This window comes from Sciurus vulgaris, assembly GCF_902686455.1.
Source record: "Sciurus vulgaris genome assembly, chromosome: 1".
NCBI classification, from domain to species: Eukaryota; Metazoa; Chordata; class Mammalia; order Rodentia; family Sciuridae; genus Sciurus; species Sciurus vulgaris.
In genome coordinates, this window is record NC_136461.1 from 164237652 (window position 1) to 164381830 (window position 144179).

Genomic DNA, 144179 nt, shown 5'->3' on the forward strand with positions numbered 1-144179 from the left:
CCAGCATGCTTCTTAATTTTTAGAAATATTGTTGATGGTTTCCTCTCTTTTCTTGACTCCACAACTGTCCTTATTTATTTAGATTTTTATAATCACTCTTTACAAATATTTTTACATTCAATTTGTTTTTTAACCCATATCTTAAATGTCTCTGTTCCCCATGCTCTACTCGAGGTCATCTTTTCCTCCAGAATATATCACTATTAAAAATTACCACCAATATGCTGCTGACCCTGAGCCAAACTTCTCCATTGAGCTTTGAACTCATATACTACACTTCTTTAAAGCAAAAATTCTATCCAGTTTAAGACACACTGTTCACTAGTCTATCACTTTTAAAAATCTGTCAAGCAACTTTATCAATGATTTCCTACTTAATATGTTATACTACTAGAATACATTTTAGACTTATTTATACAAATGTTTTATTATATATCCATGTTGAGCACATATCAAAATTCCCAAATGCAATTAATCAGCTAAGGGTTCTTAATTCTTTATATCAAACACTCTGAGTACCTTTTTTAACTCAGTTACCAATGCCTGAGTTTTCCTATGTACTATTATCTGCTGCAGTGTTACAGCACTGGTGATACAGTATTTTTACCAGTATCCCACTGTTATTTCAGAAGCATGTTCCCACACTGCTAATATCATTCTGCAAAGTCTCAAGCTGGCATGTTCTTGAACTTAGAAGATGTTACTAAACAGTTCCTAAGGCAATGGTCAGAATTTCTATTCCTTTTACAAATGCCCCTGATATGGTTTGTAATCTGAAACATTAAGGTATTGCAGATGTATTGTCATGGCAATGGAGATAACAACTAAGTTCAATAAACCAGAAATGTCAACCACACCAAAACACTGCTTAAGCAACTGTGCATCGGAGATGTCATTGATTAAGATGCATTCCACTGACAAAAATGCAAAAATTACAAAAATGTATCTTCAAGTGAGTGAAACAGGTTATTTATCTGATGTTTCTATATTTCCTTTTATCATCATTTTTAAAATCACCATGCTTCTATCCAAGAAATTTGTACCTTGACAAATGCAAATCATTCTCTTACTCACTCAGTTGTCCAAATGAGAGACCAAGTTTCATCTTTGGCTTATTTTTTATGTTCTACTTATTATAGTGAGCCTCTTAATAATCTGTGAAATGCACTGCCTTCTCCCCATTTCTTCTCCATTACTCAATTCCAAGACACTTTCATCTCCCTCTGACTCTTGTCACACCTTAGACAGGCCCCCTTTCTTCCTGTATGTCTTTTTCTCTAATTTGAAGTCTATACTCACAATCGCCTAATCAATATTAACATTCTATTAAGGTATTTGATATCATTTGGTACTTGTAACCATTTTGAAATGCTATATAACTGACCAAAAAAAAAAAAAAAAAAAAAAAAAGTCAATAAGCACAGGATTTCGCTGAGATTATAACTAGATCCTTCAAATACATTCGCGATCCAAGGAAAAATCAAGTGCAACACAAATAATCATATATTGTTTTGCACATACCTTTCCAGGCATAAAATAAAAAAGACTAACAGTTTGGCAAAAGGACATTCCTCCTAGGTGGGGGAGGTGGAGTCAAAGAATTTTTATTTTTGAAATAACATGATTTAACTGATTCCCTCCACATGGGAAAGTATTGTAGAAACCTTAAGGAAAAAAAATTCCAAATTTATCAGTGTCCTCATTCAGAATATTACTGTAAACTGCCATTTTTAGTTTGTGATTTTTTTTTAATAATACTAGTAACAAGATAATATTAATTATTAATTCCTTAATCTTAATTTTTTTCTAGGAATATGAGACTGGGTATTTATAGAAACTCAGTCAGATGACCATTACCTTGCTCAGATAAATCTTAGCAAACTAATAATAACAAGCAAACTTCCCTAACTTGTGTGTAGCTATACCAACCATTGCTATTTATTTATTCATTTATTTATTTATTTATTGGTACGAAGATTGAGCCCAGGGTGCTTAACAACCAAGTCACATTCCCAGTCCTTGTAAAATATTTTATTAGAGATAGGGTCTCGCTGAGTTACTTAGGGCCTTGATAAGTTGCTGAAGCTGGGTTTGAACTCCAGATCCTCCTGCCTCAGCCTCCCTAGTCATGAATTTCAGGCATGCACCATAATGCAGGGCCAAACATTGCTCTTAAAATGAAATATTATGATTCACATTAAAATTAATAGTAAAATATTATACCAATTATTTTTACTATTATTATTTTACTACTAAGTACAATAACTTTAGGAAAATGTATGGAAGATAGGATTGGAAAGAAATAAATGGAGTAATCATTATTTGCAAATAATGAATTGCTTGCACTGAAAATCCAAGAGAACATCAATGAAATTTTTAGAATTCAGAGGAGTCTAATGTTTACTGAATACTAGACCATTTAACACAAGTTAATTAAATTCTGCAACCCAGCAATAATTTACATATTTACAATAACCAAAAAAGATACACAAGAATAAGCCTACCAAAATTATATAAATTATTTAAATACAAATTCATAAAACTTAATTAAAAATGTAAGAAAAATCTAAATAGGTTGAAAGATAATATTATCATAGTGATCAAAAATCTCTAAATACCTAATGGATTTGAGTCGTTATCAACAAAACAAGGCAACAGCAGAATTTTCAGGTAAATTGGTAAGTTACTTCTAAAGTCAGAAAAAAAATGTTCCAATAGAACTATAATATGTCTAAAGAATAATACTTAGATGGGGAATTTGTCCTTATATATTAATACCTTATAATAAAGTTGTAGTGAATAAAACAATACAGTATGCTACTAATTCAGGAAGGAACTGATCTATTTGTTCCTTCCTGATCAGTGATATACAGGTATAAGCCCACTCTACAGAAAAGCTAACAATGCAGATAAGTAATACTACTTCACAAATAGTAGTGAGACAATAGTAGTGAGACAATTTGTTATTTATATGAGAAAAATAAAAATATATCATACATCTTGTTCTACCAAAAAAACCCAATTCCATGATTAAAGAGTTGAATATGAAAATCATTATATAGCACTTTTAATATTTCAAATATAGGAAAAATTTATTATCTTTTAGTAGTGAAGATTTAGAAAGACCTCATGTGCAATAACCATGAGCAAATAAAATGATAATTTTATCTCTTGAAACATGTAAACTTGTTTTTCTTCTTTAAGTAGAATTGAAAACTCAAGACACTGAGGGAACACCATAACACCAACTAAGGATCATTATAAAACTATTCAAAGAACTTCTATAAGTTATCAAAATACAAACAACTCATTAAAATGCACAAAAGTCACAGGAGTCTTATGGAAGAAATATGAATGCTTCATAAACACATGAAAATACATGTGTCTTTAGTTATCAAAGACCATCTTATGTTCATCAGATTGGTACAGATTAAAACAGCTGAAGCTATCAAGTCTTGGTGAGCATATCAAATGTACTTTTCCATACTACTGGGCTTTGTGCCTGGGAGGCAAACACATGTGAATGACATTGGAGTAATCCCACTCCCTCTAATTTTCCTAAGGCAAAAGCTGAAGAGAACTTCAAGTACACGATTTAGTGGCAGAAGAAGGATGAGGTCAGAGGAACTTTTTCTCTAGAGGTGTCCCTGCTGGTCATTGCAAGTTTTCTGTATTCATATAGTTAAGCTGAAAGCCATGACTCACATTAGATAAGCCTCACCCTATGCCAACTCTCTCCCAGTTCTTGGAACCTCTCTTTTCTTCAGAGGTAGGATGGCAATAATTTTCTGCTACTTCTACCCTTAGAGTAATTTACCTTTCCTTGTTGGCTTCTCTATTTCCCTACCCAGTGGAAATAATGCAGCTCTTCCCAAATTACTCAGTTTGAGTGTCCCATTTATTCTTGCTAGGTCCCTGACAAATATAGGTAGCAATTGGAATTCCATCCAGGAGACTGGAAGGAAGGGAGAGAGAAACAAAATATGTTCAAGGAGCAATCTCTGTTCAACAAGCATATAAGAATTTTGATCAGAGAGCTGAGTAAAACAGACCTACCATATGGATTAAGAAAGGTACTGAGTGGGTGATATGAGTACAGATTGGATCCCAATAGATCAGATCACTATATAACTGTGCCTCAGTTTTTAACTTGAAAAACTGACATACAAATGATTTCCATATTATATTTTTTGAAAAGCAAATGGGAAAATATTCATAAAAATACAGGAGTGTGACTAGACCATAATAACTGATACATATTTATGTGTGTATGTATTTATCATATATATAACATATTCATGTGTATCCTAGGATTTGTTCATATTTTGTGTTCTATTTTTCAAACAGGCATAAGAGTTTATCGTTCTTGAGATTCTTTAAAGAAATATTTATACAACAACTTAAATTTACTAAAATCATAGGTAGTGAGCACAATTACTTTATCCATTTTGTTTTACTACTGGCTTACATGTAACCATATTCACCATACTAGTCTTTAGAAGGTTGTGCCAATGTTTTTTCAGATGGAAAACAGATAACCATAATGTTATTAGTGAAAAATGGAGTGAACAATTTTCTGTAAAAGCATATAAGAACATCTCAACAAATATGCAATAAAGCCTCACCAACTGAACTTACTTTACTCACCCATTTCATGTATCTCAGTCCCTGAAAATCATAGTACAATAACATTAAAAAGCATACACTAGAAAAGTTCTGTTGAGATTATGCAAAAATATTTCCATTCCACAGCATCCAAAATATCCATATAATGCCAAATATACACGTTGTAAAAACAAAGGTCTACAACACTGATCACCATTACAGAGATGCAACGAATTCCCAGATCTCGCCAGCTGTGTGCTAAAATGTCAGTACTTCTTAGTGCTCTGTGTAAGTTGGGATGACTGTTCTCTCACTTACATCTCTGTTCCCACCCCCAAAAATGTCATTTAAAGGGCAGTTCTGATCTTTAATAATTTCAGGAAAATCCCCTTAAATTTACTGAACATCTATCCTAATATTTAATACTCTAAAAGTATTCACCTCTGCTGAGAAATATAATAATTATAACTAATATTTATATGGCCTTTACTATATGTCAGACACCAAACTTACATATATAATTTCATCTAATATTTAAAGTGAGTCAATTATTCTGTCAATTTAACAGATAAAAATACTGACATCACAAACCTAGAAGTTTGCAGAACCAGAATTCAAACAATAAGCATAACTACGTCACCTACACCTCGAGCAACCAACTGGGAGAGAGACAAGAGAGCAAATGGCAGGAAACTTACTAGGAAACCATTTCCAAAGGGCCAAGAGTATTGTCATATAATAACAGAGAGGCAACATGTATCCCATTTGTTTACAATAAAAAAAAAAAAAAAAAAAAAAAAAAAAACACTAATAAGACCATGAAAAGATGAATCATAGACTGGGAGAAAATCTTTCTAAAGTATATACCTAATATACTTGTGTTCAAAATAAAGAACTTTCAAAACTCCAAAAAAAAAAAATAATAATTAGGGATCTCAATGATTGTTCACTGGAATTTAGAAAGATGGGAATGGAAGCCTACCCTTTACTCTGACATATACATGTACAGATGTTTTTCTTTTAGTCTAAAAAAGAGTTGCTTTCAAACATAAACATCATTTGTAGCAGCAATCATGACCCTTACCATGATGGCTATATTTTTTAAAAGGTATAATTTTCATTGCAAGTCATAGCACATAGAATATATTGGATTTAGAACAATATTTCATATGGAACATTATGTCTTTCAATTGAAGATCTGGCCATACTCTTAGTATTCAAGCTGGAATTCAGTAGATTGTAGAATGGAGAAATAGAGAAATTGCTACTTCATAGGACTAACTGGGAAAAGGATCAATCATGTTTCATCTCTGTTGTTCACTCAATCTCAACCACGCTGCAATTCAAGAGAGGAATGTGAACGTGTGAATTAGGACATTTTGATTACATTTCCTAATCTCTAACTGCTTTTCTATTTAGAGGGGAAGAGACTAAAGTGTAAGGGAGGGGAAGGGATAGGAGAGGAGAGGGAGTAGTTACTAATCCAATTTTTCTTCTATTTATTAAAACCATAAATAAGAAGGAAACCCCCATGGGCCACAGTATCCTGGTCTCTGAACCAGAGCCATTATTCTTAATTATAGTTTTTCTCTGTGTGTCCTTTAGCCAAGTCGTAGCTAACTTTAAGAAAGTTTTCACATTGAAGAAGAAATAAATGACCCTACAAGATATTATTGCAGTTTCCAGTTTGATAGCATTAAGTGGAATTAGCCTCAAAGTCAAAGATCCCCTGATGTGCCATATTTTATAGAGATAACCACTCAAAAATAATAGAAGATATTTCCAAAACCTCTGTTCATGACCTAGCTTTGCATTCCTTCACTTCTCTTCTGTTGTTAAGGATAGATTACAAACCAACAATATATTATTAAGAAAAAATCAAAAGAAAGAGCAAAAATGTTTTCCCCAAAAATCTTTGTGATTTTGTGGGTCACCGCCTGCTGCTGCCATAGATGCCCCCCACATTCTGCTGTTTTTCTCATTACTCCCTAGGTCATCTTCCATAAGGACTAAAGGAGGAAGGGTTGGCCAAGAGACAGGCGAGTTTATAGGGGAGGGGATATGGAGCACAATAAAAGTGGGCCACGTAACAGGGGGTGGTATGTTCAAAGGTTATTATGAACAAAACACCAGCACTGAGACATGGTAGAAGTTTTCAATCTCCCTTTTCCTCAATCAAAAAAGCTACCGATTAAATATGAAGAAGCAAGTAACATGAAATTCAATTTAAAGAATGACTCCAAATCATAAGTTATCCATATAGTTTTCTAAAATCCTAAATTTGTCAGTTTTTCCTTTACATGCATGCAATCTTGACAGTAGTCAGGGTGGAATCACAGAAAAGATTACTAAACTTCTGTCTTAGAATGCATTGGCCTTATGGTATAAACATCAGCTTTTAATTTGGTAGTACTCAATGTTAGTTTTCTTTTTTAATAGACTTATTTTCCCGCACAAAAAAATGAAATGCTGATGCACATGATAAAAATAGAAAAGTTTGATAAGGAATTAGCTCTCTCTCCTCCTCTTTCCAGATAAATTATCAAATGGCATTTTAATATGTCAATTATGAAATTACTTATCCTTTAAGGGTTTGTTGACAATTAGGACTCACTGTTTCAAGGCAAAAAAGAAATATTTGTGAGTGTACAGAAGTAAACACAAGAATTTTCCAAATATAAATTCAGAAAATAAATTGGAAGTAAACATAAGAATTTTCCAAATATAAATTCATATATAGTGCTTCAACCACGTGGATCATATTATGGTTTTGTTTTCTCATTTATGTTGCTCTTGTGGTTTACTCAGGTGTAAATTCTATGATGCTATCCATCAGAAGGAACAGGATCTCTGGTTCAATGACAATCCATGAAGATTCAAAATCAAAGAATTGGCTTCTGTTTGGTCTCCTTCCTGCTCTGACCCTATCTTACCCTTTTTGGGGGTATTTACTTGGTTTCTCAGTTAAGAAAGTTTTGAAAGTCAGAGCCAAGATGGAGCCTAATCCTCTTGACTATAAGGTGCCCAAGAGAAAAGTACCCGTCTTGATGACCCTATCTGTATTTCCCTCAGGCATAATTTATAGTTAACTCTCGCTTTTTATCAGTCTTAACCTGATTATGCCAACACTTACTTATAAAAATTTTTGAAAAGATGCAATTTTTGGAACACGTTCTTAACAAGTTATTTTGGTAAATATCAACACACAAAAGATCAAGCTTTTAGATAATTAAAATGATCTGCCATATCAACTAGTTGTTGATTGCTTTTATTGATATAGAACACTTATCTTTATTCTAAACTAAGCATGAAACAGCTCTTTTATTTCAACTAATGATAAAATATTCCATTCTTCTCATGAAGAATTTGAGTGCAGGTATACATTCTTATAAATCGTTATGTTTTAGGACTGTTTTTAGATTGTTTATCATTGATTTGTAAATTACTGCTTTAAATGGAATATTATTTATTTTAATTTATCAAATTTCTAACTATATTCTTAAGGGAATTTAAAGTCATGATATAGATTACTGTTTAAAAGTATACTTAGCAAAATAAAACTAGAAGGGAAACTCCTCAAGTGATTTTTTTAAAGAGTCTACAAGAATTCCTGAAGCTATCATCATACCTATTGGTGAAGCATTTTGAACTTTTATGCCATTATCAGGAGAAAAGCAAAGATTTGCCCTCCCACCTCTACTTAGCTAGTGAATTAATACAAGAAAATAAAATAAAAGGTGGATAGATTGGAAAGGAAGAAATAAAACTGTCTTTGTTCACATCTGACACAATCGTCTATGTAGACAAAAGTAGAGTATTTCTAAAAGGAAATCCTATCATTTGTGAGACAAAAATTAATCTGAAGGACAGAAAGAGAAAAAAGTCAGACTCAAAGTCAAATACTGCATGATCTAATTCCTATGTGAAATACTTTAAAAAGTTCATCTCTTAAAACTACTGAGGTGAATGGCAGTTACTCTGGAGTGATTGGGAGAATGAGTTGACAGAGATGCTGGTGTTTATGGCTTGGATTCAGAATGTCCTCCAAAGTCACCAATGCATCATATTAAAAAATGAAGTTTTGGGGAAGTGATTGTATTATGGGGCTATAACCTTATCAATAGGTTAATACATTGATAGATTTATAGCTGAATGGACTCTTGAAAGGTGTGTAAACAGTAGGACATGGGACCTATTTGAAGGGAGTGGGTGTTTCAGGGCATGTCCTTGGGGACTACCATACACTAGCCTGTTCCTTTCACTCTTCTTATGCTGATCATCTTGAGGTGAGCATCTTTTCTCCACCATGCCCTTCTGCCACAATTTTCTGCCTCACCTTGGGTCAAAGCAATGGAGCCAAAACTCTGAAACCATGAGCCGAAATAAATTTTTCTTCCTCTAATTGTTTTTCTCAGGTATTTTGTCACAGCAGCAAAAAAGTTAATGAATAGTCATCAAAGGATACAAAATTTCAATTAGATAGGAGGAATGAGTTCATCTATTATAGATAATAGTGGGGTTAATAATTTAAGGTTAATAATATATTGTATTTTATAGGTTTAATAATAGATTGAATTATCATACAATACAATATATTGTATTTTTGAAATGTGTGAAGGAAATGGCCATAAAGTGTTCCTTCCACAAAAATGCTCAACAGTGTAAGGCAACACATATGTTAATTAGTCATAATACATTACACACACATACACACACACACTTCAAAAATTATGTTGGACATAAATACAATTTTGTCTATTAATTTAAAAAATTTAAAACTGCCATTTCTAAAAGGAAAACATAACAAACATATCAATTACTAAGGAAAACAAATGTACTTTCATAATGCACATAGACTAAATCAATTTGTATAAGAGCCAAATGTAAATTTTACAACTTTCATATACTGACTATACTTCCATAATCTAATACAAGTATTTCCTGACTTGTAGACTGTACCTTAAATAGAAAATATTTTTGTTCGACCCATCCATTTAGCCAATACTAAATGATTGTCTATGTGGCCAACTGAATGTTTTGTGCCCATAATATTCACATATACAAGTCCTAACCTTTAAAATAATGCTATTGGATATGGATGAAATCATGAGGATAGAGTCCCCATACTGGGATTAATGCCCTTTTAAGAAGAAGAAAAGACATGAGATGTTCCTCTCTCCACCATGTGAGAACAGAGTAGAGACAACTGTCTTCAAACCAGGAGGAAGTCCTAATTACGAACTGAATTTTCCAGTACCTCAATCCTGGACTTCACAGCTTTCAGAATTGTGAAAAAGGAAATATCTCTTGTTTCATCCAAGTTTTTAAAAGAATGAATATATTTAAGCAGGGAAGAGCTTGACAGAAAATATTTGTAATAGTTTCAAAAATAGAAGATGCAAATGTTATAAATATGTATGTGCAAATATTGAAAGCACAGTAAAATATGACAAAATCATTAAGGTAGGACCTGTATGGCTGAGATTTGGAAAATACTGCACCAGACTTCTGAATTGTTCCCTTTCCTGTGCACATCTTGACATTTCTCATCACTGCATCTGCTCATTGTGTTCACTACTGCTGTAATAGTCTCTCTTCTCTGTGCTAAATTTCCTCTAAAAATTCTATCACTAGCCACCAAACATCACTTTTCATGAAATCTGTTATTATATATTGAAAGAGTACCTCCCTCTTTTCAGCTCATATTTTAGGCCTGCATATTTCTTCAGATGTTTGCTTCCTGCATTTCCTATTACTAAATATGTATGTGGCTATCAGAGTTCCCCTACATGATAAGGTTATAAAGTTATCTAAGATAAATTGAATACTATTCTTTGACTCTCTACCATAGGACCCATGGCTGTACCTATCTCTTAAAATATGCTTAATGAATCCTATTGAATTTCATTCTCTTAAAATTTCAGCCTCTGTTACTGAGAAGTTTGAATATGAAAAAGAACTTCTGGAATTACATTTATGGCCACGAATTTCAGACTGCAGTACTTAGATAATCCATCAATTCTACAGGCTAGATCAAGAAAGGGAGAAATTATCATAGTGTGGCTAATTTTTCACAAAGCATGCATGAAAATGAGTTCATTACTGAAAAAGATTGAAGCAGAATATAATATTTGAGATATTTGGCTTTAGGCTTCCTACTTTAAGCAAAGATTAAGAGAATTCTTTGCTTACAAAGGAAAAATATATTTAACTTTCTTTTTGATAAGACTGGGGCTAAGATATAATTCCTATTGAAAATCTATTCTCAGACTACCCTCCCAAAGTGGTACCTTTACATCTATTTTTCATGCAGTGTTTAATACAATTCTGTAACAGATAGTGATCCGAATGCATTAAAGTAAGTGCATAGATCCTGAAAAGGTTCTAAGTTGCATGACAATAAGGATTCTATCAATTTGGTTCATGCCATAATTCTGCACAATACCCACATCAGGGCACCTGCCTATATTTGTTGAGGAAAGGAATAAATGAGGCAGGTAATTCAAGAGTGTTCTTCACATTACAGATACTTGAACTCCTGCCTGATCTCACCTAAAGCACTCCCAACTGTGGAGTCTACAGTTCTACTTTAATTGAGGTATTCACATAAAATTAGCCATTAGCTATTTTAAAGTGCATAATCCAGTGGCAATTTAGTACATTTATGATATTGTGCAAACATCCCTGCACTATCTAGTGTCAAGATATTTTCATCCCCCTGAAAAGGAAACTGATACAGAGCTTTAGAAATAGGAAAGTCTGACTATGTACACATATTAATATACCACTGTGAATCTCATCATCATGTACATCCATAAGAAATTAATTTAAAAAATAACTATGGGTAATTAGCAGCTCAATAGAGGGAAGGGAGCTGTGTGAGGAGAGGAAGGAGAGGTACTGGGATCTGAATTAGAACAAAGATATACTCCATGATTGTATAAGTATGTCAAAATGGATTCTACTGTCATGTATAATGAAAATAACCAATAAAAAGTAGAAAAGTCTGAAAATAAGAAAAACTTATTTGCTTCAATCCATAAAATAGGGTATGAAATGCACTTGGTCTGATCTGCTTCTCCATTATTCACTAAGTGCTCATTATGGGATACAAACATAGCTTAAAAGTGAGGAGAAAGTCTATAGCTCTTTAATGAGAAGAATATGAGGGGGAATAATGGGAGCATTGGTCATTTCTTTTATGTTTTATCTTTACATGTATTTGTTGTAATTGCCTGCTTACAATCCTGTTGTGAAGGATATTGATATATGTTCCATTCAGAAAGTTCTATTAATTGCTTCTAATTTTTCAACTGTTCTGCTAAACCCTGGAAGTTCCAAGTTGGAACAGATTCCTCTCATCCTCTAGGAACTTACAATTTGAAAAGAGATTGCTAGACTTACCTTTGAGACCACTGAACTCAAAATTTCATTATGAATCAGTTGTTCCTTTTACCAGAAGCACATGTTGGAGAGTGTGTTTCAAACAGGGAAAACTACATGTTCGAAAACAGAAGAATGGGCAATAACCTGCCTATTGAGGGTGGGAAAGTTTTACTTAACTCATTTTAGTTCCACATTTGACTGAAATTTTTATAACAAAGTCCGTGTCTATTTTTTTCTCCACTGTGTGTCTAACACTTTGTTTACAGTGCCAACTGTAGCCTTTAATTTACTCATTCATTCTTGCATTCAGTAAATGTAAGCATCTACCACGTGCTGGGTAGTATGCTGTTTTTTTGTTGTTGTTGTTGTTTTGTTTTGTTTTTGTTTCTTTTTTTGTGGTGCTGGGGATTGAACCCAGAGCCTTGTGCTTGCAAAGCAAGCACTATACCAACTGAGCTGTATCCCCAGCCCGTATGTTGGGTTTTGAATAAAATGGAATGAAATAAATAAATGTCATTCCTGCCCCCAAGGATACAAACTAATTGATTAATGTTCGATCAAATAGCAATCGATCAAATATACACCTTGTTTTTAAATTAAATTCACTTCGTTACCAATCTTAGAACTATAATGTAGTCCCAAGAACTAACTGGCACTCAGTGATTTCACTCTACCCTCTGCCTATAGACAAGTACCTGAACTATAACAAGTTCTTTTGAATTGAATTGACTTCTCTCCCCACCCCCCTTTTTTTTTTTTTTTTTTTTTTTGCTTCAAATAGAGAAGTACAATTGGAAAAGTCTGTCATCAATCTATCTAACCTTGTCATTACCAACATCAAGTATAGATGTTGGTTATTATCTGTACATGCATTTCCAAACAGTTCTTCAATCAAACATGAGCAAGGTGAAAAGCATATAAAAACCTCATTCCCCCTAGGGCAGGACCTGTCCGAAGTCTAGTAGCTGCTGTTCATGAGCATGAACTATTTTGCAGATACATACTCAGTGGCCTGTAGTCCTCTAAACCCCAACAATACTTTGTTTAATTAGACAAGTAGTTCTCAATAGTCCAGGGACCACAGGGGAGTCCTGAGACTCTTCAGGTTTGTGAAAACAGTAACACTTCATTTGCCTTTTCTACTGTCTCTCTCAATTACACAGAAGAGTTTGCATGAGGCTATAGGTCATTAAGATATTCCCACTATTATATTCCCATTCTGATGAACAGTTGAATGTATACTTGTTACTTTTTTTTCTTTTTGGTTTTGTTTTGGTTTTGGTAACAGTAATTGAACCCAGAGGTGCTTAACCACTGAGCAACATCCCCAGGCCTTTTTATTTTATTTTTTTTAATTTTGAGACCAGTTTTCATGAAGTTGTTTAGGGCCTCAACAAGTTGCGGAGGCTGGCTTTGAACTTGCAATCCTCCTGCCTCAGTCTCCCAAGCTGCTGGAATTACAGGTGTGCACCACCGCACCCCATATACATCCTTATGTGGCAAAAAGTTTTCTGTTTTAATTTTCTGCATGGATTACATCAATCACAAAAACCATATGTATACAGTGTAAAGTGCCCTAAACCTCAAAAGTTGGAGAACTGTTGAAATAGTCTGTTGTCTTCATTTTCCCACTGAGCTTCTAGATACCTTCAACAATTCACTTGGTCAGGTCCATGGTTTTCTATCTAGCCATGTCTGGCCATCCTTTTTAATGAGGATTTATAAATACCTCATATACATAAAAGCAGCAAATATTATTATTGTTTTGGATAATAAACAAAGCCTGGGATTTTTAGTTTATCAACTATCTAAACTGTCATTGCCTAGACAACCGCTCCTATGGTATTCCCCAGATTAAATCTGCCTTACCAAAACATTTACCATAGAACCTGTCACAGATATGGTGCCTAGTCAATGGATTTTGTTTGTTTTTTTGGGAGGGTCTTCTATTTTTATTTTAGTTTATATGTTTAGAGTTTATTCATATGGGTAGATTTTCTTCATAAATTATGAATCCAGAAAGATTTTTTTAGAATTTAAAAGTATATATATTTGAAAGAAAATTTATGTGATCAAAAGCTAATATTAAAAGCAAATAGACTTCATTCGACATAGATTATTAAAACCAGATCTCAAACGTATGCATTGCCCACCAAAACACTTTTAATTCTAAATATCATGCTTTAAAGTAGCTATGATGATAGGATGGTTTTAGTATAATTGTAATATCAATAATTCTTCCCGCATTTTTATTGGTACACTATAGGTGTACATGTTGATGGGATTTTTTATTACATATTCACACACACACACACACACACACAAATATAAATTGACCAATATCACTCCCCAGCAATTCCCCTCCGACCCCCTTGTCCCTTTTCTCTACTGATCTCCCTTTGATTTTTAGATGATCCATCTCCACCTTTGTTTTCCTTTTTCCTCTCTAGCTTATGTGTATGAGAGAGAATACATCACCTGTAATCTTTTGAGCTTGACTTATTTCACTTAACATGATGGTCTCTAGTCCCATCCGTTTTCCTGCAAATACCATAATTTTATTTTTCTTTATGGCCAAATAAAAATCCATTATGTATATATACTATACTTTCTTTATTCATTCATCATTGATGCCTACCTAGGCTGATTTCATATTTGGCTATTGAGAATTGTGCTGCTATAAACAGGGGTTTGCATGTATCACTACAGTAAGATTCCTTTAATTCTTCAAGGTGTAACTGAGACGAGGTCTAGCTGGGTCATATGGTAGTCCCATTCTTAATCTTTTAAGAAGTCTCTATATTCATTTCCATAGTGGTGCCTCACCAATAGTGTAAAAGTGTTCCTTTTTTCCCCACATTTCTCCACCATTTATTATTATTTATATTCTTCATGACTGCCATTCTGACTGGTGTGAGATGGAATCTCAGTGTACTTTTGATTTGTATTTCCTTAACTGGTAATGATGTTGAACATTTTTTCACATATTTGTTGGCAAATTGTATTTCTTCTTTTGAGAAGTGTTTTCAATTTATTTGCCCATTTATTAATTTGGTATTTGATTTTTTTGGTGTATATAAAGTTTTTGGAATATATGAAGTTTTTGAACTCTTTATACATTCTAGATATTACTCCTCTGTCAGTAACTAGCAAAGATATTCTCTCATTCTGTGGGTTCACTCTTCATGTTCCTACTTACTACCTTTGCTGTGCAGAAGCTTTTCAGTTTGATAGCATATTGTTTTTTAACCCTTGGCTTTTCCTAAACTTTAGCAGTCCTATTGAATCCTGTGCCTAAAAACTGGAGTGTAGACCATACATTTTCTTCTCAGAGTTGCATAGTTTCTGGGTCTAATTCTGAGGTCTTTGATTCATTTTGAGTTGATGTTTGTGCAGGGCGAGGTAAGGGTCTAGTTTCATTCTTCTGCCAATGGATAAACAGTTGTTCCTGAACCATTTGTTTAAAAGGCTGTCTTTTCTCCAGTGTATGTTGTTGGCACCTTTGTCAAGGATCAGATGAGCATAGATGTGTGGCATTGTCTGTGTCTTCTATCTGTATCATTGGTTTATGTGTCTGTTTTTATGCTACTACTATGCAGTTTTTGTTACTATAGATCTGTAGCAGAATTTGAATTCAGGTATTGTGATGACTTGAGCATTGCTTTATTTTTTTATTTATTTATTTTTTGCTTAGAAATTTTTTGGTTATTCTGGGTCTTTTATTCTTCCAAATGAATTTTACTACTGTTTTTTGCTTTTGGTAATATGGCCATTTTAACATTCATTCTGCCTATCCATGAATGTGGGTGGTCTCTCTGTTTTCTGAAGTTTTCTTCAATTTCTTCTCTCATTATTCTACAGTTTTCATTACAGAGTTCTTTCTCTTCCTTGATTAGATTTATTCCAAAAATAATTATTTTATTCCAAAAATAATTCCATTCATAATCCTAGTTGTGAATAGAATTATACAGTGACTCTATTAAAAATGGAATTATTTTCCTATTTATTTCTCAGCATATTCATTGTTGGTACATAGGAAAGCTACTGATTTTATATGTTGAATTTGTAACTTACTACTTTGCCAAATTGGATTATTGGGTCTAGCAGCCTTTTGGTGGAGCTTTTTGGATCTTCTAGGTATAGGATCATATCATCTGCAAACAATGATAATTTGATTTCTTCCATTCCTGTATTTATCCCTTTTATTTTCTTATCTTTCTTAATGGCTCTGCTAGCACTTCTAGCAGTATATTAAATAGGAGTGGTGAGAAGCGGACATCCTTGTCTTGTCCCAGATTTCAAAGGAAATGTTTTCAATTTTTCCCCATCTACTGTAAGGTTGGCTTTTTTCTTTTTCATATATAGCCTTTATAAAGTTAGGTTCCTTCCATCCCTAATTTCTTCCATATTGTTATCATAAATGGATACTTAATTTGGTCAAAGGCTTTTCTGCATCCAGTGAAATTAGTAATTTTTGTCCTTGATTCTGTTAATGTGGTGAATTACATTTATTCATTTGCATATATTAAACCATTCTTGCATCTCTGGGATAAAACCAACTTGGTCATGGTATATAATCTTCTTAATATCTTGTTGAATACGAGTTGCTCATGTTTTATTAAGTGTTTTGGTGTCTAATTTCCATCAGGGATATTGGTCTGTAGTTGTCTTTTCTTGATGTGTCCTTATCTGATTTTGGTATGAGTGTGACACTGGCCCCATAGATTGAAGCTACAAGTGTTCCGTGTCCTTTTTCTGGAATAATTTGAGGGCTATTGTCATGGGTTCTTATTTAAAGTTTTGGTACAATTCAGCTGGGACTCCATCTGGTTCAGGACTTTTCCTTGTTGGAAGTCTTTTTGTGACTGCTTGTCTCTCATAATTTATTGGTCTGTTTGTTTTCTATGTCCTCTTGATTCAGTTTTGGTAGATTGTATTCATCTAGAAATGTATCCATTCTTTCTAGGTTTCCAATTTATTGGAATATAAGTTTTCAAAATAGTCCCTAATTATCTGCTAGATTTCTGAGATGTCTGTGGTGATTTCTCCTTTTTCGTCTGTAACTTTAGTTTTTCTCCCATTTTCTTTTGGTTAATTTGGTTAAGGGCTCATCAATCTTGTTTAGTTTTTCAGAGAAACAAGTCTGTTTCACTTAACATTTGTACTGTTTTTTAATTCTCAAGTTCATTGATTTTGGCTCTCATATTAATTATTTCCTTCCTTCTACAGGATTTGGAATTAGTTTGTTCTTTTTCAAGGGCCTTGAGATTCATCATTAGGTTGTTGATTTAGGATCTTTCTGATTTTCTTATGTAGGCACTCATAAATTTTCCTTTTAGAACTATCTTCATATTGTTCCAGAGATTCTTATATGTTATATCATAATTCTCATTGATTCTAAGAATTTTTTAATGATGCTGTTGATTTCTTGTATCACACATTCATCATTCGATAGTACTGATCAATTTCCATGTTCTTATATATTTTCTGTAGGATATGGTAATGTTGATTTCTAATTTGATTCCTTTATGATATGATAAGATGTAAGGAATTATATCAATTATTTTGAATTTACTAAGAGTTGCTTTGTGGACTAATATGTGGTCTACTTTGGAGATGACTTCAAGAGCCACTGAAAAGAAAGTATATTTAACTTTTGTTGGATAAAATACTTTATAGATGTTCATTAGGTCCATTTGATTTATAATATTTTTTAGTTCCAAAGAGTTTTTACTGACCTATCTAATGGTGAGAAAGGTGTGTTGAAATCACCCAGTATTGTACTGAGGTCTACCTGGAGCTTTATTTTGAGTAGTGTCTCTTTTATGTAATTAGTTGCACCCATGTTTGAGACATTAATATTTATCACTGTTTTATGTCTTCTTGTTGGATTGTTCCCTTTACCAATATGAAGTGACCTCCTTTGTCTCTTCCGATTAATTTTGGTGTGAAATCTGCTTCATCAGATATAAGAGAAACTACTCCTGTTTGTTTTCAGGCTACATTAACATGGTATATCATTTTCCATTCTTTCACTTTCAGTCTCTGACTGCCTTTGCCTGTAAGGTGCATCTCTTGCAGAATGCATATAGTTGGGTCTATTTTTTAATCTGTTCTGCAGCCTATGTCTTTTGATTGGAGAGTTGAGACCATTTACATTCACTGTTATCGCAGAGAGATGTCTGTTAGTTCCTGCCATTTTTTAAATCATTTTAATTTGTTTCATTTACTCTTCAAATGAGACTGTTCTTTGTGAGCACTGAGGTTTGTTTATTTCTTCTGTGTGCAGTATTTCTTTAAGTAGGTTTTGTATTGCCAATTTAGTAGTCATGAATTGTTTTCGTTTCTACTTATCTTAGAAGGTTTTTATTACATCTTCAACTTTGAATGATAGCTTTGCTAGATAGAACAGTCTTGGTTAACAGTTATTTTCTTTCACAATTTGGAACAAATCATTCCAAGCCCTCCTGCCTTACAGAGTTTGTGCCGAGAAATCAGAAGTGATTGTTTGTCTTACCTCTAAACATAACCTGACATTTTCTCTTGAGGTTTTTAAAATTCTGTATTTTTTCCGTATTCAACATTTTAATTATAATATGTCATGGAAAGATTCTTTTATGATCTTCTCCGCTTGGGGTTCTGAATGCCTCCTTTGTCTGGTTGTCTAGCTAATTCTGAAGGTTCACAAAATTTTCTGTTACTGACACAGCTCACCAGCTGCCAAGTCGCACAACTGGCCTACTGGTCCCTGCCAAAAAGGCTGCAGGACAGCGGTGGAGTGGCGGAGTGGTAGCCCAGGTGGGTTGGAGCATGGGGGCAGGCAAGGACCGTGGCCACGTGGAGCGTGATATGTAGGTGTGGCAGGCCTGAGGCACAGTGGGCTTGCAAGTTGGGCTCCCCTTTGCTTTTCTGACTTAAATGCCCTGGATAAAATATTCTGTGCTTGTTTTGTTCCCATTCTTCTTGAACACTCTAGGCTACATGGAAAGCACTTGCCAGGACGGTGTAACCATGTTTGCTCTCATCTCCCAGCTCCCACAGCACCTGCTGCTGTGTGGCCACCTCAAGATGTCTCCACCTCAGTTCTCTGCAACCAACTGGGAAACTTGGGACACTTTTCAAGCACCAGTGCACAGTGCAGCTTCTGGATCAGCTAAGGGCAGGCTGCCTTTCTGATCTCAGAATTTTCTAAATCTGCCCACTGTGTTTCTTTCTGTGTTCCCCCTCCCTCTGTGCTAAAAACAGCACTGCTACTACTGCTACAATAACCAACTTGACTCCAAAGTAGTCTTTATTTGTTTAATGTACCCAAATTTATGAGTCTCTAAGACACTCTGTCCAATATTGAGTTTAAGTAACATCCCTCTCTCATCCACTTTGAGAGAAACAGTACTCCTACAGCTTGAATACTGAGCCATGGAGCAACCAAGATTGCAGCTTTCCTCTGGCCCACCACTGGAATTCCTCTGGTCAATGTTTTTAAGGAAAGGAAGGCAGGAATAGAGGAAGTTAATCTAGACCAAGCCTTAGTTTTCACTTTCCTTTGGAAATTGAATTAGTTTTACTTCTCAATATTTGAGGTGCTCTGAGAATATCTTTCAGTTCTTTGATGGCAGGGAGCTTAACTGGTCATGATTCTAGCTACTGTGCTCTAACGTCTATCACGTTCACTATGAGACCACACTTCCTACAGACTTTTTGCAGCCAGTAACTAGGAATAGCAGATATACTAAGGCAGACCTGTTGCTGGGAGATGCAGGAATATTATTCCCATTTGACTCAAAGACCACACTCCTACTCCCACTGAAGACCCTGCTAAATACTCCCTGGAAGCATATTACACAAATATCCATCTAACCTCCCTTCTACCTCTCCTTCCCTACTTACTTCCCACTTTTCCATTTCTTACTGCTTCCTGAATCAAAACTACACTGTGATCAAATTGCTTTGCTAGTTTCTCCTGGATCCCACTTCATTGTGTTCTCATACGCGTGTTTACTAAATAACTTGTTGCATTTTTTATGACCCCATCTTGGTGTCTGATTCATGGAGGATTTGGAATGATGCCTCAATTGTTCAGCTTGGTCATTTTCCCTACAGTCTGTTCCACCTCATTCAGATTTCTAACCCCTACTCCTGAGGCCTTGTGGAGAAATATCCCTGTGGGATACTTCTCAACATCTTCCACAGCCTCTGAAACCAAGACTTGTTAACATTGTCTACCTCAATTTTTTTACACAAATTATGACCTTATTAAATGTTTTAAAGCAAATTTAATTTTTACTGTGACAAGAAAAGGAGAAATAGACCCCAGAGCTCATTATCTTGCCTTCTTCTTATTGCCCATAAAATGATTTCCCTGAATCACATCTTCAATAAATTCTGAAGTTCTATTGCTAAACTGCCTTCCAAACTCATTCCTCAGGCAGCCTCTTCTCCGGATTCCTCTTATATTTTCATCAGAGGATAAAAAAGAAATCTTGTATGGGATTTTATTTCTATCATCTTTACCACAGCTACTCCCTTTACCCAAGCTACTCCCTTGGTCAATTACAGCAATGATTCACAGTAAACCCTGTTACAACAGCTTATTCAAAAGAAAGTGGAGGGGGAAACCTGAGCTTTGTATTTCAATTCCTTTCAAAGTGAAGTCACTTACCTGTTGTATGTACTTCTTATTTTGATGGGCTTTAACATTCCCTTTTTCAGGTGCATTGTGAGGCAGACTGCAGCTCCCATGGCTAAGAGGAAAACTGATAAAATCCCTACGTTTGGATCTTTGTGTGCTACAAACCACTTTTCTTTTTAATCATAAACATCTGTGAAACTTCAAAAAACTAAAAATAACTGACAATTTCAGTGACACCTCTCTATATAAGGATATATTTCAGGTAAAAAACTCAAAGTCAACTACATTCAAATTAGACCACAGCACTCACCTCAACACCACCTCTCCCCCTCGCCTGTGTGTGTGCGCGCACACACACACACACACATACACACACACACACACTCAGAATAGAGGGGAAATCCTGATACCAAGTTTTCTGATAACAACTTCAATGAAGTCTTTGAAATACCACCCTCACCCCTAGGAATGCGAGGCATTTCTTTTCTGATCCTTATTTCTTCATTTCATTTGCAAAGTTCATTGAAGCAAAGAGACTTGGCATGGCAGCGTGTCATTTCTGAACAGACTTGATCTGAAAGTTTTCTGGGTCACATATGCTCCCTCAGGTTCCTCCTGCAGTCTGATATTAACCATCTGGGATATAAGGAAAAGCCATCAGCAAACACTTTTTTTCCAGCAAAAACTATCCCAAAGTAGGTCACTCATTAAAACCTCTCCAATTGAGAAACATCCAAACAGGAGACTGGAGCACAGATACTGTCAAGATTTGTACCAATACACATGTGTGAGAAGCACACATTTCAACCTCCCATTGAGCTCTCCTCATTTTCAGTTGTCTGTTGATTCAACATAGTCATCGTCTTCCCAGTTCCATCTTTATCCAGAATTTAAAAACTGAACCTCAGTCTCAGTTATACATGAAACTTGGTAACATATTAAGAGTTTAATAGCGCTGTTGATTTTAACCAACATGAAAAATTGTGCAGTCAAAAAGTAACCGTTTTTTATTCAGTGATAATAGCAGTGTTTGAATTCAGCTATTACTTCCATTCAACTTGATGTTCAGAGGAAATATCATAGGCTGATTTCCTCTATGTATTTTGTGAATATGACTATTATTAAAGTTCAATTATTTTCCTACTTTTTTCTTTTTCAATCACTTTTCATCTAAGAGATGACTAATATACGTATTTTGATCCATTTGAAAAAGCTAGACACGTGAGATTCAATAAATCTCCAACGTACCCGATCTCAAGTACCAGCTCCTACTCACACTGCGTGCAGTCCCCGAGTTATCCTCTCTATGAAACCTTCCTTGAAAACTTTGGACCACAGGAATTACTCCTTCCTCCGTTCATCCACGTATTGTAAAGTATAGAGCTCTTAGATGATACCTTAATCGTCGGCATTTTTTGCAGCCCTAAGACTCCACTTAGCTAATAGGGTGAACAAGTACCCCAATATATTCAAGACTAAGAAGTTTCTAGGGATACAGGGTTTTTGCCAGAAAACCAGGACAATGATCCTGCTCTCATGAAACTTTTATTCTAGACTGAAGTTAAAAGTAATATTGTTTTCATTTTGCAAAAGGGAAAATTTTTTTTAATTTTTATTATTTATTTATTTTAATTAAAACTCATAAATTTACATAGGGCAATATTGTTTGATTCATTCTGTTATTTTTCCCTTCCCCTCACCCCTTCCACCCCTCTTTTCCCTCGATACAGTCCTTCCTTCCTCCATTCTTACCACCCTCCTTATCCCTAAACCTAAACCTAACCCTAACCCTAACGCTAACCCCTCCTACCCCCCTTATATGTCCTCATCCGCTTATCAGCGAGATCATTTGTCCTTTAGTTTTTTGAGATTGACTTATCTCACTTAGCATGATATTCTCCAATTTCATCCATTTGCCTGCAAATGCCATAATTTTATCATTCTTCATGGTGGAGTAATATTCCATGGTATATATATGCAATAGTTTCTTTATCCATCCATCAACTGAAGGGCATCTAGGTTGGTTCCACAATCTGGCTATTGTGAATTGAGCAGCTATGAACATTGATGTGGCTGTATCTCTGTAGTATGCTGATTTTAAGTCCTTTGGGTATAGGCTAGCTGGGTCAAATGGTGGTTCCATTCCAAGCTTTCTGAGGAATCTCCATACTGCTTTCCAGAGTGGCTGCACTAATTTGCAACCCCACCAGCTATGTATGAGTGTACCTTTTTCCCCACATCCTCGCCAACACCTATTGTATTGTATTCTTGATAATCGCCATTCTAATTGGGGTGAGATGAAATCTTAGGGTAGTTTTGATTTGCATTTCTCTTATTACTAGAGATGTTGAATATTTTTTCATATATCTGTTGATTGCTTGTACATCTTCTTCTGTGAAGTGTCTGTTGATTTCCTTAGCCCATTTGTTGATTGGATTATTTGTATTCTTGGTGTAGAGTTTGTTGAATTCTTTATAGATTCTGGAAATTAGTGCTCTATCTGAAGTATGAGTGACAAAGATACTCTCCCACTTTGTAGGCTCTCTCTTCACATTACTGATAGTTTCCTTTGCTGAGAAAAAGCTTTTTAGTTTGAATCTATCCCAGTGGATGATTCTAGCTTTTATTTCTTGTACTATGGGAGTCCTGTTAACGAAGTCTGATCCTAAGCCAACAAGTTGAAGGTTTGGACCTACTTTTTCTTCTATAAGATGCAGGGTCTCTGGTCTGATTCCGAGGTCCTTGATCCATTTTGAATTGAGTTTTGTGCAGGGTTAGAGATAGGGGTTTAGTTTCATTCTGTTGCATATGGATTTCCAGTTTTCCCAGCACCATTTGGTGAAGAGGCTATTTTTTTCTCCAAGGCATATTTTTTGCACCTTTGTCTAGTATGAGAAAGTTGTATTTATTTGGGTTTGTGTCCATGTCCTCTATTCTGTACCATTGATCTACCTGTCTATCTTGGTGCCAATACCATGCCGTTTTTGTTACTATTGCTTTGTAATAGAGTTGAAGATCTGGTATTGCGATACCTGCTGCTTCACTCTTTCTACTGAGGGTTGCTTTAGCTAGTCTGGGTTTCTTATTCTTCCAGATGAATTTCATAATTGCTTGCTCTATTTCTGTAAGGAACATCATTGGGATTTTAATTGGAATTGCATTGAATCTGTATGGCACTTTAGGTAGTATGGCCATTTTGACAATATTAGTTCTGCCTATCCAAGAACATGGGAGATCTTTCCATCTTCTAAGGTTTTCTTTAATTTCTTTCTTTAGTGTTCTGTAGTTCTCATTGTAGAGGTCTTTCACCTCTTTTGTGAGATTGATTCCCAAGTATTTTATTTTTTTTCGATGCTATTGTGAATGGGGTAGTTTTCCTAACTTCTCTTTCTGAAGATTCATCACTTACGTATAAAAATGCATTGGATTTATGAGCATTGATCTTGTAACCTGCTACTTTACTGAATTCACTTATGAGTTCTAAGAGTTTTCTGGTGGAATTTCTAGGTTCCTCTAAATATATAATCATCAGCGAACAGGGATAGTTTGAGTTCCTCTTTTCCAATTCGTATCCGTTTAATTTCTTTGGTTTGTCTAATTGTTCTGGCTAGTCTCAAGAACGATATTGAATAGAAGTGGTGAAAGAGGGCATCCCTGTCTTGTTCCAGTTTTTAGGGGGAATGCTTTCACTTTTTCACCATGGGCTTAGCGTAGATGGCCTTTACAATGTTAAGGAATGTTCCCACTACCCCAATTTTCCCTAGTGTTTTGAGTATGAAGGGATGCTGTATTTTATTGAATGCCTTTTCTGCATCTATTGAAATAATCATGTGATTCTTAACTTTTAGTCTGTTGATATGGTGAATGACATTTATTGATTTCTGGATGTTGAACCAACCTTGCATCCCCGAGATAAAAACCACTTGATCGTGGTGCACTATCTTTTTAATATATTTTTGTATGTGATTTGCTAAAATTTTGTTGAGAATTTTCGATGTTCATTAGGGATATTGGTCTGAAATTTTCTTTCCTTGATGTGTCTCTGTCTGGTTTAGGTATCAGGGTGATATTGGCTTCATAGAATGAGTTTGGGAGGGTTCCCTCCTCTTCTATTTTATGGAATACTTTGAGAAGTATTGGAATGTGCTCTGCTTTAAAGGATTTGTAGAACTCGGCTGAGAACCCATCTGGTCCCGGACTTTTCTTTGTTGGTAGGCTTTTGATGACCTCTTCTATTTCATTGCTTGAAATTGATTTATTTAAGTTGTGTATATCCTCCTCATTCAGTTTAGGTAATTCATATGTCTCTAGAAACTTGTTGATGTCTTCGAGGTTTTCTGTTTTGTTGGAGTATAGATTTTCAAAATAGCTTCTAATTATGTTTTGTATTTCACTCGTGTCTGTTGTGATATTTCCTTGTTCATTCCGAATTTTAGTAATTTGAGTTTTCTCCCTCTTTCTCTTTGTTAGTGTAGCTAAGGGTTTATCAATTTTGTTTATTTTTAAAGAACCAACTATTTATTTTGTTAATTTTTCCAATTGTTTCTTTTGTTTCAGTTTCGTTGATTTCGGCTCTGATTTTAACTATTTCCTGTCTTCTACTAGTTTTGGTGTTGGTCTGCTCTTCTTTTTCTAGGGCTTTGAGCTGTAGTGTTAAGTCATTTATTTGTTGATTTCTTCCTCTTTTGTTGAATGCACCCCATAAAATAAATCTTCCTCTAAGTACTGCTTTCATAGTGTCCCAGAGATTTTGATATGATGTGTCTTTGTTCTCGTTTACTTCTAAGAATTTTTTAATTTCCCTCCTGATGTCTTCTGTTATCCATTCATCATATAATATTGTATTATTTAATCTCCAGGTATTGGAGAAGTTTCTGTTTCTTATTCTGTCATTTACTTCTAATTTCAATCCATTAAGATCTGATAGAGTACAAGGTAGTATCTCTATCTTCTTGTATTTGCTAACAGTAGCTTTGTGGCATAAGACATGGTCTATTTTAGAGAAGGATCCATGTGCTGCTGAGAAGAAAGTGTATTCGTGCTTTGTTGGATGGTATATTCTATATAAGTCGGTTAAGTCTAAATTGTTGATTATGTTATTGAGATCTATGGTTTCCTTATTCAATTTTTGTTTGAACGATCTATCCATCGATGAGAGAGGTGTGTTAAAATCGCCTAGTATTATGGTGTTGTGGTCTATTGGATTTCTGGAATTGAGAAGGATTTGTTTGATGTACATGAATGAGCCAATGTTCAGGGCATAGATATTTATGATTGTTATGTTTTGCTGATTTATGCTTCCCTTAAGCAGTATGTAATGTCCTTCTTTATCCTTTCCGACTAGTTTTGGCTTGAAGTCCACATTATCTGAAATGAGGATGGATACTCCAGCTTTTTTGCTGTGTCCATGTGCATGGTATGTTTTTTCCCATCCTTTCACCTTTACTATATGGGTATCTCTTTCTATGAGATGAGTCTCTTGCAGGCAGCAAATTGTTGGATTTTTCTTCTTAATCCATTCTGCCAGTCTATGTCTTTTGATTGATGAGTTCAGGCCATTAACATTCAGGGTTATTATTGTGATATGATTTGTATTCCCAGTCATTTGACTCATTTTTGTATTTTGACATGATTTGGTTTCTCCTTTATTTGGCTATTCCTTTAGGCTAGTTCCTCCCGTTGCTGATTTGCATCGTTGTTTTTCATCTCTTCCTCATGGAATATTTTGCTGAGAATGTTCTGCAATGCTGGCTTTCTTTTTGTAAATTCCTTTAGCTTTTGTTTATCATGGAAGGATCTTATTTCATTGTCAAATCTGAAAGTAAGTTTTGCTGGTATAAGATTCTTGGTCGGCATCCATTTTCTTTCAGGGCTTGGTAAATGTTGTTCCAGGCCCTTCTAGCTTTTAGTGTTTGGATTGAAAAATCTGCTGATATTCTTATTTGTTTCCCCCTGAATGTAATTTGATTCTTTTCTCTCGCAGTCTTTAAAATTCTGTCTTTATTTTGTATGTTAGGTATTTTCATAATAATGTGCCTCGGTGTGGGTCTGTTTTAATTTTGTATATTTGGAGTCCTATAAGCCTCTTGTTCTTGGTTTTCCATTTCATTCTTCAGATTTGGGAAATTTTCTGATATTATTTCATTGAATAGATTGTTCATTCCTTTGGTTTGTTTCTCTAAGCCTTCCTCAATCCCAATAATTCTTAAATTTGGCCTTTTCATGATATCCCATAGCTCTCGGAGATTCTGTTCATGATTTCTTACCATCTTTTCTGTTTGGTCATCTTTATTTTCAAGATTAAATATTTTGTCTTCAATATCTGAGGTTCTGTCTTCCAGGTGTTCTATCCTATTGGTTATGCTTTCTATGGAGTTTTTAACTTGGTTTATTGTTTCCTTCATTTCAAGGATTTCTGTTTTTTTTTTTTTTCAATATCTCTAACTCTGTTTTGAAGTGATCTCTTGCTTCTCGTATTTGCTCCTTTAACTGTTGATTGGTACGATCATTTAATGCCTGCATTTGCTCTTTCATCTCCTCCTTCAATGCCTGCATTTGCTCTTTCATCTCCTCCTTCAATGCCTGCATTTGCTCTTTCATCTCCTTGTTTGCTTCCCTGGTTGTTTTAATTATGTACATTCTGAACTCCCTTTCTGAAATTTCTTCTGCTGTGCTGTCATTGGGTTTTATTGATATAGTATCTAGGTTTGTTTGGGACATTTTCTTCCCTTGTTTTCTCATATTTTTCAGATGTCAGTGGGACTTTGTGATATTGCAGAATTCTTCTATTGGCTTATAGTGTCCCTGTAGATTTCCAGTGTATCACCTTCCTGCCTTCAGTAGCCTGAAGTCTTGAAGTAACTTGATAATGCAATGCTTCCAAGGAAAGCTGCTTCTAGCCCACTACTGGTTCAACGACTTGAAGCTTGTTTCTGTGCAGAAAGCCTCTCACTGGGGGGCCTGCTCTGAGATGCTGGAGAATCTGGCCATGTGGGAGGAGCCCCCCACCAGAGTGTACAGGGCTGCCTGGGGAATACTCTAGCTGCCCTACCCTACTCTAATAAGCCACCCGTATCCGGGCCTGCCGCTTGGGCAGCGCTTCACCAGGTGGGGGAGACTCACCCTGTGGCTCTATTTTAGTCTGAGTCTCTCAGTGCCTCCCCTTCTTGAATCCTGGGTTCTGGAGCAACTGGAGATGCATCCAGGAAAATTGTTTTAGAGAGGGAAAGTAATTATCAAAATTCTAGTAAGTAGTAGATTGTGTTTCTTCAATATCAAAGTCTCCTCTTTTTCCACTGCATTAACTTTTCCTTTACAAAAGTTTATTTTACAAGAACATTAACAAGAGATCTACCCTAACAGATTTTTTAGTGTACAGTTTTAAGTGTGCCTCATTATTGATAGGCACAATGTTAAACAGCAGATCTCTAGAACTTACTCATCTTGTATAACTGACATTTTATACCCTTTAATTAGCAATTCCCCACTTTCTCTATTCCCAACTCCTAGAAATCACTATTCTATTCTTTGCTTCTATAAACTTGACTCTCTTAGATGTCTCATGTGAGAGGAATCATGCAGTATTTTTCCACTATTTCTGGCTTATTTCTCATAGCATAATATCCTCTAGATTCATCAATATTGTCACATATTGCAGGATTTCTTTTTATAAAGACTGAATAATATTATGTTGTTTCTGTACCACTTCTTTTATCCATTCATCTCCTCAAGATCCTGATTTCAATTATTTTTGATGAAAACTAGAAATGGGATTGTTGAATCATTTAGACAGAGTTTTATTTTTAATTTTTTGGTAAACATCTCACTGTTTTCTGTAGCAGCTGCACCATTTTGCATTCCCACCTTGTGTACATGGGTTCCAGTTTCTCCATATTTTTGCCAACACCTGATATATTTAGAGCTTTTTAAAAAAATAATAGCCACTGGACAGCTGTGAGGTGTTTGTTATCCTTATAATTTTGATATGCATTTACCTGATGATTATTGGTGTTGAGCACACTTTAATATACCTATTTCCTATTTTTATGTCTTCTTTAGAGAAATGTCTATCCAAATCTTTATACTATGTTTGAAAATTGGGTTATTAGTTGTTTTCCTCTTGAGTTGAATGATTTCCTTATGCATTTTAGAAATTAACCCCTTCTTTTACACATGATTTTTGCAAATATTTTTCTTCCATTCTATACAGTAGAAAGATTACCTACTCCCTTTTACAGGAATCTGCTACAAAATTCTCTGAAAGGTCTATGTCTTATTATGAACAAAACTATGTGTTACTTTTTATAATATCTAAATAAAAACAAATATGATTATTGATAACAAGCTGCAGCCTCACTAGGGTCTTACTGAATAATATGAAGCAAATGCTCTCCAGATGCTGACTTTGTGAATTTAATACAATACATGAACAAAGCATCAAACTTACCCTAGATCTAGTAACATTCTGTGATTTCTGGTGCTCAATGAAATTACAGTAATCTCAAATCTGAGGATTTTTGAAAAGAAAATTATACTTCTAATTAAGTATAATATAGCTTTGCTTTTGAATAACTGCTTATTATGTGTTGTGTGAATGACACTAACCAATAGAAAATGAAAAACAATGGGCTTAGCCATACTTTGAGGAAGCATGATCTAATACTTATACATATACTCCCAAAACAACCTCCACATGCATGCATGACTGTTGATTTTATAAGCAGATTAATGTATGAATAGCAGGATATCTAGCATATTTAAATGTTCTGATTTGCAACATTAATAATACATAATTAAAGCATTTTCATTGAGGAAAAGGAAACTCATAGGCATGCACATTACAAAGTGGAATAAAACTGGTCTCAAAATGTATTTTTATTTCAATGTTTCAAATTCATTCTGAACTAGAAATTTCTTTAGAATAAGATAGGCAAAATAATTTACTTTTTTTCTTTTTTACCTTTTAATCTTTAAATCGTTTATTTCTATTTCAACATAACAGTTTACCATGGGGTTTAGCTTGAATTCTGAAATAAGTGAAAGGAATACACATCAGTTTTGAATAAATAGAGGAAGACACCAGACATAAGGGAAGCCACGTCTCACACCCAGGAGGAAAGGGAAAGTTTCCCCACCTACTTAAATATATGAATTACTGTAGTCATCTCCTGCTTTGTGGAGGAGGGTAACTTCCTTCACTGTTAAGTGAAGAGGAGAATACAACCTATGAAGTCCTTACCCCATCACAAAACAACTATCAGGTAAACTATCAGTAAAGAGAGAAGATTGAAGTCGAGTTTAATGTAAGATGGTAACATGCTTTCCATCCTCCAATATAAGACTAACTCCCCCATTGGTTAGTAACTTTGTATCAGTATATAAATATTTAGCTTAGCTGTTTCCAAGGTGTTCAGGTTTTTAAAAACCACATCTGGAATCTGAGTTCATCCTCCCATCTATGGTATCAATCTGCACAGAAACGTTCTTGGTGATATTGTAAATTGTCCATTGTCCATGCCTGAATCTGGTAGTATGTGTTAGCTTTTTTGCTGCTGCGACTAAAGGACCTGACCAGAGCTATTGTAGAGGATCAAAAGTTTATTTGGTGGCTCATGATTTCAGAGGTCTCAGTTCATAGACAGCTGGCTCCGTTTCTCAGGGCTCCAGGTGAAGCAGAACATCACGGAGGAAGAGTATGGCAGTGAGAAGCAGCTCACATGATGTTCAGGAAGCAGAGAGAGACTCCACTCACCAGAAACAATATATACCCTAAAGGCATACCCCAAATGACCCACCTCCTCCGAGCACACACCTGCCTTCAGTTACCACTCAGTTTATCCTTCTTGAATTGTCTCACACATGAGCTTATAGGGGACACCTCACATCCAAAACATAACATAGTAATTCATTAAGCCATTCTTGGAACTCCTTACCATTTTAACCTTCCAACCATTGGAGAGCATTTTATAAACAAATATATATGTAGCCAGGCAATTACTAAAACTTTCTCATGAACACCTACTAAAATCAAGTAAGTACTAGCATCAAAATTTGCAGAATAGGTGTCAGGGATTTGGGAAAACATTCCCTGAGACAATAGAGAACACAGGAGTGATGGGAGAGGAAATATAATGGAATGTGACAAACATCATTACCCTATGTACAGGTTTGATTACACAAATAGTGTGACTCTATTTATGTACAATGAATCTAAATTTGAAAAATAAAAATAAAAAAAATAAAAAATAAACATTGTGACCCCAATTCTCTTTAGAATGCAGAGTGTGATATGTATAGAAATGGTAAGCATGACTAACATTGATTAAGAAGGACTGACTACGAGGAAGTTTTAGGAATACTTTATCCAAATTAGCTCTCTTATATTTCTTTTTGCAGTAAGAGGACAGTTTGCTAACAGTACAATATAATTTGTTAGCATCATTTTAATCTATAGAATTTTCATTGAAAGGAAAACTACTTCTAAATAATAGAAAAAGATTATACTAGTTAACTGGCAGCATATTTTAATTTCATCATTACCCACTAAATAAATAATATTATGTGTTGAGTAATGTCTTCCTTATCTGGATAGCATAAGTAAAAGTTTTTCTTCAGTACTCTACTAGATGAGCAGAAGGGCAATACAATTGTATAAAAGCCAATAATTTGAGAAGAAAAAGACAACATCATGGGCTCATAAAAATATGTAGCACAAGGAAAAGGAAACAATTTTTTGAGAAGCAGAGGAAAAGCATAATTGTGACAATAGTGTACTTCCAATAACAGAGTTTAAAAATTTTTATAAATCATCTTCTTTCTAGTTTCAATATGATTAAAAAATAAGAAAAAGAAATAAGAAGTGAAATGTGTAATGGTAATTTAGTGGAAGGTCAACTTGAGGTGTAGTTCCAGAAAGACACCAAGCAGACACAGAGAACTGGTGAAGTAACTACATGATGATAGAAATAAAATCTGATTTACAGACTTCAGAGAATCCAATCAGTAATGAAAAAGACAAACTTAAGTAATAACTCCAAAATTCAAAAAAAATAGAAGTTTCTCCCCTATTCTCACCAATGAGACGTTTGTGGAAACATTCCATGCCAGAATTGAACACGACCTTGCTCCAAATCCTACTAACTTTTCCCTACCAATGGATAACAGTTCAGGGAAGCAATGTCTTGGGAAGTCTAGACCCATGAACAAAAACCACCCCAAAACTGCAATCACTGGAAATCTTGATTTAGAGGGAGCAGGATTTAGAGACGGACATACAGACTGAGGACCGGGGTCAGATTCTGGGTTCTTGCATTAAGGCATGAAATAAGCCAGTTCTCATCCATACTTTTGAATTATTTTAGCTAATTGTGTACTTCTGCATTAGCTAGTTAGGAAGTTCGGGTTTTCTTGTTATTGTTTGTTGTGTTTTGTCATTGAGGTACAACTTCTAAAGAATTCAATGTAAAGTATAAAGATAAACCCATTTTAAATTAACAAAGTGCCAAAATGCATTTAGAGACAACCATCTCCAAAACTGTGAGACCTATGAATAAAAGAATAATAATGTATTAAATAAAAATAAACACTTAAAACTTAGTGGCAATCCATATACCAGATGTTTAAAGTAATGCTTTTTAAGTGGTAATCTGAGTATAAAATCCCAAATAAATATTAAAAACTGGGACGTAAAGAATAAATGTCTTGGAAAAATAAAATCTTACTAATTTCCCAATTATTTATCAGGCAAAGATACTTTTTCATTAATGCCTTTCATTTTTAATAAAACAAGCTTTATATGGGAGGTACTGCAGCCTATAGCAGGAAGAAAAGGAGCTCTGTGGATTAGACACAGAATTCTGATTTCTAGCCCACTCTATTGCTTTAAGAAAATGATTAGATGGAATTTTTGAAACTGTTGACTTTTGTCTTTAACATGACAATTATAATTTCAAATTTACCATGTTATCATGACATTAATGAGAGGGTCCAGATGATCATCAGAAGCTCTCCAGGACTTTTGAGAAACATAAATTTCAGGAAAGTACAGTATAAAAGTAAACAGTGAAAGTTAACATTATGACTAAAATGTAGTAGTAAAAAAGCAGGGGACAGTGAAATTGGAAATATGTACACTTACACTATTGCTTGGAATAAAAATATCCAAGGAACTAAGGACTAAAATGATTATTATGATTTTAAACCTTCTTAAATAAGCAGACAGACAGATAGACCCAGACACTCACAGACACAAACATGAAAATCTAAAAGCAAACAAAAGGTAAAAGGCAGCCAAATTCAGTTAGAAAGATGTGTGCCAGCATGGTGGCACACACCTGTAATTCCAGCAACTCAGGAGGCTGAAGGAGGAGGATCTCAAGTTCAAAGTAAGCTTCAGCAATTTAGCAAGGTCCTAAGCACCTTAGCCAGACCCTGTCTCAAAATAAAACATAGAAAGGGTTGGGAATATAACTCAGTGGTAAAGCACCCCTGGGTTTAATAATCCCTAGTAGCAAAAAGAATAAAAAAAAAAAAAAAGGAAGAAATTAATGAGAATGAAAAAATTAAAAAAAAAAAAAAAACGCACAAGAGTAGATGACTTCACTTTTTTTTTTTTTTTTTTTTTTTTGGTATTCCTTGCAGTTCTAGTGAAAAAAAGTAAATGAGGAAGACAGAAGCACTGAATAACTTAGGAGCAAGCTTGAGGTTGAGGCTATGGATATACCTATAAATATACCTAGACATGGACTAATATGTCTCATGAGTATGAAACATATTTAAATTTTATATTAGTATATACTAATAGTATATACTTTTCAAGTACCAATGGGAAAATTAGTCATAAAGTAAAATATTTAATAAATTATAAAGTGTAAAATTAACTTTAAAAAATTTCCTATAGTAACAGAAATCCAGGAATTAATGACAAATCAGAAAATGAAAAAGTACCAGAGGCTCTTACATCTGGGGGTAGAAATGTATGTTTTGGAGTACACTTTTAAATAAAGGTCAGAAAAAAATTTGTAACTAAGTATTTGTATCAATGAATAAGAAAGAATAAAAAAGGTTAATATTATGAGTTTACAATTCAAAATAAATCATGTTAATTAAATTAAGCCAGACACAAGACAAATACTTTATGATCTCACATATATGAAATATAAAACAATCAAACTCACAGAAGCAGACAGTAGAATAGTGACTGCCAGGGACTCAGGGGAAAGGATAATAGACAGGTGATGGATACAAAGTATCAGATATACTAGTGATTAAGTTCTGAAGAAAACTATACAAGGGAAGTACCTATAGCTGACAATACTATAGTGAACACTTCAAATTTGCTCAGAGGGTAAACCGAAAGTAAAAAGTTGTTACCAAAATAATAATGATAATAATAATAATAATAATTATAAAGGAGACAGAAGGATATTTTCAGAGGTTATGGATACTTTCATTATCTTTATACTGGCAATGGGTTCACAGGTGTATATATTGCCCAAATTCAGCAAAATGTTCATGTTAAATACTTACAACTTTTTATATGTCTGTCACGCCTTACAAACATGGAATCTTTCCAGGTAATTTAGGAAATGTAAACATTGTATATTTTGTGATATGAAGAAAATATTTATCCAAGTGTTACAGTGGTATAGTGTTCATGTTTAAAGTGGAAGTCCTCTTAGCTTATGTTTTCAAGCTGAAATGTGTATAGCTAGATGTACTTCCTGAGATTAATTTTTAAACAATAAGAGACTAGGAAGGGAAGGATATAGTAAAGAAATTTGTAAGGCTGATAATTATTTGAAATGAGTGAATAATATGTGGCATTTGCTGTTTTCCTATTTTTAAATATGCTTGAAATTTTCCATGATAAAAATATTTTAAAGAAGAACATAAAGCAGAACAAAATAATAAAAAGTTCTAAAACAAGAGTAATAAAAAGCAATATATATATATATCAAATGATATCAAAATAATAACATAGTAGATAAAAAGGATACAAGAATTATACCAAATCTCCTGTGTCACATTCCTCTCAGAGGTGGCCTCTAAATTTGGTCAATGCTACCCTTGTAAAATAAAAAACATACCAAGTCAAAGTCAAAAAAGAAAAGAAATGAAGGCTCCTTCACCTTTTATGACACTAACCTAATGTTAACAAAAGTATCCTTGCAAAACTAGTGGTAAATACTTCTTGGCTTTATTTTTATTGAATAGGCTGGCCTACAAAAGCCTGGACCATAGTCTATAGCAAGAACTAAATTAAACATGATTAAAAATTTTTAAATGGCACTATTTTCTCCTACTGTTCAAGCATAAGTGGTAAGTCATAGTGTTTACAATTTAAAATATCTGCATTTTCTAATTGTCTTTTAATCAGCCAGACCCTAAGCTAGGAGACTTACACAATTTTATTCTCATTGAAAAACTCACAATAAAATCATCTGGAAGAAAAAAATATCAGAAAGCTAAGTCGCTTACCAAAAGGCTCACTAGTAGTAATTCAAAGTTAGGTTTCTTAAGCTCCACTACAATTTTGATCTTAAATGTCCACCAAAGACCCATGTGGTAAAGAGTTAGTCCCCAGCTTAAGCTATGTGCAGATTGTGGAACCTTTTAAGATTCTAGTGAGAGATTTTAGGTTAATAGGAATGTGCCTTCACACATCATTCCCCCCCCAATTTCTTTCTTTTACTCTTTCATGTTCTGGTCATGAGGCGAACGGTTTTTGCTCCACCATAATGTGCTGACCCACCCCACAGGGATTCACTAAGTTGCTTAGGGCCTCCCTATGTTGCTGAGACTGGTTTTGAACTTGCAATCTTCCTGTCCCAGCCTCCAGAGCTACTGGGTTTATAGACATGTACCACTGCTTCTAGTGGTGTTTTGCTTTTCTTTTTTTCTTAAGGACTTACTCACTGAGGATGGCAGCCCACAGTTGTAGGGAAATGTACTTCAACATTTACCCATGATTAAATGTACTTCAAATGAAATTTCTTATAAATAAACCCCAGACATAAATTCAAAGAATATAAAAATGACAAAAACATCTGTGGCATACCAACAATTCTTTCCTATTTTATTAATGTATTTCTGAGTTCAGTCAAATATGTGTCTTCACTTTTACTTCAATTATAACATCTTCTATTCTATTATGAGGCATTTCTTGCTAAATGAAGCTAGTTGTGGGGACATGCACACAGTCAATTTATTCATTAAATCTATTGTAGTGAAGGTGAATGAAAGGTTTTATTATCAATCTCTTTAATTTCAAGATAGAATTTAGTGGAAATCAATATTAGAGAATGCATAATTGCTAATTTTTCTTAAAATAATAGACTCATTCAATAAGACAGTCTCATCCCAATTGTTATCACTTAAGTCATTGACATTGTCTAATTATTTAGCAAGGAGCAAATCTTACCTAACTCTGATGCTTTGGGCAATTATATAATGGGATCCTAACATAGTCCTGAACTGGAATTAATTTGGGCATGCATATAAAGTGTCTAAGCAATAAATCTGATTAGAAGAAAGATGACTGCCCAACAAGAAAAATGATAACAACATGCTGATGCTTGGCAAAAATTCTGGGAACTAACAATGTTTCTTAACAAGATTAAAATAGGAAATGTACCAAGAGAGTACTCATTGAAAGATAACAATTTTTAAACCTCTTGAATTAAAATTCTAACAATATGGCTAAAATTATAAAAAGTATTGTATATTCATTATTTATGAAAAATGAGACTTTTCATTTGTGCTTTAGTAAGCAAGTTTTCAGGGCATAAAGTAAATCTCAAAAGTATAAAATGAGGGAGGCTGAATTAGTCTTAAGAGTTAGTGCTTAGAAGCACTGTTTCTTGGACTTTGAATATTTGTGGCCTTATCTATAATCAATTTTAGAAAAAAAAGTACATAAAAGGACTATAACATTGACTAAAGGTTAACAGCTATTTTCCTTAATTATTAATTTTAATAATCAGTAACCAAATGCAATAGGAAGCTAATTTTAGGTTCAGTGTTCCAAAGAGTTTTAAACAGTAGTCTATACAGAAGACTTCCTTATTATGTTAATTCCTGTCAAGAGAATCAGACTAAAATTTACTTCTTACTTTAGTACTATCCTGGCAGCTTGTCTGCCATTGTTGTTTGGCCAAATGGTAATTATGCATATGTGTGTGTATTCATATATTCATATATGTATTCATTAGCATATATATGTGTATGTTCATAAACTCATGTATACTTAAATATCTATATTTACAATGTAAATATCTATATTTACATTTTTCCTCATATAAATAACCTGTTAGGAAAAAAAACCAGAAAGAAAAATTTAACTAAGGGAAAGAAATCAATTATTTGTTTGGAGTATTTCTTAAACCTGAGTTTAACATCTGTAGTACTTCAATGTGGGAAACTATTGTCAAAGCCAATGAATCTTGCACTTTAAGACTTAGGTAGCTTCACTGTAGATAACATTCAAACTACTTTGTGAACCCTACCTTCACTTACCTCTCTAGCAACACCAATCCATATACATAAAAATGGCAATTTATTTTAGGTAACCCAATGTTTACTAAGACTAAAACTGCTACAATAGAATGTCTTTTATAATAAGAAGTAAAATATAAAGAGCCAGAAGCAATGGTACATACCTGTAATTCCACAGCCTCCAGAGGCTGAGGTGGGGCAAATCCAAGTTCCAAACCAGAATTAGCAACTTGGTGAGTAAGACCCTATCTCAAAATAAAAAGTAAAATATTCTGAGTATGTTGCTCAGTGGTTAAGCATCCATAGTTTCAATCTCCAATACAAGAACAAAAAAAAGATGTAAAATATAAAGAATCAGTGACTTTAGTTACTCTAAACAACCATAAATTTTCTTATGGTTTTGGTCTGTAAAATTTATTACCTTTAATTTCTCTAGTAATTCTTTAAAAAGCTACCCTTCACAGTTCATTGCACAAAATTACACATAGGTAAAGATCATAAATTAAAAGCAAAACTCAAGAGAACCAGCAATGCAATATTAACCTATTCAATAAGAATTTAGTATGAATATTATATACTCCACCTGCAGAATGGTGACTTCAGCTCGCATGAGTAGAGGGCAAATGCACAGTGGTCAAATCTGTAGGCCTGAAGCCCATAGCCCCGGGTTTGATTCTCATTTCATCACAAAATTAGCTAGGCATCATGGGCCCATTACCATCCCTAACATTCCATGTATTGATGTAAATTTTGTAAAATGTAATAAAGGTATCTATTCATTCACACAGAAGGAACTCAACAAATATTTTCTTATTCAACAAAAAGGAAAACTCTTAGTAAATAACAGATATAGGGAGAGCCCCCCCCCTTTTTTTTTTTGACTTTTTGAAGAAAGTGAAGAGTTTATAGAGAAACAACATGTATCCCGTTTACAATAAGAAAAGAAAAATAAATAAAATGAATTAAACTAAAAAAAAAAAAGGAAAGAAAGTGAAGAGTTTGTTGGCACAAAACTGTCTTAAGATAGTGATTTAGGATTTCAGAAGAGATAAGGGAAAGGGAGAAGGGGGGATTAGGTGACCAAGAGAATACAGAATGCCCTTCACATAACTTAAGAGATTTGTAGAGTACAGAAAAAGTTCAAACATACTGTAAGTTCTTTCAAAAGGGATACAATATTAGACAGAATGATTGTAAATAATGCAGAAGTTTAAATATGCATGTTTACTACTGAAAAACATTGACAGTATATTTGAACAGGACATTTAATGTGTGTGACCTAAGTTACTTCAAGAGTATTCTCTTTTAAATCAGAATCAGATAAAATTACTCCTGTATAACCTGTATATCTATTGAACCCATCATCGTCTTTCCATTCCTTCTGCACTATCATACGTAGGTTCTTTTCTGTTCTTATCTGACCTATAGAATTATTCTCTTTAATAATCTCTGGCCTATAGTTCTGTCCAGCTCCAAGTTATCTTCCACAAATAAATCTTTATCATGCACAGAATAACCACCCCCTATGTAAACAGAACAGAATTAAAGAACCTGTTCCATAATCCCATTAGAGTAATTTTATAGATGTTCAGAGATGGGTTTGCTGAGCGTGAGGGTGAACGATGCCTACCCTACCTGGCCTTACCCAGCACGCTTACCCAGGCATTGGAGATCGAGCTCTGAAGGCATGGATCTAATTTTATTTTGAGTTGCACATATATAGACACATTATCCAATCAGGTTAACATGCTTGTTTTTTTTTTTTTTTGTTTTTTTTTTTTTTTGCAGTGCTGGGGAGGATTGAACCCAGGGCTTTGTGCTTGCAAGGCAAGCACTCTACTGATTGAGCTTGCTTGTTAAAGTATAACAGAGTCAGCCTATAGGTGAACTATACGTCGAGGGTCCAGGGAGTGTAAACAAACCAAGCCTGCCTAAGCAATTCTGCCCAGCAACAGGTCTGAGACAAAGGACCGGGGGAATGGCAAGCTCCTGCACACATCATGAGGCAAGGCAGCACAGGTGAGCTCACATCACAGCTTTCTGTGATGCATGATAGAACGAGGCCTCCCCTCAGCTCAAACTCAGCCTCAGCAACTGCAAAGACCTTCATTCCATGGTGAGTCTTTACCATTACCTCAGTGACGCCATCCAGCGGAGTCAATTTGGCGCAGGAGACAAACAAGCAGCGAGACTCTTGAATTTGAAGCAGTTTATTGATGATTCAGGAACCCAGAACACCAGCGCTCCAGGAGAGCCGGCTTATATTCCCTCCAGGAGGCAAAGGAGCTAGGTCAAACAGGCATGAGCAGGAGCACTTGGAAATACATGTGCACAAGTTGTGTGCGTGGACTTATTTGAATATAGCCAATGACAAAGCACTTGGGTGTGTTTATGTTAACCAACTTCCTCACCACCGATGTGATCAAAACAACTTCTGGCTGGTTGCCAGGTGCCATCTTGGGGTAGTCCGCATGGCATAGCCCCCAACACCTCAGTTTCTCTGTTCAGACTGTTTGGCTTACTTACACCATGGTGTCAGTGACTGCTGTCAGATAAGTTTGAGAAATGTTTCCTACATAATTTGGCATAACACAGAAGATGCCAAAAAGATCACCATGCCAAAGCAAGCTTACCACTAACTAGCAGGGCAAAATTCTAGAGAAGAGATTCTTGATACTGTTCAGCTATGTTCTACTCAAGAAAAACTGAATAATTCCACTGCCTTTTAAAATTTATTTTAATGACTGAAATAGCTTTTATATATTATCTTGCATAATGTATCCCTTTAAAAAAGCTCAGTCAACTAGGACCCTAAGGTTTATCACCTTAACCTCAGTTCCATCCTTTCTGAAGCCAATCTGGGGAATGAACAGAAGCATATTCATACCTTTCTTATTTGAGGAATTGATTCAGGACTAAGTTTGGGTTCCAAAGATTAGGTTAATTATAGTAATGCCCACTGAACACTTACATGCTCACCTAGCTTGAGCCTCATCCATGACACCAAGGTAGCTAACAAGGCAATAGTTCTTGCCTTTCAAACCACCTTTTTGGCTTAGCCAAAATGAAATGGGAGACACAGCTACCTCTTCTAGCTCATTCCATCCCCAGTTAAGCAAGTGGACCTTAATCCTAGTCCTTATTATGTTGACTGTGACCTGCTTTCCACAGGGCAGATTTCTTGAACAGAGATAACAGACTGATGCACTAGTAAATGCTTAAGAACCAACTCTTTGAGGAGGAGACTGAAAGCATGGGAACAGGAACTGAATTGTAATGGATGCCAATTTCCATACTGTAAGTACTTCTTCTGTGGTTAATTTCAAACAGAAAAACAGCATGACATCATTGAATTTGGAGTTAAATGGAAGTGCACACCATCAACTTTCCTAAGTCAGCTCTATGCTTGAGCTTACATCTGACACAACAAGCACGGAAATTCCTACTTCTGAATACCAATCCAGTTAGAAATGACTCTGATATCAATTCCAGATATATCGGAGCTTTAGATCTGTGACTTCAGGTTAGGTATTACCTCTCCTTCTTCAAGACCTCTTCTTTCACCCCTGCTGCTTCCCAGTCTGCTAAAGGAGAAATATAGCCTCTCCTCTGGCTATGCCTTTGTTGATGGTGATAGTCACAAAATGGTAGATATTCAGCAACATCTCCTTCTAGTAGTGACTTATCTACTTCTGGCACCTCTGAAACTAAAGAGCTTTCTTTTGTATAATTAGCTGGCCTTAGTAATAGAAGACTAAACCAAATTTAAACAAGTAATTACTAATCCCACATTGTGGATTATTATCCACAATTATTTTAGTCTGTCTTTGCTTCTCTCATCTGTCAAGAAAATATGCTCTGGTTCTATTTCCCAACTCTCTATTCTGCTCCTGTGGTCTGTGTAACTTTATGTCAATTACTGTCTTAATTGTTAGAGATTGTAAATTATATTGAAATCAGAAAGTGTTATTCCCCAGTTTTGTTCTTCTTCCTCAACATCACTTTGGCTATTTGGGGTTTTGTAGTGCCATATGAATTTCAGGATTTTTTCCATATCTCTAAGACAAACAAAACCTTAATCTGTAGATTAATATGGGTAAAACAGGCATTTTAGCAAGTTATTTTTCTAATCCATGTACATGGAATGCCTTTATTTTTTACTGTGTCTCCCATTTCATTTATCAATTTTTTTTATTATTGTTCATGCTTTTATTTTTTAAATAAAGCATAATGGCAAATAGTATGTATATTAAAACTTTTTTTTTAAATCAGAAGCATAGATTTATTAATGGAATTAAGAAATAAATGAGTGTGAAAAGATATAGTAGCTAAAAATATATACATAATATATACAGAGACACAAAATTTAACCAGCATCTTTTTTGAAACATTATAATTGTTCTCACAAAACACAACAATGAAAATTTTTAAAAAATTTCAAATAAGGTACAAGTAAAACCTTTTAAAATATTTTCAAACCCATTTATTCAATACAACATCTAATAATCATAAAAGGATCATGGAAGAGAATTTGGTTCTTTTTTAAATTTATTTTTATTGTGAACAAATGGGATATATCTTGTTTCTCTGTTTATACATGAAGTAGAGGCATACCATTTGTGTAATCATACATTTACCTAGGGTAATCATTTTTGATTTATTCTGTTAACAGACCAGAGACCCTACATCTTATAGAAGAAAAAATAGGTCCAAATCTTCAATATGTCGGCATAGGATCAGACTTCCTTAACAGGACTCCCATAGCACAAGAAATAAAAGCAAGAATCAATAACTGGGATAGATTCAAACTCAAAAGCTTTCTCTCAGCAAAGGACACTATCAGCAATGCGAAGAGAGAGCTTACAGAGTGGGAGAATATCTTTGCCACTCATACTTCAGATAGAGCACTAATCTCCAGAATATATAAAGAACTCAAAACACTCTACACCAAGAATACAAGTAACCCAATCAACAAATGGGCTAAGGAAATGAACAGACACTTCACAGAAGAAGATCTACAAGCAATCAACAGATATATGAAAAAATCTTCAACATCTTTAGTAATAGGAGAAATGCAAATCAAAACTACCCTAAGATTCCATCTCACCCCAATTAGAATGGCGATTATCAAGAACACACACAACAATAGATGTGGGTGAGGATGGGGGGAAAAAGGTATCAATGTTTTAAACTCTCAGTGTACCTGTTTTTCACCTTTGTGGTTTATTCCAAAGTATTTTAATGGTTTTTTTTTTTTTGCTATGGTAATAGAATTTTTTTCCTAATATCTTTCATGTATATGACATCAACAAATTTCAATAGTAGTGTGAAGAATACACAATGAGGAAAGGAGGGTCTCTTCAAACACTGGCACCAAAAAAGCTGGGTGCCCACATGCAAAAGAATGAAATTAGGTACCTTCTAGGCCACACAAAAAAACCAACTCTAAGTGGATCAAAAACTTAGATATTTAGGAAAAGCTTTCTTAATATTGGTCTTGATTATATTTTGTTGGCTTTGATACCAAAAGCATAGAAAACAAGACCAAAAATGAACAGAATTAAACTAAAAGCTGTACACAGTGGAGGAAATAATCAATGGAATAAGAAGGCAACATAACAAGTAGGAGAAATGGGTTGTAGACCATCTGCCTGAAAAGGGGTTAATATCTTAACTGTGCACCCATTTTCTGCAAGTCAACAAAATCAATTTTTAGAAGAGTTATTTGCTAAAGTAGGCAAAAGACTTATAGAGACATTTCTTGAAAGAAGGCATACAAACAACCAGGAAGTATATGGGAAAATTATTCAACATTACTGATCAAAGAAATTTAGATCAAATCATTCAGGACAACTATTATCAAAACACAATGATAACAAATGAAAATGTGGACCAATGGAAACCCTTGTACACTATTGGTGGGAATGTAGCATATGGATAATATGAAAAATAGTAAGATGTTCCTAAAAAATTTAAGAACCACATATGATCCAGAAATTCTTCATATTTATCTGAAAGCATTGAAATCAAGTTTGTGAAGAGATGCCTGCACCTTCGCATTTATTATAGCATTACTCACAGGAGCCAGGACACGATGTCCATCAATAGATGAATGGATAAAATATTTCTTAATGTCAGTAGTTGAATGGGGGAAAATGTAGTATGTGGATACAATAGGATATTGTTCAGTTTTAAAATATAAGAAAATATTCCAATATGTGACAGCATGGATAAACCTAAAGTACATTATACTAAGCAAAATAAGTCAGTCATAGAAGAATAAAATGCAAAATTCCACTTACACAAATTGTCTATAATAGTGAAACTTATGGAACCAGTAGTCGATAGTTGCCACAGGCAGGGGAAAAAGGGAAATGGAGAATTTTTTCTCAATGGGCTTAAAATTTCAGTCATGCAAGATGAGGTAAATTCCAGGGATCTCCTATACAATATAGTACCTTTAGTTAGCAATATGGTATAGTACACTTTAAAATATATTGAAAGTATAGATCACATATTAAGTGTTCTTACCACATATATGTACTACATTTTTGGAGGTGATGAATATTTTTAATACTTGGACTGTGGGGATGGTATCACAGTTGTATGCATGTGTCCAATCCCATTAATACATTTGCATTAACTGCATGTAATGTTTTCTGTATTAATTATATCCCATAAAGCAAAAATTAAAATAACTAAAAAAATAAGTGCCCAATTTGAATAAGAATCTCTCAGAGAAGGACATATCTAAAAAAGACCATGTCCCTCCACCCTGTGCTGTGCAGACCTCCCAAACTGTGAACTCCCCAACTATGAATGTAGTCACCCACCATCACTGAGACACCTACAGCCACTCCCTCAGTGGTCTTCTCCATCTTAAGACTCCACAGCCACTGCCATAGCAATCTCCAGCATTAGCCTCTGTCTTGGGACACTGGCCAGGGCTTGGAAGCCCAACATCAAGATCACTTGTCATTCACCACTGATAACCCACAATTTGCCTATTTGCCCACCTTTGGCCTGCCCATCACCTGCTGTCTGCTGCTACCTGCCCATCACCCATTGTTGGGATACCCACAAATTTGGGTACATGCAGCCACTGCCATCTTAGGGCATTGCCACCTCAGTCTGGGGACACCAGCCAGGAACTGGAGATCTATTGTTGGAATACCTGCAGGCCTGGTTGCACATGGTTTCCAACTGGGTGTGCTAGTGGATGTCATCTGGCTGCCTCTTTGCAGGGTCTCTCCCTTGTCTGAGCATATCCTTAGTGGTCTCTCTGCAGGTTGAAATGGCATTGACATCTTGGGGTTGAAGCAAGGTAGATCCTAGAGAATTTGAAGCCCAGATCCATCAGATTTCAACTGGGTCTGCATGGACCAATCTGGGCCTGGCAGGCCTGTGGAAAGCTAAAGACTGGGAGCCTTACCCCTGGAGGGACATAGATTGGAGAAACTGAAGAGAACCAGGCTCTCTCAGCTCAGTGAGTCCTGAAGTGCTCAGAAATGGAAGGCAGCAGCTACAATGGGTGGGAGGACTGGAAGAGGGTGTGAGGGCATCTTCCTATTGACTCACCCAGCCAACTAGTCTGGCACCCACCAGGACTAGAGCTACCATCAAACCCACCTATTTGCAGAGAAGGGAAGCTGAGAAAATTTTTGAAAGCCAATGGAAATAATTGTTCAATTTTCTATTGAGACTTATCCCCCCCCCACATTTCTACCATCTTTGAATCCAAATATTTTTCATGCACCAATTTACCAAGGATTGAGATGTCTGAATAGCATATTACAGTTTTGTTGTGTATTCTTATTTTTACTTTTTAAAAAAATCTGAATATATTTTTTCTCTCACTTATCTGTCTTCCTGTGTTCTCTTTCATACTTCTCTCATGCTAACAGCCAACTCTATTGATTCTTCTTTCACTTACTATAAATGTTTACCTCTATCTTTTCTCCTTCTCCCTCATAAACATCACATCTTACACTACTTCTGTTCCCTCTTTGTCAATAATTTGAAATGGTAACCCTTTTTAGCAAACTTACTCTCTATATTGTAGCCAATAATTGAACACATTATTTCTGTTTATTGCAACAAAACTGTAGATGCCTTAATAAGAGCTATTTGGTTTAACACTGTATGTTATTTGCATAGGGTACTTTTGATATTGGTCTCCATAAAGATGAGGTACTGAAAGCCTTTAGGGACACTATAAGACTACAGGGTAGAAACTGTACTACCTCACATCAATAATGCTTGATGGGAAGACACACAAACAATATGAAAAAACAAGGGAACAAAGCACCTCAAACGAACCAATATGTTCCAATAATGGAATCCATAGACAAAACAGTAGAAGAAAGAGAAGGAGTTTAGAAAGTACATGGATAGACTGATCTTCAAAACAAAGGACAGTAAATATAGGAAGTGAAAGATCACTTCCACAAAGAGGCAGAGTTTATAAAAAGGAATCAAGCAGAAATACTTGAAATGAAGGAAACAATAAACCAAATTAAAAATTCAATGGGAAGTACCACCAACAGACTAGACCACTTGGAAGACAGAACCTTATGCAATGAAGACAAAATATATACTCTTGAAAATAAAGTTGACCATATAGAGAAGATGGTAAGAAACCATGAACTCCCAAGAATTATGGGATAGCATGAAAAGACCAAATTTAAGATTTATTGGGAAAGACCAAAGCATGGAGATACAAAGCAAAGGAATACATAATCTTTTCAATGACATAATATCAGAAAATTTCCCAGATTTAAAGAATGAAGTGGAAATTCAACTACAAGAGGCTTACAAGACCCTAAATGTACAAAATTACAGCCAACCCACACCAAGGTGCATTATAATGAAAATGACTAACATACAGAATACGGATACAATTTTAAAGGCTATGGGAGAAAAAAAATTAAATTATATATACGGGGAAACCAATGAGTATCTCAGCTGATTCCTCAACCCAGCATCTCAATACCAGGAAGTCCTGGAATAATATTATCAAGCTCTGAAAAAAAATGGATGACAAACAAGACTTTTATATCCAGCAAAATGAAGCTTCAGGTTTAAAGATGAAATAAAAACCTTCTGCAATAAACAAAAGTTAAAAGAATTCACAACTAGAAAGCATATACTACAGAATATTCTCAGCAAAATATTCCATAAAGAGAACATGAGAAAAAAATGAAAACCAGCAAAGGGAGGAGATACACTACAGGAAAAGTCAATCAAAGGAGAAATTAAGTCAAGTTAAAAACCAAAAGTAAACCAAACTGACTGGGAATAAAAATCATATCTCGATAATTACCCTGAATGTTAATGGCCTAAACTCATCAATCAAAAGACAGAGAATGGCAGATGGGATTTAAAAAAAAAACCAACAATATGCTGTCTCTAAGAGACTTGCCCTATAGGCAAAGACATCCACAAACTGAAGGTGAAAAAATGGGAAAAAAACATACCACACATATGGAATGAATTCTATCCTCATATCAGAAAAAGTGGATTTCAAGCCAAAGTTAATCAGAAGTAACAAAGAAGAAGGACATTTCATGCTGCTTAAGGGAATTATATATCAGCAAGACATAACAATTATAAACATGTATGCTCCAAACAATGGAGCATCTATGTACATCAAACAAACCCTTCTCAATTTCAAGAATGTAATAGACCACAACACAATACTAATGGGTGACTTTAACACACCTCTCTCACCACTGGATAGATCTTCCAAACAAAAACTGAGCAAAGAAATCATAGAACTCAATAACACAATCAAATATTTAGACTTAACAGACATATAGAACATTCCATCCATCAGTGAGTGAATCCATCACTTTCTTCTCAGCAGCACATGGTTCCTTCTCTAATATAGACAATATATTATGCCAAAAGCTACTCTTAGAAAATACAAAAAAAAAGAGAGGTACTCTCTTGTATTCTAACAGATCATAATGGAATAAAATTGGAAATCAATGATAAAATAAAAAACAGAATTTACTCCAACACCTTGAGACTAAATAATATACTATTGAATGAAGCATGGATAGCAGAAGACATAAGGGAGGAGATTAAAAAATTCTTAGAGGTAAACAGGAACACATATACAATATATCAAAATCTCTGGGACACTATGAAAGCAGTACTAAGAGAAAAACTCATTCCATAGAGCACATTTCAATAAAAGAATAAACAGTCAACAAATAAATAACCTAACATTACATCTCAAAGCCCTAGAAAAACAACACCCACCACCAAAGCAGTAGAAGACAGGAAATTATTAAAATCAGACATGAAATTGAAACAAAATAGTTAAAAAAATTGACAAAATGAAAATCTGTTTCTTTGAAAAAATAAAGTCGATAAAACCCCTTAACTATACTAACAAGCAGAAAAAGAAAACTCAAATTACTAAAATTTGTTATGAAAAAGAAAATATCACAATGGATACTACTGAAATACAGAAGATAATTAGAAGCTATTTTGAAAATTTATACTTCAATAAAATATAAAATCAGGAAGACATTGACAAATTTCTAGAGAATATCATCTACCCTAACTGATGCAGGAGGACATACACAATTTAAACAGAACAATTTCAAGCAGTGAAATAGAAGATATCATCAAAAGCCCACTAAACAAGAAAAGTCCAGGACCACATGGATTCTGAATTCAACAAGATCTTCAAAGAAGAATTAACACCACTACTCAAATTATTCCATGAAGTAGGAAAGAAGGGAACTCTTCCAAACTCATTCCATAAGGCTAATATCACCCTGATACCAAAACCAGACAAAGAAACATCAAAGAAAGGAAACTTCAGACCAATATCCCTTAGGAATATAGACACAAACTTTCTCAATAAAATTCTGGCAAATCGCATACAAAACCATATTTAAAAGATAGTTCACATGATCAAGTGATGCAGGGATGCAAGGTTGGTTCAACATACAAAAATCAATAAACATAATACATCATATCAATAGACTTAAAGACAAGAATCATATGATTTCTCAATAAATGCACAAAAGGAGTTTGACAAAATACAGCACTCCTTCAAGTTCAAAACACTAGAAAAAATAGGGATAGTAGGAACATAATTTAACATTGTAAAAGCTATCTATGCTAAACCCACAGCCAACATCTTTCTAAATGGAGAAAAATTGAAACCATTTCTTCTAAAAACTGGAACAAGACAGGGATGCCCTCTCCCACCACTTCTATTCAACACAGTCTGTGAAATTCTAGCCAGACAAAAAAATAAATAAATAAATAAACAGGATACTAATAGGAAAAGAAGAACTCAAACTATTAATATTTGCCAAGGACAAGATTCTATATTTAGAAGATCAAAAAATTTCCACCAGAAAACTTCTATAACTCATAAACATATTCAGCAAAATATCAGAATATAAAATAAATACCCATAAATCAAATACATTTCTATATATAAACAATTAATCCACTGCAAGAGAAATTAGGAAAACTACCCCATTCATAATAGCCTTGAAAAATAAAATAAAATACTTGGGAATCAACTGAACAAAAAAGGTGAAAGACCTCTACAATGAAAACACAGAACATTAAAGAAAGAAATTGAAGAAGACCTTAAAAGATGGAAATATCTTCCATGTTCTTGGATAGACAGAATTAATACTGTCAAAATGACTATACTACCAAAATGTGATATAGATTTAATGCAATTCCTGTTAAAATCCCAATGACATTCTTCATAGAACTAGCAAAAACAATCATGAAATTCATCTGGAAAAATTAGAGACACAGAATAGCCAAAGAAATATTTAGCAAGAAGAGTGAAGCAGGAGGTATTGCAATACCAGACCTTAAACTATACTACAGAGCCATAGTAACAAAAACAGAATGCTATTGGCACCAAAATAGACATGTAAACCAATAGTACAACATAGAAGGCACAGAGACAAACCAACATAAATACAGTTGCCTCATAATAGATAAAAGTGCCAAAAATATACATTGGCAAAAGATAGCCTAGTCAACAAATGGTGCTGGGAAAACTGAAAATCCATATGTAGCAAAATGTAATTAAATCTCTATCTCTCGCCCTGCACAAAACTCAACCCAATGTGGATCAAAGACTTAGACACTAGAACAAAAAGCCTGTGCCTAATAGAAGAAAAAGTAGACCCAAATCTCCATCATGTTGGCTTAGGATCTGTCTTCCTTAACAAGACTCCTAAAACATAAGAAGTAAAATCAAGAATAAATAAATGGGATGGGTTCAAACTAAAAAACTTCTTCTCAGCAGAGGAAGTAATCAATAATGTGAAGAGAGAGCCTACAGAATGGGAGAAAATCTTTACCACATGTACCTCAGAGCACTAATCTCCAGGACATATAAGGTACTCAAAAATAAACAAATAAATATAACACCAAGAAAACAAATAACCCAATTACTAAATGGACTAAGGAACTGAGCAGACAACTCACAGAACTACAATCCATCAAAAAACATGTGAAAAAATGTTCATCATCTCTAGTGATTAGTGAAATTCAAATTAAAACTACTCTAAGATTTCATCTCCAGTCAGAATGGCAATTATCAAGAATATAAGCAACAACAAGTTTGGGGGAATGTGGGAGAAAAGATGCATTCATACATTGCTGGCAGGACTGCAAATTGGTGCAACCACTATGGAAAGTAGTATGGAGAGTCCTTGGAAAACTTGGAATGAAACCACCATTTGACCCAGCTATCCCACTCCTAGGTTTATACCCAAAGGACTTCAAATCATCATACTACAGTGAAGCAGCCACATCAAAGTTTGTAGTAGTTCAATTCACAATAGCTAAACTATGGAACCAACCTAGATGCCCTTCAACAAATGAATGGATAAAGAAATGTGGTATACACACACACACACACACAATGGAATATTACTCAGCCTTAAAGAAAAATGAAATTATGGCATTTGCAGGTAAATGGATGAAATTGGGGAATAAAATGCTAAGTGAAATAAGCTAAACCCAAAAACAATCAAAGATCAAATGTTTTCTCTAATAAGCAAATGCAGATCCATAATGGGGGTGGGGGCAGGTAGGGAAGAATGAAGGAACTTTGGATTGTGCAGAGGGGAGTGAAGGGAGTAGGAGTGGGGCTGGGAAGAATGGTGGAATGAGACAAACATGATTACCCCATATACATGTATAACTATACTACCAGTGTGACTCTGCACCACATACAGCCAGAGAAATGAGAAGTTGTGCTGCATTTGTATACAATGTGTCAAAATGCATTCTACTATCATGCATAATTAATTAGAACAAATTTAAAAATTCTTTAAAATTTTTTAAAAAAGCATGTCCAGGATAATTGCTTAATTGTAATGTGATTAATTTGTTTTCAACAAATAGTTGGGGGCTTACTATGTCCCATGTTAAATCATGGGAAGTTTCTATATACATATTTTCAGTTCTTCAGAATTTATATAATACATGGGTATAGTGACCTGTGGCACTGGTATTATAACAATCTTATGCAAGGTAGAGTAGGAGAAATACAGATTGATTATTATCTACGAACCTCAAATTTCCTCAACCATGGAACACAGATAAGTATGTTTCTTACAAAAGTATTTTGGAGCCATAAGGAGATACTCCCTGGGGGCTTCTCATAGGATTCTAAAGAGTTACACTAAATCATGGAATTATCTTATACCATTTTTATATCATGTCTTTCATTCAGTATGTGCTCAGTTAGTGTTTGTGAAATCTATGAGAAAAATTTTTAGAGATTAAAAGAAGAAATTTATTTTTAAACACTTCTGGGAAAATATGGATATGAAAACACAGACAGGCACTATTATTTGATAATAAATTCCCTCCTGAGGAAATTATAACACCTGCAGAGAAAGAGGTTCATGATATAGGGGCAGACAGACTTCAAGGCAGGTAATTGCAATTGGCCTAACAATTCCTGCTGATCTGACATCTTCTCAAAAGCCAGATTTACATAATGAAGGCACGGGAACCAGTGTTGCTTCAAATTCAATAGTGACTTTTTGCAATTCTATTCCAATTCAATTGTGGCACAAGACATATCTAATTATAAGGGTGCTGAGATGACTAATGTCAGCAGCACCAGATCTATAACAAACTGCCTCATTACTTATTAGCAGGAAATACAACAAAAATGTGACTTCTTTATAACTAGGTTATGGGTTTAGTGAAGAGCTAAATGTAAGTTAAAACATGTCAAAAATGATATTTCTGTAAATGAGTGAAATCCTCAATGTACAATGAGAATTTTAGCAAGTAAATTTTAGAATTTTTTAAAAAGACAACATATAACCTTTTTTCACCATTCTTTACAAGAAGGAGACATGATGGATCCTCCATTTTTTAAATTTTCTATGGAAATGAAACCATAATGTACAAACTTCAGAATTATTCTTTGAATTCCAGTTCTAATACCTTCCATATACAGATCTATCTTCTAATTTAAGAAATCCTAAGCCATCTAAATGGAACTATTTTATTTTCTGCAGGATAGCAAATCATTATCCCTGTGTCTCCTCATATTCCTCTTGATTCTTAGTTTTTGTGTTAGTAAATCATAGTTATACATAATAGTAGGGTTCATTTTGATAAATTCATAAATGCATATAATATAGTTTGCTTCACTTAAATCCCCAGCACTTTCTCTCCCCTTCTCTGTACTCTGGACCCCTTCTCTGTTGGTCTTTCTTTGATATAGGTATTTTTATTTTAACTGGCGCATTATAGTTATATGTAAAATTGGAATACATTGTGATGTATTTATTCATACATGCACATTATTTGATCAACTTCGTTCCAAGTTCTTCTCCTTTCCCTTTCCCTCTCTCCCACTTCTACTCTACTGATCTCTCATCTATTTTCACATGATCCCCCTTTTTTATTTCTTTTATCTAACTTCTGCATGTGAGGGAAAACTTTGAATCCTTGACTTTGAGTCTTGCTTATTTCACTTAGCAGGATGTTCTCCAGCTCCATCCCTTTACCAGCAAATGTCATAATTTCATTCTTTTTTATGGTGGAGTAGAACTCCACTGTGTATATATACCACATTTTTTAAAATTCATTCATCTGCTGATGGGCACCTGGACTGGCTCCATAACTTGGCTATTGTGGATTGTGCTGCTATAATCATGGGTATTTATGTATCACTATAGTATGCTCATTTTACTTCTTTTGGATAAATATCCAGGAGTGGGATGCTGGGTGGGTTCTTCTCTTGCCTCATAAGCATAATTGCTGTCTCCTTTTAGCTGGGAAAATACTACTTTTAAACATTTTCATTTGTCCTCTAGCCATGTCAGCACTACCTAATATGAGACCTTAAATCTCACATGTTTATATTTGCACTCAATTTTTGTATCATTTCTGCCTGGCTTATCTTTTCTCTTTTCAATTTCCTTTGAGCATTTAATTGGCGGACAAATCTCACTAAGAATCTCCTTTTCTCCTATTGTTTCCCTAACCAAGGATTTTCTGTGCTTCCCAAAATAAATCCACTTTTTCCCTCTAGAATTGTAAGAACCTCTGAAATCTATTTCTTTACACTTTTACTTCATTTTATTTCAGCAATACTCTTCAAAACATGCCTTAAACTCATGCCAGAGAAGTAGCTTTTAATCTCCCAGGAAACTATTATGTTAATGTTACAATATTAAATTATAAAGTCATCAAGAGATTATACTCCATAGTTTGGTCTCTCTAGAAAATTCCTTATCAGTTTTAAGGAATTTCAAGAAGCCATTCTTAATAAATAAGTTGGAAAGAAATGCATGAATGTACTCAGAATCTCAATGTATGGAATATGGGTCAGATCATTGACATGAAACTGAAGAGAAAATTTTGGTAGTATTCGAAGTAATGGAGGTAATACAGGTCAAAACATTTCTTATTTTTCATGAACTGTTTAAAAACTATAAAGGGAATCTACACAGTGTTGATCTCATTGTGAAGCTTCATACTGATTGATGACCAGTCATAAGTCTTAACCTCATCAACAAAGCCAATCCTCAGGCAAAGAGCCAGAGTGCCATGGTGTGAATTAAATTTAAAATCTTTAGTAATTCAAAAAATATGACTGAATAGTACCATTCTGCCATCGTCTTCTGACAGAAGCATCAATTCTGACAAATACCCATGAATGAGAGAAAGAATACTTTTATAAAAACCCCGGAGCTTGCAGAGAGAGGCAGACAATAATGGAGCAAAAAATATGAAAATAGATGCATTAAAGAGAGTAAGAATAACAGCTTTGTTTTATCCACATCACCCAAAGGCATCATAAGTCAGTGTCAAGACCACTCTCCCTCAGATGGTAATCTCTTTCAGAGGGGAAAGAGAGAACAGTAAGTGAGCACCCAGTACTCCCAGACAAGCAGGATGCTTCTCAAGAGGAATGGTTCTTTCTTGACCCACCAAAAATACTGAGGTGAGTGGGAGAGGCTGGAACCATGGAAGAAAGGCTGTGAGTTCTATTAGTTACTCTGCAGACAACATCAGGAGGCTGACTTTACACTGCTTGAGATGTTTTACCTGTAGACTTCCCTCAAATGACATGGGCATCCCAAACACCCAGTGAACTTCATATCCCCTCTGTGAGCCCAGCTCCTCAAGTGCATGTCTGTGGACAGTGAAGGCAAGCATCACACACAGCCAGCCAGCTTGACTCTGTGGGATTGGGAGAAGCAAATGAACTTGAACAATTCAGGGTACTCACCCCCTGTTCCAGGAAAAAAGCAAACAAAACATCTTCAGCATCCAACCTGCCTTTGCAGGATCAAGAGAAGACATATCATTAGGAATCCTCCCATAAAAAAGAACAAGATGCATGAAGCCAGTGCAACCATACGTATAGTCTGAGAAGGTCTCAGAATTCTTCACCAGGCTGTTTGGTCACTGTGCTTGTAACTTCATGTGTCCTTAAAGCCCAAGAAGGTGATTGCTCTCCAGTGAAAAGACAAATGTCAGCTTCAAGGAACATATTCCTTTAATTCTACAATTAAAATCTGGGCACAAATTTTAAATTATATGATACATACAAATGTCAAATTATTCTTGGGTAGAAATGATTGCTGATGAATTTCTCTTAATATCCCCAAGTTGAAATTGCATCCATTAAACAGATCAACATTTTAAAAACACTTAGTATAAGAAAACCCAATTATTATCCAATAACTATGTTAGAAGACTATTTTTCTTTTCAAGTTTGTATTTTATTTCAGGGAGGTTCTCAAGGGCATTTAAAAATATTCCAAATTAGAAAAGAGGAAACTGTGTGAACTCTAAGACTATCTATTTTGCCAACAACAACCTATAAATTACCATGAAATATGTTATCTATATTCATTTTTATTCAAGTTTTATGAATCCTAGGGTTAATATTAAACCAGATTAATATTATTCAGATTTTATATTAAAGGCAGAAAAGGCATCAGGCTGCAATAGCATTAGCACATTGAAAATAATCTTCACACATGGGCTTGTACTCCATTTTAAAAACAAAACTGACCATTGAAGACGTTGTCTTAAAATGTTTTTGAGATACAGTTTGGAAGATAAGATTGTTGTGGAAGTAAAGCGTGTGTTTTAGTCAGTTTTTTCATTTCTGTGACTAAATGACCCAACCAGCACAACTGTAGAGGAAGTAGTTTATTTGAGCGCTCACAGTTTGAGGTCTCAATCCATAGACAGCCAGCTCCATTCCCTCAGGCTCCAGGTGAGACAGGAACTACATAGCAGAAGAGTGTGGCAGAGGGAAGAGGCTTACCTGGTGATCAGGAAGCAGAGAGAGAGGACTCCACTGGCAGATACATACCAAAAGCCACACCCCAAATTCCCACCTCCTCCAGTCATGACCTACCACTTCAGTTACCACTCAGCTAATCCCTATCAGAGGATTAAATCACTGATTGGGTTAAGACTCTTACAGCCCAATCATTTCTCTTCTGAACCTTCCTGCACTGTCTCACACATGAGCTTTTGGGGGACACCTCACATCCAAACCATAACAGCATGGTACCCCTGGGAAAGAAGTCAACAGCCCTCAACAACTTCCATTTCCATGGAGTAATTATGTGAAATCACTTTCAGAGTAGAGAATAATAGCACAGTTATGCATAGGTGATTCACACTACTAATCAATGGCATTTCTGGTTTATGTGAATGCAGAACTCTCTAAAGGGAAACTCATCACACTAGAAGAAAGAGATCTGAGTTATACTCTCCACCCCATAATCCTCCAAATCTGGCTAAATAATGACTAAGTGTTGGGAGGGGAGGGTGTCTTTGCTTATAAAACAGCACAGACAGCAAATGCCGAGATTCCTATGATAAACCAAACTCCATTCATGTTCATTTTTTTCAATGCTTTTGTGGTAGACAAATATTGATTTCTCTTTTTTCTGGGTATGTTGCTAAATAAAACTTCCCAGTTTCCACACGGAGTTGAATGGAGTCATGTCAACTGAGTTCTTACAAAGAAAATGTGGGTTGAAGTGGTAGTTATCAAACTAGCTCCGAGATCTTTTTGTAAGATCCTCCATGTTTTTCCTGTCTCCTAGTCTCAAAATCAAAGAGAATTGGCAGAGTCACAGCATGAAGAATCTTGGATCCCTGAAGCAGAGTTTTCCTGCTGTCCTTCACTTGAATGTATTTAGACCTTTTTTGTATTAAATCAGTATCTGAAATTTACAGCAATCACCCTGCCCTAATTCAAGTGTCAGAGTTCAACTTCAAGGACAAATGATCTTTTTCTGTTAGGCATATCTAATATTGAATACCAATATTATGCTATGAATAGTCTACATAAATAGCTTCTACTTTATCTCCCTTTGCTGCAAAGTATCTATAATGAAGGCAAAAAAGGAGTAATTTTTGCTTTTACTGTATCACACTAAAACCAGAGAAAATTGAATGAGTGGAGTCGAAAACTTGTGCTTGTGTGTACCCTTGCTCCTCTTTAGGGCCTCCTCCAATGCTTGCCTCAGCCTTTCTGTCAATTTACTCTTCTATGCAACGCTCAAATCCTCCTGAATCTGACAAGTGTCCCTCAGTAGCCCTGAGAATGTGGTGGCTGAGATAGCAAGGATGAGCATTCCCAGCCAACATACTATTTTCACATGAGGAAATTGTACATTTCATTAGAAAGAATATTATGCATAATGATTAACAGTTCTGTTTATTGAAGCTAAATGTGTTGCTGTGTGTCTTGTAACTGATCTCTATTTAGAAGATGAGCAGAAATCAAAAAATTGTAAACCCACTTGTATTTTTTCCCCACTCTAGGTCAATAAGAAAACATACAGGTGAAGATAAAATTGTTTTCCTTTTTTTTTTTTTCCCTAAGAAACAAAAAGGAGGATTATTCCTCCTTGGGCAAGAATTTTAGGCACAGGATAGTATTTTTGTTTTGTTTTGTTTGTTTTGTTTTTAGTATAATTGTTGTTGTAGTCTGCATATCAGTTGTGCAGAGCATAATGCACTTTCAGCTGTGGAATCATCTACTCTTCATGGATTGGATGTAAAATACTGTTTCCTACATCAATACCTGTTGGGGGTCATGGGTTCTGGAGCATAAAGCATCACAAGAAGGAAAAATAATAGTTGCTATGAGAAAAGAAAGGAAGAATATACCTATGACAGTTTTCATAAATTATATTTTGCCACTTCCAAGCAACCCACGAGTAATCCTTGACAAGAAAATGGAGACTTTTTTATGTCTTGGCTTTGTCGTTTTGTATGCAGGAGCAACATTATTTTTCTCGTTGCCTTCCTGCTTTTCTATGGGGAACAGTCAGTTCTCTGCAAGAGTACTTGGACATTATTTTTTGAAAAATCTCTCTAGAGCTTTGCTAAAACAGGCTACATAGATCAAAAAGAAAACACCTGGAAAGTGCCAGATGCAGTAAGTCATTCATGATATTTCCCTTGTATCTTTAATGGAACAGGAAACCGTGACAGCACGAAGTCTGGAGAAACAGCTCAGGCATTAAAGAGTTTAGAAGATTTAAGAATCCTTGAAATCCTCTTAAGTAATCAGCGTTGCTGGCCTGTTTTCTAATTTCATAGAAAAGAGTTAAAATTTCTCTCAACATGTGCCCCATTGGAAGTCAACTTCCAACTCCCATTAGCTATAAATACAACTGCTAAAAATATTTTGAAACATAAAGCAGCTCCTGTCAAATTTAGTGTATTTAAAATAAAGACCAAAGATTTAAGTGGATATATGCACACCACCTCTCTTCACTTCTTAGAAGTGATACCATAAAGGGAGAGGAGAGAGTAGAGTAACAGGTGAATGAGAAATAGTTTTCTTCTTAAAGCTCAGAAATTCTAATGGATGAGTGCCTGGGATGCCATTTACAGAGGGTTTTGAGAATTTTTCCAGGTGCGGAGACAGTGATGAATATTGCTAATGTCCTCATGACCATGAAGAGTGGGTGGCAAAAGGCATGCAGTGCTTTGTAGCTTCTCTGGGCTCATGGAAGATAATGCACAGAACACACACAGTCATTTTGGTTATGGGGGGATTGTGTGGTCCTGGGTGAAACCACATGTGGGCTCTGGTTTTCCTTGTCACACAAAACCTGAGAACCACCTTAGAGATAAAGGTGGTTTTCTTGTGGCTACCTCACAGCTAGGAATAGGATAGACTGAGTTCCTTAGGCATGAAAGGGCCATGATGATCATCTCCCACCTTATCTCTGGGCTCCCATGACCCCTTATACATCAATAGCCAATATCACAGAGTGCATACTGATTTGAATTTACATACATGTAAATTTACATTAGTACATTTACATTGACTTTTAATTTAGCATTTCTGATACTAGTACATTAGAGTTATCATATAAACTGGAGTATTTTCAAAACAAAAGAATAAAATTATTAATTATATAGGACAGCAGGTATATACCAGAAATTTTTTTGGATCTTGAACCATTTATTGCCACAAATATAGTTGGCAATTTATAAACTAAGGCAATAGTTCCAATTTGGTAAACAGTTCTAACAACAACACAGACACACATAAAGTTTTCTGTCAGCTGGGGGTGGTGGCACAAACCTGTGATCTCAGTGCCTCAGGAGACTGAGGTTGGAGGATCACAAGTTCAAAGTCAACCTCAGTAACTTAGCAAGTCACTAAGCAATTGAGCAAGACTTATCTCAAAATAAAATAAAAAAAGGGACTGAGAATGTGTCTCAATGGTTAAGCACTCCTGGATTCAATCCCTGGAACCTAAAAAAAAAAAAAAAAAAAATTGTTTTTTGTCAATATTATGACTCAAAATAGCACAATATATAAATAATAGGATAGACACCAGTACAAATATAAAATTAAGATCTGAAAGTATTAGAAAAAGTAAATCCCTGAGGAATGAATTTTAATAAAGTAGTAGAAAAATGTGAGTGGAAAAAAAAAAAGACACCAATTTTTCACTGATTTTCTTTGTAATATCCTAACTAAAATCCTTGCTTTTTCTGTCACTCTATGTAATCGTTTTTTTTTTTACAGAGCAACCAGAATTATTTTTTATTAATTCAGTCATATTATGCTTCTGCTTATAAATCCTTTGTTTACTTTCTCATTGAACTTAGAATAAACCCCAACACCTCAGCACAGTCTATAAGTATCTAATAGACTCTGCAGACTTCTCCAATGTCATCCAACACTGCTCTCTTTCTCACTTTCTGCTCTCCTGTCACACTGAACCTTTGAGTATTAGTATCAAACAAAGAATTTCTAATTTGGGGGCCTTGGTTGTTGCTGTTTGCTTCTACTCGAATACTTTTCCCTGATCTTGCTCATCCTTCAATTATCATGATAACCAAACCATTAAATTCAAAAACTTGGCCTAACTGCCTTCCAAAAAGTAGTTTCCTTTGCCTCATCTTATAACAATTCAATGGTATTTTCTTTACTTGATTTAATTATTGAGTATCTAATATTTCTACAACTTTTAAATTATTCCAGGCCTAAGAAAATTATCAGAGAGTGACTCAATGCAGAGATTGCAATTAAATTTGCAACTGAAGAATGACAGGAGTCAAGTGAAAATACATATAGAAGAACATTTCGGATATCAGAAAAGGCAGGTGCAAATATATTACCATGGGATGATAAGGTCAGTGCATTTATTTCACGTATATTAAAGAAAAAATATATAGAAAATCAGGTCATAAAAGTAGACAAGAAACAATATATGGAGCCTAGAATTCAACTAGGAAGTTTTAAGAATTAATTCCCAATTAAAAAGGGAAGCTACTACCTGGTTAGAAATATGTGTGTGATATTCTCTAATTTATGCTTTTAAAAGTACTAAATTTATCCTATTTAGAATATAATATGTGGATAAAGACAGAAACAAGGAGACTAATTAGAAGTTCTAACCACCGTTCAAATGACGTATGGTGGTAATCATTTAAATGGAGAAAAATAAATTCTTAAAAAAAAATCAACAAATCTGTGGTATACTGTAAAAAGAACCAACTGGAAATGCTGATCAATTGCCTGTATGGGGAACCTTTTTGTCTTGTTTACTACTGCATCCTGAACACTTAGCAGAGTGCTCACACAACAGTACATTATGTCACTAAAAGTGGAGAAGAAATGGAAACCACAGAGACATTACTCAAAGTCATACACCTCATGGCAGAAACAGGGATGGTTCACAGTACTGTGGAGAAGCCTTAAAACAAGTTCCAAAGTATTCATCAAGTGTTATCCATGGGGATAAAGCAGAATAGGCCACTGCCAGACTGCCTTCATCATGTAACAACTGAATGTTTGTATGAGACCAATGTCATATGAGAGGATAGTATCTCTCTAGAGTAATGGGATAATAATGTGAACAACAGAATGAGATACTGGCATGTGCCCACTTCATGAGGATAGGAGACAGGTCCACATTTGCCCTCCTTAGTGCCTATCATATAGCAGCAAGCAATGAGTACTCAATGAATGAGCTTATGAAGGAAGAATGGAAAATGGATGGATATATTATTCTGGCTAGAATAGAAAATATACTGCTCTATACTGTGTTTCTGTCAAATTAGTTTTGTGAGACACAAGATACTGGAAGAGTAGAATTACTTCAGTTCTGAGCATCTGCTGCCTAGGAGCAAGGGATAGTGATATACAAACAAGAAGTTACTTCTGGAGGCCAATCTACCCACTGATTTATTCATTGTGATAACAGTTGCTTGTCAACAATGTCCCACATGAATTGATTCAGTATTGAGGGAAATAGTGAAAATGATCTGATTACACTCATTTAGAATTTTCCCTTTTTTCAGCATGCTGGGCAGAGAAATGGGCAATGAGTACATGACTCTTTTCTTAGCATCAGACATGCAGGCTGTCAAGGGGAAAGGTGCTCATATGACTTTATGAAATGTGAAACGAGATAAAAAACATTGCTTCCAACCCACAGCGATGATTTCAAGTGCTTGCTCAAGTGGCATATCTCAGCGAAATATTCAGAATCTTAAGTGGTCTGAATCTATTTCTTCAGAGCTAAAATACCACAAGGTTTAATACCTTGAATAAGATACCAGAATTTTAAAACACAACCAAACCATGGGACAAATGGCTTAACTGCTGAAATTTTTACTCATTCCCATAAATAATTTCCTTCACTTGTTTTAAAGGAAATAAACCAAGTACTGCTCTAGGGTATATTTAAAATACACACCCCATTGCTATCACAGAACATATAGAACTATTTAACCACCTTGACTGTCATCAAAGAGTAGATTAGGAAAAATTCACTTCAGTTTCCCAGTTAAAAAATTCAACTTTTTAGATATTGAGGGTAATATACTTGTTGACTTTCATTTGATGAATTGCTGAAACAAGTCCCATAGGATAAATCTCCATGATTTCTAGGTATATGTCCTATCTGAATACCAGAGCTATTTGAGTCTTCAAATAATTGTTACTTGCCAAAGCATAATGTGCATAGGGATCCTTTAATTGAATGAAAACAAAATGCAGGAATGAAAATCAATGATTTTATAAGCTGACCTGCAATTCAAGTTAATCATTACTAAGACTTAAATCGTTCATTTGGAGATAAAAATGCAGATAATTGCTCCCCACTCACTGATAAAACTAATTCCAATAACAATGATTAATAAGATTGTATTATATGTTTAGTTTTAAAACTATGATGTATCTACATAATTTACCTGGCACTGTGCTCCAAATACACATTAAGAAACAAACTGCAAAATTTGAGAATCTCATAAAGGAAAAAAGCATAGGAACTGGAACTAGGAAAAGGCTAGCATTTAAACTTCAGCTCTAAGTATTACTTTTGTGACTTTTGACAAGTCTCTTTCTGTTCCTCAGTTTCTTCATCCATGGAATGGAAATTATCTTAATTATCCTCAAAAGCAATTACAAATTATATATTTTTAATTTTTTTTATTTTTCACAGACTGCATTTTGATTCATTTTACACAAGTGGGGTACATCATTTGTTTCTATGGTTGTGCACGATGTAGATTCATATCATTCAGGCAATCTGCCGCTACCCAAAGTCGACATCAAAAAGTTAAAGAAAAAGCCAACCCATTTACAAGAAGACTTCAGTTGGAGACAAGCTTTAGGTTTCTGTTACCCACCAATCATGTATGACACCTAAGAGAGACTTGGTAAGACAAGGCCAGAGAAATGGGAGAGAAAACAACTCATTCCTTAACTCCATTGCATTATTGAGTACCTACTATATACGCAGCACTTAAAAAAAAAAAAAAAAAAAAAAACATATCTGGAGGATAAAACCATTAAGGAAACACAAATATTGCCTGATGAAGTTTATGATCAGACGCAAAATGAAATCTTCGACAGGTTCTGGAAGGATGGTACAGAATTGCAAGAGAAAAACTGAAGTGGAATGAAGAGGTCCCAAAGAGAAGGTGTCAAAGTGGAAGAGATGCTGAGGATGGCAGGGATGAGCTGCATTGTGAATTTACCTGTGGATCACCTGCCTTTGAAGAGTTCTGAGTGTTTGTAAGCCTGCTCAACCAATGGCAGGGGATTTCAACATTCTCTGTGGGAATGAATAGAAATGAGCAAAGCCAGTGGGAGAATTTCCCCAGGAGAGAGGCAGCAGGGACCTCCCCCAATGCTGCCAAGCAACCCGAGTTCAACTCTCCCCGACACAACAGATTGCTTCTTTTCTCTTTTCTCCCACCTTATCATTTCTCAAAAATTAAGAAGAAATAGGCTTTTATAAAATTACTAGGCTTTTATAAAATTGTAGAGAGGCTTTCTCTACAAAAACCAATTTACATATTTGGGTTTTTTAAGTTATTAGCATAAAACAATAAAATGGAATACTGGCTTTTGATCATGGTAGTTGACAGTACAGTTTGTAAACTTTTTCAGGAAAGACTCAAAGCATGGGTCTATGACTCACATATTTTGAGAAATTTTTAAAATCTGAGTCCTAATTTATAAAATGGGGATAACAACATCTACCTCAAAGGATGATTAAAAAATAGTTTTTAAAAGAGGATGTAATCATGACTCTCATACAGATAGAAACTTAAAATATTCCAATTATTTTTGTTAACTTCTTATTAATGAAAGAACCAGCTAGATAACATAATTATGAAAAGGAATTAAAAGCAGACACAATCACATGAATTTGCAAATAGATGAAAATGAGTTGTTTAATTATTAGTTGCATTTTACTCAAGACAGCAACTTTGTATATGTATGGATATTATTTTCATTATTATCTATTTTCTAAAACTTAAAGAATACAGAAGTCATCACGTCCCAAACTACTAATCCACAAAATCCCAGATTAAATCATTCTAGAAAACTCTGAAATAACAGAAGTCATTTTATGTTACAATGCCTGATATCTCAGAAGAGATTTTATGCATTTTCAACATTTACTTAGCCATGATCTTTATTTCTAAATGTCTTCTCTATTGTTCCAAGGAACACCCTTTGGAAAAAGTAACTATAAGTCTTTGCTATACAACATTAGATGTTCTCTCACTCTAGGTAACTAAGTTAATAGAATATTAGAAGACTACTTATTGCTTGTGTGAAACAAGACCTCAAACATTATGTTCTCCTATGCCTTGAAAATGGTGAGTTCTACTGTTAAAGTATATCCAAAGTTCAATAACATTTGTGTTAAAACTCCCAATATCTAAACCACCAGCAGCTCTACCTAGATCCTATAAGGGTCTCAAATTGACCTCTGTGATTCAACTTGTGCCTCATACAATCTATTCTCTCTAGAGCAGCTAAAGTGGTCCTTATTAAAATTTAAGTCAGTCGATGTCACTTTTTGATTCAAAACTAATTTCTCCTACTTTACTTCAAATAGTACCCAATGTTTCCTGTGAAAAGAGAGTCATACACAGTCTGTTCCCAGTTACGCCTCTTACCTCACCTTTACTGGACTCTAAATGTTTCTGTCTCAGGGTGCTGGCTCTACTCTTTCCTCTGCCTGATAACCACAGAACTTATTCTCACCTTAGAAAGATTGTCTTTTAGATACCACCCTATCTAAAATGGTACCTGAACTTTCTACCACTTAAGGTCCCTTATCATGCTTTGTTGCATTTACCTATTGAGATGTATTTTTTTGTTGTTTAACTTTCACTTATCTATTTCCTTCCCCTAGAATGTATGTGTTACAGTTTTAATTTATTATGGTTTATTTCCAATTTGGTCTTGAAGTCCCTCTGTCAAAAGTGGCCGTAAGCCAAGATAGACACTCTCTGGGAGTTTCCCGTGCTCCTGGCAAAAGTTGGGTTTGGGCGTGTGCATCTGATGAGACAAAACGAAGAAGTAAAATTAAAATGCAGAAAACAAAGGAAACTTATTCACGGGTTAGAGAACTGTGTAGGGTACCTACAAAACGCTGCCAGGAAATTCAGAGGTGGGAAGTAACTTACCTAATGTGGGAAATGAGAAAGAGGAAGCTCCATGGGCATGATTCCTTGGGCTTTCCCAGTGGGTTATAGACTATCAACTTTAAAGAAAATGCCTGCAAGGAAAAGAACTTATGTGCATGACTCTGGTGTTAATCATTATGTTTATTATGTCAGTAGCTGTGAGGCATGTTGAGTTTGAGGTCAGTGGAATGAGGAACTAGTGGGATGTGTCACCAACAACCACATGGGGATGAAAAGCTTTAGCTAAGAAAAAGCTGATGGGATAGAGTTGAATTTCAAACAAACCAGCCTCTATATGGATACTAAGGCAGCAAGAATATAAAACAAATTTATGGATGTATGGTTTATTTGTATAAAAACTCTTTTGTTCCACACTGTACCCTCAACTAATATAAAGCAGGTACTTAGGAAACATTTTGAATAAATGAGTGAATAAACAGGTAAGAAAAGAAAACTGGAATAAAAGTACACATAATCATAGAGAATAAACTATGACTCCAGAAATCTCTTAAGAAAGACACTTTTTGAATTAACGTTTTCCTAATTTCATCTTCTTCCTTTCTGCACTTCTCAGACCACTTTGCCCTGAATTATGTTTATTGGAATGGCTGAAGAAGCCAAGAACTGAGATTCCTAGAAGTAGAGTAGTTTATGCTATTCTATGATTACAGAGTTTAGACATCATTTGTGAATAAGACATGAAATACAAAGTAATAGGAAAAAAGAAAATCTTAATAGGAGGAGTGGCAGGCAGTGGAATTTTTTTTAGAGGTATCATTAAATAGAAATATAAGACAAAATGTAATAAAATTCCAAGTCTACTAATACATATGAGTGATTTTGCTGTCAAATAGTTGCGAATAATATTGAAGGTCTAAAATTCATATTTGAAATATTTTTTTAAAATCTCAGCTTATAGAACATATATGGAAAACAAATTCCTCTTCTTCACCCTACCAGAATAATTGAATGGGCTATTTTTTTATATTCTTAGATTTACTGCCCATATAAGAACCATATGCTTTATGATTTCATCTCTTGATTCGAATTCAAGAGTACCACAATCAGAAACAATGCCTAATGTTCACTGTGTGGTACAGGTACCTACATAGTACTACCATTAACTACATTTATTAATGGTCAGTGTACTACTCTGTGGTCATACCAGAAGTACCATAGACAAAGTAGTTTGGTACATTTCTTCTCCCAAGCAATACCTTAAAATTGACAACATTCAAAATGACTAAAATGGTACTTAGTCTTCGATGGAGATGTACAAATAATGCACATGAACAATACCTGTGTTGTAAGACAAAGTCACCTTCAAAAGTCTACCTGTTGCTGAAATCTGGGTCTCTAACTGCTTAAGCTAACAAAGTGACTAACAAACTGAAAATTGCTAAAACTCATTCAAATGAGTTAGGGCTACTCATTCTGATCTATTTCACAGATAATAGACTAAGCATGAATTTCAGAACAAACCTATTTAAATTATGAAACATTTAATAACATTTCCAATATTTGTGAATGAAAGAGGTACTGAACATCTATTTTGAGCTCAGCGTGTCTCTAGATTGAATAAGAAGTATAAAATTATTTGGGTCTGATACCTGTCTAAAAAGAAAATGGTTTGGGAGCTGATGAAAAAGATATTAATGACAAAAATAGCTATTAACATTTATCATACATTTAAATGAGCATCCTGCGTGCATATGACTTTAATTCTTGTAGTGATCTAACAGAGAAATTGTTATTGTCCTCTTTTGAAAGATGAGAAATGGAGATTCCTAGAGTTTTTAAATGTTTTCCAAAGTAACAGAACTTGCAGGTATAAGCAGGACCCAGTTCCTTCTAGCTCCAGAGTTCTTTCTTTGATCCCCTGTGCCACACTGCCTTCCTAGAAGTTAGTGGATTGATTGCATCTTGCAATGTACTTCATAGTTGTCTTTCCTTGGGACATCCATAAATTTCCACTTAATTTTTAACATACCTTATATGTTATGTAATGATGCAATGATGCAACAAACCAAAGCAATTTATAGAAATTGCCTGACTCGGATACTGACTAAAAATGTCAGTACAATTTCCCTGTCTTTGAGAAGCTTAAAATCTTATTATGATAATATAAACCCTAATAAATCCATTGACTTTATTTTGTGAGAGTTCAGCAAAAAAAAAAAAAAAATTTTAACAGAAAAATTATAAATTAAATTTATAGAGATATTGGTCAAGAAAAATGAAACAAATTATTAATTTCCAGAAAGTAGGAAAATCTAAGATTAAATAAATTATAAAGAATATTTAAAACAATTATAAAGAATATTTAAAATTATTTCCATAAATTCAACAACTCAGATGAAATTGAAAAAGTTACTACAAAACATCAAATTAAATGCAAAATACAAATAGTCCACATCTATTATAATTGATTTATTTTCAGTATCAAAAACCTTTCCATAAAGAAAATTTCAGGAACAGATAATGTCAGTGGTAAATTTATATATTTCATAAAGAAACTATACCTGTCTCTCAAAAAAGCTGCTTGTCCATTGCTGCTGAGACTTACTCTGCTGACCTGCAATCAAGTTTTTCTGTGCTCATTTAAAACCAACAAAGAGTATAATAGATAAGCAAAAGCAAAATTATCAAGACCTTATTTTTGCAATAAAATATGCAACAAATTGTGGAAATTTTCCAGACTGCATTGTTGATATGTTTGCTAATTTTCAAGATAATTTTGCTTGTCTCTCAAAAAATAAATTTTAAAAAACATGTAATTGCCATATGAAATCAGCATAACTATGATACCAAAATAAAAGAAATTTAATAAAGATTATAGACTAGTTTTTCTCATGAACATATTCTTTAAAAATCACTAAAAGGTTTGCAAATTAAATTCCTAATACTGAGAATAAAAATGAAACACAGAAGCAACCATTTGGTGTCAGAAAAAGATCAGTCATCACTGGAGGACCAGGAGTTGGTGAAACTTGCTGTGGATTACAAAAGTATGAGAAAGGGTCACATAGACAAATTCATGTTCTTTTTAGAATATTGGTCTTTAGCAATGCTAGAATTTTCTGTTGTATTTTTCTTATGACTTTTCTTCCATATCAAACTTTTTCCCCCCCTCCTGTCTTGATACTTAGAGAACTCTCAAAACCTAAGTTTAATTTGTTTAACATCAATTTGTCAGGAAAGTATCTAATAGACCTCAACGACTTTGAAGAGACTTAAAATGTTAGATTGTGGGGAGAGAAAAATAAGGCACGTGTTTTGGTGAGAGGATTTCAAATGCATTTTCTTGAAAGAAAATAACCAGTTTTCCAATTCATGTTGTAAATCAGAATTATTGTATTATACCTTGCATTCCAGTGCAACCACAACACTCTCACACCCTAATTCTGATACAATTTTGTGGTACGTTGGTTTACAACAGGCAGTTTTAATCATGCATTCCTTTATTAATTTCCTCATCAATTTATTGATACTTCCTGAGATACAAATGCATGGTAGATTTTAGGATGTAACTTATTGTATTCCTGTGTACAAATACATAATAAGAAAAGTAGGAAAAAGAAAGAAAAGTGATGGATCCCAGCAGGACTAGGAAACCATATGGGGTGTTAGAGAAAAACTTCACTGAGAGGAAATTTAAGTTAGGACATAAAGGATGTCTGTGAAGACACAGAAAAGTGAGGGTGGTAGGAGACAGTAGCAGAAGGAAGAACATTCCAAGCAGAGAAAACCAAGACACGAGGGGGAAAAAAGTTTGATATTGAAGAAAAGTCATAAGAAAAATACAACAGAAAATTTAGTAAAGTGAAGAAGTAATAAACCATGTCCAGGGATAAAAAACAGAAAAGTCAGGAAACGGTCTTAGAAGTATGAACACTAAACACTACTTTATAAATAACTATGACTCAGAGTATAAATAGGTTGGATAAACAGACTTGGAAAGTAGAGTTTGTACATGTGCTAAATCTTAGCCTTCCAATAAGGGAAATCACATAGTAACGTCTAAATCTGATAATTCAAGAAAGCAGTATAAACAATTTTGAAATAGGAAAACAAAACCACAATAGATTTATATATGTCTTAACATAGTATTAATGGAGCTATGGTGTCTATTTGTGTTATTTTGTACTGTGCCTCAGCATTTATATTCTGTTTTTTCTTCCTGCCTTATGGTCAATGATTTCAGATGCTGCTTTTAAGAGCCAAGAGCACTTGACTCCTGAGAACCTTTGCCACATCTATTAATACATTTTTAATAGGTATTGATGAAGATAGAACCATAGTTCTCTCTCTTATTAATTTCATACATTAGGCAAAATTTCTTAGTTTCTCTAAGAATCAGTTTACTCATCTGTAAGTGTGCCACTGTATTGCTACTTGACTCAGGATAAAATTGTTAGTAAAAAAAAATTTTTTAACTGAATAAAAGCACTGTGGTTCTCACTAAACATATGTATGTGTGTACATATATGTATAAACAAATATAATTTGATTATTACAACAAAAATGTTTCCTAACCTACTTTTTGGCATTTAATCTCAACAACAAAGTACCAAAATTGTTTAAAAACCCAAGTGTTTTAGTCAGCCTTTTTGCTGCTGTGACTAAAAGATCTGACCAGAACAATTGTAGGGGAGGACAAGTTTATTTGAGGCTTACTGTTTCAGTGGTCTCAATCCATAGATAGCAGGCTCCATTCCTCAGGACTCAGGGTGAGGCGCAATATCATGGTGGAAGAGTGTGGTAGAGGAAAGTGGCTCACACGATGATCTGGAAGCAGAGAGAGGAGACTCCACTCTCCAGATACAAAATATACACCCCAAAGGGGAGGGGCAAGATGGTGGATTAGAGTGAGGGAGCACTTCTCCTTGCTCAGCAACCCAGAACTCAAGCAGCTAGAATACTAGGTCTAGACTTAGAGTGAACACCCTGAGACCAGAGGGGCAATCTGCCCTAGCCAGACCAGAAACTGTTTAACTCATTAATTAGTTCTAAAAAGAAAACCTCAGTTGAATGGAGTTTATCAATCATCCACAGAGAGCTGATTGTGGAGCCATCTTGGGACCGTAGCACCGTGGAGTCTACAGAAACTGGATATCCAGATCCCTGAATTTACAGCTAGGTCTGCATGGCAAACCTGTGGAAAGTCAGAAACTGGGAGCCTTTGGTTCGGGGGAACACAGGTTAAAGAGGCTCCAGAGATCGAAAGGATACTGCTGATTATCAGTGAAGAGTTTTGCATCCTCAAATGTTGAAGTGTGAACATTAAAGAAGTGCATTGAGGCATGCATAGAAAGCAAGTGTTATTTAAAGCATAGTAACACAAACTTCTCCTGGGAGAGAGAAGGGAGCTATAACTGGTGTCCTGGTGCCCCCAAAGTGAGAGCATCTTACCCTTTTCATACATTTTAGGTTTTCTTTGTTTTCCTGCCTTCTTCCCCCTTCTCTCTCTCCTTCCTGCATTAGATGACGATGCCTATGTGACTTGTGATCAAAAGGTGAGTCAAGAGTGGGAATGAAGCCACCCCAGGGTCCAGGCAGGAAGGGAGCTGCCCAGGAGGCATTCATTAATAGTACCTTGTTGAGAGGAACAATTCCCTGGGAGTCGGTCACTTTGACCACAGTTTGTAGCAGAAGAAAGGGCTCTGGAAGTATTATTATTTCAGTGCCTCAGAGGCAGGTGACTTTGGCCAGGAGGGAGATGTATCATGAAGATATTAACATTCTATTCCCATTGAATCAGCTTCCATCTTCCCGACCTTACCTGGATCACCTATCTACACTAACTGCCTGTCTTCAATTCTTGCTTCAGAGAGAGCCAGGCTCATCCCAATTTCTCAAGCCCTATGGCTAGCAGGGACTGATGGGGCTAGCCATAACAGGTCAGAAGGTTAGAAAGGAAGGCATTTTGTTCTTGGCTTTCCCAGCCAGCTGGTCTGTCACCAACTGGGTTCTCAGGGCCTACTGGGGCCCACCCAGGCTGGCACTTGAAGGCCCAGCACCATCCTAGATCCTCGCTTTCTCCTGTCTGAAATCCACTGGTCCATGAGTCCCCAGGGCCCTCCAACCCCCAAGTCTCCAGTCCCTCAACCCAGCCCACTGCTCCTCCAACTAGGCCTGCCTCATAGCCACCAGCCCATAGCCCTACAGGCCAGCTATGAAGCTATGTGCTGGACCTGTTAAATCTGGCAGCAAAGCAGCACCCAGCCCTGACCCACCTAGTGCAGGTCAGCTGGGACCCCATACATGGCCTGGCCCCCACCTGCCCCACATGCCACCTTCTGCCAGACCTTCCCAATCCAGCACACAGCCTTGCTTCCAACCTGTAGGACCCAGTGCCCGGCCCTGATCCACCTACCCCCAACCCAGATGTGGCCAGCTGCTTTGCTAATCACAACCCAGCTTCCCTGGAACACCACTTCAACTCCAAGCCTGCAGCCCTGCCTGCCCACACTAATCTCCCAAGAAGGGAAATTGGGAAGTCTTAAACCCAGACCTTCAACCCCTTGAGCCACACAAGAAAAAGGAAGGAAGCACAAGCCATGGCCCCTACTCCCACACTTAGATCATACCTCAAGAACAAATGAAAAGAAAACCAGATGGGCACAGGCAGTGAACACATACATTTTGTCCTCCATAGTGGATACGACTCTTCAATTTCTTAACATTTCACCAACATTTTTGTTGTTGTTGTTTGTTTATTGTGGCTGTAGTTCTGTTTTCCTTTTTTTTTTTTTTATTTTGTTTTTGTTTTACTTGAATGTGACTGATTCAAGTACTCCTCCACATTACATCTGTTTCTTTCTCCTCTTTTCCAGTCTTTTTTTCTTTTTCTTTTTTTTGGTTGTTGTGGTGGTGGTTGCTGTTTTGAAGGTATTGTTTTGCTTACGCTGTATCTTGAACATAGGGTTTCTGATTAGCTTATTTTGATTTTGTTTTGTATCATCTTTATTGCCACTCTATCTCCCATGCCTCCCTCTCTCTTTTCTCTATTCCTAACATGCAAATTCCATTCTCTCTCTCTTCTATTCTCTTCTTCTATTTTTCTTCCTCTTTGAAAGTAACAACATATACTAAATTACTGCTGAATCTGCCCTATTTGCCCTTTCAAATTGCAAACACTTTACTACCCTCCTATCTCTTCTTTTTTACACATACTCAACTCTATTCTTAGCACTTCTCAATACTGAGGCATATACCAACATCTACCCCTACCTAATGTCACAGCAATAATATGGCAGAAGTCATAAACAATATCTATTATTTGATTTTAAGCCTGAGATGATACATGATTATCTACTGTTTTTACTGATGGAAATTTCTGATCGTACTATCTCTACCTATCATACCAGTTAACACTAGATAACAAAATAGGAACTAAGAACCTAGTCTCCTACTATATATTGTTGTATATGTTGTTACTATATATATGGGTTCCCCCCAATCTATGAGGTACTACTAACATAGAGGGACACTATAAACTCATAAGGTAGAAATTCTACATCAGATCCATTGAGACAGATGGGTAGATGAAAAATATGAAAAAGCAAGAGAACAAATCATACCAAATAACACAGACTACCTCAATAGTAGGCTCCATTGACATCACAATGCAGGAGATGTCAGAGATGGAATTCAGAAAGTTCATGGTTAGAGTAATCTATGAGGTAAAAGATGACATAAGAAATGAAATCAGAGAGAAAATACAAGAAATGAAAGATCACTTCAAAAATGAGAGTGAGATCTTATAGATCAGCATAAATCCTTGAAATGAAGGAATCAATAAATCAAATTAAAAATTCAATGGGAAGCATCGCCAGACGACTAGAACACTTGGAATACAGAATTTCAGGCAATGGAGACAAAATATATAATCTAGAAAATAAAGTTGAGCCTGGGGAAAAGATGTTAAGAGACCATGAACAGAACTTTCAATAAATATAGAATCACATGAAAAGATGAAACTTAAGATTTATTGGGATAGAGGGAAGCTCAGAAATTCAAACCAAAAGAATGCACAATCTTTTCAATGAAATAGTATCAGAAAATTTCCCAAACCCTCAGAATGAAATGGAAAATCAAATACAGGAGGTTTACAGGACTCCAAATATACAAAATTATAACAGATCTACATTACTAAGGCACATTATTATGAAAATGCCTAACGTACCAAATAAGAATAGACTTTTAATGACTGCCAGAGAAAAGTGATAGATAACATTTAGAGGAAAATCAAACCAGATTGCAGCTTATTTCTCAACCCAGACCCTGAAAGCTAGGAGGTCTTGGAATAATATATACCAAGCTCTGAAAGAAAATGGAAACCAGCCAAGAATACTATACCAGCAAAATTAAACTTCAGAATTGACGATGAAATAAAACCTTCCATGCTAAACAGAAGTTTAAAGAATTCACAACTAGAAAGCCTGCCTTACAAAACATACTCAATAAAATATGTCATGAAGAGAAAATGAAAAATAAAAGTGAAAACCAGCAAAGGGAAGAACTACACTAGAATAGTCAATCAAAGGAGAAACTAATTCAAATTGAAAATAGAAATAAATCAAAATGACAGGGAATAAAAGTCATATCTCAATAATAATTTTGAATGTAAATGGCCTAAACTCAATCAAAGGACAGTCTGACAAATTGGATTAAAAAACAAGACCCAACAATATGATGTCTCCAAGAGACTCACCAAATAAGCAAAGACATCCACAAAATGAAGGTAAAAGGATGGGGAAAAAAACATATCATTCACATGGATCTTGTAAACAAGGAGTTTCTAACTTGATATTAGATAAAGTGGACTTCTAGTCAAAGTTAATCAGAAAGGAAAAAGAAGGTCATTTCATACTGCTTAAGTGAATTATATACCAATAACACATAACAGTTGTAAATATTTATGCCCCAAATGATGGAGCACCTACACACATCAAACAAATCCTTCTCAATTTCAAGAACAAAATAAACCACAACATGATAATACTGGGTGACATTAACCCACCTCTCTCATCACTAGATAGATCCACCAAACAAAAACTAAAGAAACCATAAAACTAAAAATTACAATTACTATATTATACTTAACTAACATATATAGAATATTTCATCCACCAAGGTCTGAATACAATTTCCTCTCAGCAGCACATGGATCCTTCTCTAAAATAGATCACATCTTAGGCCAAAAAGCAACTATAAGCAAATACAAAAAATGTAGAGATAATACTTGCATTCTATCAGATCATAATGGAATGAAATTAGAAATCAACAATGAAATGAAAAATAGAAACTACTCTAACACCTGGAGATTCAACAATATGCTACTGAATGACCAATGGATAGTAGAAGAAATCAGGAATAAAATTAAAAAATAAAAATAAAAAAATACTTAGGGGCAAATAAGAAATACTATACAACCTATCAAAATCCCTGGGACACTATAAAGGGAGTTGTAAGAGACTTTCTACTCTTTTAAAGAGTAGAAAATACCTACAAAGAAATAACCTAATATTACATCTCAAAACCCTAGGAAAAGAACAAATCAACACAAAAAAACAGAAGACAGGAAATGATTAAAATCAGAGCCAAAATCAAACAAACAAAAAATTTGAATAATAGATGAAACAAAAAGTTATTTTTTTGAAAAATAAACTCATTATACCTTTAGCCAAGCTAACAAAGAAAAAGAAAAAACCAAAATCACTAAAACTTGAGATGAAAAAGGAAATATCACCACAGACACTATTTAATAGAAATGATAGAAACTACTTTGAAAATGTATAATCCAATAAAGTAAAAAATTATTAACACATTCACAAATTTCAAGATCTACCCAAATTAGAACAGGAGGACATAGAAAATTTATACATATCAGTTTCAAGCAATGAAATTGAAGATGCCATTGAAATCCTACCAACAAAGAAAAGGCCAAGACCAGCACATTCTCAGCCAAGTTTTATCAGACCTTCAAAGAAGAACTTACACCAATACTCCTCAAAAATAAAAAAAAAGGGAGGGAACCTTCCATACCCACTCTATGAGGCCAGTATCACCCTGATTCCAAAACCAGTAAAAGGTAAAAAAGAGAAAACTTCAGACCAATATTCCTGATGAACATAGATGCAAAAATTCTCAATAAAATTCTGGTAAATGGCATACAAAAACATATTAAAGATATTGCACCACAATCAAATGGGATTCATCCCAGGCTGGTTCAACATAAATAAATCAACAAATGCAATTCATCACATCAATAGACAAAAACAAGAACTACATGATTATCTCAATACATGCAGCAGAAAAAGCATATGAAAAAATTCAATATCCATTAATGTTCAAAATACTAGAAAAATTAGGAATAGTAGGAACATGCCTCAACCTTATAAAAGCTATATATGCTAAACCCAAGGCCAGAATCATTCTAAATAGAGAAATATTGAAAGCATTCCCTCTAAAGACTGGAACAAGACAGGGATGCCCTCTTTTACCAGTCCTATTCAGCATAGTCCTGAGCAAAAGAAAGACATTAAAGGGATACAAATAGGAAAAGAGCTCAAACTACCACTATCTGCTGACAACATGACTCTATATTTAGAAGACCCAAAAAATTCCACAAAAAGCTTCTAAAACTAGTAAATGACTTCAGTAACATAGCAGGAAATATTAACACCCAGAAATCAATTGCATTCCTATAGACCAATGATGAATCAGCTACAAGAGAAATCAGAAAAACTATCCCATTCACAATAGCCTCAAAATTAAAAAATAAATAAATAAAAACCTTGGGAATCAATCTAATGAAAGAGGTAAAAGAACTCTACACTGAAAAAAGATAGCCTCTTCAATAAGTGGTGCTGGAAAAAGTAGAAATCCATATGTAGTAGATTGAAATGGAATCCCTATATCTCACCCTGCACAAAACTCAACAGAAATTGGATCAAGGACTTTGACATTAGACCAAGGACCCTGAGCCTACTAGAAGAAAAAGTAGACCCAACTCTCTATCATGTCAGCTCAGGAATGGACTTCCTCAATAAGACTCCTAAAGCACAAGAAGTAAATAAAGAATCAATAAATGAGATGAATTTGAACTAAAAATCTTCACAGCAAAGGGAATAGTCAAGAACATGAACAGACAGCCTACAGAATTGGAGAAAATCTTTACCACCCACACCCCAGATAGAGCATTAATCACCAGGATATATAAAGAACTAATAAAACTTAACACCAAAATAAAATAAAATACAATAACCTGGTTAATAAGTGGGTAAAGGAACTGAGTAGTCACTTCACAGAAGTAGTAATACAATTGGTTGACAAATATATGAAAAAATGTTCAACATCTCTAGCAATTAGAGAAAGGCAAATTAAAACTGCACTGAAATTCAATTTCATTCCAGTCAGAATGAATTATCAAGAATGTAAGCAACAATAAATATTGGTGAAGATGTGGGGAAAAAGGTACACTCATACATTGCTCATACATTGGTGGTGGGAATGCAAATTGGTGCAGCCACCCTGGAAAGCAGTATGGAGATTCCTCAGAAAACTTGGAATGGAACCACCATTTGACCCAGTTATCCCACTCCTTGGCTTATACCCAAAGGACTTAAAATCAGCGTACTACAGTGATACAGCCACAACAATGTTTATAGCAGCTCAATTCACAATAGCCAAGTTATAGAAGCAACCTAGGTGCCCTTCAACAGAAAAATGGAATAAGAAAATGTGGTGTATATATAGATACACAATGGAATATTACCCATCCATAAAGAATAATAAATTATGGCACTTGCCAGTAAATGAAGGGAACTGGAGACTATCATGCTAAGTGAAATAAGCCAATCCCAAGAAATGAAAGCCCTCATGTTCTATGTTACATGGATGCCAGCCCATAAAAAGGGAGGGAAGGTAGGGGAAATATAGAAGTTCATTGTATTAGACAAAGGGGAATGAAGGGAAGTGAGGAGGTGGGAATAGGAAATACAGAATGAATCAGGCATAACTTTCCTATGCACATATATGAATAAAGGACCAGTGTAACTCCATATAATGTATAACCACAAGAACGGGATTAGAATTGGAATGGGTTGCACTCCATGTAGGTATGATATGTCGAAATACACCCTACTGTCATGTATATCTAAAAACAATAGGAAAAACCTATTAGGCATTATCATCGGTGGAAATACCTACCTATGTTCACCATGTGAATGAATGTTTACAACAGCATTATGTGCAGTGGAAACAATTCAAATATGTACCAATAATTAAGGAATAAGTAAAAAGGCTCTATTATTTAAAATATATACCCCAAAGGCATGCCCCCAATGAACCATCTTCTCCATCCCCAGCCTACCTGCCTTCAGTTATCACTCAATTAATACTCAGGGGATTAATTAATGGATTGGGTTAAGACTGTCATAACCCAATCATTTCTCCTCTAAACCTTCTTGTATTTTCTTGTATATGAGCTGTGGCAGGGGGGGTGAACCTCACATCCAAACGATAACACCAAGTATTCACAAATGAAATATGTTTACTGTCAATATCATATTTATTTTTAAAAGGGATGCTGCTCTAAAAACAAGCAGTCCATTATATTTTTAGCAGTCCAGCCAACTAACTTATGTGAGTTTTTATACGTGATAATCTTGTTGAACTCCCTAGTTCTAGTAGCCTTTTGTAGATTCTTTAGTCTTTTTCAACATAGGTGATCGAGTTAGGTGTCCCCACAAAGCTCCTGTGTTAAGTCAGAATATTCACAGGTAAAACGCCCTGGAAGTGTTCATCATTCCTGTCCAACCCGACCCACCACCCCATTCCTGGCTGCCATGAGGTGGGCAGATTCCTCTGCTGCTGCCCTTCTTTCACAATGTTCTGCTTCATCTCAGACTCAGATTTGTGGAGTGGGCCAACCATGGACTGAACCTCTGAAACCATGAGCCTCAAATAAACTTTTCTAAGTTATTCTTGTCAGATATTTTAGGCTCAGCAATGAAAAGCTGACTTCCACTGTAAATAGTCATTTTTTCTTGTTCAATCCATATGCCTTATTTCATTGTCTAAAATTTCCAGTACAATGTCAAACGGTGTTGAAAATGAGCACTTTTTTTGTTATGTTAGGGAAACTATTTAGACTTTCACCCATTAGCATTTATGGTGTCTAGTTTTCACAGATGACCATTTTGAGGTTGATGACATTCACTTCTATTTCCTTGAAAGTTTTTATTATGTGTAGATGTTGACTTTTACAAATGTTCTTTATCTACTCAGATGCTGAAGTTTTGTTTTTTCATCTGTTGATTTGGGGAAGTATATTGATTTATTATTATTGAGCCAACTTTACATTCCTGGCACAGCCCACTGGGACATGATGTATCATTATTCTTACTTATTAAATTTATATTTGACTATTTCGTTGAGGATACTTGTGTATACTTTGGGAGGGATATTGGTCTGAAGTTTTCTTTTCAGGTTCTGGTCTAGTTTTTGTATCCGGATAATTGTGGTCTCATTGCTTTAATTGAGTTTAAGTTTTAATTTTTTTAGAGAATAGATACTATTGCTTTCTTGGCTTAACAAAATTTAACAATGAATCTAGCTGGGCCGATAGCAATTTTTTGTGAGATGGTGACTTTGAATGCAATCTACTTAGTGAACCAAACTTTGTGGATTTTACTTATTAATTTTGATAAGTGTATGTCTCAAGAAATTGATTCAAATCATCTAAATTATACATTTCATTGGCAAAGTTACTCATAATCTGTCTTTATCTTATAATGTATGCACGTAGCATATATAGTGACTTCTCTTCTTCCAGTGCAGATAGTGATAAAGATAAAAAAAAAAAAAAAAATTAGCACTAACCAGAAGTGTTTATCTATAAGTAGGTATAATCTTTTCAAAGGACTGGCTTTGGTTTTATTATTTCTCCATATTGCTTTCCCAATTTTTTTTTGGTTTTTTTTTGATAATTGTTCCTGGACTTATTTTTCCTTTCCTTCTGCTTACTTTAATTTTTTCTTCCACTTCTACTTGCTTTTGGAAATTCAGAATATTTTGCCAAGATTATGATTTCCTCCTAATGTAAGCATTTATGACTATAAACTTCCCTGGAAGCACTACCTTCACTGCATCTCACAAATTTTGATTATTATTTTTTAATTTTCTTATATTCAATTAGTTTCTAATATCCTTTGTGGTTTATTTTTCTATCCATTGTGTGTGCTATGTTGTTCAATTTCCTAGTAAAAATTCTTTGTATATGTATTATATATACTGAATTATTTTATATATATATGTATATGTGTATAAACATATGTGTCTATATATATGCATATAACACACACATATATAAAATATGTAAATATATATGAAACATATATATAAAACACACAAATATAAAACATACAGTAATCCTTTTGTTTTGGTACTGGGCATTGAACCCAGGGATGCTTTACCACTGAGCTACATCCCTACTCCTTTGTTTTTGAGATAGGGTCTCACTAAGTTGCTGAACGTGGGCCTCAAACTTGTGACCCTTTTGCCTTAGCCTCCCCCAAGTTACTGGGATTGCAGGCATATACCACCATGTCCAGCTATAATAATCCTTATGATGAATCATATTATGGCTCACAATAGGTTTATCTTGCAAATATTTCAAGAATGTGGAAAAGAATGTAATTTGCTAGACAAATGTTCCACCTTTGAGCTATACCCTGGGTTCTGAGAATGTATTTTGTAATTGCAGCAAGTGTTCTGAATGTGGTTGACAGTGTTGTTAAGGTCACTCATATTCTTACATTGTTTCACCAATTAGAATTTCGTCAGTGCTTTTCTTTATGTATTTTGAAGTACTGTTGTAAACTGCATTCACATTTAGGATCTTTATTTTTTGACCTCTGAATCCTTTATTATTGTGTAATGTCTGTCTTTATCTCTGGTAATATTTGCTATCACAAAGTTTATTTAGTCTAACATAGTCAAATCATTCTCCTTTTGACTAATATTTGCCTGGTTTATATTTTTCTCTTCACTTGTCTTTAGCCTATCTACATCTTAATATTAAATGTGAGTTTCTAGTGGATAGCACATGGTAGGGCATTGCTTTCTTAGCAAATTTCTTTTCAGTCAAACATTATCTTTTCATTGGGTACTTTAAAACACATTTGATACTGTCTTCCTCTTATTTTCTAATTATTTTATTTGTTCTGAGTTTCCTTTTCCTTCTTTTCCTTCTCTTGGTTTGGATTCAGTTATTTTAAAAGGATCAATTTAATATTCATTCTGGGCTTATTTAGTTATAGCTTGTTTTTATTTTAGTGATTAATCTACAGTTTAAAATAAATGTATTTTATTTATCATAGCCTATGAATAGATTTAGTATGGAAAACTCCACAAGGTTATACTTCCATTTTCTTCCTGGTCTTCGAGGCTATTGCTGGCCTAAATGTAACTATATATCAACACCACAATATATTGTTTGTCATTTTTTGCTTTATAGGGTCAAATGTTTCATAAAGCTATTAAAATGTGAAAGTTGACTTTTATATTTTTACCATTTGCCTCTTTATTTGTATAAGTTTATATTGCATCTAATATATTCTTTCTGCCTAAAATGGGTATGTTTTTTCTCATGTTCTTCCTGGCAGATATTTGTCTTACTCCCTATAGTTTAAAGTTCTTGTGTGTACAACAGATTCAAATTTTAAAAGAAAATATTTAAATATAATTAAAGAAAAAGGAAATTGTTGCATTTTTCCCAGTTCAAACTTAAATCTAGCACTCAATATGAAGAGTGAATTTTAAAGTCAGAAGTACTGTAAAAACTACAACACAGAACATGCTAAAAAAAATAGTTCATAAGAGCACAGAAGGAAATGGTGAAACATAAATCAATAACCAGATAAGCCAGACACGCATTTCATGCTGAGACAACTGGTAATGTTCAGTGACTTAATTAGGCCCAGCCCTATTATACAATGTGGGGAAACAACTTAGGCTTCATTAAAACATATCAAGACCATTAAACTAAGATGATATTGCAATCCTGAAATTAAGTCACTATTGTTAGTATATTGTATCAGCTTGAACTGGCTGTGTGTGCCTGTTTCTCAGGAGGATCTCTGTGTACATAATTCTCTGTAGCTATTTTTCATATCAAAGACCAAATAGAGAGTTTGGATGCACACCACACAGTGGTCTGTGAGGTTCACTTGGCCCATATTCTAACAACTCAAGCACTTCAGGGAAAATTCCAAGTCAGTTTCTGATCACCACCTGCCAGGAAGCCAGCCCAGCTGTGACAGGGCCACAGAATCTAGCCAGGAGCATTCAAAATACAAAAAAGGAAAATTAAAAATGGATTTTAGACTTGTTTTATGAAACTTCAGATTGTAGATAGAAAGAATATCAAAAAATTGGAGATCAAGAGAAAAGGAGAAATCAAAGATGTATTAAACTAATTTTGATAACTATGTATTTAAGAATGGTATGAAACCACATATGTGGTTTCTGCCTCTTGTGGATAACTCAGAACGCTGTGCTTTCAATATGTAGCTCACCTGATATTATGCTAGCAAATAAAATAGTGAGCTTAAATGGTAATGTGGTTAATAAGATCTTCATTAAGTTTGCAGTGAATATTATTAGTGAGAGTTATTGAGGGCATTTTCATTCCTGCCACAAGACTATCAGCATTATATCAAAGAAAATGGAAATATTTCCCAAAAGATGACCTTACAAACCCCAAATTAGGATAATAGATACAGTATTTTAAATGCTTCAGATAATATTTTCTTTTATCCTGTGGGCCACACATATATGTAGCACATTCTGTCCAGCTTTTTTTCCCCAGTATATTGTAGATTACCCATTTAAGATTGGAAATTTCTTTAGGTCTGGAATAATACTTGGTCCACATTGGTTTCCTCACAGTTCCTACCTACCTAAAAACTCCAATGCTTATTTTCTTGCCATATACTCTCCAAATAATTTAATGAGTTGAACTGTTCAATACTACTGTGCTGGCCATCTAAAATACCATTAATGATATTTACAACTAATGTGGTCAAAAGCATGTTTGGGGGGAAATATTATGCATTGTTTGCTTAAGCAAATTAGATGAGTCCACACAGGATAGTCTTGAATACTTAAGTTTATACACCATATTGCTACAATTAGTAGATGAGTTCTTAAAATTTTTACTGATGTTTTCTTTCTTTCTGTTAAGTCTACAAGGAGTTGAACTTTCACAAATCACAATCAAAAAATACATCACTTCAATTCTCAGGATAATTTGTTCCATTTCACTTCTGTATTCAATGACCTCATTATCCAAGCACTATCTCTTCAGCACATTCCCAGTTTGTATGATATAATGCATAATTTAAATGCATGAAGGTATATTATCCTCCTTGAAAGTTCCTGAAGTTGAATATACAAATACTGAAGTATCATTGAACAATTTGCTTTCACTATATCAATACTCAAATTGGAGTAGAAAAATTGTGGTAAGTGACCAGCTGTCTATATATTCCAATGTTATTTTTAAAAATATATTTTCAAATGTAGAAATATGTCCTTTGTCCCTTAAAGTATTTCTATACTATCAAAGCCTGCTTTTAGGAGAGATTTTTTTTTTTCCTCCAGAACTCTCTTTAGAAGTCACCATAACTTCAGTTCAGAGGCTAGCTTTATAGTTTTGGGAAAGAATATGATTGGAATGTGAAAGTTATAGTCATCTTGAGTGACTTTAATACGTAGAAAAAAACCACATTTATCTAAATGTGATATAATCTTTTACTGCTGATACGACTACCATGCAAGCTACTGTCACCAGCCCTCAGGGGTAGCTAATTAGGAGCCCAGAAGAGGAAATGATTTATGAAATATAAAATATTTTGTTTCAAAGAGGTAATCAGTCCCCAATGGACTATAATGGAGAGTAATAAATAAAGATGGATTTTCCCTCAGACTTAAACAACTTTAACCCTGAATTATCCATTTAGTGTTGTCTTATGTAACTTATACAGTGTTTACAAAATTGTTAAAGAATAATCTTTTAAATGTATTTACCTTTTCAATCATTTTAGGTTGCCATTGTTTTCCTCTATAAACAAAGACTGTGAAGTCAAACTGATAGTCCTGAGCTGCATTTGTATAAGAATTTGTACTCTATCTGGCATGATGATTTCTTTTTGCAGTCTCGTCAAAATGGTCAATGTCACCAAAACAGCAAATTCGCCAGGTGCAAGCTGTTCCACATATCAATACATGCAACTTAGAATACTAATGTCCTCTCAACATTCTAGGTGAGAGGACATAATCCCAAGAAATTTTTTTTCCAAAAATAATATGATCTAAAGGCTTAAGCTTTTGAAGAAACATTCAATATATCTAGGATTCCATCAATAGAAAAATGTTAACAGGTGCTTTTTACAGTTTCTTAATGCATTATATTAACCAGTTCAGGCTCCAGTAAGCAAAACTATGCATAGCACACTGTGTATTTGGAGGACACAGAAGTAGAAAATAAAATTCTTTTCGCTTGTGAGTTGAGGCCAGTAGACAAGATCAATGCATACGTAGCCAAAGTGAGATCATGTACTATTACTAATGCAAGACAATATCATTAAGTTCTTAGAGCAACAGGAGCTCACAGAAGAGTTAGCTCCACCATTACCTTCACAGAATCTTCAGCTTTGTCTAGAATTGGAATAAAGATGATTAACCATATTAAGCCACTGTTTCATCTTATTATATGTCTGCGCAGAATGAGGTAAACAGCAGTCCAGATTCTCAAATGTGCAGTTGGTAATCACCTCTAGTAAACAAACTTTTCTCCAAAGATTTTTCTTCCTATCCCTTTGTGTGAATGAATATCATTATGGATGCCGTCACTTGATTTATCCCTTGGCATGAATATTATAATGCATGACATCACTGTTTTAATATCAGAAAATTTACAAAATTTTTACATGGTACACCCACCCATCATAACTTTCTAAAACCCAGTGCTGTGCGGATTCTAAGCTGTGTGTGGCTAAGTGGTAGGGTAATTGTACAAAAGACTCCATTTTTTGAGAAGATTTCATGGACAGAACTCAAGGTGAGAATATTGCTGGTACTCAGACATTAACTGAGTATGACAATCAATACTGTCTAACCAAAGTCAAGTTTTTTTTTCCAAAGTTTTTATGGAATGGAAAAAATAAGGCATAGGATAAAAGAACATCTTGGGATGTTATCTTAAAGGAAAAGCATTCAGGCATAAACAGTTTGTTTTAGGAACTAAAATGAAGAGGTGTAATTCAGTCAAGAAGATCCCTTTCACTGAGAAAAAGCTTTTTAGTTTGAGTCCATCTCATTTATTGATTCTTGCTTTGATTTCTTGTGCTTTGGGAGTTTTGTTGAGGAAGTCTGATCCTAAGCCAACATGATAAAGATTTGGGCCTACTTTGTCTTCTATTAGGTGCAGGGTCTCTGGTCTAATTCCAATGTCTTTGATCCATTTTCAGTTGAGTTTTGTGCAGGGTGAGAGATAGAGGTTTGATTTCATTTTACTGCATATGGATTTGTGTACAATGACTCAAAATGCATCTAAAAAAATTAAAAGATAAATAAAATATAATAATAAAAAATAAGAAGAAAAAAGATCCCTTTCATTGAAATAGGTGTCCAAAATTTCACCCCTTGCTCTCTTTCATGAAACTGTGCATTTTTTTGAAACTCTACCTCAGTCGTTCTAACCAGAGTAGAAGTTGAAAGAGAGAAAGTAATTACTAATGTCCACACACACACACACACACACACACACAGTTTCTACAGTGTGGCATCCAAAAGGCTCATTCACCGATCACCAGTCTTCTGAGCAGCAGGCATGTTCAAAGCTTTGGGGCAACATGGAGAGAGAACACACTTCTATGATCATGGCTGGGAGCCAACCACTCTATCCTAGAGACCCTCACAAATACTGCATCAGGAGACAGGCAACATGACCTGTCATGAATTAAAAAATGCTAGGAAGTAAGATTTAAAGTTTGCATATGGTAACACTTCCTTCCAGAGAAGACTGAAATATATATGTAGTTAGATTGGTTACAAGTCTCTCTATATTGCATTGCCTACACTTTCCTATTTTACAGAACGATTGTACACATTACTTTATTACAACAGTCTAGACATGAGTGTCCAAACCCTACTTTCTCCAATTTTAATTACTTCCAAACAAAATTTACTAATTCAGTAAAGATTTGGTGTGGTACAAACATAGTGAAATTGCAGGAATTTCTAGGCTAAGCCAAGAATCAAGAGACTTCTAAGTGTCTCCCAAGACTCAGGGGTGGATTCCCCTGCTCCAAGCCCCCCACTCGAGGGCACTGCGGCTCATTGGCCATTCCTGCCACTAATCAAGCTCTAGATATTTGCCTGCCTTTGAAGGAAGAACATTCACACAGATTCAACTTCAGTAAGGAGGGTATGGGAGACTAATGGAAAACAGCTGCATCCCAAAGTTATTTCTTTATGGTGAGCTAATAAAGGATAGATTGTTCACAGGGTGAAATGAAGTGTGAAAACACATCTGAATCTTTGAAACACTGCCACAGATGACAGTAGAACAACTATGCCAGTAAGCTCTGGAGATATATTGCAATCCATGCCACTGTGGCCCACTCTACATGAGAACTGAACACAATTACAGAAGCTGAACAACATTAATTTAACATTTATTCAACTCTTATTGTGTACCAAGTTCTACACTAAACCTTGGGGTTTGAAAATCAATAGAACACAATCCTTCTCTTTGGAGAGTTTACATTCTGTTGGTCTGTTATTTTAAATTTAATAAAATAATGCTAAAATGGTATTCTCCAGTGCTGATAAAAGGCTTTCATGTACTTTTAGATAGGAAATGCTGAAAGAAGGAAGGATGAGAACTGGAATAAAAATGTTTAGTGTAATGTGATTAGCATCAACTAGAATGTGGGCAACGGGCATGGAGCAGCAACAGCTGCTCCATACATACAAATTAAATATTATTGTGTCGTATTTTATTTTCACAAATAGAGCCCATCTCAGGACCTAGTTTTATCTCTTCAGACTACAAAAATACTTTGGGATTGTCCCTTATTTCCCACATTACTATCTTCTAGCTGGTACCCTTAGATGAACATGATAATAAGTATTCCTATGTTTCCGACTCAGCAACTTCTCAATATTGGTGTTCCTTGCTCCTGGAAAGAGCCCTCCATAACCTTGAACTTCCTTTCCAACTGCCACAATCCCTGAACTATGCACAGAAGTGGAACATTAAGAGATGCAATTGATAGCATAACCCTATTTCAAGTTTACCCTCCTTAAATCTGGAAGACAGCAATGACAGGAAACGTAAGAGATGGCTGCCACATTTCTCTTCAAACCAATTAAATTACAGTCACAAAAGGAAAACTACAAAACTTCCCCAAAATTAGAATTAGTATAAATACCCATACTTAATTTTAATAGTGTTCACATTTTAACTGTGAGGCAAAAGCTTTTTAGAACCCATAGATTTCATACTTCTTTCAAACTCTGCCTCCAGTGTGCAGTTGAAGACCATAGGGAAATGGTTATAGCAATTCTAGCACACAAATTTTATGGCTGAGAGCTTCACAGAGAGATTTCAGCCAAGCAAAGAAGGATGTGTTGAAAAAACTGAATCTCTGAGGGCAAGTGGTTACCTTGTCCTTGAGTATTCTAAAATTGATTTTTTTCCTACTTTCAAGCTTAACTATTAATTTTTGGAGAAAATGGTATAAGAGATAGTTACTTTTCCATTATGTGTTTTATATTAGTCATGCAAATTTCCTTCTAACAAATTTCTTAATTTACTGACACAGGCAGCTGATATTTTTCTCATTCCTAGAATTTCATTACCAACCAGGATTGTGTTCAGATTTATTCTGACAAATAACTAAGGTAATATTAACAGAAGTGTAATACCAGCAAGATGGTAGAATAAGAGTTTTCAGTCCTCATTTCACCAGATTTTTGACAACCACAACCCTGGGCAAGAATACCTTGATAGGAGCCCAGTGGAGAGGTCCTGGCACACCATTGGAGCAACATGTTCAACAAAAGGCACACTGAAGAGGGTAAAACAACCTGCTTCTTTTTACCCCAAATCACCACAGCTCAGTGACAAGAGCTGAGGTTTCTGCCGCATGGGAAAGTGAGAATATAGTAAGAAGCAGGTTTCTCTAGCCATGTGGACACTGCTCAGGAGGCCTATGTTTTTCTCACACCTCTCAGAATGCTGAGACAACCAACATGAGTGAACACTGGGGGCAGCTAAAAGCAGGGGAAAATATCAAGGGCTAATAGCAAAGGCCATATACTCTAACAACATTGTGGACTTTAACAAGAAGCTTACCCACAAACTTTCTCTGATGTATCATCTCTGAATATGTCCAACCAGCCCACACAAGTACCCACTCCACATAACACCCTCCAACCAGTTCCCCAAGTGTCACAATAGGCATCATGTGTGAGTCTCTGCAAATCATGATGACACATGCAGACAGCGAGTTCAACTCTGTGGGATCAGGAGAAGGCACAAAACTTTGTACAATACACTACCTAGGAAAAATAAATGAAAGACTCTCAGCAATTGCCAGACTTTGCAAGATCAAAGAAAGACTTATAATTCTAAGACTTTCTCCTCTTCCAAAAGGAAGTAAGAGGAGAGGAGTGAGTGGATCCACAGAAAGATCTGAGAGAATCTGAAAATCTCTAGTCAGAATGATTGGTAAAGGTCTTTTTCTTCTGAAACAGTCGATTAAAACTGGATGAGATGACTTGCTCTTCATATATGACAAAACCAACACAAGACTTACAGGAGACAGATCAAAGAAAATGTGACATGATCAAAGGAAAAAAATTCTCCAGTGACTGACCCCAACAAAATGGAGATCTATGAATTGCCTGGTAAGAGAATCAAAATAATCGCTTTAAGGAAGCTCAGTCAGTTACAAAAGAACAAAGATGTAAAACTCAATAAAATCTGTAAAACAATACATGAATGAAAAGAAAATTTGAACCAAACATATAATGGAAAGAACCTATCAGAAATTCTGGTACTAAAAAACAAAATGAATGGAATAAAAAATCATTTACAGCAGATTCCATTGAGCAGAAGAAGCAAGCTGTGAACTCAATCAGGACAATTGACATCATCTAGGCACAGGAGAGAAAAAAAAAAAAAAAACAATGAAAAAATAAATAACCTATGGGATATGTGGAACATGGTCAACCAAAGTAATGAACACATTATCTATCAAAGTCTAAGAAGGAGAAAAAAGAGAATGAAGGAAGGCAGGTAAGCAGAATGCTTATTTAAAAAATAACGGTGGTTGCAAACTTCCCAAATCTTGGGAAGGATGTGGACATCCAGATCCATGAAGCTCAAAATACCTAAGGAGGAACAACTCAAAGAAGATTACACTAAGACACATTATAATCAATTTCTCAAAAATCAAAGACAGAATTTTGAAAGAAGTACATAGGCTCATTACATAAAAGTGAACAATTATACAGCTATTGGCACATTTTCAAGTAGAAACTTTCTAGCCCAGGAGAGAGTGGGATGATATATTCACAGTGCTGGGGCAACAAAGAATATTAAACCTGTTCTTACTTAAACATAAAACTTGAAATTGCAAAACTACTAGAAGAAAACATAGGAGAATCTATGAATTGTGCAATGAGTTTTTGGACATAACCACAAAAGCAGAGGCAACAAAACAAAAATAGAGAAGATTTCATCAAACTAAAATGCTTTGTGCAACAACGAAAACAGAGTGAAAAAGTTACCTATGAATGGGAGAAATTATTACTAAAACATACAATGAATAAAAGGTTAATATCTAAAATATATAAGGAACTTAAAGATCAATTTAAAAAACTTATAAAAACAAAGGACATGAATAGATGTATCTCAAATAAACATACCATGTTAGTCAGCTTTTTAAATTGCTATTTCCAACAAGAAACTTAGGAGGAAAAATTTATTTTGGCTCATGATTTCAGAGGGTCAGTCCCTAGTCAGTCAATTCCTTTTCTCAGGGAACCAGGTAAGGCAGGACATCATGGCAGAAAAATGCAACAGAGGGGAGATGTTCCTCTCATGGCATTGAGGAAGTAGAGAGAAAGGGGAAGGGGCCACAGGTAAGATGAAACCTTCCAGGTGTTTTCTTCCATGACTCACATATTCCAACTGTGCCCCAACTACCTATAGTTACCACTCAGCTAGTCTACTCATACCACAATGGACTAAGTTATAGCTCTTAGAACCTAATCTTTTCACCTCTGGATATTCCTTCATTAACACAGGAGTTTTGGGGGGCACCTCCTATACAAACCATAACACAAACATCTAGCCGACAGGTATATTAAAAGGTGCTTGCGACATTACTAACCATTACAGAAATGTAGAGCAAAACCATGAGTTATCACCTCACACTTACCAAGAATGCCCTTACCAAAAACAAAGAAACAAACAAAATACAATAAAAAGCTTAGCAAGGACATGGAGAAAACAGAAAACGTGTACACTGTGGGTGGGAATGTAAATTGTTACAGATACTGTAGAAAACAATATTTTTGAGGTCCCTCAAAAATTTAAAGTAGTACTACTATATGAGCCACTAATCATACCACTGGGCATATATTCAAAGGGGATGAAATCAGTATGTCAAAGAGATATCTGAACTTCCATGTTTATTGCAGCATTACTCAAAGCAGTCACAATGCTGAAACAACCTAAGTATCTGTAAACTGATAACAAGGAAAAAGAAAACAAGGTGTAGATGTACAATGGAATTATTCAGTCCTAGAAATGAAGTAAATCCTAGCACTGGCACAACAATATGGATGAACCTGCAGAACATTATGCTAAGTGAAATAATTCAGGTACAAAGTATGCAGGTCAAATAAGTTCTGGATATCTAACATAAAGCATCACTATAGTTAATTGTATTATATGCTTTACTTGCAATTTGCTAAGAAAGTTGATCTTAATTGTTCCAATTGAAAATATGACAACTATGTCAGCATATATATATTTCATCAGCTTGATTGTGGTTATTTCACAAATATGTAGGTACATAAAAACGTGTTGTACACCTTAAGTGTAAACATGTTTCAGTTGTTATTATATCTCAGTATGGTAGGAAATAAATAACAACAGCAGCTGCTTTTAGTTATTGGTCAGTTCATTATAGTTTTTTTTTTAGAAATTATCTCATTTAATCTTTACAGCAATTTGATACTACTTTGTTATTACTCTAGTTTGTTTTATAAAGTGAAATTGATCCTTAAATGAATTAGTCATTAAGCAAGTAAGTGATGGACCCTGGATTTGAATTTTTTTTAAATGTGAACATAACCTATGGAGTTATGTCACACATGGGAGCTTTCACTGGTAGAGCTTGCCTTCTGCAACTCAGGTTTCTAACAATAAATGATACAAGGTAATAGACAATAATGTAAATATAAAATGGAATGAGTAAAAAGGAAGCAATATTCCCTATATTTTTCTAATCTCGATCTACAGTCACTTTGATACAAAAAAACACTTATTTGTTCATTAGTTCAACCATCTGTTAATTCAACAAAAATAATTATTGAGCATCTACTATTACTAAGCACTATTACAATTGCTTTGGATAGAGGAGGGAACAATGCAGATGCAAAACTACTGCTATCTTAGAGCTTAAATGATAACAGAAAATAGCCAAGGTAAATAAAATATAGTATACAAGAGATGCATAAAAGATTTTAAAAAATTGAAATGGAACTCAAAAGAAAGGTAGGAAGTGGGAAAAAAAAAACTTCAGAAATTTGAGAGTGACAATAAAAGTCTCACAGAGATAGTGACTTATGTGGAACACTTTGCAAAAGAGAAGAAATATGCCATGAACATCTGGAGGTTAAAAACATTTGACCAGAGGAACCAATACAAAGGTTCTGTGATGGAAGAACGTTTCATATTTTCAAGGAACAGAGAGTGAAAAAGTGAAATAGAATGGGTGAGAAAAAAAATGCACGTGATAGAACCAGAGAAGCAATGAGGAACCAGGTTCTAAAACACCTACAGGATTATGGAAACTACATACAGAAAGACTATGGTTTCTGGCAAAGAGTGACAATGTAGGACTTTCATTCTGAAGGACTCAACCCAGTTTGAAAACAGGCTGAAGCATAGCAGAAGGCAGATGCAGAGAAATGAGTTAGGAGGCAGATGAAGTAACACAGGCAAAGGAATATCATGTGGATGACCACGTAGTACAGTGCTGAGAAGTTAAAAAATCAAAGGCAATAGAATTTGGTCATGTATTCCAGGAGAAAAATGAAAGAGTTAAGGATAATGCTTATATTGATTTTGAGAAACAGAGTATGGAATTGTCTTTTATGAACTATAGGAAGAGATGTTTGAAATGAGCAGGATTAGATATTTGTTTTGAACATAATTTTGAGATACATAAGGGACGTCTAAGTGATGATTTGAGTAGGTAAGTGCATGTATGAATGGGGAGTATTAAAAAAATGTTGAATTGGAAAACTTCAGTGCATTGTTGGTTCATTAAATTCAAGAGACAGCCAGGCACAGTGGCACTTGTGACTCAAGGGCTTAGGCAGGAGGATCAAAAGTTGAAAGCCAGACTCAGCAACTTATCAAGGCCCTCAGCAAATTAGTGAGACCCTTTCTAAGTGATGGAGATGTGTCTCAGAGGTTAAGCACCCACAGGTTCAACCCCGGTACCCCAAAAGTGAATTCAAGAAATAAATGGTATCAGGAGATCCAAGATGGTGCACTAGAGGGAGGCTGCGTTCCTTGTCACTCCATAACCCAGGTTTCAGGCAGATGATATCTGCTTCTCTCTGAGGCAGTCTTTGCTGCTTTTTGATCACCTGCTGTTTACCCCATTTGTCCACTGTGATCACTTGCAGTCTGCCAGCATATCAACTATTTTTTGAGTGCAGACTGCTCACTGCTGCCTATCATTCATCATTTGCCCATTTGCCTGCCTCTTACCTGCCCTTTGCCTGCCTTTCACCTACTCATTACCCACTGCCTGAGGTCCACCTGCTGATGGTCCACCTGCAAACTGACTGCAGACTGCCAGCGAATTGCCAGCTGCCTGCTGTTGCCTGGAAGTCCACTGTCATAGTACCCGAAGGTTTGGTTGCTCGTGGATGTCACCATTTTGAGACAACAGCCAGGACCTACAGTACCTGCTGGCCCAACTAGCCAAGCCCTGCCTCCAGGACCCCAGCCCAACCCTGCCCAAGCCCCAAACTGCAGCTTCCCATTTGCCAACATGTTTGGAAAGTGGTGCGGTCATCTTGAATTATCCTGGGAACAAAAACTTGCATCTTTAGGTGGGGCAAATCCCACCCTGAGACTCCTGCTGGAGACTGGAAGCTCATTGTTAGGCAATGAATGAAATGGAAAATCAAATACAAGAGGTTTATAGAACACCAAATGCACAAAATTACAACAGATCCACACCAAGTCACATTATAATGAAAATGCTTAACATACAAAATAAAGATAGGATTTTGCAGGCTTTGAGGGAGAAACCAATACAGATATCAGCAGATTTCTCAGCCCAGACTCTAAAAGCTAGAAGATTCTGAAACAATATATTTCAACTCTGAAAGAACATGGTTGCCAACCAAGAATCCTACCAGCAAAATAACCTTCAGATTTGAAGACAAAATAAAATCCTTCCATGATTAACAAAAGTTAAAAGAATTTACAAATAGCATGTGCTTGTGCTACAGAACATTCTCAGCAAAATATTCCATGAGGAGGAAATGTATGTCAGCAAAGGGAGGAAATAACTTAAAGGAAAAACCAATCAAAGGAGAAACCAACTCAAGTTAAAAACCAAAAATAAGCCCAAATGAATGGGAATACAAATCATATGTCAATAATAACTAGAACATTAATGGCCTAAATCATCAATCAAAAGACATAGACTGGTATTAAAAAGACCCAACAATATGCTGCTTTCAAGAGACTCATCTCATAGAAAAGGACATTTGCAGACTAAAGGTGAAAGGATGAGAAAAAAACCTACCATGTTCATGAACTCAGTAAAAAAGCAGGGGTTTCCATCCTTATTTCAGATAAAGTGGACTTCAAGCCAAAGTTAGTCATAAGGGATAAAGAAGAACATTTCATACTACTTAAGGGAACAATAAATCAGGAAGACATGACAATCATAATATTTATGGCCAAAACAACAGCACATCCATGTACATCAAACAAATACTTATCAATTCCTGAATCAAATAGACCACAGCATAATAATTCTGGGTGACTTTAACACACCGCTGTCACCACTGGATAGATCTTCCAAACAAAAATTAAACAAAGTAATCATAGAACTGAATAACACAATAACTTAGACTTAACAGACATATGTAGAATATTCCATCCATCAACAAGTGAATATACTTTTTTCTCTGCAGCACATGAATCCTTCTCTAAAATAGACCATATGTTGTGCCACAAAGAATCCCTTAGTAAATACAAAAAAAAAATATAGAGATACTACCTTGCATTCTATCAGATCATAATGGAATGAAATTAGAAATCAATGATAAAATAAAAAGAAACTACTCCAACTCCAGGAGACTGAATAATATGCTATTGAATGAAGCATGGATAAAGAAAACATTAGGGAGGAGATGAAAAAATTCTTAGAGGTAAATGAGAATGACGATACAACATATCAAAATCTCTGGGACTCTGTGAAAGCAATACTGAGAGGAAATTTCATTGTATGGAGTGAATTCAAGAAAAGAATAAAAAGTCAACAACCAAAAGACCTAACATTACATCTCAAAGCCCTAGAAAAAAAAAAAGAACAGAACAACACCAAAAGTAGTAGAAGACAGGAAATAATTAAAATTAGAGCTGAAATCAATGAAATTAAAACAAAAGAAAGAATACAATTTTGATGAAATGAAAAGTTGGTTCTTTGAAAAAGTAAACAAAATAGATAAACCCTTACCACACTAACAAAGAGAAGGAAAGAGAAAATTCAAATTACTAAAATTTGTGATAAAAAAGGAAATATCACGACAGACACCACTGACATGCATAGCATAATGAGAAGCTACTTTGAAAATCTATACTCCAACAAAATAGAAAATCTCGAAGACGTCAACAAATATCTAGGTACATATGATCCTCCCAAACTGAACCAGGAGGACATGCACAATTAAACAGATCAATTTAAAGCAATGAAATAGAAGAAATCATCAAAAGCCTACCAACCAAGAAAATCTCAGGACCAGATGGATTCTCAACTGAGTTCTATAAGACCTTCAAAGAAGAACTCATTCCAATACTCCTCAAAGTATTCCAGGAGATAGAAAAGGAAGAAACCCTTCCAAACTCATTCTACGAAGCTAGTATCACTCTAATACTCAAATCAGAAAAAGACACATCAAGGAAAGAAAATTTTAGGCTGATATCTCTGATGAATGTAGATGCAAAAATCCTTAACAAAATTCTGGCAAATTGCAAACAAAAACAAATTAAGAAGATAGTGCACCACAATCAAGTGGGGTTCATCCTGGGATGCAAGTTGGGTTAAACATCCAGAAATCAATAAATGTAATTCATCACATCAGTAGATGTAAGGTTAAAAATCATACGATTATTTCAGTAGAAGCAGAGAAAGCATTAAACAAAATACAGTACCCCTTCATGCTCAAAACACTAGAAAAAATAGGGATAGTAGGAACATGCCTCAACATTGTAAAGGCTATTTATGCTAACCCCATAGTTAACATCATTCTTAATGGAGAAAAACTGAAAGCATTCCCTTTAAAAACTGGAACAAGACAGGGATGCCCTCCTTCACCACTTCTATTTAACATCGTCCTTGAAATACTAGCCAAAGCAATTAGACAGACCAAAGAATTTAAAGGGATCCAAATAGGAAAAGAATTCAAGGTGTCACTATTTGCTGATGACATGATTCTATATTTAGAGGATCCAAAAAACTCCACCAGAAAACTTCTAGACCTCAAAAATGAATTCAGCAAAATAGCAGAATATAAAATCAACATACATAAATCTAAAGCATTTTTATTCATAAGCAATGAATCATCTGAAAGGGAAATGAGGAAAACATCTCCATTCACAATAGCCTCAAAAGAAATAAAATACTTGGGAATCAATCTAACCAAAGAGGTGAAAGATCTCTACAATGAAAACTACAGAACATTAAAGAAAGAAATTGAAAAAGACCTTAGAAGATGGAAAGATCTCACATGTTCTTGGATAGGCAGAATTAATATCATCAAAATGGCCATACTTCCAAAGATGCTATACAGATTTAATGCAATTCCAATTAAAATCCCAATGACATTTCTAATAGAAATAGATAAAGCAATCATGAAATTCATCTGGAAGAACAAAAGACCCAGAATACCAAAGCAATTCTGGAAGAGTGATGCAGGAGGTATCATAATACAAGACCTCAAACTCTACTTTAGAGCAATAGTAACAAAAACAGCATGATATTGAGACCAAAATAGACAGGTAGAACAATGGTACAGGATAGAAGACATGGAGAAATAACCTTATAAGTACAGTTATTTCATACTAGACAAAGGTGCCAGAAACATACAATGGAGGAAAGATAGGCTCTTCAACAAATGGTACTGGGAAAACTGGAAATCCATATGCAGTAAAATGAAATTAAACCTCTATCTCTTATCGTGTACAAAATTCAACTCAAAAGGGATCAAGGATCTAGGAATTAGATCTGATACCCTGCAACTTATAGAAGAAAAAGTAGGCCCAAATCTCCGTCATGTTGGCTTAGGACCAGACTTCCTTAACAAGACCCCCCCATAGCGCAAGAAATAAAAGCAAGAATCAATAAATGGGATGGATGGATCAAACTAAAAAGCTTTTTCTCAGCAAAGGAAACAATAATGTGAAAAGAGAGCCTACAGAGTGGGAGAAAATCTTTTCCACACACACTTCAGACAGAGCAGTAATCTCCCAAATTTATAAAAAACTTAAAAAACATTACACCAAAAATACAAAGAACCCAGTCAACAAATGAGCTAAAGAACTGGGCAGACACTTCACAGAAGAAAATATACAGGTGATCAACAAATATATGAAAAAGTGCTCATCATCTCTAGTAATTAGAGATGTGCAAATGAAAAGCACCTTAAGATTTCATCTTACTCTAATTAGAATGGCTATTAGCAAGAACACAAACAATAATAAATGTTGGTGTGGATGTGGGGAAAAAGGCACACTCATATGTTGCTGATGGAGTTCCAAATTGATGCAGTCACTCTGGAAAGCAGTGTGGAAATTCCTCAGAAAGCTTGGAATGGACCCACCATTTGACCCAGCGATCCCACTTCTCGGTTTATAACCAAAGGACTTAAAACCAGCATACTACAGTGATATAGCAGCTCAATTCACAATAGCTAGATTGTGGAACCAACCTAGATGCCCTTCAGTTGATGAATGGATAAACTGTGATATATATACACAATGGAATATTACTCAGCCATAAAGAAGAATAAAATTATGGCATTTGCTGGTAAATGGATGAAGTTGGAAAATATTATACTAAGTGAAATAGGCCAAGCCCAGAAAATCACAGGCTGAATGTTTTCTCTGATAAGTGGATGATGATACATAACAAGGTGGGGTGGTGGTGGGGGAAGAAAAGAATGAAGGAACTTGGATGGTGTAGAGGAAAATGGGGTGGGAGGGGATGGGGGGAAGGAAAGATAGACTGAGACAGAGTATTACCCTATGTACTCATATAATAACATGAATGGTATGAATCTAGATTGTGTACAACCATAGAAATGAAAAGTTGTACCCCATTTATGTACAATGAATCAAAACACAGTCTGTAGAAATTTTTTAAAAATTTAAATTAAAAAAAATAAACAGTATCATCAAACAAGAGCAGTAAGTAGAAAAAGAGATGAGCACTGAGACTGAGGTCCTACACTATTTAGAAGTGGTTATGAACCTTCAATAGGCGGTGGTGACAGAGATGTTTGGATAGGAGGCGCAGAACACAAGGCAATGGTGTTCTGGAACCACCACAAAGAAAGTGCTTGGAGAAGGTATTCAGATGTGCTACTTGATGAGAACTGAAACTTGACCACTGGATCTGGCCATGTGAAAAATTTGAAAGAACTATAAGAATAGCCTTTGTTGAAGTGGTAGAGACAAAAACCTGGTTGGAATCCATACAAGAAAGAATGGGAACAGAGAAAGAAACCATAGGGGAATTTTGGGTGTCAAACAAAAAGAGTAAAGGGTCAGCTATTGGAGAATTAGCTTGATATAAGTTTTTTTTTTTTTCCCCTTTCCTAAGCAGGGAGAAACAAGATGTTCTCATATTGATGTGAATAATTCAACAGAGAGGTAACTGATAAATCAGGACTGAGATAAAAACTCCTAGAGTAGGGAATAGGAATGAAACCTAGTTCACTAGCAGAAAGTCTGTCTTTGTCAAAATAGGAATAAAAATAAATAAAAGAATACAAGAGCACAGAAACATGAAAGTGTTTCTGTAGCCATTTTAATCACACTTTGCTACCTAAAACTAGTTCATTGAAGATGTAATTATATGAAGAAAACACAACAATCAGGATCAGGTGGAGGTTAAAAGTGAGGTTCATGATGACTTCAGGACCCTAGAAGACCTATATTCTTTATAAAGTATGAAGTAGGCATAATCTATCAATAAGCAAGAAGGATGATCACAAAGCTCAATTCTCACAGCCTCCATTTGGGCTGAACTGGAAACAATCATCATGAATAACTCATAACCTCAAGCTTGCCTTGCCCACATACAAATTTGGCATTTGAAAGTTTTTTATCCTACACAGCCCATACATTTGGAGCACTTGAGAGAATCCATTTAAAAGCTGACTAAATCAACATGTTCCTTACTAGAAGATACAAAGATGAGGATTATTAGTATAAAAATGTTTTATTAAGGAACTATTTCTCCAGAGAACCCAGCTAAACAAGGGAGGGGTTAGAGTAGAAAAAAATAAAAGCTCTTTAAGTACATAATGTCATGTAAAGACCCATCTTCAAACTGCTCCCTTGCATGGTCCCAAGCTCTGAAGTATAATTTATACTTCCAAATTTTCCCTGTCTCAAAGCAAGTGAGCCAAGCTTTCCAACTCTTGCACAAGTCAGTGATAGGCTGCAATCTACCCAGGTGGGAACAGAAACATTCAATTTGATTGTCTCAACCTTTGAAAAAAAAATGTAAGTATAGAGATAGATTGTTCCAGTATTCCAAAGGGTGTCATCTCAAGGCAAATACAATTGTGAACCACAGAAACAAAGCACACAGAGAGCGGGAGACACACAACCTGTAAAGGGGGCGTAGGAGGAATGTCAACTCTAATATCCAAAAAATTCTACAAAGCCGCTTCCCAGGCCAATCTGCACATGATTTTTTTTTAAAAAATTGAAGATTTGCTTAAGTTCAAGTTAAAAAATGCATGAGTAAATAACTCGTTGTAAGTGGAAGCCATCCAATACATCCTAGTAATTACTTAAACCTAGAATTATTAGAGGTATTTACAACAGTTAAAGTCACTTATAAGAAAAAAAAAAAAAAAAAGAACCAATGGTCCAAATAGAAATGAATACTATAAGAGATATGCTTGAAAAACAATGAGTTAATAGCATATTAGAAACATATAGTGAGAAGGAGTAAGTCAGAAAGAAATATAAGGGAATTACCCGATTTATAATGCAGAGAGTGAGAGAGATAAGAAAACTAGGGATTTCCTTAGAATGACAAAACCAATACATACATTGAACTGACCCTGAAAGATGTGGAGTGAAGGGGAAGAGACAATTTTGTAATAGCTAACAATTTGGAACTGATAAAGGACTCATATTTCCAAATTAAACATAAATCCCAAGCTAGGCTAACTAAAATGTACATTTCATAAGGAAACAGCAAACAACAAAGACAAGGAAATTTTGAGTAGATGAATCACAAGTTGACTAGAACAAACCTATTTACCACAAATCAGAAATAAAAAAGCAATGTAATCAAGTGGTAGGAACAGCCCATGTGTGCAAATCAGTGCACATTTTTTTGACTCTCACATACATTTGCATGTGCACACAAGCATACTGAAAAACAAAAATTGTTCATGAAGTAAAGTAACTGCCTAGGATATGCATTCTATACCTTCTTGATAATAAAAACTTAAACCACAAAGAAAAATAAAAAGGGGAGATCATTGTATGTTTCCTGAACAAACATGACTAAAAGGACACCATCACTTTTATCATTTGGAAAATATTAATTATACAAAATCTTATTCACATTTTCTGAAGTAGGAGCTTACAAAGAGTTAGGGCATCAACTTCAAAAGATTGCAAAAGTGATTGTACACTTAACTGATTTTTAGAAGCAAAGAGCATAGGTTAATTATAGCTTTGAATTATAAAAGTGTTTCCTTTCAAAGTTAAAACTTCAAACTCTTATGGAAACTTTGTTTAATTATTGGAGATAGGCTTGAGGAATTGAAGGTACTTTGTTAGAGCTAAATTTTAAATTTTCAAGTGATGATTATAACTCCAATTAAACATGATTTTTATACAAAGAAATCATTGTGTAGTTGTGTATGGACAAGGGTAGAATGAGTATGTATCTGGTTGATATATATAAAATGTGTAGGTGTATATAATAAAATAATGCATGATATATTATGTATAAGTATATACTATATTCAAATGTATGATTATATGTATTCTACATATATCATGTATTTTTTTTTTTAAAGTTAACACTTGTTAATCTTTGGCTTAGAAATAAAAGCTGTTAATAAAAGACTGTCATGTGAAAAAGAAACTGTCGTAAGCAATAAAGAACCAGTACTAACATGGGAGACAAAACCAAGCCCACTGTAAGTGATTGCTAGTATATAGTGTGAAGCAGTCAAAAGACCAACACCTTCTTATCATCAAACCTTAAAGGAAAGAATTTGATAAATGGATTCGTTTCCAATTTGAAAGTTACAATTACAATACAGAATTAAGCGAGGTTTAAGAAGCCAATAATTTAGGGTGAGTTAAATGAATTCTTACTACTGAACTTTATTGTAGAAAACTAGCTTGCATAATTACAGAGTAAGTTTATTCAAGTCTTCCTGCCACTAAATTATCAATGATTATTGCAAGAACAATATGTGGTTGAACTAGACTGGGGGTTTAGCTCAGTGGTATGGCACATGCTTACCTTGTGCCAGGTCCTGTTCAATCACTAATACCTTAAAAAAAAAGAAAAAAGAAACAAAGAAAAAAAAAGGGGGGGCTTCCTTCCTAGACTGTTTAGAATCTAAAAAGTATCTTTTTTTATTTTTTTGTGGGAAATTTTACCCAGTACTTGATCAAATCATTAAGTCAGTTTCTTGTTTCTTTCTAATATCCCTATATACTCACCCTGTTAACATGAGTATGAGGGTAATATTTATACAGAAAGGAAGGAAAGCTTGAAAAAAAATCCAGCCAGAAACCTCAAAATGAAAATTTAATATTTCAAAGCCACAGTATAAGAAGGATCCCACCAAAGAGATTTATCTGATCAACAAATTTAAGTCCTTAAATATACACATTTAAGACTTTGAAGACACTAACATGAATAGCAAGTTAGAGTGGTAATAGAGTTCAAACTGTGAAAGAGAAAATGACAATGTTAAAGTACAAAGAATCACAGTTAAAAAATGCAAATGTAACTATAACAACTGACATGACTGATACCACAGAGAGTGAATGTGGCTCATTATAACATTCCAGGGTGATTTGACCCAGGACAGCAAGTCATTATCGTCAGCCTTACATTTAGGCTTGCCTAAAATGGTACCAACATTCTGTGTAGTTTAAATCCAAAGTCAAAATGTTTCTATTTATTGTTCATATTTTGTATGAAACAAGGGTTCTTATAAGCTCAATTTTATGTAATTCACTAAAAGTTCTATGAAAAGGGAATTATTTTTTCCAGTTTGCAAATGGAGGAAATTGGGACTCTCACTATTAATAAGGATCACTATTAATAAGTATCAAAAACTTGCAACATATGATGGATGTTGCCAGTCACCAAGAGACTGCTGAAAGAGAACAATTTTGTCAGGCCTAATCACCAAAAGTGAGTTAATTTAGGCCAATTTAGTCACTGATGGAAATGAAGCTATACTTTACCAAAGGTTATGTAAATGCTTCTTCAGTAGTTGCATGTGTTGATCATTTTTAGTCATGGTCTTGTTAAAATAGGTATTAACTTTTGACATAGATATTGATGATTCTTCACTAGATTTGTGTCTTATTTTTATGAGGTATGTAATTCTGCTCCGATGGTCGCAGATGGCAAATGTCAATCATCATGTGTAAGTGACACACTTGACATCAAATCTCTTGAGAAAGCAGAATTCGGGAGTTTTAAATTTGACAGGAACTTTCTTTTTGAAATCCTTAGTGCCAAAACTTGTATGACATAATAAAAAAAATTAATAAAGTAAAAGTTAACAATTTGCACTATATATAGTGAAGGTATCAAGACTATCTTCGAAAAGTTCTCAAGCAAATTGTTCCAGTATAAATTTGACATGTACCTAGCCTACAATTTCCTGTTTCCAATAGAACCTCACTGACTGGTGACATACTTCTTTTTGCAACTCAAACAATGAGTCATGATCCTACTAATTAGTATACCAAGTGATCTTCCTGGGAAGTAACTTTTGACATTTTTTTTTTTTTTTGTCAACTTCCATTTCCCTTTGTTTTATTATAAACCTTTTTTGAAAGGATGATGCCTGGAACCAGTTGCAAGGGGAGAAGACACCAAATGTTGATCATATTCAAATACAAACACATACCAAAGTGAAAACACTGTTCATTGCACATGTCCACATGATAAAAGGGAAGACTCTGGCAGAACCTAGGACAAAGCAAAGGTATATCAACCCAGCCTGGCTTAGTTTATGGCCACAATTTAAAATAAAGATTATGGCAATATATATTAAAAAAGATAATGGCAATATAAAAAGGAAATGTTAATGATATTGCTAAATTGGATGAAGAGGTAATTGACATAAACTGGGTATACTACACAGACACACATACATACACACACTGGTATACAGATACAAATATTATAAAAAAAATCACTTCTTAAATAGGAGTACTTAACATGTGATCCATGGAAAGCTAAGGCACTATAGTTAGATTTACATAAGTTCCCCTAAAATTGTATGCAAAAATAAGTGTTTTAAATGTATATCTAAATGTGCATTTTTCTGAGGAAAAGTATCCAACTTCAAAATATGAATAACTACTGTTCCAAGAAAACACAATCTTACCATGTCAATTTTTATCAGTAATGAAAAGAAAAATTAAATGAAAAAGGAAAAAATGAAAGGCAGAAATCATTGCCCAAGACATGTGATCTTTCTCAGAAGAAGTTTGCTTTCTCACACTGAACCATTCTCCACTGAACATCTCTTTTTAATGATATTGTTTATATTAATTTTGAAAGGAAGACTAGACTCAAAACTGGAGATTCCTTATAAAAGCCAGCACTGAGCCAACATTGATAAATGCATTGTTTCTTCTTAACTTGATTGTAAGTTCCTTCGAATAAGAGCTATGTGTTCTGAATCCACTGTCGCATTTACAACAGATTTTCCTTCAATACCTGATAAATTGAAATAACTTTCTTAGAGAATTTAAATTTGTACCCATTTAATTGATATGCATTACAATAGTCTAATGCTAACAAAGTTGCCATATATATATACAATAGAAAGAAAGCATCCCATAATATGTGTTTAAGTGTGTGTTACAATGAATAAGGTCATTTAACTACACAAAGACCTGTGAGTGAATGGAAAGTCCTTGATTTATAAAGCTTGCTGTTGATAATAACAATGTATGCCTCCGTTTCAACAGTTAATAAGGAACAAAGTTCTCAGGAAATTTTTTCTCATAATAAAAGAAAAATTCTTAGATGTCCAAAATGCAGTTCCAAGTATTGAATGGAGGATGGAGGTGGGAGATGAGAAAAGTTAATCAATGAGTAGCCGCAGGTGAAATCAACTTTTAAAAAGTTGAAACTTTGACTTAAATCTCATCATGACAAACCAAACAGGACCATCACAGCCTGTTTACATATAAATTATCTGAACTGTTAAACTTCATCAGTCCCAAAGCAACTATATTTCCCTATAGACTGCCCTCCTATGTATTATTGCTCCCTTCTTATCTATAATCAATACAGGCTACAGTGCTTTTCTGAAGTTTATTAAAAACACACACACACACACACACACACACACACACACACACACACATATTCTTAGCTCCAATCCAGTGGACAATTTCCAACTGCAACCTACCCTGCTGCTGATAGTGGTAGGAACTTGTCCCAAAACCTGGTCCTTTCTTTATTTGGTAGCATCTGAGATGGCTCAATAAACCCACAGATTAAGTAAAACTCAGAATAAAATTTTTCCGGAGAGTGGGAAATTCATGGAGAATTTTATCTTTTCTGCTTCAACTGTCTTAAAGATTTGTTTCATTATGTCTGCTGTTAGAAATTTACCCTTTGCTGATAAGTTTGTCTCTTTATCGTAGCCTCTGGATTTATCACCTTGATTTATGCAGAGATCAAGTACCTGACAACATCAGTTACTGAGCAAATATTATGAATGCAAAGATAGTAAATAAGGGAAATTGAATTAAGTAAGAGGAACCCCACCAAAAAAGCAACCTTTCACATTTTTTCAGAGAAATCACGTACACATACACACAAAGCAAATAATAAAATAGGGGGAAAATTGTAAAATCAACCAGCATGAAATCAAGGTAAATATAGAATATACCTACACATTTCAGATATAGATGTCATAAGACCAAAGGACCTCATCCAAAAAAACATACACTTCTCTTTTTTGAAGAAAGCAGTGTAATATTGAAGTAAACAAAGGCTTTCTAGCAAAGCACGATGCAAACCTAAATTATAGGAATGAGAATGGAAGCAAGGAGGAAACCAGGAGAAAGAATCTACCTCCAAGGTACGTCAAGAGATAGGAGAACAGGTAAATGGTAATAAACTGAAGTTCTAAATGAAGGACTTCGCTCGCTAAGATTTTGATCAATCCATCCTAAAGCAGTGTGGAAACACAGCATGGGAACCACAGTAAGTCAGTCCCTCCAGGGAAAGGTGCCTCTGGTCTAGCACACAACCACCTTCACTGCAGAGGTTGGGGAGGGAAGCTGTGAGGTTGTCTCCCTTCTCCACATTTCCCAAGAGATATGAGGAAAAAGTAATACGGCTCTTTCTTCCCAAAGCACAGAATATGAAAACATTCTACAAAATAAGTGGAAGAGAGAAATGATATGCAAAGATGCAGTGGATCAGACACAAAATTCCCTACTAAAAAAAAAAAAAAACTTCGATTACCACAGCAACATGCTAAACTATCACAAGTCTCTCTTATGAACCAATTTTACAGCCTATGTTTGAAACTTCTATAGAAGAAATGTTACCCCAAACAGAAGGGTGAAGTAAAATATTAATTTCCCATTCAGTTGGAAGATTAATATGCATAACTTCTAAAAGTTAACAAGAAAGAGAACAATTATTAGTAAAGAATGGTAAGTGAAGACTAAGAGGAAAACGCATGGATTGCCAAAACTATACAAAAAATGCTCAACCTTACTAATAATCAGTAAATAGAAAGAAAATTGATAAATGGTGAAGTTTGTTCTGCTGCAAATCTAGGGTTAGTGGTGCCAAACATTCCTATGGCATTATAAATTATTAACTGTAATTTAGATGTTATTCAATTTAATTGCATGTCTTTTTATCCAATAATTGTTTTCCACAAAATCTACTTTAAACACTTTCAGATATGCACGAATATACTGTACTTTAGAGGTTTATTTTTTTACCTGAAATTATAAAACCAGAAATAGTTTAAAATGGGAAGATAATTTAATAAATTGTATTATATCTGTATAGCAGAGATTTGTGCAGTCACTTTAAAAAACTGGTGTGAGGCTCAAAGACTTCCTATGAAAATGACCTGACAGTAGGTCATGCGGATAAAGAATAGTGAGGTCCAAAATAAATGAGGGATAATCCCACTTAAAAATTAAAAAATAAATAAATAAAAACAGCAAATACCCAAACTACGATACACAAGTGTGTGTGTGTTATAAAAGAAGATCTGGAAAAATGCCCAGAGTATTACCACTAATTACGTGTACAGAGTGGTTCAAAGGGTCCTTCTCTTTGTTTCATGTGTTTGTATTGCTTAATGATTTACAATGACAGTGAACTCATGTATTACTGCATAACTAATGAAAGGTTTAGGACATTAACATAATTGTAAAATGTCTAAGAATAAATTTTACAAGACATTTGTAGGAACTTTATGAGGAAATTTGACTGAGAGATATAAAAGAAAGTGTGAATTAATGAAGAGTCATATGATATTCTTGGACAGGAGCACTTGAGATTGTAAAGCTACCCGCTTTTTAAAAATTGATCTATAAATTTCTCACAGTTTGAATAAAGATCGACAGGAATTTTTTGGAACTAGACAGAGCAACTTTAAAGTTCCTCCAAAAATATAAATATATGGGAAGTTAGAAAAAAATTAGCTAAATAGAGAAGACTTACCATATCAGATAAGAAGGTAATTATGTAAGTGACAGAACAAACAAGATTCAGAAGAGAATAAAAATCTAAAGGATCCTACACAGTAAGAAATAAAGATGACATTTCTGAATGTTTTCTTTGTATACTAATGTATATGAAATCAGTACTCACAAAATGCAACACAAAAATAAAGGTAGATCCCTTTCTCTTTTGTTATAGTGAAACTGTAACAATGTGAAGACAACAATTTAAATATAAACATTAATCCATATAGAGATGGAAGTGAAATATACACAATAACTTATATAATATTGGCATGAATAAAGGTTTCTGAAATCTAAAAGGAAAGAAGGGGGAGGGACATTGTTCAATGGAAGAGCACCTGCCTAGCATGAGTAAGGTTCTGGATACCATCCTCAGTAACATCTGACTCAGAAAAAAAAAATACAGTTTTATCAATCCTAAAAGTCATTTCAGATGAACTATTCTATAACAAAATGAAGGATAAAAAACTCTTTAAAAAGTAAGACGCTCTTAAAAATCAGTGAGGTAAAATAATACATCTAGTGGTCTACTTCCAGATGCATGGCTCCACAATCACATGAAATCATTAGGTCAAAGAGATATCTATACTCCCATATTCTTGGTATCGTAATTTACAATAGTCAAGATATGGAATCAACTTAAATGTCAGTAGATGAACTAATAAAGAAAATGTGATGTATATATAGAGAGAGACAGACAGACACTGGAATACTATTCAACCTTTAAAAAGGAAATTCTGTTGCCCACAACAACACAGATGAACCTAAAGGACATCATACTATGTGAAATAAAATCAGCACAAAAAGACCAGTATTGCATGATTTTATTTACTTGGGGAATCTAAGAATGTCAAACTCAAAAAAGCAGATTACTCAATGGTGGTTACCAGGGACTGGAGAAAACTTAAATGTTGATCAAACACAAAATTTCAGTGAAAAAGAAAGAATAAGTCCCAGAGTTATTTTGTGCAAAAAAATTAGTTAAAAACAATGTGTGGTAAAATTGAATATCACTAAGAGATTTTAAGTGTTCTAACATAAAAAATTGGGTGAGGTAATAAATATATTAACTTGATTCAGTTATTTTGCAATGTGTCCAGATATCAAACCATCATGCTATATGACATATGATTGTCAATTAATTTTTTAAAAAATAGAGAATCCCCAAATGGGAGAAAATATTGGCCTTGAATATAAACCACAAATTCAAAATCATTTTATATAAGATAAATAACCCAAAGAAAATTGATGAAAAGACATGAATAGTAATTTAACAGGAGAGAAAATGTATATGGCCAAAACTGCAAATGAAGTACAAAGGGATAATACAACAGATACATTTCCATAGGCATGTTACTGGCAAAGAATACCAAGAGTCAGAAGATAAGGAGTTCTTAAACATTGCTGTTAGTACTGTAAAATACCACTTTGCAAAAGTGATTTCATACCATGTTACATGCTATTCAGTCATATTCTGCAAAAAGTCTCTTGGACAATTATTCATATAAAATACAATAGTTCCAAATGGAAACTACGTAAAATGCACACAGATGAGAGTTCAGATAATCAACTGTAGTATATTCATACAAGGAAATGCTATGCAATATTGGAACATTGACTAAATATGTTATTCAAAAATAATTATTGGAGCCTGTTGCTGAGAGTTCAAAGCCACCCTCAGCAATGGCAAGGTGCTAGGCAACTCAGTAAGACCCTGTCTCTGAACAAAATACAAAATAGGGCTGGAGATGTGGCTCAGTGGGCGAGTGCCCCTGAGTTCAATCCCTGGCACTGCCCCCCCCCAAATATAAATAATTATTGGAGACTTTACAGGGTGATATGCTTTCTAAAAATTTAATGACAGGGACAAATCAAGTCATATTGTTTAGGTGTCATTAAATATACACTAGTTTATAAAAGGCATTATAATGATAAACATTATCATGATTTTTAGTTTAACTATAAGGTAAGAGGATAGCATGGAGATGTTCATAGATGGATGAAGTTACATATACATTTCAATTATTGATATCTTTGGTGGGTGCCTTGGTAATATCAAAAATATAAAATGCAATATATAATCATAAAACCAATGGACTAGTGAAAGTGAATTATGATTTGTTACTGAGAATTAAAAAAAGATAAATATAGAAAATTAAAATTGAGGAAATATAGTCAATATTTTTAAAGATTAATTTTACTACATACCAAAGAACTTGAAATTAAACAAATGTATCATTTGTCTTTGAATAAAAATGAAAATGCTGATAAGATGCAGAATTGGCAGGAATATAAACTTGTAGAGATTTCTGGAAGATGATTTGTCAAATAAACTGAGTCAGCAATTATACTTCCAAGAATTTACTGGAAGAAAATATTTAAGAAGTTCATTAGAAATGCATCGTATATATTCCAGGATAATCTTTTCAACTCAAAAAAGTGAAACTGTCATATATATGTATAACATTAAGAACTTCATGTGGTTTCAGAGTTTTTATCCACATAAATACTGAAAAACATTGAATTCGCTTTATTTAGTTATGTCAGTGGTCAAATTTGGAGATATTTTTAAAATTTTACTGAATGTAATTTTTAAAACATTTTCTCTAATACTCTTGCTATTGCTCGTTCAATTAAAAATAAATTTTAACACTATTTCTGCTTTTAAAAATGGAAACCCGCACCAAACATCAAATAGCCAACAACTGATTAAGGTGGAAAAGTTAAGACATGACTGAAAATAACCACTTCATGGAAGGGGCTTGTTGTCTTGTCCACAAGAAGCCAGGGAAGAAAAAAAGGAAATGATTTTCCTTGAGTGTTCTTGGAGCTGGAAAAATAAAATACAAACAAGTGTTGAGGAGCCTGAATTGTTTAGTGTCTGTAGTAGTATGTCATGACATATCAGTGGCCTGGTAATATGACATCTTGAAGGTTTTATTGACCATTTCATATTGGTCAGGTTCCACCAATATTTGGAAGGTCATTTACTTGCTTGTGATAGTGGAATACAGATCCATATTTCTTTTGCTGAACTTTCTTCTTCTGGATAATAAAATTGGTAAAACCTTTCTTTCAGGGCACTGAATGTAGTATCTGCAATTTCACTAAACTATCCAATGTGTGATCATGAGCACAATTTCTAAAGAGATAAAAGCTAAGAACTATGTTCTGAGATCCAACTCAAAATGGTAGAATACCATATCTGCCTCTTAAATACCATTTTAAACTATAAGTATTTTTCTAAGACCACCTTACATACTGAATATGATTAAAGTTACTTGTCATTTTATTGACTTTTATTAAATTAGAACAACCAGCTTCCAAAATGGCCCAAGTTATCCCCCTCTGAAAACTTCTCACATTGTATTAAGATTGATCTGTGTAATAGCATATAGCAGAAGTGATGTTATATCACTCTAAGTCAAAGACACTAAATTTTTGTTTTTTTGTTCTCTCACTCTAGAGAACTTCCAGAATCTCTGGAGATAGCTAGTCACTATGTTTGAACAGATCTATGGAGATGTATACATGGAAATGGACAAAGTTTTCAGCTAATAGTCATGTGAGGGGATTTTCTTGGACTCACACTCTGTAGTGCAAAATAAGGGATGAGATGACCTCAGCCTTGTTCAATAGCTTAACAGCTATTGAGACACAGCCACCCAATTTAATCACTGACTTAACCATTTGAAATAAATATTCATTTTCTTTTGCTATTACATTTTGGTGTTACTTTTGTAGAAACAAATTATATACTTTCCCATATAAGTTTGAAATTATTTTGAACAAATTTTTTCCATATTTTTTCATTATTTTTTAGAAAATCCTTGGTGAAGAAAAAAGTGGCAAAACTCTTTAAATATTATTGTATAAATCTGACTTGCCTCTCCAGAGATGATCTTTTGGATTTCTAGGTGTAGTAAATACAAAGGCATCAGGTCCGGGTTAATTTTTATTCTAAAATTTAAAACCTATTTTGTACATGTACTGAGCTCTCCTTTATTACTTGAAAAAGTAGAATGTTATTCTCAAAGGTAGAGAAATATTTCATCTTTAATAAAGATTAAGCAGGAGCACTAAAATTATTTTCAAACACTAAATCGTCTTAAGGTTTAGAATGCATTTAGCATACTTATAAACTCCAACTAATGGTTAAACCTGAGTTTGAGATGAAATCGGATTCTCCACTTCTTTTGGTGGGCTGGCTGTGTAAGCTGGAGGACTTTGCAGAGGAGAAAACTCATTTTAGTGTTGATTGCTCATCACAGCAGGTGATCCCTAACTTCCCTCAGCTCCTAGGGTTGCAGGTGGCAAGGAGAATTCTTGTTCCTACTGTTGAATAGGATGTTGTGGCTATCAGTGTTGTAGCTCTAGAAGGCAGGCTATCGCCTTCAGTGTTTCAGCAGACCCACCAGCTCACCACCAACTTCTTCTGGGTTCTTGCCTCACAAATCCAAAGGACAAAAATTCATGGTACAACAAAGGCGAAAGTGAAAGAATCGGATTTTTATTCAAGTGTGAGAATAGAAACAGCTCTCAAAGAGGGGAACCTGATAGGGCTTGCTGCTCTCCTGTGCTAGTCTAGGGGTTTAGAAAGCACTTGGGTCAATGCTACTGGTCCACATTTATTCTAATCAGGATTTGGAAAAATACTAACACTATTGGTTAACACTTCAGTCTGAACTTCTGTTCAGATCAGCCCCGTTGCCTTTTCTTCCCACTTGTTGGGAAGTTGGGTGGATGAGGTCGTGGGATTGTGGATGCTGGGTTGCTGTCTGCTGTGCTGTGCAGAGCAGCCGTCTCCTGTAGGTCTGGGCCTGGCTGCTGCAAAACAACAGACCTTCATGCCCTGGCTTGCCTCCGAGCAGGTGCCAGCTCACTGGCACACAGGCCCACATGAGCTTGAGGATTCCAAGAGGCTGTAGCCCATGCTCACTGCCAGGTTCCAGCTCACCTGGGCCACCACTCTGGGACAAACATTTGACTTCAATGGTTTCTAAAAATTGGAGTTTATTTAGTAACAATACTAGTCTCTTCACTCAATCAAGATCTATGATAAAATATTCACATCTTTTAAATTGACTATAAAAAAATGCAATACCAGGCTAAGGCATTCCAAACAAAGAAAAAAGATCAATATTCTTTGTGAACCTGATGAAAGAATTCAAAAACTTATGAAATCATATTCATATATATTAATATGTCACAACTTAAATAGGGTAATCCTCTTTAAGTGTATTTTAAAAATAAATACACTTAAATTATTAATAAAGAAAAAACATGAAATCATTTCAGTAGGTACAAAGGAAAAATAGATCAAAGACCTAACCATAAAACTTGAAACTATGAAACTACTATAAGAAAATAAAAGAGAAATACTTCAGGACATTAGTATAATGACTTTTTATTGTGACTGCAAAACACAGGCAACAATGCAAAAATGGACGAATAGATTTCAAACCAAGAAGCTTCTGCACAGGAAATGATCAAAAAGGATAAAGAGAAAAACTTTAACACGTGAGAAAATATTTACAAATTATATTAATATGCAGAGTATATAAGGAACAAAAAATATAGACATAACCAAACCTAATCCATTTAAAAATGAGCAAATGATCCAATTAGACACCACAATAAGATGCACAAATGGCCAACTGTACGAAAAAAAAGTGCTCAATATCACTAATCGTCAGGGAAATGCAAATTTACAATTAGATATTATCTCACCATTATCAGAATGGTTATATCAAAATAAGAAAACAACAAATGCTGGCAAGGATACAGAAAATGGGGGTTTTGTATACATTGCTGGTGGGAATGTAAATCAGTATAACTTATGAAAAATGATATATAACCTCCTCAAAAAGCTAAAAATAGAACTACCATATGATCCAGCTATCCCACTACTGGATACACATCAAAACAAAAAAATCTGCTGATATCAAAGAGGTATCTGCACTCCTCTATCTATTGTAATACTATTTACAACAGCCAAGATATTAAATCAATAGAGATACCCAATGACAGGTGAATTAAGATATTAAATGCAGGGCATGATGGCACATACCTGTAATCCCAGCAACTCTCTAGGTTGAGGCAGGAGGATCCCATGTTCAAGGTTAGTCTTAGCAATTTAGCAAAGCCCTAGACAATGTAGCACGATTCCACCTCAAAAAAAATAAAGAGGACTGGGAGTATAGATCAGTGGTAAAGTGCCTCTGAGTTCAATCCCCAGTACTAAAATAACAGTAATAATAATAATTAGAAGAAATATTATTCAGCCATAAAAAATGAAATCTTGTAACTTGTGGCAAAAATATATGGAACTGGAAAGCATGGTGTTAAGTAAAATAAACCAGGCACATAAAGAAAATATTACATGTTCTCACTCATGTCAAAGCTAAAAAAATTCATTTCATAATTTCATAAACTAGAATGTCAGTTCCTTGATGCTAAGAAAGAAAGGAAGGATAAGTGGAGATCAGACCTAAGATGCCACATTACCATAACATACAAGGAGTAAGTTCTGGTGTTCTACTACTTTGTGTAGTGGTCACAGTAAGAATGCATATTTCACAACGGGTTTGAGATTTTTTTCGTTATAAAGAAATGGCCTATGAACAATTTAAGGAGGTAAATATGCTTGCCTCAATTTGAACATTATACAATATACACATGTATCAAAGCATCACATAGTACCCTAGAAATGTATACATTTTTCTATCAAATAAGAAAGAATTTTTATGGTCTCATATATCTTTAAATAAAATAAACCAGTAAGTAAAAACTGAGCAAAGAATATGAACAGGCATTTCCCCTGAGAATACATATGGATGGCAATTATATGAAGAGTTGCCAACCACCTGATCATTAGGATAAAGGAAATTAAACCCAAATTAGAAGAAACATCTATTACAATAAAGGAGATTGAAAATATATATTCTGACAACCTGTTTGTGAACAATTGGAAGTCTTGCACATTGGTAATGGGAATATAAAGTGATACAGGAACCTATGAAAGCAATTTGGCCGTTTCTACAAAATTAAACAATGATCATATGACCCTGAAACTCCTGGCTGTTTACCAAAAAGAAATGAAAACTTATGTTCATACAAAGACCTGTATGTGAATATATATAAGCTTCATTCATAATTGTCAAAACAGGAAACAATCCAGATATCCTTCATTTATTCAAGTAATCAACTGTGGAATATCCATACACACAATAAAAGGAACAAACTATTGATTCACACAATGACATGGATGAATCTTGAATGCTAAAGCAGACATTTTATGATTCCATGTATATGACATTCTCTAAAAACCAAAAGTATAGGGACACAAAACGGATCAGTGGTTGCCAGGGAAGGGTCACAAGAAAGGGTTATTACAAAAGGGCTAATTTTTTACAATGAAATTTGGGGGGTACTGGAGCAGGTTTGTCTTATCAATATGGTGGTCATTTCATAAGTAAGCATTTATCAAAATCCATTGCTCTCTATACCACAAATAGTAAGTTTTACTCTCAATAAATTAAAAGGATGAGGATATGGAAAGGACAGCAAAACAGAATACAGAATACAAAATTATAGCAAGCAGGAAAAGATTTGGGGGTTGGTACTAGGGATTGAACTCAGGGGTACTCAACCACTGAGCCACACCCCTTATATTTTATTTAGGAACAGGGTATCACCAATTTGCTTAGTGCCTCACTTCTGAGGCTGGCTTTGAACTTGCGATCCTCCAACCTCAGCCTGCCAAGCGTCTGGGATCACAGGCATGCGCCACCACACCCAGCAGGAAAAGATTTTTAAAGCTAAAAATTTTTTTCCCCATTTAAGTCCTCTGCTTTTTGCCCTCATGCCACTCATCTCCTGGTAAAACCCTACATTTCATTATTAGCTTTACACAGACCCACAAATGGCTATTTTCTCTCATTAAGTTTCCCTGGGCTTTTCAGCTAAAGCTAAAAATTTGACAAACCCTTTTCTATTAGCCAATCATTCAAGATGCTATATAGAACACACCACCATTGTTGTAAAGTGAGATATGAGATGCATATGTGATACAAATCTCTAGGAATATTTCTGTCTCCAAGGCATAAATTAGCCTACAAGGAGGATAACCACACAATTTGAAGATCATTTACCAAGTTTATAATTCTTCACATAAACCACAAGCATTACTTTCAGTTGCTAATATAAATCTGTTAAGCTTTACCTTCTAACAAAATTTAAGAGGAAAATCTTCAGTCTAGAAGAGATATTAAAGATTGGAGTTTTAGATATATATGAGTTTTGCTAAGCGTGAAAGATACCTGTGATTGATAGTTTATTGCTCTACTGTGTAACACAGTCTTGGCTATATGCAGCAGTGAGACATTATTGGAGTAGGGCGGGATAGGAGTGTATGTGGAATAAGCTGAATATTCAAGAAATGCTGCAGAATTTCTATGGGCCATGGAGCAGAAATCTAATGATCTTCTCTCTTATACATCAAGAGGATTTGGAAAATGAAATTGGCACAGCAATACAATCAGTACTTCAAAATAATTTACCACTACCACAAAGCCTTTAATAGAGTCACAATATTGCTGTGTCTTGTGATGGCTCAAAAAATGTTTTTTCTGAAAGGGAAATTGAATTATGTATTTTCTTTGGCATGCCAAACATTTGATGAATCTATTATAATCTAAAAGCTAGGCATGTCAGAGCATTCGCATTGATGTTTAATAGCATAGGCTAGTCTCAGAACTGACTATGTAAAGCTTGTTTAATATAAATTGTTTCAGTTTTTACTCACTTTATATAATATTTTATAGCTTTGCCCTTTTAAATGCATGCACTAAAAATGAGGAAAAAATATTTTATTTGAAAGAGAAAACAGCAATGAAGACAGTTTTTTAAGAAACACATGAGATGTTGTACCTGTGTGTGTCAATATATGAAAGAAAAAAAATCAAGGTTGAATTCAAAAACTATGTTTTTATAGCCTACACTAGTCCAAAGTTTTCTAGTTCTCTGTAGAAGTATCACAATCACATATGTGAATGAACATGACCCTAACCCAAATATTGTTAAACATTGTTTTCTTTTACTATAATTACTTATATTAACTATCCATAACTTGAATATTTTCAAGCCTGGATTCACCCACTCAATGAATAAAACATTCATACTTTGGACATAAAGGAAAGACCAAAAGACCACTATATACCAAAGGGATCAGGCTGTAGATACACAACCCAAAATCCCCAACCCATAGAACCAATAAATGAATCTGGATTTGACAGTGACTGTTTTAATGAGTTTTACTTTGTTCCTGTCATGTTTAACATGCATATGTATATGAAGGTTGTTATGAATGTGTTAGACCCAATAATATACATGTTGTTGGTGTACAGATTTAAAGAACTAGTCAAACTCTAAGTAACCCTTTTGACTTAGTTTACATAGTTCATGTATGAGTTGAACAATTGTCTTATCTGAATTGAGAGTTATAGCAATGATACTGATCCTACCTTTGAAACATGAATAATATCTATTCTTACTAGAAACAAAATACCAGATAGAATTGAATTTTCAGTGTATCTTGTATTAGGGTTCTCTAGAGGAACAGAATCAACATGAAGTATAATTATAAAAAGGGAATTTATTAGATTGGCTTACACAACCAGAAGCTGGATTGTCCATAATGGCCGTCTGTAGCTGGAGAGCTGGAAGAACCAGCAGCTGAGTAGTCCAAGAGGTAGAAACCCCAGAACAAGAGGGATCAACAGTGCTACCTAGTCCCAGACCATGGCTTATGGAAACTACCTGGAGAAATCCTGGCAGCAGAGTCCACTTTGGAAGAGTGAAGAAGTGAGCGTCTGATTATCTCAGATGATTGAAGCAGCAATCGAGAACCCATTCAAGAAGAGGAGAGCTTGCATCTGCTTCCTTGTTCTTCCAACTTTTATTCCATCCAAGCCACCATCCTATTGGAAGTTGCTGTCCATGTTCAGGGAAGGTCTCCGCTTCAGTTCACTATCGTACATTCCAAGCATTCCTAGACACGCCCTCATTGACACACCTAGAGGCCTCTTAATCATAGCCATCTCTTAATCCAATCAAGCTGACAATTCAAATTAACCATTGCATAGCCCATTGACTTCAAAATTTTATCTCTCATTCAAGAACTGAGCTAGTAAAATGAGAAAAAACATCATTGAATATGTAAATGTAGCCATAGAGAAGTGAGTCAGGTATCTTGAAATTAAAATGGTTACACTAATGTTCTGCAAATGCAGCTATAGACATTACCTAATCATTGCAATTATCTCAAATATAGCTAGTCAGACCAGTAAATGTGATTTACAGATTTTAAGCAAACAGCAACAACAACAACAAAAAGGAAGCAAAAAAGCAATTAATGGCAAGAAATTAATCTAACCAACCATGATTAGTTTTATATGTCAAATTGACTAGGCCACAGAGTGCTGTATTTAGGTAAGCATTTTTCTCAATCTTTTGGTGAGGGTGTTTCTGAAAGATTAACATATATCAGCAGACTGAATAAAGCTTACTGCCCTTCTTAATGTGGGTGGCCTTATTCAATCTAATGGAGACCTGAATAGAACAGAAATCAGAGTAAGTGAGAATTTGTTCTCTGCTCATTTTACAACTAGGACATCAGTCTTCTCCTGCACGTGGACTGAAACTTGAATCTCAGACCTTTGGACGATGATTGAACCAACACCACTGGCTCTTCTGGGTCTCTAGCTTGCAGATATTGATTGTGGGGCTTTTCAGTCACCATAACAGTATAAGCCAGTGAACAATTTTAATATACATGTACACACACACACACACACACACACACACGTTATGCATTGCTAATTACAGAAGACATTCCAAGAAATGTGCCATTAGGATATTTTGTTCATGTGAGTACATAACAAAGTGCATTTATACAAACTAAAACAACCATGATATTAGTAAGTAATATTCTTAAGGCTGCACCATTATATATACTATGGTTGAACAGAACATTACTATGTAGTACAAGACCATATATATTTACAGAAATATAAATGTGTATCCTATTGCTTCTGTTTTCCTGAGAACCCAGGTTAATGTACCAGGTATTAACTATAAATTATTAAATGTTTGTGACTTAACTCCTTAATTAGCAACCACTAATTAACTAACAAGTTCTTTCTTACAACTGATACTCCAGTAATATAAACATACCAATCTGAAGTTTGTTACCAACACCTGCACAAATCTAAGCCTGAAGTGAAACTTCCAAGATACTTTTCATTCTGCTATTAAACAGCCACACTTTCAATAGAAAAAAGAAAAAAACAGAGAATTTTCAACAGAATAGAGAAAACATTCACAGAATCCATGACACGTATCTCAAAAGTCACACCAGAAACCTTTCCAGAAACCTGTTTCAAGAATTCTAAGTTTGAGTAGCAGCAACAAAATGCAATACTAGTGCTAGATTATGGGCTACAGAGGTTCAAAGGTAAATTACTTAGTCTCTGCCCTCGGATGTCTTCCAATATTGTAAAGACAAGAGTGCATACAAATTGTTGAGACAAAAAAAATCATAAGCATATGTTGCTTCACTGGGGTTTTGAAGTGGGGTTCATCCCTATACAGTTATGGTTTGGATGTGAGGTGTCCCCCAAAAGCTCACATGTGAGACAATGCAGGAAGGTTCAGAGGAGAAATTAGGTTGTAAGAGTCTTAACCTAATCAGTGAATTAATCCCTGATGGGATTTAATTGACATGTTAAGGTGTGGCTGGAGGAGGTGGGAATTGGGGCATAGCTATAGGGTATATATTCCTATCTGGAGAGTGGAGTCACTCTGCTTCCAATTGATGCAAGCTGCTTCCCTCTGCCATGCTCTTCTGCCATGAAGTTCTGCCTCACCTCGAGCCTCAACCTTCTATGGACTAAGACCTCTGAAACCATGAACCCTCAAATAAAACTTTCCTCCTCTATAATTGTGCTGGTCAGATCCTTTTAGTCACAGCATCAAAAAAGCTGACTAAAACAATAATATTTGGGGGAAGTTGGTGACATCCTGGCTGAAGAAAGTGTGAGCCAAAGAGTTAGGAAAAGGAATGCAGACTGTTGGGTTTATGCTGTTAGTTGTTGAAGATCTGTGTTCATGAGCAGGATGTGATGAGAACTACACATTAGAAAAATTCATCTGGCAACTAAGAATAGGAATGAGAACTGCAGATTGGGGAAAAAAATAGGTTATTGTGACAGTCCATGCAGGCGTTCATGGGGGTGAGTGAATATGCATGGGAAAACCTTAAATCTGGCACTGAGTGGATATGATTATTAAATCTGAAGGTATAAGTGAAGATACCCATAATACCTGAAGCTTGTACTATTAAAATAATGTTGAAATCTTTATAAAAACTATGTTAAAAATCAACTAAATGATTTGATTTGTTGTGGAAAGACAAATTTTATATGATCAAGTTTGAGTGTTGAAGAAATAAATGTATTTAATTAAAAGGCATTCAAGTATGTTTGACACTTGGGAAGAAAGACAACAGAAAACCTGAAGAGAAAAGGTATAGACAGTTTAAGAGTCACAGGAAAGAACTTCAGCTATATTTATAATCCTTTTAAATTGGCTTATAAGTTACATAAGGGTCAGAAAGGAGATGAAAACCAGTAGTTAAGTGAGTGTCAGAAAAGTAAGACTAAATTCAGGTCCATGCAGTATAAACAGATTGGTGGAGGCATAAACTCTAAGAGTACTAATCACATAGAATACATTCAATAAATGTCAAAATAGTAAAGTTCAGACATGGATAATGCATGAAGGCAAAAGCAAAACTGTCACCATGGAAAAATATCAAACTTGAAATAAATCACAAATATGTAATCTTTTTTACTGATTTTATTAACTCTACTTATTTTAAGTACACTTTCAGTGTTATTGTAGGGAGAACTACAGCAAGAAATTCATAAAGTACATTTTGGAAGAGACTTACATGCTATAGTAAATGGTAAACACTTTTTTTCTAAGTTATCATGGTTTGTAATTCCATAGGCTTTACTATGATTATACACTGGTATATTCTTAACAAGGGACTGCATTCTGTTGAAGTGCCATGACAGAATAGCCAAACAACTCCTGTGGACCCAGACCAAGGTTCTCACTGCTACAATCTGCCAGAAAACAGCTCAGTGAATCTTTTTTTAATTGGCTTATAAGTCTTTAGCTGTTTTTAGATGAAGGGTGATTGGGCTAATTAATCTTGTGGGTTCTTGTTTTCTAGCTGGAAATGAAAATGACTCATTGTTAGTTAGCTTGAAAGAAGTTAAAGAAAACTCATGCCTAGAAATGGCTTTACAGACTTTATCCAAATATATTCAAAAAGTGAGTGAACATTTTTGTGTAAATAGAGTAGATTTGTATGTGAAGAATGGTATGTGTAAAAATAGCAAGAATATTTATTGAACATAGTATATACCAAGTTCTTTGATCGAAATTAGGAAGTATACAAATATATGACAAGAATCTTATCCTCAAGAAGTTTCCCATCAACTTAAGTTATACCAGAACAATACTTTGAAAATTTAGAGCAATTTAAAGCATACTTTCATATACATTTATACTCTCATCATTGATTACCTGAACTTCTCCAGTAAGCTCCTTATTAGTCTTTCTGTCGGTTCAGTTCAATTCTTTGCATTGCTTATAGAGGAGCCTTCCTAACAGATTATATGCTACTATTCTAACTTTAGAACTTAAAAATACTATCACTACAAGAGAAGAAAATCCACCTTCATGGCATGGCATATGGAGCTCTCCATGAAGTTGCCTGCTGGTCAACTACAACCATTTCTCTACCTATATTTAATGTCCAACACCATTTGGACATAAAACTTGGAATTTCCATAATAAACTATACCATTTCCCTTCCTTTGTTTAGGCCATTCCTTTGTTTTCTACCTCATATGCCCTTAAATCTGGTAAATTTTCATTTCTACTCTAAAATGTTATTCAAAATGCCATTCCTTCCCAGCAAGAATAGTATAGACTCTGAAGGCTTATTTTCTTCAGGTTATAATCAATGGTGTTCAAGTAAAAGTTTAACAACCAGCTGTCAAGATTTAAGAAAGAGCCCTACTTCATGGCATTTGTCAATATGAATACTCCCAAATTCATCAATTTTAAGATATAAATTGTTATCAAGGGTTAGGAAATTGGGAAGAGGTGATTCATTGTCTCTCCTAAACAGTGTGGGCTGGTTCTAGCATGTGACTATGACCCAAGAAAGTTCCCTGAAGCTTATGAACTCCAGAACTCTCTAACTTATACTCTTACAGTTTCAAAACAGGCTAAATAAAGTTCTAGAAAATTTATTACAATTATGATATAGAATTTGATAATTCAAAAAAGTTTTGTTCAACAACTTCTGAAATAACCAATGAAATCAGTATATATGTCACCATTTTTCTGATCTTCTGAACATCTTTCCTCTGTACAATAGTTGTGTCACTTAACTTGAACAACAAAATTGGTGATTCTTGGGCTAATATAAGGCATACCAGAACTCTAGTATAGAGTCTTCATCTTCTTTTAAATTAGCCATTTCTAAAAAATATTAAATTATCTGTTACCTAAAAATTTTTTTAGTGTTTAATTCTTCAGAGCAGATTCAAATTCTTTGCCAGGAAAAATGAGCTTACATTACAAGCCACTAACTATCAACACTTCTGCACAAATTCTACCTAGGTTAATAAATTGCAATAGGCAATTTTAAGGCTTTATTACTCATAAGTTTTGAAAAGCACAGGTCCATTTTCTCATTAAATGGAGAACTGAAAAGTATTTTTTTATGCTGCCAATTTAATGCTACCTTTTTCTGTTAATCTTTATGACTAAAAACTGTTATAGGAAAACTGAATTAAGATCAATGACAAGTAAAAGTAAAAATTTTAAATGATTTTATTTTATATTTTAAATGATTGATATTCAAAACTTCTATACAGTGAATAAGATACATGGATGGTCCATGGTATATTTCTAATACCAATTTAAGTCAATAAATTCACCAATAAGTATGACAATAGAAATAAAATCTTTTGCAGAAATTTGAGAAGGTTTAAAAGATTTCAAAAAATATAAAACCAAAAGAGAACGTAGAAAATTAGAGAATCAGTTCAATATGCCCAAATTCTGAGTAAAAGAAATACCATAAAGAATGGAGAAAATGAAGAGAAAGTAACCCATATATAATTATAAGCAAGCATGGACTCAAATTAATGACATTTAAGAATAAGTTTGGGTTAGCCTAAAGCAAAATGTGTAAGACTGGTGCAAGGATCAATGCAAATTTAAAAAGAACCATGAACGTGTTCTTTGAGATCAATAAAATTGATAAAACACTATCCAAGAGAATCAAGGGAGAAAAAAGGAAAAAATTACCAGTATTAGGAATGAAAGAAGTGACATCACTGTGTTCAACAAGCTATACAGTATTATAAATTATGATAAATATGAAAATACTACAATTTTAGATGAAATTGATACATTCCATCCAGAAAACAAAAATTAGTTAAGTTCACTGGAGAAAAAAGAAAAATAGATAACCTGAATAGCCTTCCCTAAAGAAACTGGATATATGGTTAAAAATCTCACACAGAAACTCTAAGACAAGTTGGCTTCATTATCCTGTGAAACAGTTAAAAAAAAAAAAATATGATGCCAATTCTCCACAAATCTACTACATAATTAAAACAGAGGTCACTTTTCAATTCATGCAAAGGGAACTCTATTACCCTTGCACCGAAATCAAAGACATTACAAAAAAATGTACATATTCCTCATGGACACATTTTTATTAAGAATTTTTACATCTGTCATTAAATTTTAATCAAATCTTCCCCTCCTCCTCTCTCAGACATATACATACCCGGAGATATGAATTATTATGACCAAGCTGATTTTATGACAAATTTAAATTCAGGTAAGCATTTTAAAAAACAATGTAATCTACCATATTAACAAACTAAAGGTAATATACCATATGATCATGTGGACAGATGAACAGAAAGGATTTCAAAAAAAAAAATCTAACATTTTCTAAATGATAAACAAATGTTAGCACACTAGGGATAAAAGATTCGTCAATTTGTTGAGGGGAAATAAAAAAAACCTAAATCTAATATACTTTACCATAAAACACTAGATGTTTTCTTTCCAATGATCAGAAACAGTGCAGGATATCACTCTCCCCAATTCAATTAAACATGGTGATGGAGCTTCCAACAAGTGAAAAAGGGGGGCGGGGGAGAGAAAAAAAAAGAGCCATCCAGATTGGAAAGGAAGAAATAGAACTGCAATTCAAGTTTGAAATTTAAGAACACAATATTATTTATAATGCCCTCAGCAATGAAAATGTAAAGAAAAAAAACCAAAAAGTTTGTAAGAAATGTGCATTGAAAACTCAATGTCTTGCTGAACCAAATTCAAAGAAGACCTAAATAAATGCAGGTATATATCTTGTTCCTAAGTCAGAAGACTCAACATTGTTAAAATGCCAGTTCTTCCAACTTCATCAATAGCTTCGATGTGCCACTAATCAAAATGCCACCAGAAAATATTTTTTTTAGAGGCTGATAAACTGACTCCAAAGTTTATATGGAAACACAAAGGCTATGAAACAACCAAAAAAATTTTTATCAGTATAAATTTATAGGACTAATGCTACTCAATCCAAATTATCCTATAAGGTTAAATTAATGGTCCTTACTTCAAAATACACCAACATATTAGCGGAAAAGGAGCAAGGTTCAGAAATAAATCCACACAGATACAGACAATGTATGTTTGACATATGTGCAATGGCTAGTCAGTAGAGTCTTCAACAGACACATACACAGCCTACACAATATTCAATTCAACATGAGTCAGACTTATATGTAAAATCTGTTTAAATTCTATATCACTAATAAAAAAGCAGCATGATCCATAAAATTAAAGATTGTTAAATTGGACTTCATCAAAATGTAAACAATCTGCTATCCCAAAGACATTGTAAGAGTATAAAAAGATAAGCCAAATTGAGAAAAAGATTTTTAAATATATATGATAAACACTTAAATTCAGAATATGTAATGGGTACTTAAAAATTATACATAATCTAATCATAAATGAATATTTGAATGACATTTCAAAGGGAAAAAAAGAAATGTATAATGAATACATTAAAACATACTCAAAACATTTGCAAATAAAATCACAATATGCTGCTATAGATATTTTAGAATGGTTAAATTACAGACTCTGACCATACCAAGTGTGAGTATGTGGAGAAACAACTCACATTTTTACATTGCCACTTAGAAAGTCAATATAAAATATGTAAATGATATGTTAATGATGTATAAATGTAAAATGCTATGTAAATGTAATGTTATGATATGTAAATGTGAAAATGACTTTAGAATACAGTTTTGCTCCTTCTTAAATAGGTACATTTATACTTACCATGTTATTTAGACATTCTAGACCTAGGTACTTACCCACAGATATGAAAGCACATGTTCATACAAAGATTTGTATATGGATATATACAGCAGCTTTTGTAATATTTAAAACTGAGAAATAACTAAGATGTGCCCTAAGGGGTAAATAGATCAACTAATGGTGATATATTCATATAGTGAAATGGCATTTGGCAATCAAAAGGAAAGAACTACTGAAACAAGCAAAGTTGTGAATATGTCTCAAAGTAATTACACTACGTTTTAAAAGCCAGACAAAAGGACACAAAGAATGATCCCACTTATATAAAATTCTAGAAGAGATAAGAAACAGTTTTCCCTCAACACCCATTAGGGATTGGTTCAAGGACCCCTGTGGATACCAAAATCTGTGGATGTTCATGGTCATTACATAAAATGGTATAGTATTTGCATATAATCAAGGAACATCCTCTTGCAAACTAAATCTTCTCTAGATTAAATACCTAATAAATGCTGATGTTACATAAATAGTTTTTATATCATTGTTTACAGAATAATGACAAGGAAAAATGTGTTCAACACAGATGGAAATTATTTTTCAAATATTTTTCATCTATGGTTGGATGAATCTGTGGTTGCAGAACTCATGGATACAGAAAGAAGACTGCACAGTGATAAAAAGCAGATCAGTGGTCTCCTAGGAATGGATGTATAGCTATTAGAACCAAGGAGGCATGAGACAGATTACAAAAAGCATAGGAAAGCTTTCGATTGATGGATATATTCATTATTTTAATTGTAGTGATGATTTCAAGATGTACACATGTCAAAACTTACCAAACTGTGCATTTTAAATATATACTGTTTGTCAAATATCAGTTATACTTCAATAAATCTGTTAATAGATAGATACGGATCCCAGTGAAGAATGGTAAATTTTGAACAGAATTCTTCAGATGGATAGACAGGCTTTAAAGAATGGAATGTGGACAATTGTTTTAGTTGGCTATTTAGCTGCTATGACTAAATGATCTGACCAGAACTGTAAAGGAGGAAAGGTTTATTTGAGGGCTCACAGTTTCAGAGGTCTTAGTCCATAGAAGGCGGGCTCCATTCCTTGAGGCTCCAGGTGAGGCAGAACATCATGGTGGAAGAGCATGGCAGAGGGAAACAGAGGAGTCTCCAGTCACCAGATACAAAATATGAACCCCACAGCACGCACCGATTCCAATCTCCTCCAGCCACACCCTACCACTTCAATTAATCCCATCTCAGGGATGAATTCACTGGGGTAAGACTCATACCACCCAATCATTTCACCTCTGAACCTTCCTGCATTGTCTCACATGTGAGTTTTGGGGGACACCTCACATTCAAACCATAACAACAACAAATGGAGCTTGTGCAAGTGTCACTGGTCATAGCTGAAACAGTCCACTACAGCTTCTGAATTAAGAAAACTGTAAAAAGTGAATCATACAGATGAGAGTAACTGGGAATATAAAATCTTTTGTGGGACAAGAGGGCAGCATAGCAGATATTTACATGAGACAGTATTACACTTCTGGCTTTTTCTCAAGGGAAAGTTCTCAACAAGGTAGTAGTGGTCTTTCCAGCAAATGCAGTGAGCTGGGGGCAGGTGGGAAGGGGGTTTTTATAGCTATAAAGAGCTTACTCTGAAGCTAGTGTGAATTAGTCAAGTTCCCTAAACTCTTGAGCCTCATGTTCAACAATTATGTTAATAACCATTTTATGTGGCTATTGTGGAAAGAAAAAAAAAAAAACTTTCAATTTTTTTTTAACTGATGAAAAAAGGTAGTTCTGGTGAGAAATACCTATATTCAACATGCCGAATTCCAACCAAATATATTCCAGACCCATTTTCTCCTGAAAATTGTGTTCATGATTTACTCTGCTTCATTAAATGTGGTCCTTTGTTCATGACTGGACATACTGAGTACCTGTGTCCACTCAGTGGTAGTTCCATGCCGGCTCTGTCATGGGTCACAGGACCATCTCCATTGTGTTCTACCATGCACTTACAATTTGTCACTAGGAGGAGAATCTGCCAGCCATCATCAATTCCATTACTTTGGACTTTAACTTGTCTTTGACTAATGCCATGACTCAAAGTGCAAGTGAGCCTCTTTTCCTTTTTCTAATGCTACCCTCAAGTCAGGATGAGCACTGCTTGCAGCTCCATACTACCACATTTCTCCTACAGGAATGAATTCAGATTAGGCACCGATTTACAAAGTGCTCTTGGAAATAGTGATTGCACCCAATCTACAATTAAGTCAACAATTCTTGTGCTGTGCCTTTTTAGTATGTATCTTACCATTTTCAGGCTAAGTTAAAACTTAAATTCATAGCAGTTCAACCAAACCTGTGAGACAAAGAGAAGTTTAGCATGAGGAATTGTCAAGAGTCTTTCTAATATCGTGCTCTGGAGTCATTTTCCAGGTCCAGACAGCTGGAGTTTTTTTTTTGTTCTTCCCTTTTGTTCCAAGGACTAATGTCCCCTGCCACACAATCTATTCCTTGGAGATCTCTTTCATCACTGGCTCAAGTGCAGGACATAATATTCCCCATCCTTATTTCACTCTTTTAAGACTTGTTTTAAAGGTCTTATTTTGATCAATAAAGGAAAACAAATTTGGGGAATTTTACATACATGGATAAGTGATAGAGTTACATGGTTTCAAGCACCTGACTCCAAGCCAGAACAGTAACTAGAAATTCCAGTATATTTCTCTCAACTCTTAATTCTAAAACTGAGATTCATCAGATCCTCTTATTCCTTGTCCATTTATTCATCAGGACAAGTTGATATGACTTCCTTAAGGTTATTGCCTTCTGCCATGAGGATAACCAGTATGTTCCCTTTGGCCTCAAGTGGTTAATTTGCATCTCTGAGGAATTAAAACAGATTGCCTGACAATTTCATCTCCCTACCTGAAATGATCTATTTGAAGCACCTCCTCTCACATTTGTTCTAATCCTAGTATTCATCATACCATGATGTTATGCTTTCTGCATGATTATTTAATTAAATGTATAATATGCACATTTTTTGAGAATAGGAACTTTGTCTAGTTCTCTTCATCTGTTTTTCACAGCTGTAGGAGAGTTGTTGACGTACAAATTTTAAGAAATATTTGTGAAGGAGTGACAAAAATGGGAAAGAAACAAGATATGGTTGTCAATTATAGATGAACTCAGAAGTGGTGGGAGGTTGAAGTTTTGTGTAAAGTCATATTGAAAATGGAACGTACAAAGTAGTGCTTGAAGATGTAAACAGAATGATAAATGAATAGCAGAAGGTTAGCATTCTAGCATCCCAACAGGGAATAAAAGAGGTACAGAGAAAGCAGAGAAGAGATACAGGAAAGTGAAGGTAGGAGAGGATCCAGACAATATGCGTATATCATCTTCAACATAGTCTTATTTGTTATATGATATGAAATAATTTGATTTTACTTATTTTTGATGGCAAATCACAATTCATTCTCAGTTTTGCTCAATGACAAAGAATCTACTCCCGATAATATAACAAAGTTTACCTTTAATCCCTCATTTTGCTCTATTTAATTCCAAACAGGTTTAGATACAACACAGAGTAGAGAAGAAAAAAAGTTGATGTTTTTGTTTTATATTGCAAGAATGAACCCTTAGGAGGAAGTATTTCAGAGAACGAGTCTCAGTAGATGTGGGTTTAAATTCAACCTCTAACAATTAGCTTCGCAGCCTGGGGAAAACCATCTCTTTGCGCTCAGGTTCTGTCACCATGAAATCGTGGGAGGAGAGAAAAGGTAAGTTCTGCCTTGCTCTGAAAAGTGCACTCTAATTCTTGTTATTACCAGTGAGACTGGCAAGAGTGAGACATCAGGGGTCCAAGTGACCCAGGCACTGTGGATTCAGCCCAGGACACTTCATTAGTGCTGCATTATAAACTCCTGATAATGCAGCTGATTTCTTCTATGGTTTACTGCACTAGCTTGATTTCAATTTATAATTTTTATTTTCCTCAATAATTACTTGAAACAATTTCTGATTTAATGAGAAAAAAAAACTGTCCTGGGCATTAGAAAAATCAGATTTTTATTGCTTCTACAAAAAACCAGTTCTCTAACTTTAGGGAAAAAAAAAAAAAAAAATCACTCTTTAGGCTCAGTTTTCTCTTTCATTCCTTCCCCATGTATTTATTGAGTACCTACCACGTAAGAGGTACTGTTTATCCCTCAGCAACATAATTGACTATGCAGTTGTGGAAATCCTAAGGTACTTTCCAATCCATGGATACACTCTTCCATTCTGTTTCTGATCACATTGTTTCCCTAAGCTCAAACTTAAGGTTCATCAGAATGATTACTCATCACTTCTCCAAATGCATCCTATTCTTTTTTGAAAATATTCAAAGAATTGGTTTCAGTTCCCTCCTTTGCCTACCATTTCCTTTTGTTGTTTTCATTTCAGTCCCTGCCTAAGCCCACCTGGCCATTCATTGCAAGACAAAAATGGAGATGACACATTCAAAAGCAATTTGGAAATAGAAAAAAAACAGCTAAAAATAAGTGATTATTATTGCCTCAGAATTAAAATAGTAAAAGGAAAAGCAGCTGACAGACACCCCACAAATTGTATACTCCAGGTATTTTTCCAGGTGAGTTTTCTTATGATCTACTGGGCTCACAGAGAGGATCTAAGATAGTGGATAAAGTTTAACACAACAGTTCTCAAAAAACTACAAAGTAGTATTGGGATTACAGCCTATTTTGACAAAATATTGATATTCTACCAAGCCAATTTGATTTCAAAAATTTTAATCAGATTTCCTCAAAATTCTAATGTCAATTATAAAAATATCTGTTCCAATCTTTCAACAGAAAGATGATTATATTTGATTTCAGATATAACTCAGTTTGTGCTCCTGGCAGAAATTTTGCTTACTGCTTCATGAAGAAAACAGCATAAGAAAATAACACCATTTCTTTTTGCACAGCTGTAGAGGAATCTACTCCCTTCCTGTCTGTCTGCCTTCCTTCCCTCCCTCCTTCCCTATCTCAGGAGGGAACCATTTTCCCTCTAAGATCTATCTCTCAGTGTTTATATCCCATGCTCTGTATGCTCTGGACAGACCAGCCCTCAGTACCCCTTACCTTCCTCATTTTCCAGTCAGCTGACTTTATCATCCTCATTCTTTCATTTTGGGTTTTTGGTCCTACTCTCCTTCTTGGTTCCTTCTACTAGTGCCAAGAGTCTCTCCCATCCTCAAATAGTGTCTTCTTTTGAAGATGCATATTCCCCTGGCTACAGCCTAATCTGTAACCTTCCTGGAATAGCCAAGCTTTTTGAAAGAATTTGTATATCATCACTCATTCACTCTGAAACCAACAGTCATCAGGTTTCTGTTCCTGCCCTACTGCCCATCGTACCTCCATTTAACATGAAGAAGCTACCTTGATTGTTAAATCTAATAGGCAAAATACCGGGTTCACCTTGCTCCAGTTCTCCCAAGGAGTCGATGTTTTGGAAGCTCTCCAGTTCTCCCTTCTTCACTGTGGCAACAGCATCATCTCCTGGTTGTCCTGCCCACCGTAGCTCTCCTCTGAGTTTTTCTTACTAATGGTCATTTAAGGTCTCTGCCCACCGCCTCACAAAGGTGGGTTTTCAATTACCAATACCTGTGGATCTTCTTAGAGGAAGGCTTTGTAGATCCTTGAACCGCTCTGCTCACATGTGAAAAGAGTCAAACCTGCCCTAAAGATTACCAGCCACAGCGCCCGCACAGCTGTTCCCCAGTGACTGTGAACAAAGGTTTATGAGAACCTGAATTAATTGCCCTGCCTTAGGATTTAATAGTCCAGAAATTCCCTTCTGGAACTTTCCCTGAGATTCACGCCTTCCTGGTCTTTTTTTCCTCATTTCTGACCTTCTCTCACTGCATTATCAGGTTCTGCTGGCAACACTTCCTCAATAAAACACTTGCTCTCAAATCTTCACTTAGAATCTGTTTCTGGTGAACTCAATCCAAGATACCTTACCACCAGACAGATTGAAAGGGAAAAAAGGTCCTTTAATGAGCATGCTGGGCAAGCGGCTGGAAGCAGGCTGAGGCCTCAAAGAACTCCCAGCACTTGAATTTTGCAAGTTCAGAGTTTATAAAGGCAAAAATCACAAAAACCACAAGAACAATTGAGACACATATATAGGTCAGAAACACTCTGTTGAGACATATATTTTGATTATATGAGAGAATTGTTTTTATTATATATTTCAGAGTCCTTTTGTTATACATCATGGTCAAGGATGGTGGAAGGTACTACTGTACTGTCAGCATAGATACAGCTTCAGAAGGCTGACAAGAAAACATTTTAAGCAAGCATAAAATGGAGTCAGGTCAGAACGAAATGGCGTTACTTTGGTTCTTTTCCATTTCAATATTTTGACGATAAGCATGCCCCCTCCCCGCCATTTTGACTTTGGAAAATTTATTTTTTTGAGTTTCAAAATTTACTTTTGATAAAATTTCTTGTCTCATCCCCCTACCCCGCCCGCTTTCTTTTTTCATGGTATGAAATTAGGAGTCACCATCAGGCATCTTAATGAGGATTATTAAAAATATTTTTAACTTTTTCCCCACTATATTTCTCACTCCTCTTCTTCAGTAATACAGAACTAATTAAGCTTTCTGGAACATACAAAGCTCTGTCATATCATGTAGTAGCTCCAAATTATAACTTCAAAAGTTAAATTCCTTCCCATGTTTTGTGAAATGCTATAGGTTTATCAAATAATATTATCAGCTCCATGAGTTCTCAAGTTATGGAGGAAGAGGATATATTTGGGTAGAAGACTAGATCTGACTAGAATTATAGGATAGATACTTTCACCTGTCCCTGGGCAACATGCACTGCATATCTAGGATGAAAGAGGTGGGCACTATTCTTGAGTGGAGGTTCAGACATATCCTCTTGAATTTCCAAATTTTCCAAGTTTGACTTTGGCCATAATATATGTTATTAAATCACCCAAAACTAGTTCTAACACCTAAATATCACTACTAACTTTGCTTTTTTTTTTTTTTTTTTTTTTTTTTTTTTTTTTGTGGTGCTGGGGATTGAACCCAGGGCCTTAAGCACTCTACCAACTGAGCTATCTCCCCACTCCCTGCCTTCTAATTTTAATTTCCTCAGTGCTTATTTAGAAACAATTGTATTAGTCACAGTTATTATCACTGACCTTGATATGATCCTCCTTTCAAATGTGTACACCTAATGCATCAATTATGCAAAATTACCAAATTCTCAAAGCAAATGCAAAGAAACAATAAAAGAAAATAATCCAGTGAATCATATGACCCAATGGATTCTCACACAAAAATGCAAATATGCTTTCCTTAGCTGCTGAAGTTTAGTTTGTTTGAAATTCCTAGCCCAAAGTGACTATCTCTATTACTGTCACATAAGCATGTAACTCAAAGTCCCTGCATACACTAAACTAGGGATATATTTATGAAGATCAGAGAGTGGAGGTAATTTCTCTATCTACTTTATCAGTAAAATGACCATATTAAATGGACTGACAAATATTTGATTTACTTACAACACCAAATCAACAGGACCTAGTCCTCTTAAGTTATTTCAGTTGCTTTAGCCACTAAAACACATAAGGTTAGATAGTGAGAAACAAAGGCCAACTCTAACAGAATAAATAGATCTTTCTGAAAAAAAGGGTACACCTACTAGTAGTACCCTTGATCAAGGGAAAATAGTATGCATTATCCATATAATTCAGGTCATAGAATACTCATTCTTAATAGCTGGTGGATTTTAGATTGAATTATGCAAGTAAGTGCCTGATTTTTCCATGTCCTTTGAAAGTGAGCGTCTATGTGGCCACATTCTAAAATGATTTAGAAAATAAGATAGCAAGCTCATCAAATTTGTGGATAGGAAGAAACAACAAGATTCTTCAATTACTTCCACATGTGAACATTTAGAGAGAGTTGTTCCCCCCCATCCCCCCCATGCCAGTATTTTCTTTTTTTTTTTTTTTTTTTTTTTTTTTTTTTTGCTTTCTGTATTTTTTTTTTTTTATTGTAAACAAATGGGATACATGTTGTTTCTCTGTTTGTACATGGTGTAAAGGCATACCATTTGTGTAATCATAAATTTACATAGAGCAATGTTGTTTGATTCATTCTGTTATTTTTTTCCCTTCCCCCCACCCCTCCCACCCCTCTTTACCCTCTATACAGTAGTTCCTTCCTCCATACTTGCCCCCCTCCCTAACCCTAACTCTAACCCTTCCCTCCCCCCCATTATGTGTCAACCTCCACTTATTAGCGATATCATTCGTCCTTTGGCTTTTTGAGATTGGCTTATCTCACTTAGCATGATATTCTCCAATTTCATCCATTTGCCTGCAAATGTCATAATTTTATCATTCTTTATGGCTGAGTAATATTCCATAGTATATATATACCACAGTTTCTTTATCCACTCATCAATTGAAGGGCATCTAGGTTGGTTCCACAGTCTGGCTATTGTGAATTGAGTAGCTATGAACATTGATGTGGCTGTATTTCTGTAGTATGCAGATTTTAAGTCCTTTGGGTATAGGCCAAGGAGTGGGATAGCTGGGTCAAATGGTGGTTCCATTCCAAGTTTTCTAAGGAATCTCCACACTGCTTTCCATAGTGGCTGCACTAATTTGCAGCCCCACCAGCAGTGTATGAGTGTACCTTTCTCCCCACATCCTCGCCAACACCTGTTGTTGCTCGTATTCTTGATAATCGCCATTCTAATTGGGGTGAGATGGAATCTTAGGGTGGTTTTGATTTGCATTTCTCTTATTACTAGAGATGTTGAACATTTTTCCATATGTTTGTTGATTGCTTGTAGATCTTCTTCTGTGAAGTGTCTATTCATTTCCTTAGCCCATTTGTTGACTGGACTGTTTGAATTCTTGGAGTAGAGTTTTTTGAGTTCTTTATAGATTCTGGAGATTAGTGCTCTATCTGAAGTATGATTGGCAAAGATATTCTCCCACTCTGTAGGCTCTTTCTTCGCATTGCTGATAGTTTCCTTTGCTGAGAGAAAGCTTTTTAGTTTGAATCTATCCCAGTGGTTGATTCTAGCTTTTATTTCTTGTGCTATGGGAGTCCTGTTAAGGAAGTCTGGTCCTAGACCAACAAGGTGAAGATTTGGACCTACTTTTTCTTCTATAATCTGCAGGGTCTCTGGTCTGATTCCGAGGTCCTTAATCCATTTTGAGTTTAGTTTCGTGCATGGTGAGAGATATGGGTTTAGTTTCATTCTGTTGCATATGGATTTCCAATTCTCCCAGCACCATTTGTTGAAGAGGCTATCTTTTCTCCATTGCATATTTTTGGCCCCTTTGTCTAGTATGAGAAAATTGTATTTATTTGGGTTTGTGGCCGTGTCCTCTATTCTGTACCATTGATCTACCTTTCTATTTTGGTACCAATACCATGCCGTTTTTGTTACTATTGCTTTGTAGTAGAGTTGAAGATCTGGTATTGCAATACCCCCTGTTTCACTCTTCCTGCTAAGGATTGCTTTAGCTATTCTGGGTTTCTTATTCTTCCAGATGAATTTCATAATTGCCTGCTCTATTTCTGTAAGGTACGTCATTGGGATTTTAATTGGAATTGCATTGAATTTGTATAGCACTTTAGGTAGTATGGCCATTTTGACAATATTAATTCTTCCTATCCAAGAACATGGAAGATCTTTCCATCTTCTAAGGTGTTCTTTAATTTCTTTCTTTAGTGTTGTATAGTTCTCATTGTAGAGGTCTTTCACCTCTTTTGTGAGATTGATTCCCAAGTATTTTATTTTTTTCGAGGCTATTGTGAATGGGGTAGTTTTCCTAATTTCTCTTTCTGAAGATTCACCACTTATGTATAAAAATGCGTTGGATTTATGGGCATTGATCTTGTAACCTGCTACTTTACTGAAATCACTTATGAGTTCTAAGAGTTTTCTGGTGGAATTTCCAGGTTCCTCTAAATATATAATCATGTCATCAGCGAACAGGGATAGTTTGAGTTCTTCTTTTCCAATTCGTATCCCTTTAATTTCTTTGGTTTGTCTAATTGCTCTGGCCAGAGTCTCAAGAACGATGTTGAATAGAAGTGGTGAAAGAGGGCATCCCTGCCTTGTTCCAGTTTTTAGGGGGAATGCTTTCAGTTTTTCACCATTTAGAATGATATTAGCCATGGGCTTAGCATAAATGGCCTTTACAATATTAAGGAATGTTCCCACTATCCCTATTTTTTCTAGTGTTTTGAGCATGAAGGGGTGCTGTATTTTATCAAATGCTTTTTCTGCATCTATTGAAATAATCATGTGATTCTTGACTTTAAGTCTATTAATATGGTGAATTACGTTTATTGATTTCCTGATGTTGAACCAACCTTGCATCCCTGGGATGAAACCCACTTGATCATGGTGCACTATCTTTTTAATATGTTTTTGTATGCGATTTGCTAAAATTTTGTTGAGAATTTTTGCGTCGATGTTCATTAAGGATATTGGTCTGAAATTTTCTTTCCTTGATGAGTCTCTGTCTGGTTTAGGTATCAGTGTGATATTGGCTTCATAGAATGAGTTTGGGAGGGTTCCCTCCTCTTCTATTTTATGGAATACTTTGAGAAGTATTGGAATGAGCTCTTCCTTAAAGGTTTTGTAGAACTCGGCTGAGAACCCATCTGGTCCCGGACTTTTCTTTGTTGGTATGCTTTTGATGACTTCTTCTATTTCAGTACTTGAAATTGGTCTATTTAAATTGTTTATGTCCTCCTCATTCAGTTTAGGCAATTCATATGTCTCTAGAAACCTGTTGATGTCTTCGAAATTTTCTATTTTGTTGGAGTATAGATTTTCAAAATAGCTTCTAATTATGTTTTGTATTTCCATCCTGTCTGTTGTGATATTTCCTTGTTCATTCCGAATTTTAGTGATTTGGGTTTTCTCTCGTCTTCTCTTTGTTAGTGTGGCTAAAGGTTTATCAATTTTGTTTATTTTTTCGAAGAACCAACTATTTATTTTGTCAATTTTTTGTATTGTTTCTTTTGTTTCAATTTCATTGATTTCAGCTCTGAGTTTAACTATTTCCTGTCTTCTACTACTTTTGGTGCTGTTCTGTTCTTCTTTTTCTAAGGCTTTGAGCTGTAGTGTTAGGTTGTTTATTTGTTGAGTTTTACTTCTTTTATTAAATGCGCTCCATGAAATAAATTTCCCTCTAAGTACTGCTTTCATAGTGTCCCAGAGATTTTGATATGATGTTTCTTTGTTCTCATTTACCTCTAAGAATTTTTTAATTTCCTTCCTAATATCTTCTGTTATCCATTCATCATATAATAGCATATTGTTTAATCTCCAGATGTTGGAATAGTTTCTGTGTTTTACTCTTTCATTTATTTCTAACTTCAATCCATTATGATCTGATAGAATACATGCTAGTGTCTCTATCTTCTTGTATTTGCTAACATTAGCTTTGTGGCATAATATATGGTCTATTTTAGAGAAGGATCCATGTGCTGCTGAGAAGAAAGTGTATTCACTCTTGGTTGGATGGAATATTCTATAAATGTCCGTTAAGTCTAAATTATTGATTGTGTTGTTGAGATCTATGGTTTCTTTGCTCAATTTTTGTCTGGAAGATCTGTCCAGTGGTGAGAGTGGCGTGTTAAAATCACCTAGTATTATTGTGTTGTGGTCTATTTGGTTTCTGAAATTGAGAAGGATTTGTTTGACATACATAGATGAGCCACTGTTTGGGGCATAGATGTTTATGATTGTTATATCTTGCTGATTTATGCTTCCCTTAAGCAGTATGAAATGACCTTCTTTATCCCTTCTGACTAACTTTGGCTTGAAGTCCACATTATCGGAAATGAGGATGGATACTCCAGCTTTTTTGCTGAGTCCATGTGCATGGTATGTTTTTCCCCATCCTTTCACCTTTAGTCTATGGGTATCTTTTTCTATGAGGTGAGTCTCTTGCAGGCAACATATTGTTGGATCTTTCTTTTTAATCCAGTCTGCCAGTCTATGTCTTTTGATTGATGAATTCAGGCCATTAACATTCAGGGTTATTATAGAGAAATGATTTGTTTTCCCGGTCATTTGGTTCATTTTTAAAATTTTGTATATTTATTTGTTTGACACAACTTGCTTCCTCCTTTATTTGACAATTCCTTTAGGATAATTCCTCCCTTTGCTGATTTGCTTCTTTGTTTTTCATCTCTTCCTCATGGAATATTTTGTTGAGAATGTTCTGTAATGCTGGCTTTCTTTTTGTAAATTCTTTTAGCTTTTGTTTATCATGGAAGGATTTTATTTCATCGTCAAATTTGAAGGTAAGTTTTGCTGGGTATAAGATTCTTGGTTGGCATCCATTTTCTTTCAGGGCTTGAAAAATGTTGTTCCAGGCCCTTCTAGCTTTTAGGGTCTGGATTGAAAAATCTGCTGATATGCGTATTGGTTTCCCCCTGAATGTAATTTGGTTCTTTTCTCTCACAGCCTTTAAAATTCTGTCTTTATTTTGTATGTTAGGTATTTTCATTATAATGTGCCTTGGTGTGGGTCTGTTGTAATTTTGTGTATTTGGAGTCCTGTAAGCCTCTTGTACTTGATTTTCCATTTCATTCTTCAGATTTGGGAAATTTTCTGATATTATTTCATTGAATAGGTTGTTCATTCCTTTGGCTTGTTTCTCTAGGCCTTCCTCAATCCCAATAATTCTTAAATTTGTCCTTTTCATGATATCCCATAGTTCTTGTAGATTCTGTTCATGATTTCTTACCATCTTCTCTGTTTGTTCAGCTTTGTTTTCAAGGTTAAATATTTTGTCTTCAATGTCTGAGGTTCTGTCTTCCAGGTGTTCTATCCTATTGGATATGCTTTCTATGGAGTTCTTAATTTGGTTTATTGTTTCCTTCATGTCAAGGATTTCTGTTTGGTTTTTTTTTCAATATCTCTAACTCTTTATTGAAATGATCTTTTGCTTCCTGTATTTGCTCTTTTAACTGTCGATTGGTGCGATCAATCAATGCTTGCATTTGCTCTTTCATCTCATCATTCAATACTTGCATTTGCTCTTTCATCTCCTCGTTTGCTTCTCTGATCATTTTAATTATGTACATTCTGAACTCCTTTTCTGTCATTTCTTCTGCCATGCTGTCATTGGGTTTTATTGATGTAACATCTAGATTTGTTTGCAGCATTTTCTTTCCTTGTTTTCTCATGTTGTTCAGATATCAGTGGACCGCTGAGATATTGCAGATTTCCTCTGTTGATTTACAATGACCCTGAAGATTTCTATATATATCCCCTCTTAGCCTTCAGTAGGCTGAAGTCTTGGAGGAGGTTGATAATGCGGTGCTCCACAAGGAAGCTGCCTCTCTAGGAGTGGTGGCCTTCAGGTGGGGTATATTCCCTGCTAGTGGGCAGAGGTGCCTCCACTTGTTGACCAATGGTCATCCAAAGGGGACCTAGGCTGTGGGCTGAGGCAAGGCCTGTTTGGGCCTGAGTCTCTGGTTTTACTGTCCTTGTGGGAAACCTCACCCAGCAGGGAAGACTCACCCGGTGGGGAGGTCTCGCTGGTCAGTTTCCTCCTAGAGGTTCCCCTCAATTTACAGCTACTGCCTGGGCTGGGCTGCCTTCCTCTGCAAAGTTTCCAGGGGCCCGGCCCTACCTCCTGGGCCTGGGAGCCTCACCCTTCGCAGATGAATCTCCTTAGGCTGCCCCTCCTCAGAGAATTTGCCCATAGGCCTGGAACCTTCGCTCCGCCCTAAGCGTGTCTCTGTGCGGCTCTTCCACCCAGAAGCCTCCTAGATCCTGGGACCCTGTTCTGCACCTAATCGCCTGGCTGCGTGGCCCCTCCTCTGAGCAGCCACCTGTGGCCCCGAACAATCGCTCTGAGTCCCAGAGACCCGCCACAGGCCTCTTCCTCCAGACAGCCGCCCAGTATGCCGGTGCGGTCACTAGGAGTCCAAGAAACTCACTTCGTGCCTCCTCCTCCCACCAACCACCCGTAGCCCGGGGCAATCAATCACTCCGAGTCGAAGTGACCCTGTCCGTTCCTCCTCCTTCTCCAGATAACCCCCCGGGTGTTCAGGAGCAGTCCCTCTGAGTGGCTCTGAATCCACGTGACCCGCTGCACGGGTCCTCTGGGCAACCGCCCAGAGCTCTGGTGCGGCCCCTCAAGACCAAGCGTCCCACCACGCTTCTCCTCCAGGCAGCCCCCCTGTGTTCAGGAGCTGTCACTTTAAGACCAAACAACTCACCACTCGCCTTCTCCTCTGAGCAGCCGCCTGGAGCGCTAATGCAGTCACTGCGAGTCCAAAGGACCCGCCGCGCTCCTTCTCCTCCTTCTCCTACTCCTCCGGGCAGGCCCCGGGGTTCAGAAGTGGTCAGGGTCCAAACAGCTCGCCACGCAGCCCCTTCTCTGGCAACCGCCTGTAGTTCCCGTATAGTCACCCGAATCCAAGCGGCTGCTCCTCTTCCTCCTCGTCCTCAGGGCAGGCCCCGGTGTTCAGAAGCGTCGTTCTGATTCCAAACAGCTCGCCGCGCGGCTTCTCCTCTGGCAACCGCCTGCAGCTCTGGCGCAGTCTCTCCGAATCCAAGTGGCCACGCTCCTCTCCTCCTCCTCAGGGCAGGCCCCGGTGTCCTGAGTCCACACAGTTCTCCCCGCCACTCCTCCCCCGGGCAGCCGCCGGAGCCCCAGTGGCTGCTCTGAGTCCCAGCGCTGTGCCGAGCGGCCTCCTCTATGGCGCTCCAGCGGGGGGAGGGGCGTCTCGCCGGCAGTTCTACTTCAGAAAGTTTCCTGCGTTCCGGGACCCCCGTCCCATCCGGGATGCCCCCCCAGGGGGTGAGAGTCACCCGGCTACTTTGAGTTGGTCCCAAGCGTCTCAATATCTCCTCTCTTGAATCCTGAGTTCTGGAGCAACACGTAATGCAGCCACCCTCTAGGCCGCCATCTTGAAAACCCGGACCATGCCAGTATTTTCTACAAATACATTTTACTGGAGTGAAGGCAAAGCATGTAAATTCACCAGTTAAGGTCAACAGGGACTCCAGAATTGATCTTACAGACCTCATTGAAAATAATATTGTCTTTCTTAAGATTTTGAATGTTAAAAGAAAGAAAAGTTGGCATTTTCTTTAATGTAAATTATGCTAAAAATATACTTCTTATCTACCATCCTAAAAGGAAATAGTGCTTATGAAAGAAACAAATGTAAGCACCTATCTGTATTTTTTCTTAATAACAAGAAAACCACTTTTCAAAATTGATAATTCATATAAATTTAAGAATTCAATAATAGTAAGTTGGGGGATAAAAATCTTAGTCTGTTTTTTCCCACTTTTAAAGCCCATTCTTAAAATTTATTGTGATAAAAATGATTGAGCTAAAATGAAGATTACTTCAAGGAAAAAAGATCCTAAACGGTCAAAAACACTTAATACAGGAATTATTACTGTGTTCTCATTTTCTATGTATAATACATAGAAGATCAGAAACCACAGCACTTTGTAAATGTCCAAGGCTCAACAGCCATTCTTTGTGTTTACTGGGTTATCGGGTGTCCACTCTACTTCAATCAGGTTCAAAAGAGTCTGTGACATTGGTGGACTGAGACAGATACTGTAAGGCCCCCAAAAAGGAAACCCCAACTCTGCCCCATGGATTGATGGCAACCCCAATCAACCGCAGGAGGCAGCACTTGATGCAAACCGCAAGAGGTGTTTATTCCAGCGCGCTGGGACCCGACTCGTGACTCACGCAGGAGTCCAGGAGTCGAGTCCCTAGCAGAAAATCTTGTAGGTTTATAAAGGCAGAGACCACACATCGGGAGGGGTCGCACATGAAAGGGAAAAGGGGAACAAAGCTGCCGGGAAATTTCAAAGGGGGTCTGGGTTTGCTGATAACATACAACATGTTTCACAATGTTTTACAACAGGGCGTAGATTCTGGTCAATAGTTTCTGGTAATCCTACTGTTTAAGCACTATCTGGCTATCAGGCTCAATTTACCCTTTTACTCTCTTTTTGGGGCTGTTTCCTGGAACAGCTTTAAGGGCTTTGTTCCCATTACTGGGAGGGAAACCTTAGGGAGTTGAGATAAAACTGACAGCTTAATAAAATGTCCATTCTTTTAATACCATTACCCTGTGTACATGCATGATTACATGCATGATGTGAATTGACGTCGTGCACAACCATAGAAAGAAAAAGTCATACCCCATTTGTGTATAATGAATCAAAATGCAGTCTGTAAAAATAAAAAATAAAATTTTTGTATTTTCCAAAAATTTGAAGACAAATGGTGCTATTTTAACATATTTACAACACTTTCTAATGCCTTCCTAATAAAATACTGCTGGATTCTCCAAAAAAAAAAAAAAAAAAAAAAAAAAATTAAAATCTGGCAATAACATGCATGATTATTGTTTTGTTGTATATTAATTAGGTAATAAATGGTAATGGTTTATGCAAGAGAGAGAGACAGAGAGAGAGACTGTGACCCAGACCTGCTGAAAGCTCTGGGCAGCAGGAGACCCGTTCCGTCAGTTTGCCAAGCATGGAGAAGCAGAGGGCATGCAAATATAGAACTGGCAGTTTGCGTTCAGAGAAGGGAGCGAGCCTAGAGGAGCATTCAGGAGGGGGTGTTGCCAAGAGTGCTGCGTTCATTCAGGCTGGTGGAAAGCTTGGAGCCCGCAGCCACGCGCCCCAGCACAGACGCGGGCGGGCTGGGCTGCCCTTCCACGCCCAGAGGCACTCAGAGGATCCACCCCCACCGCAGCAGTTTCCCTGCACTTTTGTTTTTCTTCTCTTCTTTTTTCTCTTTAACTGGATTGGCAAAGGACCACCCAGAGAGTCAGCCAGGAAAAGAGACTGTGGCAAGGATCCATTGTGTTCTAGGCAACAGGGAGGTGTGGTCTGCGGTCCACTGGTCTCTGGAGCAGGAAGTGGTTCCCTTTGAAATTGGCAGTTTGAGGCACCTGGATCCACATGGAAATTCACAGGGTTATCATGACTGCACCAGAGAGAGCGCGGTGCTGTGAAGTCAGCGGATAGTCTCTGGAGCATGAGTTCAAAGCTCAGTTTTTTGAAAAATGCTGATTTAGACGTGGAAAAAATATAGTGTCCCACACAAGCTGGTTGATTCAGTCACTGCCTCCAGGCCCAGAGTTCCTCAGAGGACACACTGCCAAGACTTGAACACTCGCCATGCCTTCAATTCCTGGCAGATTTCAAATCTGGAAGTCACAGGAAAGATTCTCTCCACTTGAAATACTTCTGCAAGGAGGAATTTTTAGGTTTTTTTAAGTGTTATTTTTGTTGTTGTTGTTTTTAATTTAACTTGTATTGCTTTTTCTGTTGGCTTGTTTTAATTCCTCCCAGTATTTGTTATTACATGCTTTTATTAATTCGTTAATTTGGTTTATTCTATTTCTACTTTATCATGTTTATACTCTCCCCTTGTATTTTGTCTTTCTCTTTGTTCTTGTTTTTCCTTCTTCTTTCTTCTCTCCCCTTCTTCCCCATTTCATTAGCTGGATCTGTTCTTTTTTCTACTTTTTTCATTTTCATACTCCCACCTTCTATTTTGTCTTTCTCTTCTCATTTCTCTTTGCTCCAACTCCTTTTTTTCCTCTGGAGTTTTCTTCTTTCACTTTTCGTATTATGTTTTATATAGTTCAAAATTAATTTCTTATTCTTTATTGTCTAATTTGCAGCCTATTCTATATTCTTATAGTCCCTTTTCTTTCTCTTTGGTTAGTGGACCTGTAAGAGAACATTTTAAATAAGTTCAGATTGTACATTAGCATATGGTTTGACTTCAAGCTGTTGCTGTTCCTGATGGTTAATATCTCCTCTCAGGGGTGAGCACATGGCACACATTGAGTGGGTGCTTCTATGCTGAAATATACCCCCAGCCTGGCACACACTGTCAGGAGAAAGCAACTCAATAAAGACCCTCATAAAACAATGGAAGTGTTATTCATCCCCACAAAGGTGCAAATATTAACATAGGGAAAAATCAGAAATTAAGGTAATAAAACAACACCCCAAATCCATAACTACCCCAAAACCAAGTCCATAGATATCAAAGTGGAGGAAATGCTGGACAATAAATTACAAAATTAAGTATTAGCATGATTAATTAATTAGAAGAACCAAAGAATGACCTGAAGAACAAAATACAGGATGTGAAACAGCATTTCAATGAAGAGGTAAAGATTCTGAAAAAGAACCAAACAGAATTCTTGGAAATGAAACTCAATTAAGTCAAATAAAAAATTCAGTGGAGAATCTTACAAACAGAGTAGATCAAGGAGAAGAAAGAATATCAGGGCTCAAGAGCAAGATAGATAGCCTGAAAATTCAGTCAATAAAGACCAAAGAAATAAGAAGTTATGAACAGCATATACAAGATTTCTGGTACAATAAAAGATCAAGTTTAAGGCATGGTCATGAGGAAGAAATGGAGATACAGACTAAATGGAATAGAAAATTTATGCAATAATATAATAGCAGAAAAGTTCTCTAATCTTGGGAATGATGTAGATATGCAGACACTGGAGTTATATAGAACATCAAGTAGACATGACTAGAAAAGAACCATTTCACAAATGATCTATTATTATTAACATGCCAAAATTTAAAACAAAAAGAATTTTGAAACCTATAAGAGAAGTCACATATAAGGCAAACCCTTTGGAGTAACAAATTTCTTAGAAGAAACTCTGAAGACCAGGAGGGTTCTGAATGATATGTTTCCAGACCTGAGAGAAAATAACTGAAAACTAAATGACTATATCCAGCAAAGCTATCCTTCAAATTCAAATAAGAAATAAAAACCTTCCAAGAAAAGCACAAACTAATGGAAGTCATGACAGAAAGTAATATATACCTCTATACAACACTGAATGCAAATATTCTTAATTATCCAAATAAAAACATACACCGTCATATTGTATTTAAAAACAAGACCTAACTGCCTGTTCTCTGCAGGGAATACTCCTCATTGGCAAAGACCTTCATAGACTACAAATGAAAGCATAGAACATGATTTTCCTGCAAAAGGGATATAAAAGTTAGACAGAAATAGCTATTCTCATAATTTACAAAGTAGACTCCAAGCCAAAATTAGTCACAAAAGACAATATTACTACATTTAGGTGAAGGAAACAATCTAACAAGAAGATGTAATGACTATAAATGTTTACAACTCAAATGTTGGTACAACTAACTTCATACAACAAACAATACTGCCGGAAAGTAAGAGAAGCTTCAATATGATAATACTGGGTGATTTTAGTATAACAATATAGCTCATCCACACAAAAACCCAACAATGATACTAAAGAAGTAAACAATAGTGTAGATCAAATGAACTTAATCAACATCTACAGAATGTTTTATCCAACAGCAGCTGAATATACTCTCTTTTCAGGTGCTCATGGAACTTCCTTCAAATTAGATTATGTATTTAGGCCACAGAGCAAGTTCTAGCAAATATAAAAAAGTTTGAAATAATTCTTTGCATCTAATCAGATCATAATGGAATGAAATTAGAAATCAACAGCATGGAAAACAACAGAAACTACACAAACACTTGGAGATTGAACAACATACTTTTGCATGAGGCATGAGTAATCAAATAATTCACGAGGAAAATTCAAAAATTCATAGAAATGAATAAGAATAGAGAATTAATATAGCAGAGTCTGTGGGATATAGTTAAGGTGGTTCAAAGAAGAAAGTTTATAGTCATGAATGCCTACATTAAAAAAGAAGATCGCATACAAATAGCCTAATGATGCATCTCAAGGTCTTAGAAAAACAAGAGCACACCAATTCCGAAACCAGTTGAAGGAAAGAAGCAAAAAAAAAGATCAGAGCTTAAATTATAAAATAGACAATAAATGGATCAATGAAATAAAGAGTTTATTATTTGGAAAGACAGTCAAGACTGCTAAATTCTTAACAAAATAACCAAAGAAAGATACAAAAGATTCAAATTAATAAAATTAAAGATAGAAAAGGAAATATTACAGCATACACTAATGGAATTCAGAGGATCATTGGGGATTATTTTGAAAATTTATATTCCAATAAATTGGAAGTTCTAGAAGAAATGCATCAATTTCTAGACACAAATGACCTTCCAAGACTGAATTAAGAAGATACAGAAATCCTAAACAAACCAATAAAAAATAAGGAGCATGAAGTAGTAATAAAAAGTCTCACAAAAGAAAGAGAGCCCAGGATAAGGAAGAATCACAGCTGAATTTTATAAGACATTTAAAAAAGAACTAAAATCAATGCTCCTCAAGTTCTTCCATAAAATATAAAGGGAAGGAACACTTCCAAATTCATTCTACAGATCCCTATTACAAAACCAGATAAGGACATTCAAGAAAGAAAATCACAGACCAATACTTTGATGAACAAAGATGCAAACATTCTTAATAAAACATTTGTAAACCAAATTCAACAATACATTAAAAAGACCATACACCATGATCAAGCTGTTATCATTCCAGGGATTCGAGAGTGACTCAACATGCAAATCAATTTAACACACAACCTTGTGGGAAGCCATCCTTATTTAGCAGAATTAGACTAGGTTGAGCCATGGGATGCAGAGGCCTGGCTTCTAGGAACTTCCAGAAAGTATGTGGCACTGTGTGGGAGTGGTTCCGTTTCCTTCTGAAATATTCCCCTTAAGAGGTTGGCTCCCCTAACTCCACCTTGTCCTGTCCATCACAGAAGAAGCTCCTCCCATTTCTTGCCCCCTTTTACCTATATGTTATAAATAAAAAAGAGTTGGGAGAGTTGTTTTTGTAAGAGACCAGAGCTGATATGGCCAGACCCATCGTGCCCCATCTCATTTAAAAAAGTATTTGCTCTTGTGTGTTTATTGAGTAGATAAGTTTTTTGGGTAATTGAGTAACATACAGCAACACCATCCTCCCGCAGTTAACCCTTTTCTCATCCACATGGGATGTGGCAGAGAGGACCCCCACACAACTTAAGTGGAATCAAGGCCAAAAACCACATGATCATATCAACAGATGAAGAAAAAGTCTTTGACCAAAGTCAGTAACACTGCATGATAAAACCTCTCAAGAAACAAGGAATAGAAATAACTCGCCTCAACAAAATAAAGACTAGAAATGACAAACCCAAAGCCAACAAACTGAATGAGGGAAAACTGAAAGTGTTTCCTCTAAAATTATAAAAAAGACAAGTATATCTGCTCTCAACACTCCTATTAAATATAATGCTTGAAATTCTAGCCAGACCAATTAGGAAAAAGAAGGAAATAAAAGGGTTACAAGCACAGAAACCCTATACCTACTAGAAGAAAATGTAGGCCCAACATTCCAACATGTTGACTTAGGAACTGACTTCCTCAACAAGATTCTTAAAGCACAAGAAGTAAAATCAAGAATCACAAATGGGATGGAATCAAACTAAAAATCTTCAGTCAAAGGAAAATCAAGAACTCAAAAAAATTAAAATCCAAACAAACAAATAACCCAATCAATAAGTGGGCAAAGGAACTCATTAGACACTTCTCAAAAGAAAAAATATGAACATTCAATGAATACATTGAAAAATGTACAACATCTCTAGCAGATTGAAAAATGCAAATTAAAACTACACTGAGATTTCATCTCACTCCAATCGGAATGGCAATTCAAGAATATGAGTAACAACAA